Genomic DNA, 126,180 nt, shown 5'->3' with positions numbered 1-126,180 from the left:
CCGTTTCATTTGTAAAAGAAAAATGAAAAACATACTGTACTAAGATATATCCATATGAAGGCGTATGTCTGAGGTTTAACCTTGGTATGGAGCAGTCAAGTCTCCTCTGTCTAGTCCAGGGCTCTCTGGCTTGATGATTTACATCTTTTTTTGTCTTAAATAATTCCCCAATCAGCCTTTGAATGGACAGAAAGGGGTCTGAGGACACAGAAAGCCTGGGTGCTTACTGTGCTATTTCATGGCGTCGGACTCTTTCGTCGTCTGTCTTTGGTTTATTCTTTCATCCATCTGCAGCGTGCAGTCCTTTTCTATGCAGTGATACTTAACCATGAGGTCAGAGGTGTGAATGAAAGATTAAGTGTCCATTGCTTGCGGCCAAAAATATGATTTTTAAGTAGGTGGGAGCAGCCATGAGTCTTTTTTAACCTATGAGATGTTTGTCTAGAAGCAATTGAGCATGTACATCCTAAGACACACAGAAAGACATCACCGATTATTACAGTGGTACTTTGCTCACATCACAGGCCCTGAGGTCCTTCCACAATATTATTTTCATTAAATGGCATAAAAAGAGCTTGGGCTTCCTTCCCACAGCTTAACAGTATGAGATAACTTGCTTGGTGAATGGTGGGCCTAAATATCGTCTATCCTTCTTCCTGATCAAACGTTTGCTGGTATTTCAGACCACATGTTTTCTTATGATTAAATCATCCATCTCATTGCAACTGGAACAACTTAACTACTGTCTGCAAGAAAGGTGAGCAGGGTGTCCTTCGATCAGAGGATTGGCGGCGATTCCCGGCTAACCCACATTGATGTGTTCTTGGGCAAGACATGACCATTAGTGCATATATAAATCAATCATTATATGTATAAAACATGCATACATAATTGCCATTTAAATAATTTCTTTATAATATACTAATAGTTAAAAAAAATATATTCATCATCTATAAGTATTTAATAAATGATTTGTAAATATGTATATATATATATATATATATATATATATATATATATATATATATATGTATATATATATATATATATATATATATATATATATATATATATATATATATATATATATATATTCACATATTACTTAATTTACAAATGGGGAAACCATCATTTATAAATTATGAAAACCCACTCATGAGACACATAATAGTCAAGCTTATTGATCAAGAACAAAAAATGTCTATGAATTGCATGCTAATGAGTGTTAGGACCATAAGATGTCAGGACCAAGGTTCCAAGGTAATCAGCATTATTGACTGCACTCACCTCCAGTTTACTGGCATTAAAGTGAGGAAACATGATTTTTTTAGAGGTAGTTGGACTTTGAAATTGAAAATAAGAAGTTTTTATCTGCTCGTTAACGCTATTAAAGCATTAAAAAGGCTACGAACAAGTGCCAGAAACCTAATTAAAGCAAATTTGGCTCATGGGACAGCACTCTGAGAAGGAAAGATTAGGTAGGATCCTGTGTTCTCCCGGAAGGCTTTTTAGAACATTTTGAAAAAGTGGTCGAAATAGATATTTAAAAAAATATAGCATGTGCCATTTTTGATAAAAGGTACAACCTGAGTGCTTTTCTTAAATTAATTGATTTTAGTTGATTTGGTGGAAGAAAAAAAACATGCATACATTTATAGATTAAGGTAAACACTGATGGCAACACATTTGATTGATATGCACTCAGATTGATGAGATGAGGAACATTCCCCCTAAAGTCTGTACTGTAGGAAACAAACATTTTGAAGAATGACCATGTATAATTTAAGCTTGATTTCTCAGTGGCTCAGAAGTCTGTCCTGGAGGTTAATAGTCATCTTTTGAATACCTATGAAAAGAGAGAAACCCTTGGCGTCATACAGGATAAGTGGCATCAGAGGCGCCACATCCACGATCTGGAAGGATGGAGGGGAGGAGAAAATAGTCTCGTAAACTGAGACACTGAAATGTTATATTGTTTTGGACTTCCATCATGTCATATCATTGTCAGCGTTACAGTCAGCCTTTATTTGTTTTATGTGGGAAAGGTTTTCATTTATATAACTTAAGTGTGTTTTTTTTGTGATAAGAGTTTTATTACTGAGATTTATGATAAGCTGTTGAGACAATTGTAATACAGAAAGGCTTAGTCGGTTACTTTGACTCTGCAAGTCACAGTGGTTTAATAGAAGTTAAAACATTGCTGTCTCTCATCATCATGCTGACATGTTTCTGATCTAAATTCACCTGCAGTTTTGAATTTATTTTCCTCAAATGCATTAGACATCAGCTTAAGAAAGAGTCTAAATACTAAATTGTCATGCTGAGTGTTTTTTGTAGCCAAGCTGCCAGATATGACCAGGTATTAGGATGTAGATGTAAACGGTTACACAGGGCAGAGTAATACTTGATTTTGAATTTAATTAACTGTTGAATACAAGTTCATGAAATAAGCTAAAATGACATATGGCTTCAAATGATAAGAATTCCTACCTCATACGCGATAGTATCTGGCAAAAGTAGCGCTCTAAAAGCGATACAATAAGAGTGAGGTGCAGTGTAACGGTAAACCAGCATTAGGCGGTCTAAATAGATATTTTAAAAATAGATACGATTTATAAATTGATTGATTTTAGGCAGAAAAAGATCAATACAATGTCTTTTTAGGAATATCAGTTTGATTAAAAAGTTTGACGGAAGAGTCATGCGCACATTAATATTAGTATTGTAGTTAATAAAAAGCTGAAGCCTTGGATTAGAATTTGGGAAACATGCTTCCAAAAGATGTTAGACAGATATGTCTTTTACAGGGGCTGAATAAATGCTTTTGTTTACAATGCATGCAAATATATTCTCTGATTATTTGTTTAAGTCACATAGTACTGGACCGGGCTGATTAAAACACACTGATTCTATATTTCATTTTCAATACTATCAAGCAAAGGATTAAAAATGAGGTTTCAGTCATAGTCCAGCTGCAAAATATTTAGAGATCTTCTGTGAATTCCATGTGTAATAGCATTGCATCAGCTTCTCTTGAGAGCACCTCAGTTACCATCTGTGGTCGTGAATGACATAACAGGTAGCTCACAGAGGGATTAGGAGGAAAAGGAGAAACTGTGACTGAAGCCTCGGTACAAACAGTGAAAACTGAGGTTTGTGTGGCCGAACATGCAGTTATGCTTCACTATCATTTTTGAAAATGGCATGAAGATATCACCAATTATTTCATGCAGTGAGAACTACCTCTTTATATTCGGTATCGTATCGGAGTAGGTAACATGAGGAAATGTGTTGTACTAGCCGGATCTGATAGATGAATAACTGTTAGAGCTATAGCTGTAATAAACTTCAGACATCTGGTATGTGTGTGTGTCAGTTAAACTACATGCAATGCATATATTTTTCTTTGTCTTTTTTCTTTTCTTTTTTTATCATTTATTTTAGATTACGGTAGAGAATTAGGAAACATGCCTAATATCGAATTCTTAGTTCCTTATTGTAAGTACCATTGACATTTATCAGCATTTTATAAGACATGTTACTTTTCACTCAGCCAAATGTTTCCAGTATTAGGTCACATGCAGTCGACTTTTCAAAAGCATGAGCCAGACTGCACATCTGAATATTATTATCATGAAACACAGTTTCCATGAGTGTAATTAAGATATATGACTGGTACGTTAAGGTAGATATGCATCCTGGCTGCTTTAAAAGTATAGAGCAAAATGTGATTCACATAGTACTAACAACAGAGATATCACTTTATTTTGTTATCTCAACTTAAGTTCATACAGACACTCGACCCAATATTGTTTTTATAAGATGTCAAAGATTAGTCTGGATTTGGCGAAGATGCTAACCATGTCACAAATGCATTAGATTTGAGGATGTTGGGTCCATTCATTGCCGTGGAGAACAACAGATGGTTTTACTTGAAGGGGAAATCCTGTCGGGTTTATTTTCCTGTGGCTTTTTCTTGTTTGACAATATTCTCATGGTGGTTCGTGCTTATTATGCAGATACACGCATCTCAAAACCAGCAGGGTGTTCCAGTAAAATGATGAGAAGTTCCTCCAAAATGTTGATTTTGTCAATATCATGGAAAGATATTCTGACAGAATGTGGCAGACGTTGCCTCCATATGAGAGCGCTAAACCTGCTTGTGTTTAAAGTCAATAACGTCAGAAAGGAAAAATGCCCTGAAAATCAATGAAGCATGTTTAGGTGGGCCCTCCATTAAAAGAAATGTGTCAAATGATGTCCTCTGATTTAAAGCAGGTAAGAAAAAGCTTGTGAAAAATACGTTAACCTTTCTCATGAAAATGAACTGATTTGGTTGGAATCAAGCTTGTGAGAAACAGAAAGCATTCAGATGACTACATTGTTTGGAACTGCTCTTGTCTGTGCTTACAATTCACCTCATTGTTACCGCAGATAAATTGATAAAACGTGATGTGTATGACACGTCCAAGATGTTCTGAACAAAAGTTTATGACTGCCAAGCCAAAGATTATGGTTGCTTGCATTAACAGCAGCGCTACACTATTTCTGTTCCTATCTTTGTTTTAGGTGAATTTAATTTCTATTAATACACGATCATTTTGTATTTTATAGCAATTTCAAACAATAATTCCATGTTGGTTCATCATGGGAAGGTTAAAACATTGATGATGATACGCAGCATGTGTGAAATTGCTTAGGCCTGCACGATAAATCAACAACGCTCGAACTTGGAAAAAGTCAGTGAAGTGGGATTTAAGTTCTTTATGGCTGAAGTTAAGGAAACGATCACTCCAGATCTTACTCCTGGAAACTGCATTTGTAATATTTGCTTCCAAAATTGAAATTGATTGGGAAAATGAAAAGTTATATCCAAAGGTTAGAAGCACAGTTTAGTCTTCATAGATTGTCTATATTCCAGAGGCATAATTAATTACCCACCAAGCCATGTTTTCATTTACAGTAATGTACTAAAGTCACTGTTTCACTCATCTGACTGACGCTTTGACCTGTGGCTCCAAAAAGACTTTCTTTTATCTTCAGATAATGTAAATATGTTCTTCTAGATAAAAAATGCCCTTTGATGTATGCGCCCTGAAACCAAATAAGATTGTAAACTGCCAGAAATTCACACCAGTCAGAGAATGAATGTTCTGTACGTTGAACCGTTCAGTTGTCACTTTAGCGGTCATGAAAACAGCTAAAAGGCTCCATGGAGTGTGGCAGTGTACTCATGCTGGGCTGTAATACTATCTATCTGTAATCCTACCAAGTCTCTCTCTCAACTGCAATCACGAACACAATTTGCAGTCTTGTTTTTCAACACATAACATTCTTCCACAATACTGTTGCTGGATGTCATTTGACCGTGTATTGGGCATTAGAGTCTGCCAACCCGGCTTTGATCTCTCCAATGCAATTGCAACATTTGAAAAGGCCAAACATGCTCACACAGATGTAATCATTTGGTGCACTTTTTGCCAACATGACCTTGAAATTAAGGAGGATTGATTCAGTCTTTTGAATTTGTATGCTTCCCAGATGTGAATGATTTTTTGTGTCAACACCACGTTAGTATTCACTAGAAAACCCAGTTTGACATGAGCGTGTTTGTCTGTTTTATAATAAACATGATTAATGTTTTGTTTTTTTGGGGGGGATGTGTGGTGTCATATGTAAAAGGTTAAATTAGGTCGAGTGTTTATAAGTTGAACATACACTCAGTCAGGTGGCATCTTGTACTGCAGATTGATAAATGTGTCATATTGTCGAGCGTAAAATGTTTTATTCAACTAAAAAAGCATTATTTGACATGCACTACACATAACACCTTGTTTTAATTGTGTCCTTTATGTTTGGGTTATGTTTGTTTTGGGTTAGTCTGTCAGATACTTAAAGAGCAAGTCTCCAGTACGTTGACATAGTTTAGACTTGTCCGGAAAGGTTAATTGTGTTTCTCTTGAATCAACAACCATGAGACACTAGTTCAAATATATTTTGGCGTGCATTTGGGAGCTTTGAATTGATGGTAAGCTGCTGATGATCTGTGTAATTGAAATGTACACTTGGCTTTTACCATTGAGAAACATCTCTTTTCATTGCTTCCACTACACGAGCACAGCTGGGTCAATAAGGAGAGTCCCCGACAAACTGTCGAGAGGACCATCAGTTAATTCACCTTCCTCATCAAATCTGATCAAAGGAGACTAGTAGCGGATGGATATGTATGACCCGTTACCCTTTATGGGAATCACATTTTTCTTAGGTCCATTATTCAGGGGAAAATAAAAACAATTAAATTAATGCCTGAAACAAAATTGCGTTTAAACCCCTCATTATTCATTGCAAAAAAAGTGAAACAAGCACATATTTTGTAATGTCCCAATGTGCATTTGTGACAGTGACATATAACAAGGGAAGTTTATCGGAATGTGATCTAATATTTTTGGCTTTCCAGTTCATCAGCTGTATTAATATTTACCTAGAAAATACATTAGGTTGCCTGGTAGACAAAAATGAGTTATAATAAGCACCTGCTATTAATATTATGTACATGCACTGTTGAAACAATCCCTTCTGTAATTTGAGAATACTAGAATTTCAAACTGTTAGTGTCGTTGTAGTTGAAAAATGCCATTAAGCCCTTCACACATACTCCAGTGACAATCTGCTCTATGATATGACAAAAAAAAGGTTATTAATGGAGGTGTTCAGAAGTGTTTCACCTTGACTGAACTTAGCACTTTGACCAGGAACCTGCTGTAACTGCGTGGGGTAAAAGTAACAGTATGAAGGGTTTTTATCATGAAGTATGTGATAGTACTTAGCCAATGGTGAAATTCAAACCATCTAAACTGAGGGATCGGATAAATCAGGGATCAGCATCTTAACAGCACTTAGACAGCAGGTCTCAGCTGTATCCCAATGCGGGCTCTCTACTCTCTTCCCTTTGGTCTTGCTCGGGAGAGGCCCTCTCAGGAGGGAGGAAAGTGATGAGACCAATGATTGATACATTTCCAGATTTTGACCACATGCTGTCCACACCTTACTGGGGCCTGTTGTGTGGCTGATCAGATCTCAGTGTGAGCTGAGTAAAGTTTCTTTCTGGCAGCGTACAAACTTGACAGGTAATACGTTAGATGAGTGTATGGCCATTGAGGCAATGTAAATTATGAACTGTTCCTCCTGAAAGCACATTCATTCCATCATTTAATTTATGTTGAGTAATATTCCTGACTTCCTCTGAAACATTTCATACAGTAGGCTACGTGTGCGCCTCCCTTCTTGCCCGTGCCTGGTGTCTGATGTTTTAATGGTTACTTAAGAGCTGAGGCATGAACAGAACCTGAAGGTTTCCATCTGATGATGTAAAGACAGAAAACAGGTGGCAAAAATTAGACCGCAAGCTTTCCACATGTACTGTTGTTTCCCACTCCGTTTGCTGTGTTGACAGAGATTTGACAGAGTCCAACCTTCAGTGTCCGGCATCAACACAGCACCATTTACTCTTCAGTGGTAAGTCTGTGATCAGGTCAAATGGTTTTACAGACTGTTAATAATGTAAACCCATTAATAAGACCCTAATGCACAAATGTGATGCATCAGATTTGAAATTCCAACACCACAACAGCAGTATTTTAGAAAAAGGTTGCTATTTAGGCTAACTTATATCTCACAGATAACCAGTATTTTGTAAAATGATCTAAATAATGAAGTTCTATCAAAACTATAAAGTGGATAAGATTAAATGATGGAAACACAAATTTGATATAATACTCTAATTTAAGTGTGTGCATCCCTGTTAGATCATCACTAACAGAACTGTAAGAAACGCTTCTTGTTTATTTCTGTCGGGTCTTAAGGAAGTTAGATTCCAATTGGTTTGTTTGTCTCAGTGGTGGTGAAGTGGATTCATATGAAGAAGTTGATGTTGATGCGTACTGTGGAGATATTTTATATCACCTGTAAAAACGTGTTAAGATTGATAACATTGTTTGTAATATTATAACAGTTTGAGAGGTATCAACACAATGTATTAACCTATATTTCCAGCTTTATTGTAAAATTACACACACTGATATTCAGAGATGAACTCTGTGTGACTGGACACAGTCTCGTTCTATATTCGTTGTATTCCCTTTTTTTGTTTTAACTATCTTGGAAAATAGATACTGTACCGCATCAACCCATTACAAATGAGTAGTTGATAGATACAGAAATGTGCATGGAGATAACTAATCTCAAATCCCAAAAATGCTGTTCGATCTTCTTTTCTATATAGAGATAGTTGTCTTGCATGCATATGTTCTGACCATCTCCATATATGGACTTATGTTTTCCATACCTGTGCTCAGCATCTCTCCCTGAATTGTAAATAACCGACCTCAAGGTTAAAACCTAAGTTTAAGCTGCACATCCATGAAAGGACATGGACACAGATGACACCTGTGTATGTTTCACCCCCACTTCTATGTGGCGGGGTAGGATATAAAGGTTTTGTGCTTTCTTAAGAGAGTTGATGAAATTCTGCAGTCGCGCAAACTGTCTTTTTCCTCCCAGGATTCATGTTCAATAAAGAATTCTAACAAATATTCATCTTTGACTTCAACCTTATCTGTGACCAGTCTATTCATAGACAATCTACCACAATACCCTCTAAGGATGTGAACATCTTTTAAGCATCCTTAAAACTATGCAGTCTTCCATGCAATTCTTAAAAATAATGTTCTCAATATATTTTCCAAATGAGGAAAATTCCCACCCCTTCTTCATATGTTGTTTCAGATGTTTGCCAATTTCGGCTTTTATATGGAAGACATCCTTTTAGGCGCGCAGTTACAATGTGTTTGCATTAGTGCAACTTTTCAGATTCCTAGGGTAAGCCTCTCTGCCAGCGTGGTGACAGACGGGATACTGCAGCACTGCTAAAAGCTTATCGCTTTATTTTTTTTTGATTATGTTTAGCTTTCCCAGGATTGCTCACATCTATTGTGAGTGATTAATTGACTTCTTACGAGGTCATGTGAAATGACCCGCTGCCTGCCAACTGGTGCTTCATTACCCATTAATCTACTGTGCAGAGGTTTCATATCATACTCACATAAAATTAACATAGAATAACGTAGAACTTAGAATCAACAATTACTGTTTTTATATATATATATATATATATATATATATATATATATATATATATATATATATATATATATATATATATATATACATTCTCTAAAACAACTCCTGGAGTTAACATATCAGGAATATCTTTCAACAGTCTTGGCTGTGGTCTCTTACTGCTAATACTGTGGATATTCCAGACATTGAATTTCTGTGGTTGCTTGTTTAAGATTTTAATTTAACCATTAATGTGTTGTATAAGCTAGAATCAGTGATAATGATTTGCTAAATCTAATACCCATACAAAAAAACCCCTGAATAAATGCTGCATACAACTATAGTGGTCATTTCAATCAGTTAATGGGAGGCTGTTTTTTTATAATCATGGACTTTCGGTATTACAATCAGTTTTACACAAGTGAAAATGCCTCAACTTTTTCTTTCGGCTCATGTAATCTCACATTTTGACACATGAAATCAGAAACAATGACAGTTCTATATTCGTTGTATTCCCTTTTTTTTGTTTGAACTATCTTGGAAAATAGATACTGTACCGCATTATCCCATTACAAATGAGTTGTTGAGAGATACAGAAATGTGCATGGAGATAATTAATCTTAATTCTCAAAAATGCTATTCGATTCGCCAAGACTAGGTTCCCTTTGAAATCAAAAGTCTAGACGTTAGTAAGAAAGCATGACATCCAAAACAGAAAACATCACCTCTTTGGCTGTCTCATGGTCCAAGTTAGCAGTATGACAGCACTCCCTTACATTCTTGGTCTGCATGTGTTTGTCCCTGATAAAAAAAAAAGCATCCACTGCTTGTCTTCGTGCCTTCTGGCTGTGTCTCATGTTGAGGTATTTTATTACATCAGTCTCTCTGCTGTATTGGGCCCAACTTATTATTTGTGTAAAATAAGCTGTTTCACATGTTTTGTTTTGAGTTCTTACTATTACTATTAAATATTTAGATAGAACATATAAACAAGCTAAGTTATGACTCGTGATATGATGGTTAGGATTGTGTGCTGAGCCAGTGATGCTATACTTAACTGCACTTTTACAGTTACTGTTCCATGTTACTGAAAACAAGGACCAACAAGTCTGAAGTTATATGGTGTTCTTCATTTAAACTAAGATTGTATTGTAAAAGTCTATTATTGTACTCTAGAAACATTATGGACACAACCACACAGACTTGTGTACACCTCATAAAGGTTGATATTTTTGTTGTGTATTGACTTTGTAGGGCTCAGTCCAAAGTTCTTTAAAGTCATTTTAGTGTGCCAGGGCTCTTGGGGGTCATGGTGTTTATGAGGAGGGAAGTTCAATTCAGTTTATTTTGTATAGCCCAGGATCACAAAATGCAAATTTGCCTCAGAGGGCTTTACAATCTGAACACATCCCTGTCCCGGGACCTCATGTCGGATCAGGAACAACTCACGAAAAAGAAAGAAGAAAAAACCCTTTCACAGGGGAAAAAGCGAAGACACCTTTAGAAGAGCAACAGAGGAGGATCCTTCTCCCCGGATGGACAGAAGCAATAGATGTAACAAAGTTACAGCACATTCAATGAATACAACAGAAATTATTTTAAAAAAAGAGTAGTCATGGACCACAATCCAGATAAGCACGATCCATGTCAGATGACATGGTTGGACACCTCTATAGTAGTCCCTGATAGGTGAAAAGAAGCAGCCATGTCTCTTTCCTGATACAGTTACAGTCCTCAACCTCATGTTTGGTTTTCAAAATATGGCTGTGAGGTGTACATATTTGTGCTTTTAAGATATATAATTAGCAGTGACACAATAAAGTAAACCGTAAACTAACTCTACTGTCTGTACTTCACTTTCCACTCTCCATGTTAGACTGATTCTCCGAGGTCATAAATTAAGATTGAGTAACTCATGGTGTTTACACCTTCTCTGTCACTATTGCAATTTCATCACTGATTATTTTTTTAACTTTTTAAACTGAACCAAATGTTGGGATGCTAGCCTTGTGACAGTCATCCAAAGTGCATTGAGTTTGTTGCATCTGCCACTAAAAACGCCACACGAGTAACACCGTGGCTTTTTTTTTACAGATGTGACCAAACATTTCACGGCGATTGAACCAGGAGCTCTCATAGCTGTCAAATCAAAGCATTCATCTCTATGTGTGATCTAAGAGTGTGATCTAAGAAAGGGTCCAGTAGGTGTGACCAAAGCCATAGTTACACCAAACACATTTGTGTGTTATTTTCCTGGCAAAGCCTGGAATAATAAAAATCAGCTAAGGGCTTTAACTGCTTTCCTTCAGTAACATAGTTTGTATTGTCTGTCAAAACACATAACAAGAATCATTTTACTCTGAGGATTTATGACGCAACAACACAACATCTTTTAGTTCTCATTTTATTTTTGATTCCATTTTGACACAATGTGCTATTGAGCTTTAATTTGGTATCACATCTCTGAGGTTATAATGAGCAGCAATACTGTGCCTTACTTTGTGATTAATGCAGCATGCATGATGTCGTGACTTGGAGTTTCCATTTATGTTTTTTCATGCATAGTTCAGTATCCGACCACATGAGTAATTAGCAGTTATTTCTTTTTACAACATATGCACACATATTATATCATGAAACTCGATGACATGTTAATTGATTTCTTATGATCTTTTGTAGCAAAAGAAACGAAGCAGTTTATGGCTCGACAGCTTATATTTTCCTTTTGCTATAAACACTGGCAGGTGAGCACACGGGCTGTTAAGGGTTTGCACTGATCATGCCCCATGTGCATTCATTGTCAGCCAACAATCCTTCGCGCCAACAAGCTTTCACTGCCTCCTACTTCTGAGCAGTCTTGACAGAGCGAACCACAGAGGCTGAAGGCACTGATTAAATGAGACGAAAAGCACCCAAACTGGACCAGTGATAACGTCGTAAGCATGAGAGAAAAGGCAGTATATTGAGACCAGTTCAATATTTTATACATATGTCCATTGCAATAATCAGGCCAATTTCAATACCTTAAGGTGCTATGCACTTGGGTAACTTTTCAGATACAGTCAAATGGGTGGGTAAAAAAAAATGTTAAAAAGTTCTTAAATATATATATTTCATTACTTTGTAGCCATTTTGTGCTTGGTTTCTTAGCCAAGCTGTTCTTGAAGAAGAGAAGTAAAGTCTTGACCTGGTGACTATGGTTTTAAAAAAAAATCCACAAAAAACCCAGCTATAAAACGTCTTTTTTTTCTCGTTAAAGTGGTTAAAATAGCCCCGCAGGTCGGTCCACACACCCCGTGTGACCTCCCTCAATGCCCGTAATAGTGCAAAACAATCGGCCGTATAGAAGTGTGAGCATCTGGGTCCACACATGACAGTCTGTGTGAACGCGCCGTGTAGTGGGCAGCGTGCCGTGTTCAATACATGCGGGGGGGGGGGCGGTCACCCGCACCTAATGTGGACTACACGGCACTGAAGGCCTAGGTCGAAAACACACTGCTACATGTGTATGCTTGGTAGTAAAGTAGTAAATGCACCAATTTATATTTTATACCTATAGTCTGCAGATAAATATTTTTGGGGTGTACTGCATACACAATCTGAGATTAGGTTGTATCATGGTAAGATTGGACAGGCATCAGTGATCTATTGGCACATTGAGCTTCCCTGCAGGATTTTTTTTTTTACGATCCTCTGTAGATTGTGATCATTTGACAGAACTTCAGTTAGTCTCCCATGCTCACAGTCTTCTTCTCAGTAATTGCTGGTGTCTATAAAGTTGCTGCTGTCCTCCACAAGAAGCTGCCACTCTGCCTTGACCTGACTAGTCGTTCTAATGTAAGAGCAGGCCTGAAAGCCCATGTCCTTTACATGCCCCTCTCCATCTGTTTTAAATAATACAATCAAAGTCATTCCTAATTATTCTTAATAATTCGGTACTTAACTTAGTGCCAATAATTCCCTGACTGACCAGTTTGCAGCGCTCACAACCAATAAGAATAACCAGGCACCAGCTCAGGCCCAGGTCAGGCCCAGCTGTGCTCCAGGCCTTATACCCAGCACTTGTTTGATAAGATGAAAGGAGGAGCAGTAACCACTGTGTAGGTGTTTTTTTCTGGCCTGGCATTATTACAAGTACAGATAATGTTGTTCAAGTTGCGTACCCATTGGGGATGGATGATTCAAAAGCTGGTGTCTATTATGTTTGCATTCTTTGCTGCTTTCTCAGTTTGGTCCTCATTGGCTTTGGGTGATGTCAAACAGGGCTTTTGCCAGTTCTCAAAAATCACAGACAGGAATAGCGTCCAGCTGGAAAGAGACAGTGATGACAAGAATAAGCACATCTTCACTAAAAATGCTGCATCTGCTTATCTGGATATGATTTTGTAAATGACTTAAGTTAGCGTGATGCTACTACCGCATATCTGCAGTGGTCCTGTTTAATGACACATATTGTGGCTCATCTATCTCACTGCCAGAGTTTAAGAGCTCTTTTTTTTTTGGAGTTATTGTTCTTTGTGCTGCTTGACAGTGATGTGTTCTGGGATAAGCAATCTGTTCGCATTCATTTAAAATTTAACTGGTCAGAATTCGTAGAGCAAGAGAATGATTTTTACTTTTGAAAAAATAAAAAGGTGTGTTGGAATCCATATCTATTGTGCCGGTCCCATCTTGAATCACGTCTTTTTGAAAATAAATGAGTTCCTGATGTAGCCTCGAACTAAATATATTGTGCATTGTCTAGCTATAAACTCCCATTGTGTGCTATGAAGACCATTTTTTAAAACATTACTTAATTGGTAAAACACATTCCTCATAAAATATAATTATTTGCAAGGGGCCACAAGATTTATGCCTCTGTGATGCATTTTAAAAAGGTTGGGTGAAAATGTTCAGTCTCAAGTTCAAGTTTGCCTCCAGAATTCTGAACTAAACATAAAAAATATATCTTATGGACCTATAAAACAGTTACGGTTGTTTAACAATGTAATGTATGCCACCTGTTACATCAGCCTACGGCGGTCAACACATGACATTGCATTACACTTTTACGAATATGGAGAAGTGTGTGACAACCAACATCAGTTACTTCAGAAAACAAAAAGGGAAAAAGCTGGCACATCCTGGGCACCTCTTAGTTCACATTTTCCTCTTGTCATTCCCTCCAAGGCGATTACAGCGACTGGAAAACAAGAGAACAAGAGGCTCTTCAGGAGAATTGAAGGAACAGAAAATGGAGGCTGTCTACGTTCTGAGCAACCTGGCAGTGCTTACCTAATTAGCTCACATACAGAACAATAATGCCAAACCCTTCCTGAGCATGTTTTGTGAACCGCGTATCGCAGACATTACGCAGTAGTTTTGCCCATTAAGCATTTATATTTTCATGCCAAGAACCACATCCCGAAATTAACAGTCCAGTTTATAGTGAGATTAATGTGAGACAACTGCGACAATGGGCCAACGGGATTGTCAGAAAAAAGGCCTCCACTGTTGTATAGTATATCTGTTTCATGAGGAAATGTTCACTCTTAAGCCTTTTTTGTCACTGCCACCCCGAGTGGGCAGAACTAATGCCTGTAGAAACAGCAGTGCCAGTAAATATTGGCTAAATTGCGTGCTTGGAAAATAAATTTAATAGAAACATTTGCAAACCTGGCCTCACACGGTTGTACTGCATGTTACACTGCCATTTTGATTATGAGATAGCATAAGTCAGTTTTCATTCAACATGCTTGCTTCTTCTTAAAACAATAAATACAAGCAATAGAAACTGTGACTTGAGCACAAAAGGTGTGAAAAACTGGATTTGCCACAATAAAAAAGCACTAAATCATCGAATGAACTATGTAAAAAGTAATGTTTGATTGATTGGTTTGACATAGCGGTTATGTCATATCCAGAGCTTAGTTCCCACGCGTCAAGAAAATTACTCTTACTACTATTGCGTGCTCATGCTTGCCAACCTAATTAGGCAATGCCGACACAAGGCACTAGTTTACAGAGGCTCCAGACCGGATCCCCAAGGTTTTGCATTTCCCCCCTCGAGAGGTGCAATAGGTGTACATGACCCTTCCCTGCAAATTCAGTACAGTGTGGTGGTAAGCCTGGCCTTGTCTTCAGCTCAGGCAAGCAGCATACGTCATTTTAGACATTACCAGATGAAAAAGTAGATGCAAGTGTGGATAATGTGCCATCACTGTTGCAGCTGTTTAATGTACCAATACATGTTTTACTCAAACATAACTCTTCCTGTTAGATGCTCGTAGATATAAGTAAATATTGTAAAAAAAAGAAATAAAACTAAATGGATATAAGAAGTGATGTTGCCGGATCTACAAAGTACGATAAAAAAGCGAGCTCAGCTATGAAAGAAACAGGGTCATTAAATCTTAACAGAACAGAGTTCAAGGATTTTATGTGTAGGGTACATTTACTCTGAAGAGCAGCTACTTTATAATTGTTAGTTCATCTCTCTTATAAAAACCGAGTGAAAGGAACGTGAAATGAATGCCACAGCTAGTCAGATTTTTTTGTATAAATGAAAAGCACTGGATAATTCATCTAATAAATGTTCTATCGGAGACTTAATCACGCACATCTCCTGGGACATTTGGGAACAGGGGTCATAATTAATAACAGGGCTGCAAAATCAGGCTGGATATTTCGCAATGTGGAGCTGTGAAAAATTTTAATTATTACAAGACTGAGAGGCTGGAACGACATTTGTGGCGCCGTTGAGGATCATGGTGGATGATCAAACAAACATTTTCCTGACTTGACCATTCTCTATGAATTTCCAAGACCAAGACCTCACGCCACAGGAACAGTTTCTTCTTGTTGGCACTCGGGCTCATTAATGGAGCACGGGTCCCCCACTGACTGACACTGCAATCCTCGCAATTCTCTACCGGTCACTCCCTTGCACATCCCTTCATACCTCATATTTAAATACACTTGTTACTTTCACATTACACTTACATTTCAAATTTCAGTTGTTTAAAGTTCTGTTATCTGTTTGTCTGGGCACTTTATTTTAATTTCATATTCATATTTTAACGTGTCACTGTTTTATATTTGTCAGCTTTTGGAGAACTATTGCAAGAGTTTGTAACTTTAGAAGACAAAGAAAAACAGCCCTTTCAAGAAACTTGAAGGGAAATCATTTTAGGGCTTGAAGAATTGTCATTGAAGCTTGATGTCTGCTAAATCTGCATTTAGATACACATGCACATTAAATGTCTCTGTTATTGTGCTTATACTCTACTCTATAACATTGGAAGTGCTGGGGTTTTGTCTGACGTGATCTCACTCTAGGTAAACATCCGACCTGGCATGCATTTTTTAGCAGCTGCACAGGGAATGTAATGGCTTTTCAACAGAACATACACTGCTCAAAGAGCAGGCTTATGTGCTTCATGACCAGTCTCAGATGGACAGTTGGATACTGTAATAACTGCTTAATGGGGATATAGTATTTGTGAAGGGGACCATTTGTAGACTGGACAACCTATAATTAATTTGTCACCGCAGCCATGCCGTGTGCAAATCATTGGCAATGTTGTATTAGTATATTATCCTCCCTCACAACCGGATCGCAGCATATGCACGACATAATGTTGGAAAACAAATGCCGAGAACTGAGATCACACAAACTGGATGAAGTCTAAAATAGTTAAAGGCATTTATTTGCATTTTCTTTTTGCTCTACCTTAGAAACCCTGAAGAACGTGTTTTGTTTGTGACCAACTAAGCAGTTTGTCTACCTGCAGTCAGAATATGTTAAACAAAACAGATGCTACTCTGCTGCTTTTATTTCAAGCAATCTGCCCCAAACCTATTGGGTGCTCTTTGGTCTAATTGGGTTTCATTTTCAATTGAATTGACCCACTTTTTAATGAATAAAACAACAGTGGCTTTTTGTTTTAACATTTTCCAGAGCTGTGTACCGAGGGCATTAGGGTTTAACCATATGCAAATTAAATGTGAAAAAATGGGATCACTGTGGGATGTCTCTGTTGCTCTGTTTCTTCTGGATGTGCTTGTAGTAAGTTGTTTGCTCACACATCAATAAGACGATGTGTTAATGTCACACACTGTGTCACAACCCGGCTCCAAGGCTGCGACAAAAGAGGGAGACAAATAAGCAGCTGTTAAACAAAAGCAATTTATTTTAGCAATCACATAAGTAGAACTAAGTCAAATAAAGTTAAAGGAACAAAGAGACAAATCAAAAGATACATGGTGGCAGCATCCGTGACACACTGGAAGTCCTTCGACCCTGAGCGACAGGCACCCGGCTGCCAATTACAGACTCTTACAACTATTAAGGTCAGGCCACTCCAACTCAGGTGTTGCTCATCAAGCCTGACGACACTCCGAAACTGCACCTGTAATAGAATCTAACAGCGACCCCTAGGGCATGGGAGGAGGAGGGTCGTCACACTTTGTTTTGGATTATTTCCTCCCCCTAGCGGTCAAATAGTTAGTTGTAGTCTTTTTGTCAGATCTGTCCCCAGAACATAGATTTTACAGCTTTTGTCATACCTGTAACTGAAACTAACTGGCATGTAGGTCCAGTGACACAGGCAATTATTTCACACACACACACACACACACACACACACACACACACACACACACACACACACACACACACATGCACGCACACACACATGCAGACAGACTGCTGAGAATGAGAGAAACAGACAGAGATCTGTATTTGGTTACAGAGTCGTTTCTTGAAGGAGTCGGGGGGGTTAGTGAGTTCCCAAGTTGAATGTCATGGTTCATTTTGATTGTTTTGAACAAGCACATTTCTTGTCTTGTTTAAGGGTGTGACCCACTTTGACTTGGTGTGAGAACTTGCTGGCTTATCTTTAGGTTGGGTCGGTTTGTTACAGGCTTTCTGTGGTCTGCCATTGATTCATGGTCACCCATTAAGAACACACACTGAGTAAACTAATGTACTTAGTACTTATCACATTCGGTGAACTCCCTATTGTTGGCCACAGAGCTGGCTGCAACAGTTCCGTTATGGGGGACATAAGGAAGTTATAACAATGTCAAGGAAGTGTGTTAGTGTGCGTGTCGGAAATTAGTGTCACTGCATTTAACTGAGCCCTGGGAAATGGGTCAAACAAACTGCAATCAAATTTGACTTGTCTTCTTAAATTTGTAGAAGCAGGATATGTCAGTTTGATTGTTACTTTAAGTTCTTTATGAGCTTTTGATATAGGAAACATTGATTTAGGTTTATTGGAATGTCTTAGGTCACCACATCAACATGTTGTTACTGTTAACATCTCAGTTAGCGGTCGGTGTATCCTCAGCATGTCTTTTTCTAGATGCAATCTGACATGATAAAAGTTAGTTCAGCACGATTGTATATTGCCCATGAATTTGGCTGCTCTCTCTCTCTCTCTCTCTCTCTCTCTCTCTCTCTCTCTCTCTCTCTCTCTCCTCTCTCTCTCTCTCTCTCTCTCTCTCTCTCTCTCTCTCTCTCTCTCTCTCTCTCTCTCTCTCTATTGTGTGGCACATTGCTGGACTTGCCTGCCAAAGAAAGCCTGAGAAACACTCTGATAAGCTGCAAATTAAACATTCTACAAATATTTAAGCCTCACTTATGCCAATTCATCACTGCTTTTTCTTTTTTTTTAGAAAGGAAGAAGTGAAAATTTCCTTGTGGTGCATTCCTTTGGTAATTGACTGATGTGATGGAAACCATTGTGCAGATTCAGAAATCAAATTCAATACAATGGCTATAATTTTTTTTCACACCTTTTGTTTTTTTCACCAAAACCTGTAAATCACTTGCTTGTAGCAAGGGAAATGTTTCCAAACTTATTTTATTTATGGGTTTTATTCACTCTTGTAAAAGTATTGTCTTGAAGTGTTCACATGGTTGCTTATCATCTTAAAATGTTCACCTTTCGATACCAACTTTTAACACTGTTGTAATTGTTGACCAAATATTTGCATTGAATTTTCCACTATAGAATTGACTGAGCCACTTCCTGTTATGATTGACCAAAGTTTTAAAGCCTCAATGCAATCTAAAATGTCCACAACAATCCTAAGCGCTGTGCAGGGATGTGAAATAAATCAAATTTGAGCTTCCTAAGCTTATGAAAACAAGATAAACACATCACTTTGTCTTGTGTTACAAGACAGCAGTGCACTTTGGTCTTGCTTGGCGAGTCAGGAACGACCGCTTGGTGGGAGAATACCGTTGTGGGGACTCTCCCTGGAGCTGGCTGACTGTCCCCAGGTGTAATTCCTCCTTAGTGGCCTGTCATGACCTTAAAAAGGTGAAGGTGTATGTTTTACAGCACACCTCGCCTGGAAAATCTTTTCAAATGAACGTCAAGCAATTGGAGAGAGGAAGACAGCTGTGTTTGTGAGTCACATTCATCAGCAAGGCCTACATTAAGCATGATTGGCTGGTCTCTTGGTGTTACGTGCTAGTGTTTTGTGTTTTCCCCACAGGTGGCAAACATCTGAGTGGGCCCCGTCTTTTAAGGTGTAAGCCGGAAGAGTTCGGGGGTGGGCGGTTTTTCTTTTATGCTACGCACTCACTGACACTGCTAGATGTGAAGCTTTGTAGTGAGAGGTTGAGGACAGTAGGTAAGTTTGGGGTACCCTGTACATTTATGAAAGCACGTAGACAATTTGTGTCTGGAACATTAGGTTAATGGTCTGCACTCTCTCTATATTTGTTTTGGTCGATCGAGACGTTACTTCTGACTTTCTTTCACATATTTCTTGGCTGTCATGTGTTCGTCCACCCCTCATCCCCCATACTGAAAAGGGGCCATAACACTTGGGAAGAGATGTGTAAACACAGACGTAGGATCCATAGTGACTGAAGCCAACTACTTTGTTGAATTGTCAAACATTATAGCACTTTTGGCATTATTGATCATATATTGTACAGAGGGGAAAAAGGATTGTAAAAATATGATAATTATTGGACATCTGGCAACACTGAATCGTGGACTCGGTCACACTCGCGATTTTTGGGTGTAACCTTTTTTTTGGTGTCATCAGATTAATATTGATACAACCTTTGGATTTGTGATCAAAGTGTTTACTCGAGCTCAAAGTTCTTTATAAAGCTAGCACGGCACTTTTCCCTCAAAGTGCACCAGATTTTGACCAAAACAGGTGAGATTATGATTTTTGCTAATAATGTAAATGACTATTGAAATACACTAGTGTGCTAAATTATTTTTAATTTTTGTATCCAAATATTGCATTTTTAAACTGACACTCCCATTTGTCTTGTAAGCCCAACAACGAAACAGAAAAGTTAAATAGATAAACTGACTAATAATGTCCATTACAGCAAAGGCTATATTCCTAATCAATGCTTTATTTTACACAATATGAAACCAAACTCTTCACTGTTTATGCAATTGTAACCCATGTAGTGAATTCAAGGGTCACTGCAAACATTGAAGGAGAATGGATAGCATGCAAAGCTTTCTAGTTGGAGTCTTGAAGATGTTATTGCCAAACATGAGTCATCACGCTGCCTGTTCTGGCGCTTACCAGAGCTCATCAGTTTTCCCTGGGTTCCTAAGGCTGGGTCTGATGTTCACTTGCTTTGTATACGGAGCAATGTTAACTGCAGATAAACCACATCTGGAGTGTGGTCTGGATGTGTGTATTGCACTTTGGAGGGAGGCCAGCCTACACACTGTCTGTGTGTGCTGGTGACACCACACACCATTAAAAGAATGACGTTTGTACTGCAGCAGGGCACTCTACCAGTTTGCAATAGTTTACACTCGGCAGTGTCTCACTGCGCTGTAGACATAGGCAGATGGAAGGCAAGTTGGACCCCAAATCAGTCTGTTCAGTGTCAGCTTCACCTCAAAAGAAGATCCAAGAATCCTTGCATGCCACTAATACTAGAACCACCCAACACGGCTGGCCAATTTCACTGTTTATTGCATGATATTGCCGATCTCAGAGCTGATCCAATACAGCAAGATGTGAACACTTACCCAGTGAACAAAGGTTCATTGTACCAATAGAAGAACATGTGTAGAGTTTTAAACAATAATTTTCCCTCCTGCAAAAGAAATACACAACAAATAACACCATCTGTATCATTATATTAGTTGTTTGAGCCTGAGACAATCACAGGCAGCACAATCTGTTCATTATGATAATGAGTAATATGTTTCTATTCAGAGAACAGATGTTAAATTTATACCATGTGATGTCGTGTACAAATGGTACGAGTAGGTTGGAAAGAGAGATTGGTAACCATAGTCTATACAATTTACATACAATTAAATTAAGTAGCATAAACATGTTGGAAATTGAACTCACCTTTATGCAAAATTGCCACTATCTCAAAGTAATAATTTGCCCTTATTCCAGCATCTGAACAATGTAAATACACATCTGTATGTTGAAATCATTGTCTGTTTTTCAATCCTTTCAATAGTTAGTAAATCATATCCCCTTTTCTGAGTAATAGTACGAGTATAGGATTGATTTTCACATGTTATTGTGCATTGCATTTAATAGAAGAGAAGAAGAAGAAGAAGAAGAAGAAGAAGAAGAAGAAGAAGAAGAAGAAGAACAAGAACAAGAACAAGAACAAGAAGAACAAGAACAAGAAGATATCCTGTGCTCCATGCTGAAGCACACTCTGCTGTATTTTATTTTATGTTGTCACCATGGCTGATGTGTGATGTGAAAACACACAGACAGAGACCATTACTTCATGTCAGAAAACAAAGTAAAGTAATTAATCATATTTTAATTACTTCCTAATTTAAAACCAAACCAGTAATTACGACTAAAAGGGTTTCACTGAATTGACATTTTAGCAGATACGCCCAAATCTGTCTGTTTCAAGAGCAATACCGCTGTTGACCAGGTTGTTTTAATTAGCATTGCATGGCTGGTCTCGAATTGGTTGCTGAATTGCAGAGACTAGATTATTGTGTTTTAGAGCTTTGAAGTAATTAATTTGTGTGTCTGTTAGTAAATAAAACCTTAAGTGCCTCAGAAATTAATATATTTCTACCTCAGTGTGTTAATGGTTTCTAGCATTTACCTCAAAAGGTGTCTTTAAGACTTAATTTCCCTCCATCAAAACCAAAATACATATATCATAATAATAATATATACTGGGAAGGTTGACGTGGATTATGTTGTGATGCTCTGCCAACTCTGTGCCTGCAGATGGAGAGCCATTAAAGCAATGGTCATTGTAATCCTTAGTGGCCTCTAAGAGAGAATCGATGATGGCTGCATGTTGGGCAAAAGGAAAAGGTGTCACCATTTATGTGGATGTCCAATCAGCACTGAATCCAAATGTAAAGTTCACTGAAAAAATAAATTCCATAGTGCAAGCAAAATTGACCGAAAAAAAACCCTGACCTCTCCTGCTGCAGAGCCATGCCAACTGTATCTGTATGAACCAGCATGCATTGCATGAGAGCGCTGAGAGTGATAAATAAAAAGTTAAATAATCCCTAAATGTCAGTGAAGGAAATATTCATAAACCTAAATAGAAAAATACAACTGTACATATTCTAAATTCAAAAGTATCACTTACATGAAATGAAGACGGGCTTAATTGCTTTGTTGAGTCATCGTAAAACACATTTTATTCAAACTGGATAGAAATTGAAAAAACTCAAGTAAAATGCAAAAATATGCCTTCTCTCAACACTGTTTTCCCTCCGTTCATTTGCTCCTCGTTGGCATCTCTCACAATTACACAAATATCCCCTAAAGGCCCCACTGGTCTTGTTTTTTTTTGTTTCCAGTTTACCTTTGGGCATCCGAAGAAGATCTCCAGCATCGTAACACACTCACTCGCTCGCTTGTCATCAGACAAATATGTGACAACATCCAGCAGAATGATTTCATTTCTGTTGGCATCGCAGGGAAATTTTAAGCAACGGTTCCACCAGTCTGCGTTTGCTCTCGCCAGCTCTGATTCTGGAGGGTCCTCGCTGGCCATATCCTCCCCGCTGCAGCCTACAGCGGCCTCCCTCTGGCTGAATACGGCTGCATATCGGTCAGCCAAAACGTTGTAAAATGTACCCAGTAAAAACAAATCCTTGTCTGTAACATTCACTGCACTTTAGCTGTTGAAAACGTAACACAAACAAAGAGATTGAGGACATTTTTGAGTGGTATTGCGATCCACTTATAGCTACTGAAGCTGAATTAGCACTCTGTAGTTCTTCCTTATCACAAGTACGTCACTGTCATGGCACGGGAAGAAGGAAGAACAGAGTTTGCAGCTGTGCTGTAGATATGATTTGCCAGTGACATAGGTCTGCTAGCTTCTAACCACATATTAGACCAGCAAGATACGTGTACTGCTTTGTGTAAAGTTCATCAGTAAAGTTGCCACTACCATGAAACACCGTACTGTCACCATGAATTAAGACCTATTAGTCTTAATTAAAAAAAACAGTACATTTAAAAGGTACAATTCAGATCAAGTATATACATAGTTAAACTAATGACATCAAATTAAGGTGAAAGAAATTACTTACGACATTTTGTTGATAGTAACAAGTAAGTTGAATTTATTGCACGTATGCTAGCTTTGATTCTCCCTCAAACTACAGTATATATTCAATATCAGTTTGTCATCTTAAAAAAGGGGGGAAATGACACTTTGTCGAGTTGTTACAGCAACCTCGTGTTAAAAATAACTCACAGTTTATGTTGCAATTAATAACAGTAGGTTTTGTGTGACCCCCTCATCGTCCCTAACCAAATTCTACGTTAAATTTCTTTTATTTGGCAAAAACACCATTCAACACAGCTCAAAGAAGGAGACATGAGCTAAAATAGAAATTTAGACTTGCAAATAAATGAAGAAAAACACTAGCCTCATCCAGAATACACTTTTGCTTCCCAAACAGAATAGTCACCTGGGGCTTTTGGTCTTAAACAAAATGTGGAAAGTAAAGCACCCTGCAGGATACAGCATTAGGTCAGTGTCCTCCTGATGATTGGCCGTAACTGTATTCATAAGAGTTGAGAGCAGTTCAAATGTTCTTTGGTATTGGAGAGTAATTTCTTTTCAAATATATTAAGTGTGTTTTTTGTCATGTATCTGATGAGTTCCCTAAAAAAAAATAATGTTTCACTGTTTTAAATCTTTAATCCGGTGTGTATGACTAAAGGAATATTCAAGCAGTTTTAAATTATCATTGGCTATGAATAAAATGGTTGCAACAATAGTGCATTGGGATCTCAGCCAGGTCTGCCCTAAATTGTTAAATAAATCTAAAAATTGAATTATCTTATATACAAACCTGTTGTGGGTCTGTCAGCTCAAGTCAAGTCAGTTTTGATTATCTAGCCCAATGTCACACATTTTCCTCAGAGAGTGTTACAATATGCACAGCATATGACACCCTTTGTTCTTTTTGATGGGGAAAATATGGAAAGGTCCGCAGGAAGACCAACTGAGGAGAAAACCAGGGCGGACAGAAGTGCAATAGATGTTGTGTGTACAGAATAGACCATCCATTCATTATCTTATCCTGCTCCGAGTTGCGGGGGCGCTGGAGCTGATCCCAGCTGACATGGGTCGAAGGCAGGTTACACACACTGGAAAGATCGCCAGACTATCGCAAGGCTGACATTCAGAGACGGACAAACATTCACACTTACATCCACACTTGCGGGCAATTTTGAGATTTCAATTAACCAAAGCGGAATGTCTTCGGACTGTGGGAGGAAGACAGGAAGACCCTTGTATTTTCCGTTGTTTAGGTTCTCTAACAATAATGGGTTGCTTTGTTTTACCTTGTGAGGGTAGAAACACATTTAGATTTTTTAAATAACTGGGAAAAAATGTAGATCTATGCTGTACACAGGTCTCTAAATGTGCACATTAGTAGGATGACAAGTGTAGGGAGATATTGTAACAATGCCTAACCTAACTTTAAGGAAATCAGCATGAGGGAATAAGAAGTCTAATGAAGAACGTCACTACTATGAAGGATACTGTGTGTCTTGGAAGGCAGAAGCCATTAGCATGCATGCAACAGCCCGGTCTGTCAGGTTTGTGAGGGAGTAACGACTTTGGCTGCAGCTCTTGCCAGTAAAAACTACCTCTGCTCAACCTCTTCTACTTGAAATCCCAAAAATGTGTCCCAAAGCAGAACGAAAATATGGACAATGACAGCTTGTCTGCGGTGAGGCGTTTCCAAAGTCGTGGCTAGACATTTTAAGGCAAGATGAAATTGCACAAAGGTGATTGAACTCCGATTGAAATTTGCTATCAACACAAGATTTGTGGATAAGTTAATGAATTGGGAGTTTAAAAAAGTCGTTTGGAAGTGATTTGTTGATTTTGTATGGCCTTTAACCATTCTCAATAAGGAAATCCAGTGAGGCTTTTTGTTGCGGCTGTTTTTTTAGCAATTATTTTTGTTCACCAGGTCTTAAACAGTCATTTGCCAAAATACTCTGCTGAAAGTGTTTTGCCGTTTATAAATGGAGGTCCAAAAGCCTGTGATGGTGTAATGATACAGGTAACAGCGCATCCACAGGCAATAATTGGAAAGAGGAGAAGCCTGTCATGATATATTATTCGGCTCAACATGTTGAGCACTGATCACTAATATCCAAGCCATATTCACAATTTGGTGACCTCGTTTAAAGTTATTGTTGGACGCACACAGTTGGGAAGAAACTGTCTCGTATGATGATTGATGTCCAGGGGTCAAGTCCTCGAGCAATCACTAAAGTTCAGAATGCACTGAGGTTGGTCCTCGCTCTACTTTTGATCTCTGTTACAGGACTGACGAGGACAATTATCCTGATGAATTCGCTGAGAGACTGCACAGACAAGCGGACTGATGTTTCTTGGGTTCTTCGCTCTCAATCATTTATGTGTGATGCCGTCAGTTTTCCTATTTTGTTACGAGAAGCACTGGGACTGGCTTCCACACATGGACAGCCAGGCACAGTGTACTGCTAGTTCCAGCATATTCCTACAGTCACAGAGTTTGTAGTGTATTTTTTTTTGATATTGTGTAGCCACACAAAGTTCAAAGTGGATCACTTGATTATAAGTAACCCCCAAAACTAAGGTTATTGCCTGTGTTGAAAACCAACCAGCAAGAAATGAGCCCGTGGAGAACAGGTAATTATCTAGGTATGTTGTTTGCTCGTCCTCAGTCTCTCTCTTGACCCTTAGAGATAAGTATGCTCAGTATCCATACAAATGCTTGGCAGACAGTTCAATTCCTCCTGGATGATTTTTTGTATGAGGAGGGGGGAGCTGTCTATCCCTCTCGCTCACTCTCTCTCTCTGTGTGTGTGTGTGTGTGTGTGTGTGTGTATGTCTCTTTCCCTCTCTCTCTCTTTCCTCGCTGGCAGCAGCGTCTGCACTGTTGGCAGGAGTGACCAGAATAAAAACAGCAACACCAGACATAGAGGGGGGAAAAGGCAAAGTGATCTATTGAACTGTAGTCTTTGCCCTCTCTTAATTACGTAGTCTCATATCTTTTCCCCTTTTTTTCCTCCCTTTTTCCTCACTCTTTAAAAACTTCTGGCTTGTGGTAATTAGATAGGAGAGAATAAAACCAGCTGATCGGGAGAGGGGTGGTGTATTTTCGAGCGAGATGGCTAAGAGAAACATTCTGTTGCTCCTCGGTGGACTCTTCCTCTTAGCTCTGATTCAGCCCTCTCTTCAAGGAGGTAAGTGTGTGCTAGGTGAACTGACTCATTATTTTTGCTGCATCAATCACAGAATCACAGATCAGGTGAAATGCTTTTTTTTTTATCTTCACCTGTTGTCTCTCAGAGATATAAAACCAACTGAAGTACTTAAAAAGTTTTGCTGATGCTTATCAGCTATATGTATCAGAGTGCTTTCACTTATTTTGACAGAAACATTTTACATGTTATATAAACCATTGATTACGTATATGTTGCAGTATAAGTAAATGTATGTGAAAAGAATGGTGTTTAGTTCTTGTTTTAGTGTTTATTTTGGCTTTATCTGAGTTATAATTTATGACAGACAGTTCTGCATTTGCATTGCTGTGTAGTTGTGGTGATAAAAAGCCACACGCTGCAGTCGTGAAAATTAAAGATCTGGCTGATGTTCTGCCCCCTTAGTGAAGCCCTGAATGGTAGTACTACATCTCACTGCTGTTAAAGACTAGTGAAGACTAACGACTAGTGGAGAGAAAGTTTTTCTTTCTATCTTTTTTACATGTCTGTTGGTGCTAAATTAGAGGTGAGGCACTGCATTGTCCACAGCTTGACCAGATGTTTTTGTCCCATGGCTTTAAATTGTTATTGAGTTTAACATTATGAAATAACTCTGCATCATACATTTATAATAATACTAATTCAATAAAACATGCATGGTTCTCGATACTATTTTGTCATGGATATGCATTTTTCATGTTATATCAGACAGTTAAATCCTACACATTTACATATGCAAAGTGTATGTTTACATGACTGCAACCATATTCTATAACATTTCAGGAAGAGAAGGTTCTCCAGCTGGTCTCCTTCCACTTAACAAAACCACTTGATTTAAATGCCCCCTCCCATGAAAGCTTTTGACCTTCTTCTCTTGAAGTAATGGCACTGTTTTGCCTATTAAAGTGCAGATTAAAGTTATGGCTTATATGTTACAGACAGTGTGAGAGAGTAGTGAGTATGCCTTTCCTCCCACTCTCATTCAACCTGGGAGTTTGCTTTTTCTCCTCTTTCTGCTTTGCTTTTTTGCTTTTTTAGGTTCCTGGTCTGTGTCTTGGCTAAGATTCTTTGAGTTATTCAGCCCCAAACTGAAAAACATGCTGAGCATCTGGGGTTGGGTATGATGGAATCAAGTCCATGTTCTGCTGTATTTGTTTTCTTAAAAGTCACAGCTGTTGGTGTTCCTTATCCTGTGTCAGTTAAGATGCATTTTGTTTAGATTTATAGATTCCTAAAAGAAACATTTTGTCCATATAAAGTCTCATTCTTTCTTATTTATGTTATCGGCCATCTCTAATTTGATTATGTTAACAAAATGTACCCAGTCTGTTTTTGTCAGGTTATAGATTGTATCAACGTGCCCTTCATCCCTCTGCTTTGTGAGCTCTCTTTTTTATGCCAGACACATTTTAAGACGCATTCGAGCTAATTGGCTCAGGTAAATGAGACAGCAAATATAAATATTGACTTTGCATCAAAACTTTGACTTCAAGTGAGTGTTGAGATTGTCTTCCATAACATATGGCGCTCAAACTAGTTCCATCTGTGTTTGTCCACTTTTGCACAATTGAAAAAAACAACTCTCTTTGCTGGTCCAAGGGCCAGTTATCTGTGCGCAACATGATCTTCATTAACACCCAATACACTCGTTTAATGCCTCTGCATAAAAAAAACACCTCTTACGCCCTTGAAATTCAACCCCTGAAATATGGTGTAGTGCGGGGCTTGTCTAAATGTCTTCCATCGGCAAGCGTAACTGAGGTATGGTCCTAGAGAAAATATCTTTAAAGGAGTATGTTTAGAAATATACCCCCTGTCATGTTACTCTATAACCTTGCAGGTACTGTCGTATGTTTGCTGGTGCTCTGTGGTGCGATGGAAGAGGTTGTGTTGACGCAGGACTCAATGTGCCCTATTATTTATCACCTCATTCGAGAACCAAAACAAACCCAGACTTTTGACCGCTGATAGAATTATTTGAAAAGATTCCTCAATTTAGGAGTGCAATCAAGATTTTTACTGACAATAAAAGAGAAGAGTGAACAGCTCATTAGGTATTTGCAGATTATTTTTCAAAATGAAGTATCATGTTTCTGTTTCTTAACATGATATGTATGGTATTCCTCCAGAAAACCTGAACATACAGCTGGTGGACTTGTGCCAAAGTCATTAGTTTCGCTTTAATGACAGTTAAAAAGAGGAATATATAGCTGCCCTGTTACTTTTTGTGGGATGTTTTCTTTAGTGCCGCTAAAGCCAGTTTGCCTCATTTATCATTGGCCAGATTCAGCCCTGAGACTTCAGAGGAATTTAATTCATTAATCAGTGACACTCGCCTGGCTTTATGTGAAGTTAAAAACAAACAGCGCAAATTGGATGACATGCCTTAGTTATCAGATGTTAGAAACCCAAACGGATTGTTTTGATTGCCCAAGCAAGTGATGCTTCAGGCTTTTTTCTTGGTGTGTGTTGTGGACACCTCTCTGGCTCTAATTCCTCTTCTGGCAACGTTGATTGCCAACCACAACATACTGGATTAATGTGACACACACAGTTGGCATCCCAGTGCTCAATAACTCTAAAGAAACAGACCAATTGAAGTACCTCCTGAGCAATACATGGACGTTTTCCTCCGTGAGCTTTTGTTAAATTTCTTGAACTTCTTTCATGTCGCCCCCACAAAGTAATTTTCATTTGTTGATGTTTAGTGGTTTGGTCTAATTCGAGGTGAGGTAACCTCCATTCAGTAATCATTTTGGAAGGAGCCTTTTGGTTACAGACTGACCAAAGTTTGCTATTGTGAAAGAATTGTTATTCCATGTATTCATGTCTTCGGCACTCTGGCACACGTCCTGGGAAAGTGTTAGGACATTGGACAATTTCATCCACGGTTTGCAGTTTACATTAAAGCATGTTGGCTGGCTGGGAAGTCACTTTCTGAATCAAAGTATTGAGCCAGAAGCGATTACTAACATTTTTCCTATTACCCTTTTTACTGTAACTACTGTTAAGGGTGTTGCAGTGAGAATACCAGAGGTTTGGGATGGATGGGTTGTTTTAATAGAGAAGTAATTCAAATGGTCTGCATTGGAAGTGTCTCGGGTACAACTCCTTTGCACTAAACTCTTAACTTTTGACGAAAGATAGTTTTATTTTTGTAAACCTGATTTACTGTGTGATACAATCCAAGTCATTCAGAAACGGATGGCTGAGTTGTAAGAATGTTGGATCACGAATCAATGACTACAGGTTTCTCACAAAGACATAATTTTTACAGATGTAAACACGGCAATTGCAGAGTTACTGTTCAGGTATTTATATAATAGGACGTCTGCACCATTGCTGAAAACGAATATTGATTAATAATTAGTTGAACTCTTACTCTTTGGTTGTGGATGAATGTCCGTCCTAGCAAACGAGTCAGATGTTTGGTCTGCAATCAACTACTGCCAAGTGTTCAACAAAGAAGCACATTAAGTTAAATGATTCATTTCAGCCCTCACGCAGCTGTTAGCTGCAACAAGCAGCCTCACTGGGCCAGCAATCTAAAATTGCTCCCGACAGGAATGTTTCGATCTTGAACCGCCAATGCCCACTGATGTCCACCTCCTTTTTGGTTCATGAACAACATGACAACATAAGCACAACATTGATATAGAAATTATAGGTTTAATAAAAAGCCATAACTGTTGATTAACTGATGAGAAAAGATGGTAATAAAATGAAATTTGGATTAAACACATTACGTCAATCTAATCAAAATCCTCTGGCATGAAAACATTGTGGGAGAGGGCAGAGGTAAACATTGCACATTACGCCTTTGGCATCAGTAATTTGGTCTCAACCAAACAAAACCATTTTGTGGGTGTTTTGATTGGTTTAAGCAACACACGTACTGGAGAATATGTCCAGTTCCCACGAAAAATGTTAGCAGACTGGACTGGAGGATCATAAATTTGGTACTCCTCTTTCGCATGATTCATAGATTTTATGCTTTCCTTGTTCCACTTTGTAAACTGCTTTTTTCCTTGCCAGGGTATTGTGGAACTGTCAATATCATGTTCATAAATCTGATTGATTATTTCTTACTCAGTTATGTTCTTTCTCACAGTGCAGATGTTACTCCACAATATTACGTCCCAATGCCAAAATAAAAAACTTGCTTTATGTCCTTTACTCATTATTTCTGTAGTGAATATAACTCATATCTCTGCTATTTTCAACTGTCACGGCATATTGTATTTCACATCTTTCACAATAGTGAATATAGCTCTTTATGGTCAATTTTACTTTGCACCTATGATTTCATAAATCAGTTTATGGAATGGAGTCATAATGTACATTTTTATTCCACTAGCTTTTTGGGATATCACCCTGCTGCTATCTTCAACCATGGGATATTATTTTATCCTGTTCAACTCTAAAATACTTATCCAGGAGAGTCCACTGCTGTTGAAAACCCTGTTTTAATTTAAAATACATGTCTTTTCTAATTCTGTAATGATACCCTGTCAGCTTCCTGTGAGAAGACTTCACCTAAGACACCCACAGGACAGCAACTAAACAATGAGCAGATTAGAATCAGGTTTTCTTAGTCTTTAAAATATTGCCATCTGTGCGCTCTGAGTTTGTTTGCCAGTGCATACCTCAAACCGATGTTCTGTTTTAGAGAGTTACTGAGACAAGGTTGGGCAAGTGTAGAAAACAACAGTTGAGTCAAGTTGAGGTTAGTTTATCTGGGCACCAGGACAGGATGTTGCCATTGTTCTTGTTTTCGTTTGTTGTGTGATTATTAGTCTGTAATCACGTTGGATTAGGCTTTGGTTTTGAAGGTAAATGTGTGGCAAACACAAGGGAAAAAACACATTGGCCAACATACAATCTTGGAAGCCACCGGCTATCTACATGACAATGATTTTGATTTTAAAATGGACTTATAAACTTGAGGTCTGTTCACGTCATCTCTCAACTCAAACTCCAGTCTTGCGTCTCAAGTTCTCAGGCTGCCATAAAACAAATCTGGCCAGGGACAGCAGATGAAAATTGCCTCTCTGGCTAACTCTGGCTCACTTACAGTTTTACTGTTGATTAGTGTACAATGTTACTGCAAAATAAACAAATACATTTAAAAATTGCTAATCAGACTGTAAACAATGAGCAGTGCACGTCAAAGACTGGCGACACTGGAACCCAAAAAATGTAGCTTCTTGCCGCATCATCTGACCGATAGCTGATGGGATTGGGTTGAGGTGTGTGCAAGAAGAAGATTTACGTTCCCATTTTTATTTTTACTTTATTTAATGCTCATCACACTCTCATTTTCCACCCTCCACATGCTGTGGAAAATAGACAGTGGACCAGGTTGCTGACAGTGTGCCAGCTGTCACATGTCTGATAACGTGATGTAAAGGAGTTAGCAGCCGCAGTGTTTGCTTTACTGCACTGTTGCTCTTGGTTGCAGTATTGAAGCTTTCTACAAAGAGAGAATCCAAACCTACTCTTTGGGGACAGTGGTTTTGGATAAGTCTGAACACAGCAAACAGTTAGCATTTTTCCAAAATATTTTTTCCTTTTATCAAGAGTGATGGAAATAGTGGTGCAGAGTTGTGTAAATGTCAAGTTGTCAAAGTGATGTGAGCACAATATAGAGTAGTTTTCCTCAGGACTTCCCAAACATTTTGAGGCGCAGCACTGATCAGGAATGATAATTGTACTCTAAGTCATTTGTAAAGCATGGGGAAGAATGTAATAATATGTGTTGCATGCAGTGTAGTTTATGTAAGTTTTTTGCATGCCTGAGTACCATGCAAATTGTTTCCATCAACTCTCATTTAATTAATTTGTGACGACAGTTCAGGGTCGTAATATAACATTACTCACCAGCTTGGAGTCGATATGTTATAAAACTAAACTTCTTCAACTCTCAAAGAATAATTGCAAAAACGGTCATTAACATGGGAGGAAGTTTGAAAATAAAACGTCATTGGCTTCGACTTTATTTAATTACAAATCAAGTTCTAACATCCAATAACTTAACTTCTGTTCTATTCTGTCTTCCTTTATGGACCCCATTACCCAGATACCCCCTAACACGTGTTTTCATTTCCACAAAGACTGTGGAATTCATGAATCCCATTGAATAGTTGATCAATATGTTGCGTTATGCGTTCTAGGCTGACATTCATAACATGACATGATACAATACCAAACTCAAAATGCACCGGTCCTTTTTTTTACCGTTTACCATGTGTCCGGTGAAATACGTCATTCAAAACAATGGAATTGGAGAGACCAAAACATTCGCACACACAGATGTTGTTTATAAAAATGATTTTTATCTAAGCTTATCATCTTTTCACACATTGTCCTTTTTGTGTTGTATAAATACAAATTTGATTCCTCTTGAAATTAAGGAAAAAAATCAATCTAAAAAACCTATGTGTTGTTATAAAAAACATATCGCTGTGATTCATAGTACTGCTAATAGATTCGAGAAAATCACAAAGACTTTTACAAGACGAAACAGGCTGAGGGAAAATGGGCCTTTCTTAAAGTAAATTATAACTATTTTAGACAAAACAAATCAATAACACATAGTTGCAAACACAGTCTATACTGTTAATCCAGTCACCATGTCCCTGTGGGTCCACATGGGCTGAACTTTGTACAACCGCAGTTAGAACCATAACATTTGTCCATCAGCTTTTTAGACCGTTTCAATATGGCCAAAAGTGATAACTTAAATGTATAACAGTTGATTTTTCTCTTTTTTCATCTTTACTTACATTCTTTACACATTGATTTAACTCTTTGTTCAGAACATGAATTATTTTAACTTTGTGTGCATTCCTAATACCTCTAACATGTGAGCTAAAAGAGGGGCCCTCGAAAGTCATGAAGTACATTTATGGTGAGATGGGGAAACCAATACAATATTTTAAAGATAATTTGTCTAATAATGTTCATCCCACATGGTAACATACAAATATCACACATGCAACTGAGGATGACAACGCATTGTCAATTTCCTTTGACCCCGTACGGGTGACTGGTCGCACAGTTGGACACATTCAAGTACAAAGTGTAGTGATGATAATTCCAAATAACTGTCAGGATCCCTTTGAGTCCATATATATCATCACACTCTTTTTACAGATCTGGGCTCACACTTTCAGTTCACACATCATTGTATTTAACTGGCAAGAGGCTTATTGCTTGCTGGTGGATGCTTCCTTGACTTTCCTTAATCACATCATCTATTTCGACAAGTTATACAATTGTGTTATTGACCAGTCCTAAGCTGAATAGCATAGTTTTGAGAAATCTATTTTAACTTGTCATTTTCTAGTTTGCTAGGCTTGTATTGTACACATAAGGCTGGACACGAAACACCAATTTTGTTGCAAGCTCAGACCACTAATACAAGCCACAACATGGTAATAAATGTATTCATCAACATTAATCATATCACAAAAACCTATGGCAGACTCTTGGAGATGACTGGCTTGTCCAGTCAATCTTGTCCCTCACATACATTCCAGTGCATTAACGTGACTTGGCCAGGCTCACAAGGAACATAAGCGCATGATGATGATGACGATAATTTAGATAATCATGAATCTAAATGTATTGACATAGGTCAGGTCACTTGGCAGATGTCAGAATATGCCTTATTTGGATGCAAGGTCACAATGAACCTAATGCACCCTTTAACAGTGCTACAGTAGCACCGTGGAATTAAGGAAGAGGAAAACTGGAGCAGACACACACTCCCTCTTACTTCGCTTGCAGTGCAGAGACAGGAAATCCTCCTTTTGATTGTGAAGTGAAGGAGCAGAATTGAGAACAATCTCCCCAACCCCCATCGTGTGGAGCATGCACCTGAGATCTCTGCCATGAAGCTAATGGCATGGGCAAACTGACAGAGCCACAAACACACACACACACACACACACACACACACACACACACACACACACACACACACACACACACACACACACACATTCAAACATTTCACTGTATTGACTTAATGATAAATTACATAACATTGGACTTTATTATTTATTCCTCATTTATATTTGAGCCTGCAGGATTCCAAGTTCTCTTCAGTAAGTCCTCAATATTACAAGGCCAAAGCCCAAGAAAACTGATAAGTTATATGATTTTCCAGAGATCTGAATGAGTCAAGACGAGTTAAAAGTCAACTTCTCTCTCATCTGTCAACATGTTCATTCAAGGGGGAATTGTGTGTTCAAAGTTATGTTGCAATTTGCACTACTATTTATAAAAAAAAAAACATTATTTAAACCCAAAAGGAAGAAATACTTCCTTTTTAATTTCCTTTACAAGTCAGTTAACCCACCTGTATCTGTTCTCAGTATCCTTTATATGCTGGTATATCTTCCGAACCCATCCAACAGTTGGAGTATACTTCTAGATTATAAACTTTTCTTCCATTGATTCGCACTCACTGCTCATTTTCTTAACTACACCCACAACCCAAATCTTCTTCATTTTCATTTTCTTAACATCACCAGAACTGATGTTATCATGGCACAAACCCAATAAATATGTCACAGCGTGTTAGTGAAAAGGTCAAAACCTTCCTCATTGCAATGGAGCAATATTGCAGGCATTTTTAATAAACTGCACAGATTTGTGCCTGTTGGCATTGTTCAGTTGCATGTGTCATCAATTTTCATGCAACTAAATCAGACAGTAATACCTTGTAATGTTCTTTCCTAATGGATGCACTCAGTGGACCGAACTTACAGTGTTCACACAGTATTTGCTAACAAACTCATGATCGCCTTTGACATGTGGTTTAAATTGGCCCCCCAACACATGCAAGGGCCATTAACCATAATTATTGTGGCCCTGTAGTCCCATTCTCTCCATTGTGCTTCAATTTCTGTGATGTTAACCATGTTTTTGCCTCAAAAATATAACATTGTATTTTAGCGCACTGTTCTTGTTGGATCTAGCTGTTAGTGGTCCCAGAACAACTGGAGACAATTTTTTCCTTTTTTTAAGTTTCTGTCGCTGCTCTTGCATCCCATGTCTGGGATCCAGAATGACCATCTCAGGAATTACTCTGGGTTGCAGCCAAAAAGAGTAGAGATGGGATGTAGGTGTCCACAGTGCTGCTGTTAGAGAATGACCCTTTTTTTCTCTGTTGTGTGTTCAAGGCGTGTATGTACCACCTGGAGCTGGAATCGGGCCAGGAGGCACTGGACCAGGAACTGGATTCTTTCCAGGTAATAAATGCTTTAAAGAAAAATAACACAGGCACAACAAACTAAGTCACATCAGTTGCTTCTGACCGCACCATAAATGATATATGTATTTACTTGGGCAGCTGTGTATTTTCGTCTGGCGCAGTTTGCATTGACCTCTCGTGTATTGTTAAAGTTGGAACTACCAACAACTTACATTGTATTACTTCCATTGCAGTATGGTCAAATTTATATGTTGAAGCACATACACGTCTGTATGGACATCTGCTGCGTCATAATATAAAAACTAACATGCATACTGGTATAAAATGACACAAGACGCCACACACACACTCTCCTGGTGTCCTAAAAGAAAGTAGGATGAAAGTCAGCTGGTGTAATGATAAATTGCTGGGCCAAAAAAGTGTCCATTACGTCATGAGATGCAGGCCAGCCATAACTCTACTCTGCTTGATTGTTGTTTTACAAGGGTCTGCTGGAGGAGTCCCTTTGGGCTATAAACCAGCTAAAGCGGCAGGTGAGTAGAAGAGACATTAGAGTTATGACTGTTCGCATCTGGTTTAATGAACTGGTGTACTACTGTTCAATGATTTGGAAATTACAAACAAAATTGGTGTGTTTCTATGAAGAAAATAATATTGTAAAATATTAAGAAATCGGTCATGAATACATTTTTCACCTGGTACCGAATGGATTTTTATTGAGAATCAAATGTTTAGTTCACTGCTTTTTGGTTATTCAATGGTTCTTTCAACTAAATCTAACTTTATATTTTCAATCAATTATTGAACTTTATTCCAGGTGGATCTTGAATGAGCTTCAGAGGTTCACATGTGAAATGTTTGCTTTAGCTCATTATACATGAAATCTCTTCCATATGGTAATCTCATTCATATAAACAGTGTTGCTTTCCCAGGGTCCTGATTGTGTTGTCCAAATGGATTCCAACATTTGTACTGAATGCTCATCCACAGATTTTCTATCTGTTGTTCGTCATTTCATATCATCAATAGCAGATAAACTCAGCTCTTCATTGCACAGTCCAATGTATTACCAGCAGTGTCCTGGCATGGCTCCAGCTCACATTCGCTGAACAATTTTGTCATTGTACAACCTTTTTTTATTGATGCAAGTACTTAAGCCACGACTGCAGGAAAAAATTATGTGTTGTTTGTAAGTATGATATTCTTTTACTTTTAGTTGAAATTTGCTCGTGGGTGTTTCTAATTTGTTTCTGTTAAAGAACCTAATGGTGTAATATTTATAGAATGTTAAATAAAACAAGAAGAAATAGTTTTCCAGACAAATTCCCCATCAACACTCAGGGAACACTCTTTTTTACAGTCAGATCTGAGGGAAACACATGGCAAGACGTCCTCGTCAAACTAAGAATAAAGAGAACCAAGGGATATTGCTGTGGCAATAAACAATGTGTGTGGAGCCAACCGCAGTTGTTTCGTTAGTTTATTGGAAAATATTATGAGGTTTGCGATTTGCAAATGTGAGGCCAGTTAGACATTTCTCAGTGGTAAGTAATGCTGATCAGGATCTTAACAATAAGAACCCAAAAGGATAATGACATGACAACAATACACACACGTAAGCAAATTATCATTTTTGACAACAAGAATGTCAATACCGATATTGATCATGATCACACTTTTCACTATTTGACCCTGTCAGTAGGAGGTTATAGAGGCGGAGGCCACGGTGTGGGCCCAGGTGGTCTGGTGCCAGGAGGGGCTGGGCATGGTGGCTTGGGTGTTGGAGGACTGGGTGCAGGTTTGTAGATTAAAAAAAAACACCTTCCAGACATTTTTTTTGTTTTAGCAGAGTCAATCAGCATATAATGTGTATGAACAGATATCTGCATAATAATGCAATGCAGGACAATATTGAACTTTTGATTAAATATATATATATATATATATATATATATATATATATATATATATATATATATATATATATATATATATATATATATATATATATACAATTGTTCAATATTACAGGGCAAAAGCATAGCTCACATGCGTTCTGTTTGTATTCACCTCATAGGACAAGGTGGCAAGCCCCCAAAACCAGGTAAGTTAGTAAATTTATCGTCATAGTACTGACTTTTGTCCGTACTACACACACACACACACACACACACACACACACACACACACACGCGCGCGCGCGTTACGCAGAACTTTCCAGTTTCCTTCGCGTGTCTCATCAGCAGGGTGAGATGCTGCCAGTAGGTGTAACAGAGTCCACAGGAAATAGTCTCCAGCTACAGACTCTTTCTTCTTCTCTTTCTACAAATTAAAGTGTTCTTCTTCTACAACTTAAAGTAACGCAACCAACTTGACTAGCTCAAGTTAGATCAAACTAGATCACACAGATCAGGGATCACACAGCAGCCAGGCCGCTAGCCTTCACTGTTTAACTGGCAGAGAGAGAGAAGAGAGAAAGAAGAGAGAGACATACAAAGAGACAGAGGTGAGATCTGATTGGATAAAGAGCGTTAAAGCAGCGTTCTAGGCCAGAGACAGCTGGCTGGCCTGAACAGCCAGCAGCCAGCAAGCCATGAGGAACAGACAGGAGACAGATGCTGCTCAATGACAACATAAACTAATAGGGGAAAATAATTATAATACATGTAGTGTATTTGTGAAAAACAATTACATATATATATATAACTTTTAATAAGCATTATGATCTTAATATATATTATTTTAATATTTTTTTTAAAAATTAAATAGCTATAACTTTGTGATTCTGTTTGGGCCAGCAGAGAAAGCCTCGCTGGCCCTGACAGCCCAACACTGTTGTCTTGACATTTGAAGATGTCATCACAATCCTATGTTCTTACAGTATAGTGCCATACAAGAATAGCTGTTAAGCAGTAATGTAATAGAGGTGAACATATTTGTTTTGTTAACAACATGAAAAATTCCTCAGCACTACATATACTGTTGAACTGGCTTGGTCGGAAGGAAATATAATATATTCTTATGTGGTAGATAAAGTAGGTAAATGTAAAGACTACACTATTTTTCACACACCAACATAATAGGAAGACCTACACAGATGTAGGGCACCAGCTGAACAGAACCAGTCATTTGATTGGTTGTCACCAGGTTTTTCTTATCCCCCTGTGTTTCCATCAAGGTGGGTTTACACTGACTGTAGCTGTTTGACCCTGCAGAGATTCCCCGACTCCTACACCTCTGCTGTATTAGGGAGTGATGATTGGCAAAGTGCAAATGGCCATCAACGCCTGCCAAACAACGGTGCCAGAACACTGATTAATGTTATTGTATTGTCACTCATACAATATCTGGAAACCTCCGTATTGAAATTCACCAAGGCCCTCCTCTCTGATACCATACAGTAAATATTTTCCTTTGCTGTATTACAGTCTGCGCTACATTGGTGCTTGAGCAATGTTTAGCCATCGTTTAATTTCTGTAAGCATTACTGATATAATCTCCGCCTACCTCTCTGTGTTTAGAAAGATAAGGAACCAAGCAATAGTCTTATAGTCCTGATAACACATGGAGCGGATTACAGAAAGGTCCCACTGGAGTGCCACGCCCCGCCCACTCATAAGAGTTTCAGGAAAGCCTTTTTGTGAAAATTACCTAACATCCAGGATTTGGTGGAGGTTTATTTTGGCTGGGATCAGCAAGGAGTATTGCCTTGGCTTTTGTATGCATTAGAGTTCTCCCTATAGTGCATACAATGTTAAAAGCAGCTCCTTGCGTTTTTTTTTTTTATGGGTGCTCCCTCACATACTCTCTGTTGTACAAAAGAAAGAAAATCTTTTACTTACAATCCGGGGTCAGTAAAGGTTTCATACATTTTTCAATGAAAGTAGCGACTCAAATGTTCTGATTCAAGGTAATTGGCATTATGATGGTGTTCAATAATCTGTGAATGTTGATTTCCATCAGTGTTGCCTTTTTATATTGACAATGGCCACTCCATCTTTATATGGACATGACAACTTTCTACATCCTGCATAGAAGTGTTACATTACTGTACAAATGTATGTCTGCAGTCCACTAGCAGGTTAGCCTTTCACGATGGCCTGTTGAATCCATCTGTGTCAGTTTCTCAGAGTTTGGCATGTGTCCAGAAGCTGTGTAAAATTTAGTGGCATGTAGCTGTGAGGTTGCAGATTGCAACAAACAAAACATCCCTCCGCTCACCCCTATTTGGTTTGTTCGTTGTGCATTCGTTGTGCTACTGTAGAAACATGGTGGTGCAACGTGGAAGATAACAAAAACATAATACGGGTGCGGCTTAGGTATGTATGAGGCAACACAGAGAGGTGACAACAATGGTGGCTCCTAAAGAGGTTAGCGTAGATGCTGCAATAGCATCAGTTACTTTAGAACTGCAGAGTATTTGGAATACATGTTCACATTATTCTCCTGACTCGCTCCTGAAAGAGTTTAGTTGACAGACAGGTCATCCAAATCCTTGCCATGAACTTTTGTGACCTTTTTCAAACTGACAGCTTCTTAGATGGTAGTGTAACAAACTATTGGGTGAGTCAGGTTAACACACTGGTCTTTTGACTGTTAATGTATAAAGCGGGATTTTGTTACTAAAGAAACGCAAATCCAAACACTGGTAAAATGCACAGTCTTAAACATCAGCAAGAGAGCTGCCATTAGTTCCTGTGTGGAAGCCAAGCAGTGACATTATATTCCACAGATACACACCTTGCCTGGCCAATAACGGAGAACTGCAGCTGGCTATGTGAGTAGCGTGACTGCAGTGAATTGCAGCGTAGCTCATGCAAGACCTTGTAAATGTTAGACTAATTGGGAATCCTGTCAGCATCCACCTTTGACAAAACACTGAAAGCTGGAAAGAGGAACTTTCTCTCCATGAACAGCTGTTGGATACGCGTCCTTTCCTGTATTCCCCGAAGCAAAGGTGGATTCAATCCTCATAGAATTATTGCCAAAATGTGAAACGTGTCTTTTTTTAGGCTAGCATCTTGTCACTTTCAGGAAGACTTTGAGGCAGTTAACAAGAACCACAGAGGTTACTTTTTTAGTTTTATTTTATTTTACTATTACAATAGTCTGTTTTAGATTGAGAGAGGAGGTTTCTGGGTGGGATGTCTCTTGTATGTGTCCATTCTTAGCTGGCCAATTGACTCCCTGAGAACAATACAAATTACGGTAAATATGAAAGAAAGAAAACATGCTGTCTGTCAATCAATCTTTGATCAATATAATATCTGATGATCCGTCAGAATCTGTAAAATTAAAATTAGCATTCATTTGCCTAGATTATAGATATCGCACAGCACATGGAATAAATACTATCGACACCACCCATTCCTATGATCAATGAAGGTCTACAACTTATAGAAAGGATGTCTTATCATTGCTATATGTGGGAGGTGTATTTGAATTGAAAATACTAATGACTAAAGGAAATAAATTAAAGGCTGGCAGTAGGTTATTTGGGGCTTCCCTTGAGTTGGCATCAGCAGAGCAGAGCCTCCACGATCGAACAGCCAAAATTATGTTCGACGTCGACGTTCTTTTCCTAGTTTTGTTGCTTTTCAGTTGGTCCGACCGGGAAATTGACAATGTGAGTTTGACAATAAGAGCCTACTACATATAACCTTGTATTGTAATGAAATACAACTCAGCAGCACCTCAAACTATAGCCTCCTGCATCAAAGTAGGATTTGTTACAGGGCTGATGTACTGGACTGCAGGAGCTCTAGATAAATATAACAAATTTACTGGAGCTTGAGTTTATATAGTCCCGACTTCTTATCTCGTCTTTATTTTGGCTCCTCACTGCCTCTTCACATAAAAATGTGGAGTAATGAAAAAAGGAAAGGATGTATATGATGAATTAATGCTGCAAAATGTCTGAATTTCGGAAATATTGAATCCATTGAATCAAATCTTGGATACTCCTATGACGGCAGACCGACCTGCAGTTGACAGAGAGTTATAGCTTCTGACTGCAGAAAACACAGAGGGGGTTTTAAGTTTGCACAACCTGTGGCCAACAGAAGCTTGTACTCAATTCAAGGCTTTTGCTAGAAATATCGCTTGTGCAAATCACCACCCACCCCACTCATTTTAAAGTACACATTTTGGATGATTCTTTTTTTTTGGTATGAAGGACCTGCAACTCTTGCAAGCATACCATATACTGTAACACACACACACACACACACACACACACACACACACACACACACACACACACACACACACACACTCATTGTATGCATTCATGCACATACATCATTCACACACACACAGAGCTTGCTGAAGGAAAAGAGACTGGTAGATTGCCGATGAAAGTGTTTAGGCAAAACAAGATGAGCATGGCGGAGGTTCAGTCTCCTGGAACCCATATGTGTTTCATTTCTGGACCTCAGTCCTGTCCTTTGCGCTGTCAGAGACTGGACGCATCTGCATGTGTATAACCGTGAGTGTATGTGCATAGGTTTAATTACAAATGTGAGCAAATGAGTACACACACAGATGTACAAATACTGAATAAGTATCCAGCCATGCAGTATCTCAGCACAGACACACAACATTAGTCAAGTGTTGCTTAATAAATCAAAAGAACAACTGCGTGAAAGATGGCATTTTCTTCTATTCCTACTCCTTATCTTTCCTCCCCATTTTCAGTCTCAGTATCAAGCTTTTCATATCTTGGAACTTGAACTGTCTGCAGAAGAGATTGTTTTTGGATTCTCGGAGCCACGCCAACCCCTCACTCGACTCACCCAATATATACACAGCCATCACAGTTTGTTCTCATTAGAAATGTATGTTGCTTCCCTGAAAATTCTTCTTGAATGATGTCACCAGATGTTGTTGTTAGGATCTTCAATAATCTCAATAATCCATCTCTAGAATTAAAGTGATATTGGAGTAAAGCAAGATAAAGATAAGGCTTTATTAGTTTGTATTAGTGTCAGACATAGACACATTACAGTTGACTGTGTTATTTCCCCCCACACTGCACCAATACTTCCACTATGACTCAATAACAGCTCTCCTGCCTTTCACCAGCCTGTTCTTTGTCATGTTTGCGTGGCAGTTCTCTTGTGAGCATGTTACCACCAGTATAATGCCCGTTGGGTTAGTTAATGAGCCATTCCTTTGCATGCGCTCACAACCTCCATGCTTCGTTTGCCGTAAGTGATGCTTAGCCATGGAGAAAGACTCCATGAAGACGGATCACCAGTTAAATGACCGTGTTATATAGAACTAATAAAACTGAGGGCCTGTTTTGTGGATTTGAAGCGGGGTATGTCATTTTAATTATGTTTTCTGGGTTTTTGGAGCACACTCACCCACGCTGGGTGGGTATAGCTGTAGTTGATCAAAATGTCAACACAATGTTGCATCATACGTTGCTTCACAACTTAAAGCAATACTTTTGAAATGCAGTATGATTTTAAATAGTCACTGCATTTAGTCATTTCGTCACATATTCTTGAATTTGTTTTTGCCATATCTTATGTTCCCAGTGCAGTCATTTTTGAAAATCTTGTATTTTGAAATGATATGACTCACTGACATTATCTCACCTCAGTACGCTGTATTGGATTGCTGGATTTCGCAACACTTATCCCGATCCAGTGCTAGACTAAATTACTTGTGAAGAAGAAGGTTGTTTTTTAAAGACTTTAGCTTTGACCGTATACAGTAGGTGTCTTGATGTGTTCGCTCATGGAGCAATACCTCTACAGATGTGTAATGTACAATTTGGTCAACAGCTTTTCCACTGTCAATGGCAATTACATTTTTACTTGTTTTCCTTTGTAGAACATCCAATATGTTTGTCATATGTAAATGCCTCAGATGGCTGCACGATGATCATGGCCTGTACATGAAATGCTTTGAGGCTGACTCAATGAAACTAACATCAGTGTTTCAATGTGCTTGCTTTGAGTTGAGCGGACCTGTTGAACACTAGTCTCAACCAGTTAGATGCATATGTGGAACATCTGGAAGAGGAAACACACTCGGCCAACTTTACATACCGTGCCTGTGTATGTTGACTGTTTTTCCCAACCTATGTATCATTTGTACAAATTAACTTCTCTAGGCAGGAAACATTCTTATTAGAAATGAGCAGTTTCTCACTCTATACTCTAATGCTTGCAGTGTGTTTGTCTTGTCTGCATGGCTTTACAGTACATGCTGTTAGTGTGTGTGCCAAGCTAAAATGGGCGATGGTCTGAGCACTGGGTTAGGCATACGGGATACTCCTCAGACAGACTCAGGGGCTCAATCTGGGCAAAGCAATTGTGACATTCTTTTAGAAGTGAATAAAATGTACACAGCAGAAGCTCTCAACTCTGAAACTGAGAAAAAAAAAGTGTTTAGTTGACTTTAAAGCTTATCGCATAGCTTGTTTTGCTCAATATGACTTTTAGCATAAACAATGACGTCACAAATTTAGTGGATATGGGGTATGCAAATTAACACAGTTTAAATTAAGGGGCAGTGGTACTGGTCTTGGCACAGATGTGTTTGAAGGTAAGCATGTGTTTGTGAAGGTGAGAGACTCACAAGGATTCAGACTGATGAGGTCAGACACCCACAGACATCCCTGGGCAAAGTAACCTACAGTAGTTTGGCACAGTGGCAGTGCTTGTAATCCACATAGCGTGTAATGATTACAGTGAACGTTAATTTGGAGCCATTAGTGAGACCTTTCAGAGATGATGTATCTGTTCTCATGCCAAAATGTGTGGGGTGATGAGACTCCAAAGTTGCTTCATCGCTGGAAGTGCTTGCAACATAACAAAACAGATCGTATTTTCCTCTTCTCTGTGTTGCAATTTTCCCTTATAGACATTTTAAAAAGCGATGACCCCGACCAACAATGGATACACTGATTTGGATCTGGACGCTGCCCCAAAAGCAACAATGTAAGAATATGAGGAGAACTTAGACCCTTTTCCTGTTTGTCTGTTGGAGTTCTGACAGTTTTACACTTGGGGTCATCTGGCAAAGAGGGAGGCTGAGGCTTTGGGACCTCTCATCGATAGTGTCAATGACTGCATGGAAAAGGAAAGTGAACACAATAAAAGGCTTGCCGCCAAAGTCGGCTGGCTCTCGCCAGCGAGAGCGGGAGACATGTTGAGTGTAGCGGTGTGACTGTGTGAATGCTTAATAAGTCCAACATGCAACCAGTTGAACTTCACACAGCTCTGTGCCAGTGACTGAGCACGGAGAACCTGGAAGTGACAAGGAGCACAGGAGGTCACAGGAGAGGAAGGGGGAGAGGAAATAAAGGGAGATTGAACGTGGCCACTTGTCTCATGCAATCTGGAAGCACGACAGCACCTCGCATCATTCTGCTTGATCCAGCTTGGACTGCGTCACCTCGTGAGAATGCAATCCATCCACCAACTTGGATGTAGAACAGTGTGATATTTTGATACTGATAAAAAAAATATGGTGTCATGGCAGTAAAGGACATAATGATAGGCTTTTCTTTCAAAGTGAAATTGCTATGGAACCACAAACAAAGAAGAGACTATTCCTGTCAATCACATTAAAATGCTGATCCTCTGGAGAGTTCCAGAGGGCCTTTGAAGATTAGTTTTTTATGATGATTTTCCATCACTGTATGCAGTATTGCAGCATTTGCACTGCCATTGCATGCCTCTTTGCTTCTTGAAAACATCCTTAACTCTTTGTATGTTTATGGTATTTAGCTAAAGACTCACTTCTTCTGTGATTCATTATGTTTCACACTGTCCGTTGACTTTTCAGAATGCAAACATTTGTTCTTTGATGGTTTGCCTGATGTTCTCAAACTCAATACATGAGCTAAAATAAATACAAATTAAAAAATGACCTGGACATTCCAAAGTCTGCTTTCCGCAGGTCTGCCGTCAGTTACAGTGGATCTCTGCCATGAAATTCTTTGCTCTCTTAAATTAAACCCTTCACCTGGTCCAGTGGGTTCACAAAAGTAGAACAATGGGTGGGTGGGTGGGTGGGGACGGGGTGAATGGGAGGAGATGAAAAAGAGCGGGCAAATCCATCATTCACTTCTCGTTTGGCCGCCTGTGGTTGCTGCTATTAGCACTTCACGTCTGGTTGGCACAACCCCTTCACAACTTTTGCAGAGGAAAGTGAGAGAGAAAAGAGAAAATAAAGGAGAAACAGGGAGAACATGACAAAGAGATTGAGAGCCGAAGACAATGTTTTGATTATTGCCTCTTGTACTGTGGTTCTGAAAGAGAGGAGTACCTTACCTAACCCCAAAGGAGCATGAGCAAGACAATTCAGTACTGAGATTGAAACCAGATATGTCTGTTCACACTGGCCCACATCCATCACTTGTACTGGACCAAAATTTGAGAACATGACAGGTCACTGAAAGATTTCATGCTGTCTAGCCAGTTTTACTCCAGTGTCAGACATCAATTTAAATACCGATGCACATGACGTGTTACGGAAGGAGGGAATGAATATGGCAGTCTCTCCCTCATCACATTTTCATTCCTCGAAAAACAGGACTCCTTATTTGTCAGGGAAGGTCTAGACTTGTGTACCCTCACTGAGGTCATTCTTAAGCAAGCCGCCACAAATTAATCACCAATGTTGGACGGAGCTCAATTATTCACTGCCACACTATCCCAAATTTCACCTCAGCAATTGCAGGTGCACTCGTCACTGCACAGCTGTGAAAGCCAGTGGTCTTTTCTGAATGGATCTGGCAGGCCATGTGTCTGCCACGGTTTTAAAAAAAAAACTCTAAATTGAGGAAACTATGATGCATTGCAGTTCTGCATCACTTACCTTACAATCTCCTTGGCCCTGAGTCCCCCCTCCTGTGTAGTATTGGGTTTCTGTCCTCCCCATTTTGTATTCAGAGGATTAAACTTTTTTAGGGTTTACTGATCCAAGGTCTGAAGGCAGCTGGGGTTTCAAGTGGTCTCTCTGGCTTCCTATTACGTCTTGAGAGTCAGAAAATAAACCACTACTTTAGTCTACAGAAATCCTTCAGCTTGTCAGCAACCAACCAAATACTGGGAGCAGCACCAAAGAAAAGGGATGCTTTGATATCAGAGTCATGGTGCAGACTGTTCTATGTGTGTGGCTTTTGACAACAAACAACATTGGTTTGGACTTTCCATAATGTGTTAGCGAAGGTCTATTTGTGTGAGCTGACGTGCTGTCACGATAGTCGGCCAAGAAAAACACGCTTGTTTGAGTTGACAGTATGGCGTAAATATGGTTAAACAGAGAGCTTTTGTGTGAAAAAATATTTCCTCCTCCCGATATACAATCAGTGGATGGTTGCCAAACTTACAATGTTCCAGTTTTGTTAGCGTGTCCTCTTACTTTGACCTTGAAAATACACAACCTGCAGAGTAGTAGTTGTTACTTGAGAGTGTTTTTTCCCTCTGGTGTCTAGTGATGTCAGAACTACATACTGTAAAGTTTCTCTTCCTTTCTTCTTATCTAAATCCTGCCCAGGGCCTGCACTCATTGTCACACACACACAGGCACACATCCTCTCAGGCTGACTTCTGTGTGTCTGTATCTTTGCTCGTAATCTCAAATTAGCGAGTTGAGCTCAACGTAGCATGTGCTGGGTCGGGTGGGCCAGAGGATGGATACGTTAAAAGTCTCCACAGTCCTGCCCGTCTGCACTCTTCACGTTTCTCTTCTATTGACATGCATAATCTCGCAGACTTTGATATGTATTTCCAACACTCAGAATGACTAAACACATACTTGTGTCAATGCAAGAGACACTGGAAAAGGGAAAGTCCAAGATAACTTGTGATTTATATAAGAATTGATTACTGTTGTTATTACTTCGTGGTGCATCTGGGGATAGTTGAGCAATCGAAGAGAATCGGGCTGAAAGCTTTGAAGGAGCTGGATCATTGCAAAGGGTGCTTAGCTTAGCATCTGGGCTTACATTGCATGCTCAGTCTTTTTGCCAAGCCCTTGGCAAGGCTAATGCCCACATTTGTTTTGACTATCCTAGGTCATGAAACTCCACACTTCCAACTTTCTCTCTGTCTCTCCCAGCACATTCCTCCTACCTGCACCCCGCAGATTGCTGGACTCAAAGCTCTCGCTCTCCAGTCTGATCCCCCACTGCAGCTCCACTCCCTTGTTCAGCTTTATTCCCATGCTTACTTGTTCTCACCCCAGATTCTTTGGCTTACAAGTATTGATGAAAACAAGTTCCTTGGTGGACTAGCCTGCTGGCAGCATCGAATTTCCTCTTGTTTCAGAAACATTCATTACTCCAACATGTTTATCTCTGATTGGGGAACTTGCTCAGCCTCTTTTCTCTGAGAAATAAAATTCTGAGAATAATTTTCCTGACATGTTCTACAACATGGAGTCTCTTGTCAATATATCACTCTGACAGTTATCTGGAGAAAGTTAAGTTCCACTTAACCACATCTAGATTCGAATCATATCCCACCATCACTCACTATGTCCTGGTAGGTTTTAGTTTCAGACTTTTTCAACATACTGCTCCCCCCAGTGTTTCGAATACAGCATAACCAGATTATTTAACAATGTTTTGTCTCATGCTTTTATCAGTGGAGGTCAACAGCAATCCTTGGCTCTAGACTTAATTAAATACACATAAAAGTGTATTTTGTGTTTATTTTTATTGGGAAATGGATTATCGTTATCTAAGGATTACTGCTGAATAAATCACTTCGGCCACAGTGACGAAAGCTATGCTTCTTTTCTTTGATTCTCCTTCCCTTCATCCACAGTTTGTGATACAGTTAATCTTACTACTCTAACTGTCTGTCTTTCTCATCCAGGTTATGGCAATCTAGGAGCCGGTGGTCAAGGAGGTGGTGGCCTGGGAGCTGGAGGCTATGGAGGAGGTGAGAGTGTAATAAACATTTAGTTGACAGACGTGTCAACATTGTATTCTCTCTGTAACAACATCATTTAAATCCTCACTCATCTTTACCAATTTCTTTAATTTAGGTGGTTATGGTGGATATGGTGCATACGGTGGTTATGGTGGCAACGCAGGGGGCTTTTTCCCAGGAGTTGGACAGAAGGCTGCTAAAAGAGGTACAGCAGATGGCAAAACATATCTTGATAGAAATTTCACAGTGTTCTGTAAAGGTAGTGATGGCCCCTTAATTGGTGCCACCAGTTGAATCATTGGTATAGTGATCGGTTGATATTCTACATCAAACCCATAATCGCATCCTTTTCCTTCCAAAGATATGTCTGTCCCATGGGCAAATTTATGGACACTCGTAAGCTCCAATTTCAGACCCAGTGTGACATTGATGAAGAAGTACTGCATTAAGCATCACCCACTCAATGGCAGTCCCCTAGTGTGCTCGTACGTGGTGGAATGGACTTCTTTTTAGTTCTTTGATGCTTTGAGTGTTTTTATGAATTGACAGATGGAACAATGTTAGTTCAGTCATATGTCAAAAACTATTATTTTGAAGATATCCATTACACTAGAACATTACAGAAATCAGACATGTTATGTTTCCTTTTTATTTTGAACCATGTAAAATTGATTGGTGCATCCATATTTACTTTAAATTTGAATCTTTACATGATTTATTTATGGACGCAACCATTGGACACAGCAACAGCAAACACACACACACTTTTTTCTGGACTTTAAAACCTGTATTTAGTGCAGGAGGCTCAACAAAGTTGATGGAAACTGTGGTCATCAAACATCATGATGTAATATTGGTTGTTTGAACAAGACACTGATCCTGTGCCAATTGTATTGAGTTGTTTGTTTAGATGGCTGTATAGTGATAGTATGTGGCTTTCCACTTAGTTTCAACCTTTCAGTAAAAAATGCCTCAGATTCCAGGAACTTAAGTTTGATCGTGATATTTCTTGTGTAAAGGTGGAATGGAAAGGTAAGCTATGTAGAATTAAGAAAAAGATGATCACTTCCAAAGTTCAAATTGTATGTTTTGTGTGGTTTATTCAGCGTGTTAAGGTTTAAATAGGGGATGAGATATCAGTATAGGTAACATCCACATTAACTGGCTATGGTGGTGATCTATCCAGCTTCCTGGTTAAGGAGGAACTCAACTGGAGAAATATTCAGTCAGTTTGGTTCATACTTGCTTGAATGCTTCAATCATTGTCCTACATTAAAAGCTTTTGCTCAGACATGAACATAAAAAGCACAATAATTAGTTTCCTTGAGGGCTACTCCCTAAATCTTTTGTATTGACGAACACCGCTGAAATTCTGGTTGTCCTAATCACAGGTGCAGGAGGCCATCTGGTACCACATGGAGGTTAGCTGATTCTTGGCCTGATGACAGACTACTGTACGACTTAACCTGAGTTCACTTATCATGCTTTCATGTTATGAGAAAGCCCAAATGAATGTTTTGTATTAATGGTAACTCAGTATGAAAAACACTGTTTGGCAAACACGTGCACATTTTTGTGGTGCATCTGAAAACCTTGTACTGTTTGAACTTCAGCAGAGACCAGACTTTTTAAAGTGAGTGGCGGACAAGCTGATGATGGTGGAGTGAGATTTATTTATTTATTTGCAATGATGATTTCTCTCTTACCATACTACTGAAAATCAATGCGGTTAGTGTCGTGTGTGGGCACATCATTTGCTTGAAATTAGGCAAGCTTATTAGGCATGGCTTCTGGTGGGCCCGACAATGGCCGTATTCTATGGCAAAGAGTCGACTCTAAAGTATTAGTTGGCAATGACAAAACTGCAGTTTCTCGTCATCCGTGTGTGCTCATTTCATGATACTCAAAAATAACAATTTCTCTGCAAAAGAGCAAAGATAAAACAAAACATTCTCTCACCAAATCTCCCAGGCCACATACTTAAAGGCACTTAAAACATGGAGTTTCAGATAAAACCTTTTTTTAAGTGTATTAACCAAACAAAATGTATTTTATCCTGCTGCCAAACTCCCTAACAAGTGAAGCTGACAGGTCATTTCCTCCATGACAGGATAACCAAAGAAATGAGGCATTTGATGAGGCAATGCAAATGCCATGCTTGCTGGCTGCCTCTCCTGATTAGATTAAAACTCAGCCATGTTGCTTTTTCATGCGGTGGTGACAGAGCCAGATTAGCTGCTCTCAATGCCAATGGTAGGTCTAAGAATCGGAATACCTGCAGAAGAGGCTGACCACTTCAGCAGGTAGTCTGGCACAAGCCACACATCTGCACAATTTTGCTTTTCAGTATCACAGGGCCCTCTGGCGGCCGTGAGATGTTGAACTAATACTTGTGTTGTAAGGTTTTCATCACTCTGATGTTCAATGACTATGACCTTAAACCTGGAATTGTATTTTTATATTCTGTATTCTTGTCTGGGCACTTAATTCTCAAACAGGGACTGGTGGCACAGTGCTTGGGACAGGAGGAGGTCATGGAGGCGCAGGAACTGGAGCTGCAGTGCCCGCTGGAGGCAAGACACACAACACATCATTCTTGTCATTTTGCACTATTCATGTTTGTTATACTATGTTTTCTGCCTTAAGGATTGAAACACTGCTCCCATTTTAGCAGTACTACACCAACTCATACCACAAATTGGCTCTTCGTCAGTGTGTGACTTGAATGATCTCTCAGACGAAGAGCCACCTTGGGCTCCAAACATAGTACTTTTTCTAATGTAATTAAGTAAAAAAATATATGAGAGTTCTTGGGAGGCAGGAATCATAGTTACAGTTGTTTGGACGTAGAAATATGTATATTTGTATTCACACTGCACAGTATATGTTCGATGTTCTAAGGAACATTTCTTTTTTTTTAGTGCCTGTTATACCTCAGACAGGCCTTCCAGGAGGAGGTGGAGGAGGAGGTGCTGGAAAGAAAGCTGCCAAAGTGCCAGGTTTTGTAGACTCAATAATAAACTCAAAAGGCTGAAGACAGACAGGATGCAGTTCACTAGGCAGCGGAGCCACATCAAATTCATTTTTCCCATTGCATGTCAGATGGGTCGCGTGCATGGCAATGTTCTTTTGCATTTCAAATACAACAGAGTTTATTTGACGTGTTTTACAAAACGAGGACACATAAAACATATGATTTGTGGGTGTATGGATGTACAGCATATATATTTATATATATGATATATATATATATATATATATGATATATATATATATATATATATATATATATATATATATATATATATATATATATATATTATACAGCCATACATTAACTAACATGTGAAAAGCTTTGTCTATATTCTCGTTATTTCTTGTTATAGGTTTTGCTTAACTTTTCTGTGCTAGTAAGAGACTATGAAAAAATCTGTTCATTACAAAAATCTAACTCCCAATATTATGATTTCTCTTTCAAAGGATTTAATCATAAAAAAAGAAGATATAAACAGCTAAAACATCATAAAAATGTGCATGAAGTACTATCCTCTCATTGGCTTTGTCAGGTGTGGGCGTGCCTGGACTTTACCAAGGTGGACTGGTGCCAGGACAAGGTTTGTCTTTTTCATAGATAATCTCAGGAATTATTTCTCACCATTTGTCAGGTGTTTCAACATTGGACTTCTTTGTGCTTTTGCAATCAAGGACTGCACAGGGACTAAATTTGGCTTTCACTGTGGGGTGTGGGGTTTACCTTTGGCTCCTTCAGGGTTTGGTGGACGTGGAGTTCTGCCTGGGGTTGCCACAGGAACTGATCTCAATTCCAAGTCAAGTAGGATAAAACATTAAATTACCATTAAATGCCTCATATTTTAACTTTGAAGCACAATTGTTGTTTTTATTGACAAAATCATGAGTGTGTGGGTTCTGGTTCTTTCAGTATATGATTGGATTATGTGATTTATCTTATACAGTCGGAGGTCAAGGAGGTCAAGGACCAGGTAACTTTATTCATGGTTATTGCTGTATTACAAACATACACAGTATATATTTTTTATTTTTGTCAGTATTATTGGTTTTAGGATTTAAATTGATTTATTCCATCACAGGAAGCCGCGGGTACGGTGGGCCAATGCAGCCTGGTGTGTTCCACGGATACCCCCTCAATTTACCCAAAGCGCAAGGTGTGATCTGGCTTTATGATGTTTTAAGATACTCAAAACCTGTTCAATATGTTGATACTAACCATGTAAAGCAACTTTGACTATTTTGAAAAGCGCTATATAAATAAAATGTATTATTATTATTATTATGAATAACAATAATAAATATCTCTCGTATTGACTTTAATCCATTGTTGCCTATGATCAGAATGATTCTGGCTCTTCATTCTTTCAAATGCCGTTTCTTTCTCTTCAGGTGGCTACGGAACAAAACCGGGAGGTGGCAAATTGCCTTTCGGTGAAAATAAGTTTTTTAATTGTGATGCAAATGTTTGGTAAAACTATTGCATCAGCTCAATGATTAATGATGCGTCACATAACAATGTTTCAGGTTACGGCTTTGGAAATGTTGGCGCTGGACTTCCAGGAGGAATAGGCGGTCCTGAGTCAAGGCCTGGATATCCTGTTGGAACTGGTGTGTGTTTATACGACCATATTGTTCATTGATATGGTGTAAAAAGGCAGAGAAGACCAAAGAATATGTGATGTATTTATGCTTACTGCAGGTGTGGGACCCGGGAGCATCTCACCCGCTCAGGCTAAAGCTGCTAAATATGGTATCTTACCACATTCAATACAATGTTTTTATCAAAAAAAAAACACAACACAAGTTGTGTCACAGAATATATGTGTATCTAAAGTCCATGCTCTCTGCTCCAGGTGTTGGTGGTCTTGGAGGTGTCGGAGGAGCTGGTGGACTGTATCCAGGGCAGGTGCCAGGAGGTATGATGTCCAACAAAAGACATAGAAAGCAAAGCTAATAGTCTATTGCCATGTTATTCACCCCCAAAGCACTTTAACACAACATGTCATCGTTTACCTATTCACACACCTTCATACATTGATGGGAATGGCTACCGTTCATATGCCTGCAAAGGGAAAATAAAAAATAGCCTGCAAAGGGAAATCACCACACCAGACATAGAATTTTTGGTTGGTTGAGACTGTGTGATAGAGGCAAACACTGTAGTCGGGAGGTTGGTGAATGATCCTGTTTCACTGTCATTTATAGACTTTATGTTGCAGGACAACCATGTTAACATCTTAACAAACATCTTAACATCTTAACAAATTAATAAATAACACAATGATACCTGATAAACATTTGGGATCCACAAATAAAGTAGTTTACTAGCTAAACTTACGAACATCTGCAATGGTTAGATATAACTTTTTCTTTGTGCAGGATTGTGGCCTGGGGCCATCTCACCTGCTCAAGCTAAAGCTGCCAAATATGGTAGACTACCACAATCATCACCGAGACAAGTTGCGTAACATCAATATCGAACATACAAGTGTCTTACTAAAGTCTGTGCTCTCTGCTGCAGGTGTCGGAGGTGTTGGAGGTGCTGCTGGAGCTGGTGGACTGTATCCAGGCCAGGTGCCAGGAGGTATGATGTCTAGCAAATGACATTAAAAACAAAACAAAAAGTCTATTGCCATGTTAGCCCATCTCACCTGCTCAGTGTAAAGCTGCCAAGTTTGACTACCACATTCATTACTAAGACAATGTTTTTTAAATAAAAGAAAAACACAATACAAGTTGTGTCACAGAATATATGTGTATCCAGAGTCTGTGCTCTCTGCTTAAGGTGTTGGAGGCGCTGGTGGACTGTATCCAGGGCAGGTGCCAGGAGGTATGATGTCCAACAAAAGACATAAAAAACTAAGCTGAAAGTCTATTGCCATGTTAGCACAAGTCTAGCTAATAATCCACACCCATTTATACATCGCCGGAAGAGCCTGCGGGGGCAAATCCGGGTTACATCATGTCTTGCCCAACACATTGACATGGACTTGCGGAGCCGGGGATCGAAATGCTGATCCTCTGATTAAAAGACGACTACTGAGCCTCAGTCTCCCACACCAGCCATAAAATTATTGGTTGGTTAAAAATAAAAAGACATAGTTGCCAATATTTTTTCTGATGAAGACAACAGTAAAATGTGCAATTATTTTCCTATTTAGAATACCTCAACTTGGCTTGCCGTTATTTTTTGGGGCTGCGTGATCAAGACAAAAAAAAAGCCGCACAAGTAAATCAGAACTATAGACAGGAAGTTGATCAATGAACTTGTATTACTGTCATCTATAGACTTTATGCTGCAGGACATCCATGATGAAGTTAACACATTAATGAAAAACACAATTATTACCTGATAAACCTTTGGGTTCCAAACAATGAATAAAAAATGCAAACAACTAAGCTGTTACCAAACTATCTATAAAAAAAAAAAGCAGAAATATCATCTGTCAATTAACTTAATCCTTAAATCATATTTTTTACTAGGACGTACTTACATCTGCAATGGTTAAGTATAACTTTTTCTTTGTGAAGGATTGGGATCTGGGGCCATCTCACCTGCTCAAGCTAAAGCTGCAAAATATGGTAGACTACCACAATCATTACTAAGACGATGTTTTTATATCAAGAAAAACACAATACATATGACACTAGTCTGTGCTCATTGCTCCAGGTGTTGGAGGTGTTGGAGGTGCTGCTGGAGCTGGTGGACTGTATCCAGGCCAGATGCCAGGAGGTATGATATCAAACAAAAGACATAAAAAACTAAACTAAAAGTCTATTGCCACGTTAGCACAAGTCTATCTAATAATCCATACCCATTCATACACTGCTGCAATAGCCTGCGGGGGAAAATTTGGGCTACTTGCCTTGCTCAAGGACACATTGACATGGACTAGCGGAGCCGGGGATCGAAATGCCGATCCTCTGATGGAAGCTTGACCCTGTTCGACCATTGAACCTTAGTCTCCCACACCAAACATAAAATTGTTGGTTGGTTGAAAATAAAAAAAAAACAGATATTTGCCAATTTTTTTTAGAAGAAGACCACAGTCATCAAATGTGTTCTCTATTATGTTTGTATTCAGGCTCTCTCGATATGGCTTGCCGTTATTTTTTGGGACTGTATGATAGAGGCTAAACAAGCTGCACAAGTTAAACAGCACTGTAGACACAAGGTAGATGAATTGTCCTGTTTCACTGTCATCTATAGACTTCATGCTGCAGTACAACCATGATAAAGTCAACAAACGAATGTATAACACAATTAATACCTGATAAACATTCAAGATCCACAAGGAATTAATACAAAATGCTTGGAACCAAGCTGTTACCAAACTAACTAAAAAAGCATAATTATTCTATGTCAATGAACTATATAGCTTGAATCATAACTTTTACAGGGACTTACTAACCGCTGCAATGATTAAGTATAACTTTTTCATTTGTGCAGGATTGAGGCCTGGGGCCATCTCACCTGCTCAAGCTAAACCTGCCAAATATTGTAGAATACCACATTCATTACTAAGACGATGTTTTTATATCAATAAAAACACAATACACATTGTGTCACAGAATCTATGTGTGTCTAAAGTCTGTGCTCTCTGCTCCAGGTGTTGCTGGAGCCGGTGGACTGTATCCAGGGCAGATGCCAGGTATAATGTCCAACATGGCTTGAAAGTTATTTTTCATTGTTCGCAGCACGGTACGCAAGTAACAATGTTTTAGTGGATGCGGGCAGCCACCTGTAACAAGTGAAGGGCGTGGAGGAGCAGAGTAGTGTGGGTAAATTTCTGAAGGTTAAAGACCATCGAGCTGCTGTATTCTGGATTAGCTGCACAGGTTGGATGGCACCGGCAGGTAGAACTGCCAGGAGAGAGTTACTGTAGTTTAGGCGTGATATGACCAGAGCCTGGACCTGTACCGCCTTCTGAGTGAGAAGGGTACGTTGTGCAGCACGTACCTACATGAACGTGTTGTTGCAGTAATGTCGGCAGTCAGCAGAGTTGGCTGTCGAGTGGCATATCGTCCCTGACAGTCGGGTCGGGGCTAACAAGGAGTGGTTGAAGGTAATAGCAACGTTGTGGGTGGGAGAGCCTTTTCCTGGAAGGAAAAGTAGTTCAGTCTTGTCAGGGTTAATTTTCAGGTGGTGTGCAGACATCCACTGAGAGATGTCAGTCACACAGGCAGAGGTTCGTGCTGCTACCTGTGTTTCCGATTGAGGAAACAAGAGGATCAGTCGGGTGTCATCCACAGCTATGGTAGGAAAAGATATGTGAGTGAATGACAGAGCTGAGAAAGTTGGTGTACAGAGAGAAGACTGTGGCAAAACAAACTGCACGAGTTAAGCAGCACTGTAGACAGGAGGTTGATGAATGATCCTGTTTCACTTTCATCTATAGACTTTATGTTGCAGGACAACCATGATAAACTTAATAAATTAATAAATAACATATTAATACCTGATAATCATTTGCGATCTCCAAGAAGTAAATACAATAATTTACTAACTAAACTTACTAACATCTGCAATGGTTAGATATAAGTTTTTAATTGTGCAGGATTGAGGCCTGGGGCCATTTCACCTGCTCAGGCTAAAGCTGCCAAATATGGTTGACAATCACAATCATCACCGAGACAAGTTGCGTAACATCAGTACAGAACATATGAGTGAATTACTAAAGTCTACGCTCTTTGCTCCAGGTGTTGGAGGTGTTCCTGGAGCTGGTGGACTGTATCCAGGCCAGTTACCAGGAGGTGTGACATCCAACAAAAGACAAAATACTAAACTAAAAGTCTATTGCCATGTTATCCCCCTGTCTCCCTCAAACCACTTTAACCCTATATGTCATCGTTCCACCATTTACAAATGTTCATACATTGATGGGAGGGGCTACCATGCAAAATGCCACATGCCCATCAGATCTTTTTATTCATCAATACCAATTCATACACTGCCAAAACAGCCTACCAGGGCAAATTTGGGTTACTTGTCTTTACAAAGGACACATTGACATGGACTAGCAGAGCCGGGGATCGAAACACAGATCCTCCAATTGAAGGAGTACCCTGTTTGACCACTGACCCTCCGTCACCCACACCAGTATTGTGGTCGTTGGTTGGTTGAAAATAAAAAAGACATAATTGCCAATCTTTTTGGAAGAAGTCATATGTGCACTCCATTATTTTCTTATTTAGACTCTCTCAACATGACTTACTGTTATTTTTTGGGACTGTATGATAGAGGCAAAACAAGCAGCACTTTTAACAGGAAGTTAATGAACTATCTGAAAAAGCATGAACTCCATGGCTTAAATCATAACTTTTACTCGAACATAATGATATCTGCAATGGTTAAGTATAACTTTTTCTTCATGCAGGATTGGGCTCTGGGGCTATCTCACCTGCCCAGGCTAAAGCTGCCAAATATGGTAGACTACCAGATTAATTATTAAGACAATGGTTTTATATCAATAAAAACACAATAAACATTGTGTCACAGAATATATGTGTATCTAAAGTCTGTGCTCTCTCTGCTTCAGGTGTTGGAGGTGTTGGTGGTGTTGGAGGTGCTGCTGGAGCCGGTGGACTGTATCCAGGGCAGGTGCCAGGAGGTATGATGTCTAACATGGCTTGCTGTTATTTTTTGATTACATTACATTTCATTTTGCTGACGCTTTTATCCAAATAAGTGCATTCAACCACAAGTAAAAACTGAGAACAACAATAATCAAGAAAGTACAATTTCTTACCAAGTCAATTTACCAAGTGCTATAAGTAAGAGCCATTTAAGTGCAAATTACTTTTTTTAATTTATTTATTTGTAGTCGGAAAACTTGTGTTTTTAGTTTGCAGCGGAAAATGTAGAGACTTTCTGCAGTCCTGATGTCATTGGGGTGCTCATTCCACCATTGATGAACCAAGACAGCAAACAGTCTTGACTTTGTTGGGTGTTTAGCTCGCAGTGATGGAGCTACAAGCCGATTGGCCGATGCACAGTGGAGTGAACGGGCTGTGGTGTAAGACTTAATCATGTCTTAGGTGTATGCTGGACCCGATCTGTTCGCAGCACGGTATGCAAGTACCAATGTTTTGAAGCAGATGCGGGCAGCCACCAATTCATACACTGCCGAAACAGCCTGCAGGGGCAAGTTCAGGTTATTTGTTTTGCCCAAGGATACATTGACATGGACGAGCAGAGCTGGGGATCAGAACCCCAATCCGCTGATTGAAGGACGACCCTGTTCAACCACAACATCTAAATTGTTAGTTTGTTAAAAATAAAAAGACATAGTTGCCAATCTTTTTAGAAGACCACAGTCAAATGTGCCTTCCATTATTTCTTAATTAGACTACTTAAACATGGCTCGCTATTCATTTTTTGGGATTGTATAATAGAGGCTAAACAAGCTACACAAGTTTAGCAGCATCATAGACAGGAAGTTGATAAATGATCCTGTTTCACTGTCATCTATAGACTTTATTCTGTAGGACAACCATAATTAACTTAACAAATTAAGGAATAACACAATTAATACCCGATAAACATTCAAGATCCACAAGAAATGAATACAGCATGCTTAGAACCAAGTTGTTACCAAACTAAAATAGCAGAATTCTTCTATATCAATTAACTACATGGCTTAACTCATGAATTTTACTCAGACGTACTAACCTCAGCAATGGTTCAGTATAACTTTTTATTTGTGCAGGATTGAGGCCTGGGGCCATCTCACCTGCTCAAGCTAAAGCTGCCAAATATGGTAGAATACCATATTCATTACTAAGACGATGTTTTTATATCAATAAAAACACAATACACATTGTGTCACAGAATTCATGTGTATTTAAAGTCTGTGCTCTCTGCTCCAGGTGTCGGAGGTGTTGGAGGTGCTGCTGGAGCCGGTGGACTGTATCCAGGGCAGGTGCCAGGAGGTATGATGTCCAACAAAAGAGACATAGAAACATTGATGGGAAGGGCTACCATGCAAGGTACCGCCTGGACATCGGGTCTTTCTAATCATCCATACACATTCATACACCGTCGGATTCGGGTTTCTTGTCTTGCCCAAGATCACATTGACTTGAACTAGCGGAGCCAAAAAAAAATCATAACTTTTACTGGGCCTTACTAAAATCTGCAATAGCTAGATATTACTGTGTCTTTGTGCAGGATTGCTCATTCCAAGACAAGTTGTGTAACATCAGAACATATAAGAGTCTTGCTAACATCTGTGCTCTCTGCTGCAGGTGTTGGTGGTGTTGGAGGTGCTGCTGGAGCTGGTGGACTGTATCCAGGCCAGGTGCCAGGAGGTATGATGTCCAACAAAAGACATAAAATAAAGTCTATTGCCATGTTAGCCCCCTTTCAAAGCACTTGAACACGACATGTTATCGTTCACCCATTCACACACGGTCCTACATTAATGGGAGGGGCTACCATGCAAGGTGCCACCTGTCCATCAGGTCTTTTCAATAATCCATACCAATTCATACACCAACAGAACTGCAAGGCAAAACAAGCTGCACAAGTCAAGCCGCACAGGAAGTTGATGAATGATCTTGTTTCACTGTCATCTATAGACTTTATGTTGCAGTACAACCATAGTAAAGTTAACAAATTAATGAATAACACAATCAATACCTGGAAAACCTTTGTAATCCACAAGAAAAAACGAAAAAATGACAACTAAGCTGTTACCAACTAAAATTGGTAAAACTAAAACTAAAACATAAAACTAAAACATAATTATTCTATATCAATGAACCACATGGCTTACATCTTAAGTTTTACTGGGACAAAATAATAAATAACACAATGATACCTGATAAACATTTGGGATCCACAAGAAATAAATCAAATAATTTACTAATTAAACTTAATAACATCTGCAATGGTTAGATATAACTTTTTCTTTGTGCAGGATTGTGGCCTGGGGCCATCTCACCTGCTCAGGCTAAAGCTGCCAAATATGGTAGACTACCACAATCATCACCGAGACAAGTTGCGTAACATCAATATCAAACATATGAGTGAATTACTAAAGTCTGTGCTCTCTGCTCCAGGTGTTGGAGGTGCTGCTGGAGCTGGTGGACTGTATCCAGGCCAGGTGCCAGGAGGTGTGATATCAAACAAAAGACATAACAACAAGTCTATTGCCATGTTAGCCCCCTCTCAAAGCACTTTGACACGACATGTCGTCATTCACCTATTCACACATGTTCATAGATTGATGGGAGAAGCTACCATGCAAAGTGCCCTCTGCCCATCAAGTCTATCTAATCATCCATACCCATTCATACACCGCAGGAACAGCCTTTCGGGTTAACTGAAAGTCTATTGCCATGTTACCAAACTAACTAAAAAAGCATAATTATTCTGTATTAATGAACTATGTGACTAAACTTTAAATAGGACTTGCTTACCTCTGCATTGAGTATAACCTTTTCTTTGTGCAGGATTGAGGCCTGGGGCCATCTCACCTGCTCAGGCTAAAGCTGCCAAATATGGTAGACTACCAGATCCATCACCAAGTCACGTTGCGTAACATCAGTACAGAACATATGAGCGTGTTACTAAAGTCTGCGCTCTCTGCTCCAGGTTTGGGAGGTGTTGGAGGTGCTGCTGGAGCTGGTGGACTGTATCCAGGCCAGTTACCAGGAGGTATGATGTCCAACAAAAAACATTTTTAAAAAAAGTACTTAGTATAGAAAAAAAGAGTATACATTCTCATGATTGAAAAAGGAATTGCCTTTAGTTGTAAAAATGTTATCATATGCTTCCCTATAATTAAATATTTTACAGCTGGATTTGGAGCTGGGTCAAAGGCTGCTAAATATGGTGAGAACAATCAGGTTTTTTTGTAGAAAAGAAGCTTATTTAAAATCATCTCTTTCCATAATTAATTTACTCATCCTGTACCTGAAAGGTACTTAATATTTAGTTAGATGTTGTAGCTATATATTTAGCTACAACATCTCCCGCTCCACCTTACAAGGTAGAAAAGATACAAGGTACGAGATACAAGGTAAGGTGGAGCGGGAGACTGACAGGCGGATCGGTGCGGCTGCAGCAGTAAAACAGGCGCTGTACCGGTCCGTCTTGGTGAAGAGGGAGCTGAGTCGGAAGGCGAAGCTCTCTATTTACTGGTCGGTCTACGTTCCAACCCTCACCTATGGTCACAAATTCTGGGTCGTGACCGAAAGAACGAGGTCGCGGATACAAGCGGCCGAAATGAGCTTCCTCCGTAGGGTGGCCGGGCTCAGCCTTCGTGATAGGGTAAGGAGCTCTGACATCAGGAGGGAGCTTGGAGTCGAGCCGCTACTCCTTCGTATCGAAAGGAGTCAGCTGAGGTGGTTCGGGCATCTAATCCGGATGCCTCCTGGACGCCTCCCATTAGAGGTTTTCCATGTATGTCCAACTGGGAAGAGGCCCCGGGGAAGACCCAGGACACGCTGGAGGGATTATATCTCCCGGCTGGCCTGGGAACGCCTCGGGGTCCCCCAGAACGAGCTGGAAAATGTTGCGGGTGAGAGGGAAGCCTGGGTCGGTCTGCTGGGTGTGCTGCTACCGCGACCCGACCCCGGGTAAGCGGCGGAAAATGGATGGATGGATGGATGGATAGGTTTAATGAAAGGCTATCTCTCTGATCTGGAGGAGTACCAGGTGGAGTACCAGGTGGAGTACCAGGAGGAGTACCCGGAGGAATACCAGGAGTACCAGGAGGAGTACCGGGAGGTGCACCAATGGCTGGTGGATATTCACCATCAGCAAAAGCTGCTAAATATGGTATGGTGTATAATTGGCATGATCATATGCACTTTTTTTTACATAGCTTCATGTTGTTATGTGAGCTTTAAAACGTATACTTATGTCTTGACAAGTATACAAATCTGTACCCTACGTGGAGTAAATATGAACTGGAATTGTGTTTTTCTTGGCCTCCCCTCGCCATACACATTGAAGTACAGGAGGACAGTGAGGGAGCAAAGGACTTAGAGGGGGGGTGGAGGATATTCTGCTGCTGCCAAAGCTGTTTGCAACTTTTTTTTGTGTGTGTCATCAGAAACATCATTATTTTGTTTTGCTTTACTCAAGTCTCTCTTTGAAAAGAAATTCCTAATCTCAATGACATTACCTGATTCATTAAAGGTTATACCTGTACTATGCATACTGCGTAGATGGAATATAAATGTTTGGATGGGATAAAAGGGGTTTGGATTTGCATAAAACAGTAATATTGACATAATTTTTTATTGCAAAAAAAGAAGATGAAATGTGATTTTAGTTGCACTCAAAGACTATAACGGTCTGCCGACTTTGTGGACGTTTATGTTGAAATGTGAATCTAAAATGTTTTAAACCCATACTGCTTGTATGGAATCTGAAAAGTATTTGTAGTGGTGGTAATTGTGCTGGAAGTATATAGCCTACAGTAACACAACCACACAAGGTGTGTCACTGTACTCACGAAAGCATCTTCGTATTTGTTCTATTTCAAGTTTTTGACAGCAAACTCATTTCAATTTAGTCTATTTAACCATGCAGCTTGTTTTACACAACATTGCTTATTAGATAAACATGTCTTCCACAGGAGTAAGCACGGGAGGCGCAGGAGGCACACGTGGATTTGGAGGCACAGGAGGATTTGGAGGCACAGGAGGCACAGGTGGATTTGGAGGCACAGGTGGATTTGGAGGCACAGGTGGATTTGGAGGCACAGGAGGATTTGGAGGCACAGGAGGCACAAGAGGATTTGGAGGAACAGGCGGATACTCAGCTGCTGCAAAAGCTGCTAAGTATGGTAATTAAAATGTTACTATTACTATCAAATCTCAGAATTTGTCATGTGTTTCCTTTGGGTGTGTCTTATTTGGGCATGGGACACAAGCTAAGGCCTGATCACCCTTTAGCTGGCCACCTTTGATGAGGGTGTTTAGTGAGTAAAGGCCGAAACACCCACTGATTTGAAGGCACACTACTGAGGATGTGTCCCAAAATTGACATCATAACCCAGTTTAAGCAAATAAACCTCCCATGCCACTCTCTCAACATCACGACGAAGCTCATGTGAGTGCATACCATCTACTGGCACAATGGACAGTTTTTTAACATCTCGTCCCGTGTTTTATGATTCTGATTCTGATTCCTGGTATCCAGAGATGTCTGACTCGGATAATACCAAGTCCAGCTGGTAAACCAAGACTCTGAGATGGAATACAGAGGAGTTGAGTTTACAAACAATGGTCTGGCCATTTGTGTTGTTTTATAGCTTTGATATTTCTAGCTTTAAAATGACCATCATCTCCATTGTCCTGGCAATGCTCAAACCTGGCAGTGTACCTACCAGTACAACTTAAAGGCAGCCTGCTGGATAACAATTTTGCATACATCTGCTTGTGCACAGGAAAAAGGGGAAGGCTCATTTTCACTGCAGTGATATGCTTTTGATTCCTAATGTATCTTTATTTATTCTAAATACAACATGGTAAACTGCCAACAAACTCCATCCAAATGTTGTATATGTAGAATATATATGTATATAGACATGCCACAATTTTGAATGGAAATATATCTTACAAAGGACTAGGAGGCACAGGGGGACAACGCGGAACAGGAGGACTGGGAGGAGCCGGAGGACTGGGAGGAGCCGGAGGACTGGGAGGAGCCGGAGGACTGGGAGGAGCCGGAGGACTGGGAGGAGCAGGTGGACTGGGAGGAGCCGGAGGACTGGGAGGTGGAGGATACTCTGCTGCTGCTAAAGCTGCTAAATATGGTAACTGGAATTCAATTTATGTAAAAAGATGTATTATTATTTATTTATTATTACATAGTGAATACATTACATAAATTCAAGATACATTACGTAATACAATTACGAGTTTTGGAATATTGAGCTTTAAATGCATAACACTGTAGATTTAATCTTGGTTTGCTTAAATGGTAATGACAGTAGCTTTTCAATCGTAACAGTGTACAAGAGATTAGTTTCTCTATTCAAACCCAAACAGGAGTCCCAGGAGCAGGCCTAGGAGGAGGCGGCGTTCCAGGGGGAGCAGGGCAGGTGCTTCCTGGCGGCGGCTACGGTGGTAAATTGTCCAATTGATATATCGGAGTAGACAAATAGGTTTTGTACGAGGAGAGTGTCTCTACCGCTTTGACTTTGAACATATTGATCAAATACATTCGCAGTCACAAACAGAATGTTGCCTCTTCACAGGTTATGGAGCTGGTGCTGGAGTAGGATTAGGGACAGGAGGACATGGGGGAGCAGGACGAGTACTTGGTGCAGCAGCAGGACAAGGAGGTGGACAATACTCTGCTGCCGCAAAAGCTGCTAAATATGGTAGGTTAAAGAGTACGAAAAATACAGCCTGGGACATGTCCTCTGAAATTAACTAATTGGTTAGAATTTTCAAACTGAATCAGGAGTTTTAGGAGGAGCTGGAACAGGATTTGGAACAGGACTGGGAGGGACAGGAGGAGCAGGAGTAGGTCCTGGATTTGTACCAGGACAAGGAGGTGGACAATACTCTGCTGCTGCAAAAGCTGCAAAATACGGTAAAAATAAGTACACATTCAGAGACATGCAATAGTAACTAATTCTCATAGGAAACAATTTTAGGGGGGGTTCAAAATCTATTATCTCATTTACTTTATCTCATCCTACCTGCTTTTAGATTTCTATCATTAAACCATGTAACCTTCTCCATCTCACTTAATTAGGAATTTTAGGAGGAGCTGGAGCAGGGTTAGGATCTGGAGGCGCAGGAGGAGGTGCTGGTTTTGTACCAGGACAAGGAGGTGGACAATACTCTGCAGCTGCAAAAGCTGCTAAATACGGTATAATATATTATGAAACACAAGTATCAAACATTCAGAAATGCATAACTTGATTCAGATTCTCTGACTTTACCATATCCTACTAAGATTGTAATCATTGGTGCATACACTACACATTCATACTCACTTCATTGTGTATATATTGTACAATTGATCTAACTAGTTTTACTTTCCTTAATGAGGTGTTACAGGAGGAGCTGGAGCAGGGTTAGGAACAGGAGGACAGGGAGGTACTGGAGGAGTTGCACTGGGAGGAGTTGCACCGGGGGGAGTTGGCACTGAAGGTACAGAATGTGCAGTGTGTATGGAAAGACAGTGGAAGTATAATTGGTCATCATACAAAGTGACAAAGTGTGTTTCAAGATAAAGATGTTGACGAAGGTATTTTTTCATGCAGGATATCCCAGCGGTGTGAAACCACCAAAATATGGTGAGAACCCGGTCTTACACCAATGAAAAAGTTATATTTAATAAATGACATGCTGACAATTTCCATCCAACGTAAGTAAGGTAGCCCATACCTGATCTCCCTACATGCCCAGATGATCACAAAAGCTGTTAGTGATGTAAAGTAGCAGATAATAGTGGCATCGTTGTGCCGACTTCATGTGTGCCTCTTACAGGAGGCGTCACTGGAGTGGGACTTGCAGTTCCTGGAGCTACTCCAGGTACAGCGCTCAGTGGCGGCCCAGATGGGTCGGCTGTCTTGGTGCCAGGTAAAGATGAGAACGCAGTTTCATTTTTCCTTAGATGAGCATGTTTATATATGTTCTACATATATAGGACTGACTTTTCTTCTGGTTTTACAGTAAGGGACGCGGGACCTGCTGGAACTCCTAGACCAGGTACAGTGATACGTCAAAACTCTGCATAGGACATTTACTGTTCACACATTCACACATTTTAACTGTAGCTTATGTAAAGCATATGGGAGGGAAAGCACCAATTTACACTGGTATTTGGCAGTTGCGCTCTACTACTGGACCATCATGTATCCAATCATTTTTTTTCCCCCATTTCCTGCCCACAAAACTCACATGTTGTTTTTACTGCTCATGCTACCAGCTTTTGACCACCTCGAGCGAAAGCCTCCCAGCTGTGGCTGTGTCATAGTCCACCTCACAGCTTCTGCCTTTCCCTCACTCACTGCCTGTCGAAAGTACAATAGATCAAACTGGAACCTGTTGTCTTTTGGCAGAGACCACGCCTATTGTCGCAACTGGCGAGACCCCAGAGGTCCCACGGCCCAGTAAGACTTGCTGTTTGCATGAAACCTTTGACCATGAAGTGAAATCTGTGGTATCTAAAATATATTTAATTTGAATTGAGTTGTGATGTAGTTGCCATTCTGATGTAGTGCGCAGTATTTGATAATGTGCTCAGTATTTGATAATGTTCTCTTTTCTCCGAAAAGAGAAATAATCTTGTGTTTATCCAAATAAGTCTTTTCCAGGGAATCGTTTGAAGCATTATCCAAATTTTAAAAAAAATTGAAATCTTAATGGTTACAGATTTGAATCCTAAAAGCGGAATATGTTATCTAATTTGCTCTATGTGTGTTTACCTATATTAAATTATACAATATGAAAACACACTTGTAATTTATATGGTCAGAATTGACTTTTTCTCATTTTCTTTTATGATTTGTCTAATTAAATATTGTTTGGATTGTAGAAATAGTATTTTACTAAATTATATGCTGCTTAATTTTGGGAGTGTAAAGACAGCCACTATGATATCACTTCACCAACCATAGGCTACTTGTCCTGTGCTCTCCCTTCTTTGTATTAACACTGAGCTTGATAGATTCACGTCATGCATATGATAGGGATGGTAATGGGTTTACATTTCATAAAACCATTGCCATGCTTTTTTTGTCATGTTGAATGCTTGCTTTATATTATTTTGAAAGGAGTATGTATTGCTCCTGTTTTTTTGCCCATACCTTCCTTTTGTAAAAAAAAATAATTAAGAGTTTCATTATTAACACTGTATATTTAATTATTGGTAATGTTACTAAACCAAGCAAACTTTATTTATTTAAAAATGATTTCAATTCAATATCAATATTTTGAAAGACAACATGACTAATCTTGCATTTTATCCTCTTTTTTTGTACTTCCTGGGGCACACGTGTGAAAAAAAACAGGCGGCAGGGCATATTTTACTTAATTCCGTTGTATTTATTAACCTGTTTTAATCATTTTTACTCCTTGCTATTTCGACAGGAGCTGGTGAAATTATTCATCCAAGTGGTAGGTTTTTCTCACATTTTTCTTGTATTGATCACTATACTGAATACTTATCACACATTGCTAATTTTATGATACTTTTTGTCATTTCACAGCTGACACAAGTGTTGGTAAATATGTAAAAAAAAATTTTAAAAAATGATGTTCTCATGTTACAATTTACAATAAAAAAAACGCAAAAAATATTATTTTGCACATCTTGTTATCAGTCAATGGTAAATGACCAACATCTTGTGTATTTGTCACAGGTGGAACAGGAGGTGTAGCTCCCTCTGGTGGTAAGAGCAGTTTTCCTTTTCTGTTGTCTCTGAATTCAAGATAATTAATTATAATCTATTTACAATATTCTGTAGTATTTGTAGCAAATGTATTTTTTATGTCCAGGCTTTATTTGTTCTCAGTGAGATTGCTCTCTCTTACTATATTGTATGCAGGATGTTAACTGATGTAACTCTTTCCTGTGTTTTAGTTGGTCCCTCAGGCCATGGTCAGCCTGGTAAGTGTAAACAATCTGTTTGTACCTGAGATCTACTGACGTAACAGATATGCGTCACACTAATCTCACCGTTTACCTCGTTATGTGACTTTTAATAGTTCAAATAAAAAACCTGAATAAAGCCATCTAAATAAATGATCACAAGTAAATTGTTATATTTAAGGGAATTCAGATTGAATCTTCAGAAAAATCTGTTTCATACATAATAATCAAAGTAATTTACTTGTAGTTGCATCTTAAATATCATACAGTTGAAAGGTAATCCATTCTTTAGTAATAAAATATTATATTTGTATTCAGTTGTATTTTATTTCACCGTAAACCACAAGATGTCCCTTCATTTCACGCTTTAATCCCAACATTGTATTTGCTGTATTTCTATGTTGTGTATTTTTTGTCCTTTTTGTATACATTTGTATGTTTTAGTAAAATGTTGTCCATAGTTCATGTATTAGTATCTTCTCTCCTTTAGTTGCAACCGGAGTCCAACAACCTGGAGGTAGGCCAATATTTTGTATCATATATATATATATATATTTTTATATATATATATATATATATATATATATATATATATATATATATATATATACATATATATATATATATATATATATATATATATATATATATATATATATATATATATATATATATATGTATTCATATTGTATATTTTTAATGATTGAAGAACTCCATGTTGTTTGTAGTCCTCAAGCCTTTTGACTTTGAAACCTGCAATTCTTTTCAATTATTTACATGTTAATACTGGTACTTGAGTCATTATGATCACAAACTGTTACCTTACATACCAAACCGCTGAACCCATTGTGATTACATCCAGGCAAATATCCTGCTTTACGCTCAACTTGCAGTTCTAAACCACACTTTTTTCAAAACACACATCAGAGCTTTAGTAATAAAGCTCAACAAATAACATATGTACATATTGTTTTGCATGCTGAGTTTTGTGGAGTTTTGCCTTTTGTGTGTAGAATTCTGAAAATATGCGGTTTACTTTTAAAATCAGTCGTGTGATGCAGTGCATACATCTGGCCACACGGTGGAGACAAAGACAGTGAACAGCAATGGTCAATAGTCCTGCTGCAGTCAGTGGCTAAAACTGAACGATACTGTTTTCAGGTGTTGGTGTTGGCACAGGTGGCAAAGCTCCGAAAATATTCTTACCAGGTAATGATGGCAAACAAATCATTAATCAAAACTGATCTGTACGATAATGTACTTGTTCTAACTTTAACTACTTTTGTACTTCTTCCCACAATGCATGTAGTTGATTTTCCTCATTCCATGTTTACAGTATCTTTGAATCATTGAATCGATTGTTCATTTAGGGCCTGAATATTCAGTATTACTGTGCAAACAAACATCCCTTATCTACTCTATTTGACTCTGCAGCAGAAGAGAGCACCTTTGTGTGAATAAAGATTCACACAAAGGTTAAAAGATTCATAATGCCTTGACAGAAGTGAAACTTCTAGATGCGATCCAGTATTTGCAAATATCTATCCAGTTTCATACATCTAGATTTGTATGATTTGTAAATGCATTTTCATCTGTCTTCATTTCTAAATCAAAAAATCCTAATGATGTTATCAATACACTTTGTATTGTCCTATTTGTTGTTTGATCACACACTGTATTTATCTTACTGTGCACATTCAGTCTGGACAGTTAATGACTCAACTTGAATCTATAAAAACGGCAGTAATATATGAAGAAAAGCTGCATCAGGCCTTTCTCTACCCAATTACACCCCAATAGACTGAACGGTCATCAGTTTAAGGCATCAGCAGGTTTGCAGTTGTCCAGTATTTTAGCCATTCTGCACTATTTTACCTGAGATTGACTCAAGACCTAACGTGATGTGTTTTTTCTGCATTTCATTTAGTCTATCTAAATCAGTCAAATATCAAGATACATTTTATCGTTTGAATTTGATTGGCCGCAGGAGCATCCATATAACACAATAAAGCAAACCAAAAAACATTGAATAATACTGTTATTAACATAGAGTATGACATGTTTAAACATTGGACACTATGGAGATAAAGTAACAATATATAGTACATATACTTTTGAGTGTATACAGTGTAACACAGTGTAACAGAGGAGGGACGAATTGTGGAATCACAACATTATGAATGAAAACAACAAACTAATAATCTCAAAATGTGACAATTGTAGCTGAAGTCTACATTACAGTCTTCTTTTATTTTTTTAAACATAATAACTCAATAACTAGTGCAATAGAAAGATGTTGCTGCAGAGGATGAAGCCAGCATAAACGATTGTAATGGCGGATATTTAGTTAAATCTGTTTCAGAATCAGAATTGTTTATTTGCTCCTGATTCTGATTTAACTGAATATTCCTCATTACAATCTTCACACTTCCAGTCTTCTAACACTTCTACTCCATATGTGCAGGAGGGGGTGTCGGCCCAGCCGGAGGTGGATATCCTTATGGTGGAACCTATGGAGGCAAGTTCCCTTTTTCTACACACATTTATAGTTGTGGATGACATTGTAGTGGCCGAGATTTCAATCCTGTCTGTGCTTCAGTTCCTTATGGTTCCGATAGCATATCATGTGTCGTTTCCATGAAAAGGCTCATGCGCTGTTGTGTTGTGCTTTATAGCTGTGGGTGGCGCAGGAGCAGGAATCCCCCTGGCAGCAGGTGGTTATCAAGGTAAACACGAGACACAGGTGTCAGTTAATGGAGAAACATGAAGCTTAAACAATTATTTCCCCTTTCATGGTAAAATTGTCTTTTCTTTCGTTTAATCATTGCTATTTCTTGGATGAGGAAGCCCCCGACACAAACTGTAGCAGACAATAATGTTACTTTTCTCTGTCATCATGATTAAGGGGGATACAGGCCATATCATCATTGTTATGGCCAGGATATGTATGAGAGGGCTCCTTCTCTCTCATACATATCCTGACAGCACTGTGAGACAATGTTCCCCCTACTTAAAAAAAAAAAAAGAAGAATCTACAAAGTTCTGCCCAGTGCTCAAAGTGACGGTTGGTCAGGAGATGCCATCGCATCGCACTTCCTGTGCAGGAAACTGCACGCTGATAAGTTTCTGAATGGGGCTTAGTTTCAGGAAGGAGAAACCAGCTGGATACTGTGATGAAGAAAATAAACTGATGTTTTCATTTTCCAGTTTTTCTGTGCAGAACAGCTACGGGTGAATCATGTAAGAGTCTTAACCACCACATGTAAGCCTAAGCTTTTCCTCTTGTGACAGGTGGGTTGACTTATCCATCTGCAGTCGGACTGGGAGGTGCTGGTGCTGGAGCGAAACAACCCAGACCAGGTAGTGTAACAGGCCTGTTAGTGTAACAGCACATATAGAAAGTCCTGTTACATTTGGAAAAGCTCTTGAGCTGTTGGAAAACAATTTATATGAAGATCCATACTGATCCCTGCTTGCCACTTTGATACTACTCGAATATTTTTTTTGTCAAATGTTAGTCAAGTGTTTCCTTTTAACGTGAAATAAGGATGAACGTTAAGATATTTATTGTACTAAAGAAGTTTTTGCAGTATGAACATAATCTAGCAAGTATTTTATGTGCCAAAGGAAAAACGCATGTATTAGTGAAGAATGCAGCACCACCAAAGGCAGTAATCCCTGAAGTATTACTGTACCGTTAGGAGTTTATACACCAAGCGAATCAACAACACAACATTTCGCGATGAAGACAGATTTCTGTTATAGTTCTACTGTATGCAACATCAAAGTGTGACTGTTTGAAGATAACACACATCCCCAGAGAGTCCCGCCCTGAAAACAGAGGACATTTGGATGAGGTCGTTAAAGTGACCTCAGCTGAGCCACTGCACACAAAGTCATTAGAATAAACACAATATCTTGATTCATGTATTTGTTTACAGGCTACGGTAATCTTGGAGGTGTTGGTGTCTATCAGCCAGGTGAGGACCGCGGCATGCGTGCTGGATATTTTTTTGCTCTATAGTGATCTTTTCTTTTTCAAACAAACAGACTACATAATACATAACAGAGGGTTAATATGGCCCACATTTAATTTCAGATGTCCACAACACACTTTACACTTTTGGGATTTTGGGAAGTGTAGCTTCTGGTTCTTCCTCTTCCTCACCGATCAGTGAGGATGAGTGTAATCACACTGCAGCAGCTGACAGTTCATCCTCCTCTCGCTGCCCCACAGATACTATACAGGCATTAAGACTCATGGCCCTAATCCTCCTCCCAATGGCCACAGAGATACGTGTCTGTGTGAAATGCTTCCACAAATGGTTTAATAACTTTCCTCATTTGCCAGTAGAGAAGAAAGCTTTGCCAAATTGCGAATAATTATTGGCTTCTCGAAAAAAATAGGTCAAGTTTTCATATTCCCCGTATGTACTGCATGTCACAAGGTTACGTATTCACAATTTATCTGATGATGTTTAATGCTGCTAGATTTCCTGACAACCCTAATTATTATATTGAACGGTCAAACTCATATTGTCTGTTTACATACTGATAACATTTTTACTGCCAGTGAGTCTCCAACTGCTTTTTAATTTCGCAGGTGTGGCTCCTGTGGCTCCTGGTTATGGAGGAGGTTACCCCCAACAGTACTACCAAGGTACTAGTGCTGCTCATGGGCAAATGTTCTCTGCTGATGAGTCAGTATAGAGACAAACATTATGTGTTGGTGGTAAACAGCATTTTTAGTCGTGACCTGTGAGGACCTTCGGGTGTGTCATAAATCAGTGGAAAGGACCTGACAGACATAAGAATACGCTCATTTATCTTAAAGAAGTGGAGGTAAAGGAAGAAGACAGTCGTAGGATGCTATGTGTGTGTGTGTGTGTGTGTGTGTGTGTGTGTGTGTGTGTGTGTGTGTGTGTGTGTGTGTGTGAGTGAGTGTGTGTGTGTGTGTGCGTGCGTGCGTGCGTGCGTTTGTGTGTACTTGTATGCTTGTTTAGAAGAGCAGTTCAGGATGGTTACTAAATGTTTTTTTTTATCCTTTTCATTCATAGTTTGTCATCTTTTTTTACTGCTACTGGAAGTCAAACATTTAACCAAATATGTTGGCCAAACTGTCTCCACATTGACAAGAATTCAGAACGCAGACACTTACTTAACTTTTCATCCTTGTTTCTGGATCAGAAGGCGTTTTCAAACCCAACAGCCAACTGCAGACAATACAGCTGGATGGATGAAAAGACAGAAAAACTGGCCTATTGCTCCCGCTTTAGAGCTGGGATTAAGAAAAGGAGAGGAGAACTATCAAATGTCCCCTTCCCCAATTTATTTAGATTATTCTCATCAAACTATGGAATCCACATGTTGAACATATTAGCGTATTAGAATATGTTATTTATCTTCTTCTTTTTTTTTTACCATTTGACTGGTTGACATGAGAGTTTGCAACCTCAAGATATTTCCAATACAATTTTTAAAAAATCCTGAGTTTTTGTGATGAGATGATTGAATTGAATCATGAAAACACAAAGAAATCTGATACTTAAGTACTATAGAAATGATTCACATGTATGTATTTAGCTCTTGCAAGCAGTAAGGGCTCTATATCCTATTTATTTTTAATATCTCAAACTATAAACATGGGAGGCTGACTTTGCATAAGATAATTAAAGTGTGTTTGAATAATGATTGCCTTTATCCTCTGAGCATCTAATTACAGAGAGATGAATTTGATTACCATAGACAAGGAAGCAAATAGAAATTATATTGATGCTTAATCTAATCTTTCTCCCATTTTCAAAATACATAAGAAGATTTCTCGTCTGTTTTATAGGTCAAGTTATTCAAATTTCAGCATCTGAAATGGGCAAAATCAAAAGCGCCATCAAACTTGAACTGAGATTACTTTTAAACGCAAAAGCATCCATGTTTATGCAACTCTGTTACTTGGATTCACTGACAGGCTTTGGATCAGACAGCTCAGTAGATCTAAGGGACTCCCATATCTCCTACTAATGTCGACAGATTTTCCTCACCACATCCTGGCCAGGATAAATACTGTATATCAAGCACTGTGACAGATCCAAGGTTTCATCCTGGCATTACTCTAACAGTGCTATCTCATCTCTCATTTGTATAGGTGGATATGTACCAGCCCCTCTGACACCTCAACAAGGTACTAAACACCCACCACCTCACATCTCTCCATGCACCCCAAAACGCCAAATTATAAAGTGATAATAACTTGTATCAGTCCTCAAAGTGTCCCTTGCACCTCCACCCATTTTCCAAATCCTCTCTCTGCTCATTGGCAACAATGTCATATTATTTGGATGAGATTGGAAAAGGGTGGCTTGCCCCTGTGTGTGCTTGTACGTGCAGATGGCACAGCACAACTGGTACATTGAACTCATGATAATCTGCATTTTTCTGAACATCTGAGATTACGGATGGTGGGATTATTCATAGAAACACGTCTGGTTTCTTAGATAACTAAGGTCACCGCTTTGATCTCTCACAGTATCTGATGTATCGACATATTTCGATGACACCTGTGTGGGTGTACTATATGTATATGTATTTAATTATTTTTTTGTTTGTGAACCAGTTTCCTCTATTTGTCCAACGAAAAGCATTTTAGGTTGAGCCTGCACAGTAGTGAATTTGAGGATGAATGGCCGTGTCTGTGTCCGCCCTGTGATTTACTGGATGCATGAAGCCCACGTCGGATTACACTACACACAATAATACACCATATAGCCTCATGTGATTGAGATTTAAGTGAAGGAAAACAATCATTGTAGATGTAAGGAAAGACATTAGTTGACTCTTACACAAAGGAATTTACAAATTCTCTTTTGTCAAATGAATGAAGGCATTATTTATATTCATATAGAATATGGTCTACCAAATCCGTGTTATTATCAATGTATCAGGAATATGAAACCTGCGTTGCTACGTTAACAGTGAGACAGCCCTGATGGTATTTCATGGGAAGATGTTTGTGTGAGCCTGTGACATCATACAGTCTGATTATTATAAACCACAGGGGGGAAACTAGTATGGCAGCTCTTTACTTAACATCCCATGCATTTCAGAAATGAAGAAATTAAATTCCCAAACAGTTGACAAAATAATCATAACTCAAGGTTGACTTACTAGCATTGCTGATTGTGAGAGGTGGTTAAAGAGATCTGGCAAAATGTAGAAAGTGGACCTTAGAGGAGTGACATCAGCATATTTCTATCTGGATTTCCTCCATAGTTTTATTCACTAAATCCATCAGTAATTGAATCCACAGCACCTTCTGTTTTACACATTTATGCAGCATCAGGGCATGTTTAAATAAAGTATAGCTGATTAATTTGTTCTTTGTGATGTTCTGCAGCCAAAGCAGCCAAATACGGTCCATTGCAGGGCTTCCTTGGTGGTGCAGGAGGAGGAGGAGTCTACAGAGGTAAAGTAACGTTTACTATCTCCAGTCTGTTTGACCAAACAACACAGGCATGAGCCGCCTACATAAAAGAACAGAGGAGCGTAAACTTTCATTATCTCCTGTGAATTCTTTCAAAAGACTGAACCATACTCCTGATGTTCTTTGCCGCAGGCGGACTTGCAGCATGCCAGGGCAAATTCTGTGGCAGGAGGAAGTAGAGGCTCTTTTGAGATCCAGTGTGACCTCAAGACACCATGGTGCTACTGCATGATCTAGAATGTACATTTTATATGCAAACAAACCCCATTACAAAACATAATACAAATGTTTTTTTTGTTTTTTTTTACTTACTTGACTTCTACGTCTGTGTTTATACAAACCCACCAACCCAGAATTTTGTAAACACTTTGGTGTGACCCATGTTATATGGATGGTGGCTTTAATCAATAATGTGGTCAAGTTAATCAGCTTTAACTCCCAGTACTTCACCAGCCTATAGAGTATAGAGAGTGTGTGTACGTCACCATGTGTTGTTCTTGTGCATGAATGTGTATGTGTTTTGTGTATGATTGTACTGTACTGACTGAACCATCGACTGTCAATGTGACCTATGAATGATTTCTCTTTTGGTTTAAATCATAAAGCAAGGTGAACTGTCATCGCGAGGTGCTGGAGCCCACACTGTCACACCTCACTGTGCAGAGCTTGTCATCTCTCCGACATATCAGAGGGGTTGGGTTGGTCGAGGCTCGTCCAAAACCTGATGAAATCTGTCCAATCTCAGTGTCGTCTCTGACTCCCCGTCTTCTCTGCTGCTATTTTTAGGCCTGCTGGGTATAAAGCAGCGGGAATTGGGGTTCTGGCCAACCCATCTGCTCTCAGTAACTTTGCTGATTCTAGTTGCTATGCAGTTCAGTTTTCTCTGCATATTTAATGTTGCCAAACTTGAGATGTATGAAGAGCAGTTTCTGCTCTGAGGAACGACATGCTAAGACATTTAAAAACCACGGGAAAGCCTTCCAAGTAGATTCAAATGTAACACAGATACTACTCTGGCATATACATTATGTGTGTGTGAATGTTTCATTATGTGTCCTAAATAGAGAGCTTTAGTTTGCTTTCAATGTTTTGTGTCATTGCAGCAGTTATTTACATTTATGTAACTTGTCATTACTTCATCCAAGATTTGCGCCATTCTTTGACTCATAGCTTTATTGTTATCAGGAATGTGTGAACATAAAACAGAACAATCATTTGCTTTTGCATTTATTCAGTGTTTGGAATTACATAATACGATTTTGTTTAATGGGAGAGAAAAAGTGTTAATTTGAGGCATGAGCTCCCATTGTTCTTCATTTACTTGAGCTGCTTTTAAAAAGGCTTACTGACCAAAGGTTCATGAGCACTGTTACCAAGTGCCCCTGTTTCTTTCTGTAAGTGTGTACTGTATGTTGTACTAATTTGATAAACGCTGGCCCCGGTTCCTTATTCGGTGCTGTGTAAGAAATGTCTTCGAGCCTCGCTGGGTCAGACCTTGTCTTATGTGTCAAGTGATACTCTTCATCTTTATTTAAAACTGTTTTTATAAGGAGGGACAGTGTAGTTTTGCACTTTTTATATTTCCTCGACACACATGTGACTTGTTCCTGGAATCCGGCATTTATTTACTTTATTAAATAAAAAAAATAATTGTGTTAAAAGATCTTGCATTGTCCCATATGTTTTTTTTCTTGTTTTTCTTCTTCTTCTTCATGAGTGCATTCCACAGCAGCAGCAGTTTGTCCTGTGAGTTGATGAAAGCCACCTGGCTCAGAGAGTGCTGCTACTTCAGCTATAAGCCGCATACACACAGTATTAATATCTCAGGTTCAGTTCTGTTGCATCTCACTTCTGCCACATCTCATTTGTCTCACTGGGCAAAATTCATCAGGAACCATCAGATATAATGTATTTTAAGATTAGATATGTGAAAAAGTTGGGAGAGCTCCTCATCGTAATGACAACAAACAGATTAGGGGCAGACATTTTGCCTCAGCGGTAACTTATCTGACTGTTCTTGTTGTGCCAGCTGGAAATAATGAACTCATGTTGCTGTTCTCTGAAGATCTCCTGGGAGAACCACTGACCCATGATCTGCATCCTGTAGAAATAGCTTACACTGTTGTTCCATCAGCAGATATAATAATGTCCCACTTTAGAAATAGTGTCACTGTGGAACTGCAATGCTGTAGTACACGTCCTATATACTCCTACAAGAGAGTAATTTAGTGGCACCAATAATTGGGGAAATTATTTTTGGACTGTTCTGTTACAGTGTGTTGTGTTCAGATGTCAGATGCTGGATTTAAATTCGAAAAATTCTTTATTCATGCTAAACTTTTAATTATTATTCCATATTTGTTCAATTGTGTTTTTATAATCCCACATTTTGTTCAGCTCCACACTGAAAAGATTCAACTAATTTCTGATTTTACACCTCTGACATCTAGGTTGCTTTCAGTGCACATTGTTTTGCACCAACGTTGCCCCTTGCAGAACACATACACTGCTTTTGTCTCCTACTCTTCAATTTCACCAGCAAATGGCAACAAACAAAAAAACCATACATGTCATGTTTCAAAAAGCTATTCATGTATACATGCATGCTTTTCTTGTTTTCAAATGAAACCATCAATAAACCAAACAGAGCATCAATATGTAGCCACTTAGTTTTTGCTAAGCCCAACACAGTAGCGCGCACTGCATTGCACCGGGTCCCCCTCCCCGCCCTGCAGCCGTGCATTCATTAACGCAGGGAGGGCTCCTGGTTGGCCGGCCCTAGTCTTCCTCTCCCCGGCTCCGCCGCTCCATTGGTCAGCAGCTCTCTTGAATGAAGCGCCGCAGAAGCGCGCATACAGCCAGGAGGAGGACGCCGTGTGGGCCGCCGCGGGGACTCAACTCAGGGAGGAACCGAAGCACAGCAACACGAGCGCCGGGCGGGCTGCGGTGGTGGTCGGACACCGGTTCTCTGTCGACCTGAGGCGGCTGGCTCTGTACTGGAGCTCGGTGTCGGAGAGTGAATGAGGTTAATGCTGCTCTGCTGCACCTGGAAGGACGAACGCATGGGAGAGGAGGAAGGTGAGGAGCTGCTGTGGGCGTTGGGGAGTCCGCCGGCTGCACGGGGCGGCGGGAGATGGAGAGACAGCGGAGCGGATGCTGTTAACGTCATGCTTTCCCCTGTTTATCCGACTTTGGGTGTCGCTTATTGTCAGTCACACACAGGCAGCAGTGTTGCACTGGTTGTATTTGCATCGTCAGGCTGTGTGTTCATATTTTGCTGCAACTGAAGCCATGTTTTCGCTCGAGTTGAGGCTCTCCTCCTGTTTGGATGCAGCGGTCACCCTCAGGCCATGTACAGTAGGCATTTGAGCTAGGATGGACAGATATATTTTGCTTGTGAACAGCAAGTTGCATTAATAAACTGAAACGATGACTATGGTGTGCTTAATGCAAAAGGACACCATAGTCCTCGTGGTGCAGCTTGCAGTTATTGTCTTGCCAAACATTATCTAAAGGTCCGACAGAGTTGCAGTGATGAGGAGCTGCAGGTTCTCTTGGCAAAGGCACATCTATTAGCATCACAGATTATAATCCCCCCCAACGATCCTCAGCTATCTCCTTCCGTGTGACTGGTATTGATTTTATAATGGCTCTCAATAGATTATAACAAAGTTTTAGCTCAATCTAATTTGTTGAGAGGAACATTAACAGAAGGAATCATTCGACAATAGTTTTCACCATGATTGCTGGTTGTGAGCTGTAACTTATATATTCATGCCATACAAAGCTTGAATATATATGTTTTTATTTCCTTCTAATTTTTGCTATTTGTTTTATTTGTAAATTACTTTATTTTACTTCTTTTGGACTTTAAATCGAGGACAAAAACTGTTTTTGATTGAACTAGTCAAAACTAACACACGTTAATATTGTTTTGTTTGAATAAATGTTGGGAACAATTGTTCGAGAACAAGCTTCGAAATCATCATGTATCACTGTAAATATTTGAGTTAAGTTACAGTACATTCAGAGATACTATTGTACTGTAGCTGTCAGTCAGGATCAATCTTGACCTTAAACGTGATGAGTCACGGTGCGAGAGGAAGTGCTGCAAGAGATTATATGAGTAAAGAGTGGGGAAGGGGTGGCACACCTGCACAGGTTACACAGTGCAGTGTGTGTGTGTGTGTGTGCGTGTGCGCACGCGTACGCGCACGCATGCGCATGTGTGTAAGAATGCAGGTGTGTTTGTGTGCCTTTACTCAGGTAGTATTTTTATCCTCTCTGAGACCTTTGCATACAGCAGAGTTCCAGTTATCAGATAGAGAAATGTCACGGGAAAGAGATGAGGTGCAACATATTCATTAGTAAAGAGGTGACGTGAAGGGAGAGGAGAGAAAAGCACAAACAGCCTTCAAGCCAACATGATCGATTCAACTTCAGCAGAGCGGCTCACTCAGTCATTACAGCAACGAGCCGATGGCACAAATCCTCTGCCAACACCGTTTTAAAATCGAAGGATGGTAGAATAATCAAAGTTCCAACGCAACTTTCTCCTGTGATACAACATTGGTCCAACAATATACAGATGTTGTGTTGCAGATTGAACTCTGGTCCGTGTTCAGCTCTGTTTTTCTTCTTTATAGTTGTTTTGCATTTAAGAGATGGCAGCTACATGTTGCTCTCAACTTGCACAAGAACTTCGTCACACATTTTGCGTACAATACTGGAGTGTCCCCTGCATTGTGTCATGAACACCGTTTTGGATGAAGCGTTTAAAGTTTTAATTAAAAAAACTATTTACAAGTTGAAATACTATCTTTTACGCTGAGAAGCTAACAACATGCACTAACTGTACTTTGATGTGACCATGTGGCTTTTGAATAGCGTCATTTTGAGGTTTATGATCTCAGGCAGTGTGTGAACTTCAAGTAGTTTCAAGATGTAAAAGTGAAAATACAATAACTCAGCAATGTTAATAGATAATAATGCAGAAGTTACTCTGGGAAGTTTTTCATCTTGAGCTTTATCTTCCTCTCATATATTAAAGCCTGCCAATGAAAGGATAAATGCCGTTTAACTGGCAGCCATGTTATATTGATTACTTTGGATCTCAGTGTTGCACCTCATCAGAAAACACACCCACACATAGTTATTATCAACGTGTTTTACTTCAGTCAGTTTAACATTTTGTACCTCGAGAAAAGGCCATTCACGTTAACCCCCGTAGTTCTTGTACACGCTTGGCACACGGAAGAAGCTTAAGTTAGTTACAAATAAGTGACTTCACCCATGTAGATATCTCATGGCATCACACATACTACATGCACTCCACAGCACCCAACTGTTTAAAAATGACTTTTTAACAAAAAATGATATTGTTCAAGTAGAACTACAAATAAATGATTTTTAGAAAATAGTAGTAAATTATTTTGACATTGATTTTCTTGGCTTAATTATTAGCAATTTGAATTGCTGGCTTAACTGGACTTAGATCATAATGAAAAGGATAAATCTTCCTCAATTTTACAAACAATTTAATTTTCTATACATTAAATAATGTGCAATAGTGCTAAAAAAAAACATGAAATATTATTCTGTAATTAGAAATAAAACATTTCTTTTATTGAACTAAATGTTATTATGTGATATAACTTGTTGCACAGCTGCTGAGTGATTCTCACTCAAACTGCTGCTTTGTGTTGACTGTGTCTGTAATAATGAAGCATTTTCTGTGTTTGTTTGATATCTGGAGCCTCAGTGAGGATTTGCATTGAAGGCGATATAAGAAAAGAGATAACAGTCACATGCAAACACACATCAGCAAATATTACACCCTATAAAAGAACTGCTATTGATTCTATGCATATGAAACTATAAAACCATGGGTACCGCACATCCTGTAACCTCCGTCTCTCGTGTTACAGCCGGAGGAAGTTTGCCCGTCTGTGCGGGATGCAAACAGAGGATCTACGATGAGCAGTACCTTCAGGCCCTCAGCGCTGACTGGCACACCGTCTGCTTCAGGTCTGTTCAACACTAACTCTCCGCCCTGCAGCCGCAACTTGTTCACATGAGTCCACACGTCTTTAAAGGGCAGCGATGGAACGTCTCCTGGCCTCAGTGCATGAATGTTTGGATGAGTGTGGAGCTGAAACAATTAGTCCATGTGACGATTGGTCACTGGACAGAAAATGAATCCAACCTTTGTTGCAATTCATCTCTCTCTCTCTCTCTCTCTCTCTCTCTCTCTCTCTCTCGTTCTCTCTCTCTCTCTCTCTCTCGTTCTCTCTCTCTCTCGTTCTCTCTCTCTCTCTCTCTCGTTCTCTACCGTCTTTCTACTGTCCAATTAAGGCAAAAATTACTTTAAAACAACAAAGTATTGTAAATAATTACAAGTAAGTAGCTTTGATAAACGAACAACAGTTATAGTTTAAATGAAGTTTGGCTTCAATAATTAATCCTATTATTTTTCTTACTAGCACAAACTGCTGGTTTCAGCCTGTCAAATGTAAGGATTGTATTTCTTTTATTTGCAAAACCAACATTTTCAAAATTTCAACTTATTTTGTGGGTATTAGCTTTTACCATTTCAGCAAATTAGTTTGTTATTCAATCATAGTGTTTAAACTTAGACAGTCCACCTTTTCACTGTGCCGGTAATATGAATAATGCTCTGCCACCTCCTTGTCTTTTAGGTGAGAAAATCTCCTTAAATTCTGTCTTTTCTTCTTTCTCACAAGTCTTTGCTATTGTTTGTCAGAAGATTATGTGACTTTTCTCTTTGAGGTTTTCTTTTTTTTTGAGTTAAACTGAGGTTCAAAGCATTGTTTGGATATTGTTGTGGTATCAGGGTAAGAGACAGACTCAGGTGATTTGTTAAACACCACGTGTTATTATTCCTGTGGTTCACCTCACGACTGAAACAGAAGCTCAGTAACAATGTTTATCACACATGAACAGCCTATAAACCAGTTTGAATAATGTTTACAATTATATATATATATATATAAAAAGGCTTCATCAAGCATTAACTTTGATTTCAACATTTGTTGAGACTGCAGCTGCAACCAGAATAAACATTTCCACAGGTTTAGCTTCCTAAAGGTTTGGTTGTGGGGAGAGGAATAGGCCGGTTTGTGTTTCTATCTCTCAGCAATAAGATTGAATATCTTATTTGAAGAGTGAGTGTGTGAATCTTGAGACTATTTCCAAGATGCCTTCCGTTTCTCCTCAGTTGGATTTTCGATGAATTGTTCTGCAACACGTTGTGTGTGTGGGCAGTGAGACTTCATGTGTCTCTGTCTGAAAGAAATCTATTCATCTCATTGTTTGGATTTCAGCCCGTATGTTGATTTTAACTTTGAGCAGAAATCTTGTCTGTTGAAAAAATAAATAAAAATAAGCAGCAAAGCAAACCATAGATTTAATGTGATTATATTTCATTAATTAACATTGCTCTTCTACCCCTGCCCCTTAATAATTCATTTTGGTTGACAAGACAATCTCCCCTCAAGATCGGTTAGTAGCTGACCCAGTTGTCTCGTTTTAAGACACTTTAAGAACTTCTTATGGTGGAATTTAATTTTATTCTCCAAAGACTAAACCACAACGATTAAATCTGTATTCTCCAGGTGCTTCACATTCTCTCTGTTAGCATCTTTTACTACGTATGCTACTTGTTAGTCGTCCAAACTGGACTTTAGAAAAACTCTCACAGGCACTTAATCTTTAGATCAATACATTCGCCTCAGGTCATATAACACAAAGATGAAAATAAAGAAATTCACAGATGGTGGAGACTCACTAATGCCATTTGATCCTTTCAACACTCTAAACTGCAATTGGAGACTTCCTCTTTTTTATGAGATGTGATATTTGGAAGCATACGGTATTAAGCATAAAGTATTAAACAAAGGTTTTTTAACAAAGGAATTTCCCTTTATTAAATCAAAACAAATATCTATCGTATATAGCCCTCCGTACTACAGACATTTAAATACTAAAATAAATAAGCAGTAACTGAGACATGTTTAGTTTGTTTGTTGTTTGATGCATTTAGCATCATGCCTGTGCCTTTCGGCGTTTGTGTCTTGTTGTTTTTATACACCATGACAGTGACACTGCTTAACACTATTACCAAGCTCAACGACTAATAATTTAGCGCTGATAATCTCATTCATTTACTTTGAAAGTGCGCCAGGTTTATGAGGCTCCTATATATATTACTACAAGGACAGAATTGTTGTTGATGTTTCTGCAGCTTTTGTTCCTAATGATCTTATGTAATAATGATCTTACGTAATATCTCCACCTCTTTCTCTCTGTCTCTCACATCTCTTGTAGAGAAAACTTTCCTGACAAACAGGAGATCAAACAACTTCTTGTTGAGAAGTTCTGATAGAAATATTTATTTATTTACCTCACAACATTCAGAAATAGCCTGTTCCTGAAACTAGATGGCTATAATTTAAAGTCACAATCAGTGATATTTTACTGGCTCTTTGCACAAATAGCGTGCAGACTGGAGAACCACAGATATTGTTGTTTTTATTGCACACATTATTTGCCTCGTAAAAACCTGGTGCCTACATTAAAAAGCAGCTTGCCCGGTGTGTGTTATGCTAATGTAATGTTGTGCTGCTAGCTTTAAGCAAAGATAAGGGGTTGAGCCCTGCACGGGCCCCAAAAAAGTCTGACACCACCAATCACCTTCAGCTCTCTCTGAAGCACACTGTTTTGAAACAAGCCCGACCCGAATGAACTCTGCATTTTGGGTCCGGAGGGGCTGGCAGACCTTCAATGAAAAGCAGGCTACAGAGGTCTGGTAAGCTTATGTCTGTCTGACTCCACACCAAGTATCACGTGACATCACTTTCAATGTATCAGTACATTGACTCTAACTTTAGCCACGTGAGCTAATATCTGTTGGTGAAGCATTATGGCCGATGTTAGCTCGCCACAACACATTCAGTAATAGTTTATGAACATCCTGTCTAGCTATACCAGACAATCGGAGATCTCTGAATGATTTCTAAATGTAGGTTTGAATGACAGCAAGAAGTGCTGCTACAAACCTCCACCCTTCACATGTCCTGGACTCGGATAAGCCCAAACACAGCCGCTTATATACATTTGTAGGGGATGTACGGTGGTGCCGCATGAGGATAACATGCTGAGCCACCTCTTAGACGACACCGACCATTAGCAGCATGTTATCCATATGCCTGGTCTTGTGTGTGTGTGTGTGTGTGTGTGTGTGTGTGTGTGTGTGTGTGTGTGTGTGTGTGTGTGTGTGTGTGTGTGATGAGAGAGTACAGAAAGGGAGTTACAGCTGGCTTTCTCAGTGTGGATGAAGAATTGCAGTTTGTCTCAGTGGAGTGTCTTTTTAGAAGTGTTTGCATTTTTGCATTTCCCTCTTACTTGAGTGCATTTATGTGTGTGAACATATTTCGCACCTTTTTCTTTGTTGGCATTTGTATGCACTTTGTACTTTGACATAAAATAAAAGCGCTACATTGCATTTCTTTGTAACTCTACCATCATTAGGTGCCAACTTGATCATGGTGCCAGCTCCCTCAAACTCCTTTTGAGGTGTCGTATGTCATCCGACAGCTTCTTCTGTGACACAACACACACCAGACCCGTTTGATTAAAATGAGTGAAGCCAACAAAATCTGTAAACAAAAACTGAGTCTTATAGAAAGTCTTGCATCGTTTTAGAAATCATCCAGATGTGTCCCTACCTCCCACACCGTCTCTAGAAATTATAGGGAATCTTTCTTTGACCCAGATCCAAATCCTCGGGGAGAAGCAGGATTGTCATAGAAAGGGAGGATTTAAGACGACTTTGCTAGTCAGACAAGACTTCCGTGGAAAATTGACTCATGGGAGTGAGCAACTGAGCCTAAATCTAAACAAAAAATATCCAACTGCAGGGCCCACTGCTGCAATATAACATTACTCCAGTGAAAAGGAAGTGGAGACAATATTAGCCGAGGGGAATGCAAAATGAAAGTGCTCGGAGTGTTGTTTGAAGACTGTAGGGTCCCATGGGTGGAGAAAAAATATAAATTTCTCAGAAAACAGCAGCGGCTCACTGTACTTACAGCAGCCTTCATGGGAAAATGTTCTAACTGGGATCTGTTTTCAAATGCAAACACCACAGCATCCTCTTCATTACCAACCAGGCCATTACATTTATTTATTGCACGCACTTGAGTACTTTCTCAGGAAATGTAACATGTTGATGTGTTGAAGAAATGTGTTTGTCTTTGAGCTTTGATATGGTATTTCCAATAATTTCTCTCTATTTTACTTTTGAAGTACTAGTGTTCTGTGATGTTCTTGCATCTTAGTATAACTAATGTCTTGCCAATTTAAATAGAAGTTGAAATTAGTTTTGCAAGATTTTACATTTGTTGATCTCTGACACAATAAAAACTGTAACGCTCCAGCAGTGGTTTGTTTATAATAAACAGAAGAAGAACGGAGCAGTAATCATGACCTGAAAAAAATCCGCAGAGGTTTTGAACGTCTCTGTGAAGAGTCAGGAAAAAAAAAACTTTCACAGATTGGAGCAACACCACAGATGGTAGCATATCATGTAAATATCAACAAGAAAAAGTCCCAGACTCTTTGCTCAGAGGAATTTTATCACACAAAAAAGACGGCACACAGATGGGACCAGAAACACAAACAGCCAGACAGTCAAACTCCCAGGTTCGACAAAAGTATTTGGAAGATTGTAAAGGTAAACTTGAAACCTGTTGTAAACATCCGTCGCAGCATTCACTTTTGGTTGAACATCCACATACTGTGTTTTAGATCATCTGGTCTAACTGTTAACATAACATTGTACATAGTGGGAAAAGCACAGGTTACTAAAACCATTACCAATGGCTCTGTTATGTTCAAGTGTCCCAGTAAACAGTGTGACAGTGGGGCAACATGCACAACACTAGGACCCTTAAACTGCTTTTCATTTTATATTTTAAACCTGTGCTTTTCCTTTTCTGACATGTCAGAAGACCAACAGTATATTCATAAAAGTTGCAGGTAATTACCTCAAGTCGATTTCTTCTCAAGTCTAATTTTACATTTGCAGTGTGACTAAAACAGCTCCTTGTCTGTTAAATAATACATATTTATTCATTCATTCATTTGAGGGAATTCATTTAAAACAGCTCTTAATATTTGAGGAAAGACACAAGCTGCAGTAAGAAGGTGTGTAGCATTGATATGATAGGACTCTGGAGACAGTCCCAACCTCTTGTTGCCTCAAGGGAATGAGGAATAAGAGGATTTCTGGTCCTTTGCTTATTAGCATGATGATCCTTTTGGTTTCATTATTTTCAATCACTGTGTAGAATTTGCATTTTGCATTCCTGTCCTGTTATCTTCGGTCATTATAGAATCACAGGATTATTGCAAATTAATTCATTTGCGTTCCTTTCTATTTGTCTGTGGTTGGATTAATAAGAATAGCTTTAGAAAAGCGCATTAAACAAGGTAAAGCAGATGAGAATCATCATCTTATCAATATGAGCTTGTTTTGGGCTGTGAAAAGTCGAGCCGTGCTGCAGTCTCTCCGCAGAACAGTGCTGCACCGTCCCGCTCCCAATGAAACTATTTCTGCTTTAGCTCATAACCTCTTTCACATCCAGTGTGCATTTACTTATTAATATGCATTGTTTTCTAATGTTGGTGATTGATTCATACTCATGTGCTCCTATTATCAACACAGTGGTTATGAAAAGATAGTTCAAGTTTATTTCGGAGGAGCTGACACAAAGCTAGCAAACAAATCCTCCACTGTCGGACACGTTCTGCCTCCATCTGTCCTTCTCCACAATGACTCACTTTTGAACGAGCAACATTGCTACTACTGTTTGAATAAAAGATAAAGATCACTGAATAATTACAATCAGAATCATGTGTAGATGTTGTCTCACGTCTCATCGACACCATCTTTCCTTGCAGCTCTCTGAAACAGGGAGTATTGGCTCAGAAACACAAAGGGCTGCAGTGACTCAGCTGTTTCCAGATTCAGATGAAGTCTGCCCGGTGACAGAAGCTGCAGGACCTGATGGACGATTCATGGCTCCTGATCCGTTGAATCAGTAGAAATATATGTTATTGCAGGACCTCGACACTCAACTCGGACAGTGTCGATGGTTCAGTGAGGTTAATGAGGCGAGACTGAAGATTTTATGCTTTTCTTTAGAATACATCATATATAATATTGAATAGAACTATCTCTTTGTATCTGAAAGCATCACCTGAAATTATAACTGCCCCTCTAAGTTTAGTTGTAGGCATCATACAAAGGCCTTACCATCTATTTACAGGTGTTGCTCAAGAGAACTGTGTGTTATAACCCCACTATTATGACAGTTTTGGAGCAGATATCGTTATTGTTATTTTAGAGTTTTAAGAAAACAACACATCAGTACATCAGCTGATATCTTTTCTTTTTTCATTTATTATAAAAACAAACATTTTGAAATAAACATCTCATCAATTTGGTTCTTAAATAAGCTTCTCAGAGCTCTCTCGCAGACAAACCATGTGACATCTATTTATTTGACATTGGTGAACTGTAATTTCTTGAATATTGATTTGCAAACATAAATTATAATACCAATATTTACTGTATTCATTAACGCTGAGCTGATTTCGGCTGATATACCGCATTTGCCATATTATCAGCAACCCTCTTTGAGATGTCTGAGGATGTTTGGACAAATCTGAGCAGTTGGTCAGTCACGCTAGTAGAAGACAATATCGGACTTTGCGAACAGACGGATTGCATCCTGAATGAGACTTTTTGTTTGTGTATCTGTGAGTTAAGTTATGCTCCTCAAGCAGGTAATTCTTCACAGATCTCAAATTATGGGGGCTGAGACGGTGATGCTCAGAAAAAAACATCAGATGAAATGAGTTGAGAGGAGGTGGAAGGGTTTATTAGATGATGCATAATAGCAAAATATGATTTCACGGAGTGTACTGAAGAATAGCAAATTAAATAAGGACTTCCCATTACCAGAATGGCTCAAATGGTAAAAAAAAAGAAGAAAGAAACGGCCATGAAGTGGGAGGGGCAGAGGACAGGAAATAGTTGATGGAGAAGCATGACCCCTCTGTGCAGCTGCACTGAGAGGAAGTGGAGGAAGGGAGAGCGACAGAGAGTGTCACTGATGGTTGTGACAGCGAGGCTGGTCGAGCATCAGAGCTGCTGACATGAGTCTGTCTTCTGACTGTCAAAACAAGACCGTCGCTCCCACGGGTGACATGTCAGCAAAGAACCAGCGCAGCGAGAAGCAACTCACAAAGTAAGTTGACCAGAGAAAGTACGTGGCTGGATGTGGAGTTTTTAGTTTGAGGAGGATGTTATTCAGGCCTAATTGATTTTAACTTTTTAGGGGTCATTTTTACTAATTGACAGATGACAGTGTAGAAGTCGGAGAGAAGGGAGAGAGGGGTATGAGGTGCCAGGGCCTGAACCCAACCCGGGACGTTACGGTTATGTTCTGGCACAGTGTCACTGGCGAAGTGAAACCTTTAACAAAACTGGCTTAACTTAAGGTCAACCTACCTGCTTGTTGCCGGGCTTTTGACCGTATCACACGATCTTCTTCGGTAGATGGAGTTTGTTTTTTGGCTATAGAAGTATAGATGTTCACACTTTCCCTTATTCCGACCACTTAGATGACTTTAAGGTTTTGTTTTGGGCTCTTTTTTGCAGTCTGTTTAAATAAGACATCAACAATTATTGTCATTTTGGATTATTCTGACTTTTTTTTATTCATAGAGAAAGGGTGGGGTCTATAAAACAATGTTACGTCTTCAAATGTCTTGTTTGTCCAACAAACAGTCCAGAAACTGAGAATATAAAATGTACTATAATGTACACGACCTTTGCACGTGTTGCTGTGTGACCTGCTATAATAAGTTGGACCAAGAAAAGAAGCAAACTGTCACATGAGTATTTACACTGTTGCTTAAAAAATAGAAATAGTTGTCAATCATTTATTCTTTTGATCAACGAATTAATGAATTGCCTGATAGCCGAAGCTCTAGTAAATTTAACAGGGAATACAAATTGAGATTATAGCTAATGTTTCCAAGTTCGACAATGATGTGCAGTGTTTTTATATAACAAACAAAGTAAAGCAAACAACTCTATTTCCAACACTTTTGAGGTTCAAAGTATTTTCTTATTTTCTTGTATAGAAGTTGCAGCCATTGATCGTTATTGATTAATCAAATATTTTGATGAGTTGGGTCTATAAAACATTAAATATGTTATCACACAAAACAATGTAGAACATCAGTCCTCACAGTTGAGAAAGTAGACATGGTTATGGGAAAAATTACATTTAACAAAGTGTTTTTTTAAGATCAGTCAGGAGCATCAGCTTCATTAATGTAATGCACAAAATGTCACCAGCTTCAGTGTTTGATTTACACACAGTGTCAAATCTACAGTATCTTGTAATGAAGTCTGTTCGAGGGATGTAGAGACTGAAAGGTGTCAATGTGGGTTCTGATAATTTACCCGTTTCTCTTTAAGTTGTCCCTCTCTTCCCTCGTGACGTCAGTCACACTTCTGTCTGGAAGCGAAACCCATATTTCTTAATGACTTCCCTCTTTTGTCAAAGCAAGACTATGAATCAAACCCTGCTGTCCTGCATGTGACGGACAATGTGTGTGTTGTGGACTTTATTATTATCATTGGATATTTCCGTCCTGTTGATATTATACATCATCAGCTTTGGTCAGACTTATGTGTGTGTTCCTGTGAGTCGAAATACGGAAGGGTGAATCTGTAAGTTTGGGTTTCAAGGTTTTTTTGTATCTCAGATGTGAAGCTGCGTGTGTGTGTGTGCGTGTGTGTGTGTGCGTGTGTGTGTGTTTGCGTGTGCGTGCGTGTCAAGTGGATGTTATCCAGCACAACCAGGCTGTCAAAAGGAAAAACTAATGTGTTCATCTCTAGTTTTACACAAATACATTCATCAATCTATCTGATTCTGACTTAATTCATTTGTTAGTATCCTTATAATGTTATTTGTCCATTTAGTACATTATTAAAATATATTTTTGTACTTTTTGACTCTTATGACATTGCATGTAACATTGCTTCTCAAATTCCTTTGTGTAGCACTTTGAGCTTAATTACATGAACGCAATGTGGTATTTATTTAAGTAATTTGAACATGCATACTTAGACTTTATGCATATTTATTGAGAATGCACCATGCATGTCAGATTTGAGTGATTATTTTACGGTTGATTAGTCAATTATTAATCCAGCTGCAGAGATGATGCACACTGTTTTAAACAGTTTGTGTATATGAAATATTGAAATGGCACTTTCTCACAACCTTCCATGAAAGAAAAATCTATAAATTGCTTAATTTAGATTTATGAATATTTTCATCCCAATAGTCTGACCCGTTAGAGAAAAAAATGTCTTTGAGATATGAGGGATTAATATATTTCACCAGCATATAAAAATTAATTTGACGCGCAATTCGACATGAATACAATTTTATCCTGTTTTTTTTTTCCACACAAAAAAAGGTTAATTGAGTCAGTAGCAAGAGAAAGAGTTCTGCTGTGTCACCTCCAGTCCATCACATACATTCAATTTAATATCTAATCATTTTTGTACTGAAAACTGTGAGCTTTTTGATTCATATTCTCCTTTTCCACTCATCCAGTGACGCTTTGCTCAGTGTCTGCTCAGAACTCCTCGTCCTCCTCCCCGCACCGCCACCAGGGTTCACACCTGCTGATAACATTTTGAGAGAGAAGAAAGGAGTCGTCCTGTGTGTTGGAACTTTTTCATTAATCTCCTGCTCCTGAGTTTCAACCTCTGACTCTCACTACAATACTTTAATCGCACTTTCAAAATGAAATTTTGTCCGGTTTGCACCAGATAAACTTTAGGCTTAAACCCTACATGTGAAGAAAGGAAGATTAACGCTGTAATTTTCTCTCTATTTTTTTGAGTCCTTTGACCTTGATCGTTTCATAGAAAATATTTGTCTTTGTCAGAATTCACACTTTAAGATCAATACTTTATCAGACAATAACAGCCTGCACTGTATGATTTCATGGAATGGAGTTTGCTCAAGTATCATAAAGACAGCTTTCTTGACGTGACCTGTTGACCTGTCACACAAAGTGACGTCATCCAGCAAGGGGCTGCTTTGGCCAATCCAAATGGACTTCCTGGATTATATCTCAATAGACACAATGCATTCTGGTTAGGTTTCTGTCCAACTTCATCCCTAATGTCTCTGACATCATGCAAAGTAGGCGACGTTAATCTAAGTCGAAATCCCTGACGAATAAATAATCACAATTATTGTTTTGTATGTCTTTGTTCTCAGGATTTAATAAGCAAAATCAGAAAGCCTGTCTAATGTTGAATTCAAAGCTTTTATTATATTTATTTATCTCAGGCTGTACTGACTCCCTCGACTGTTTTCGCCCACTTCTTGTTTCAGTTTCTTCTGTTTGTGTTTAAGTGGTTGGAGACACTCTAAAGAGACCTGATAGTGAACACTCAGCTCGGTTCCCAGAGTTTACTGAATTATCATTTCCTCTCAGTGGAACAAGTGAGACGGCCCCAGATCGCCTGTGCTGACAGTCGGTCAGTCAGGGGGGCTTAACGGTCACAAAGGAAACTGCTGCCGTGCTCATCATTCACTCACAGTCTGCCAGGGCTCCTGTGTACCAGCTGAATGGACCACAGGGCCACAAATAAAGAGATTGTCTCCCACAGTTGACGCAGAGCCAAAGCTACTGAGGTCGCAATTGCCGCCGTTAAAAGAACACAACCTGCTCTCCTCTATATTGTGTTTTACTTATTTAATTGTATCAAAAACAAAGTCCTCGAGGGGTTAACGCAGGTTTCAAAGCTGCTGAGCTTGTGTTTGACAAAGTCAAGGGAACAGACGCCTGATTGGCTGAGGGATTTCCTGGTAGAGAAACCACCCAACAGAGAGCAATGTAGGGGGGTTAGCATGTGGTGATGAGGTAATGATTCTTTTTTTATGTGAGAGGGTGACATCATCGCTATGGCATTCTGTGTTGCCACGGAGAAGGAGGAGGGTAAGAGAAGGGGGAGGATGAAATCAGAAGAACAAAAAAGCGGTGCGTGAGAAGGAAATAAATGTGACCTTGAATGTGTGCGTGTACGTGTGTGTGTGTGTGTGTGCATGTTTGTGTGTGTGTATGTGTGTGTGTGTGCGTGTGTGTGTGTCTGAATCAATACAAAAAAATAAAAAAACAGCTGCTGGTCAAACATTATAATAAGTAGGTTTTTTTTGTTAGTGTGAAAACACACAAACACGTACACACACGTTGATACATTCATCCCCGTCGCCACGTAGGAATATTCTTTGGTTTTCATGAGCAGTGAAAATCTTGGCACTGGACCAGGAATCTCCATCTATTTATGTCTCGTCTGAGGGAAAAGAGAGGGGTCTCCCCCAAACAGTCTTTCATCCGTGTTTGTGTGTGTGTGTGTGTGTTTGCGTGTGTGTGTGTGTGTCAATCCCTCTTACCCACAACCCTCTCATCTTTTTCCCAGAGGTTGAAATTTATCTTTGTCTTTGAGGATTTAAGCTTCGCCTGCATGTAAAGTCACAACAACTGAGTACTTATTTGTGCAGTTGACACATTTATTTGTCTCGGTTCGCTGAACATTTATTGTCTGACTGTCCTCAATACGTTTCTGCTGTCTTTGCAGATAGGAAGGAGATGAATGTCTTTACGAGCTTGGCTAAAATTATCAAACATTTCATTATTAATGAAGACGTGCACATGTGTGCATGTGTGTGTTTGAGAGGTGTGGCTCCTCGTAAATCTTTTAGCTCTGCATCTGTCAGTTGGTCATGAACCTGCTCACAGTCTCCACCAGAACACACACACACACGGTTTCCTTGTGACTCCTCCTGCTTCCTGTGGGACTGTTAGCCCACAGGTCATTTAATGACACACACACACACACACACACACACACACAAACACACGCACACACACACACACACACACACACACACACACACACACACACGCATAATTGCTGACCAGGGCCTGATGGGGAGGCATTTGAGGGTTTATCTGAAAAGGAAACACACTGAGATCTGAGAATATAAAATAAAACAGCTGTATGATTGTTGGAGCTTCACTGCTTTGTTCTGGTTAGAACTGCAATCATTCGTCGACTAATAGTGAAATAAATTCCAAATATTCCTAATTTCCAGCTTCCCAAATGTAAGGAATCTCTTTGGCTTTGGACTGTTATTGAAGCAAATTAGACATGTCAATTTGGGCTTTTTTTCTCCAGTCTTTTTTTTTTTTTTTTTTTTTACATTTTACATAATTCTTAACAATTTGTTATTTAAAAAATGATCGCAAGACTATTTGTTAGTACATTAATAAAACAAATAATGGTTCATGACATAAATATACTGCATGGTTCAAGATGCACGTGGCAGTTCTAGTGTATCTTTGTACCATTTAGCTGATCAGCTGCAGACTCCAACATGTTACACCACAAAGCTCTGCATGCTTCACGAACGAACGAATGAAATAATGGAAACATTTAACCTTAATTAATAATTTATCTGTCTTACATTTCCATGCACATGTGTGCGTGTCTCTTGTGACATCTGCTTTGGATGTTGATAGTCGACTGTAGGCCCGCAACAAACTATTATTTGTATTGTTGATTAATCTGCTAATTATTTTCCATTGAAAACCGAAACTATGAACCACCTGTCAAAATAGTCACAGAATAATTTTCTGTTTATTGTTTTAGTTGAAGTATAAACCCGCATAAACAAATTAAATAACTATACATGATATATTTATATGTATATGCTGAATAGTGACAAAGAGTTTGTCAATGTAAGTAATGTAAGTCATCTTATCTCCTTCAGTGTAGTTATTCATCCTCTTCGGCAGTTCAATTCCTCCGGGAATTTGATTTAATTCATTCATTCAGACCTGATGTGGTTTTCATTCAACTATCAAGCTCATTCACATCGACTGGGACAAATGAATCATGTTAGGTATTGACCTGGGTCAGGCCGCCAGCATGATAAATAGGATGCACAGTCATTCAAAAACATATTAGATCATGAAAAGGTCCAATGAGACCATGTCTCTGGGAATAATATGAATTATAATAGACTAAAACAATCCTGTGTATGGATAATTCATCTGGCAAAACATAAATGGAAAAATATTATTTCAGTCCTCTAAACACACACAAAAACACTTATACGTACTTTATTGTGTTTATTCAAAACTAGTAAGCCACATATTGAGAATACTTTGATCGGTGTTTGCTAACATGTCAAGTAGTGTTTGGCAAACGTGAGCATAATAAACTAAGATGCTGAACATTATACACGCTAATCATCAGCACATTAAAATGGGCCTTTGTCAGCAGTCAGCTCAAAGCACCACAGTTCTTCCTCTTATTTCTAGTCAAGTATTTTACTTAAATAAATACGTATTATTTACAGCATCTTGTGAAGTAATTATGCCAGAACTCAACTTCCTGAGTGCTCAAATGTGAGCACGCAGGAAGGTTAGAGGCGGCCTCCTTTTGACCTGGAAAAAGGAATTTATTTCTCTCAGACACTTTTAGCTAATTCCATCAGGGATTTGAGCAGGAGAGGGGAGTTGCAGATTTACACGTCCCATCCTCTCTGTCATTGGTTGTTTGCAGACCCTCAGGGGGATCCAGCTGGTTTTCATGGTGTCTGAAATCTGCTGTGCTGCCTCTCACTTGTTCATGGGAGTTATTTATGTCGCAGCATCCTGCCCTTTGTCTTTTATTGCTCTTGGTCACTGCGTCTTAAATCGATCAAACGCTCATGTTATTTAGTCCGTCTTGCCCTTCTGTCGTATATTCATCTTTTCTCATTCTCTACAACAGATTTTCTCGAACCCATTTGTTTTTCTGTCCTTTAATATCGTCATTAATTTCTTTGCTAAAGGGCCTGTAATATTTATTAGATGTTTTCACAGTAAGGTGTCAGGTTGTGAACGTGTGAGAGAGAGAGACCGCTAAGCTGTGTATATCCAGCTCGATTTTTGGAGCTTCATAACTGAGTGGGCAAAAACTCTCTCGGTCTTTCACACTGATAATCCTCTTACACGACCGTGCCGATGCTCACACAAACAGTCACATAAAAAAAATGCTGAAATGTGAGCACAAACACACATTGACACAATAACTGGAAAAAAAAACGGTTCATTATGGTGGTGGGATTTTATATATTCATAGAAGTTTTGAGCATTGCTGCCTGACTCCTCCACCCCTGAGATAAGATTCAGGCCCTGGAGGCTCTAGTCACTAGATGAAGAATAGCTTCATCATCTAGTAACTAATGTATTCACTCATATTGTTATACTCTGCTCCCAGGCTTTTACTATGAACTGAACCTTAGAGCTCAAAGATATCTCCTCCCTAGCTCTGTGTGTGTGTGTGTGTGTGTGTGTGTGTGTGTGTGTGTGTGTGTGTGTGTGTGTGTGTGTGTGTGTGTGTGTGTGTGTGTGTGTGCGTGTGTGTGTGTGTGCGTGTGAGCGTGCAAACACTTCCATGTGCACTTGTGTGTCCTCCCCAGGTATGACTTTGCCCCAGCAGGGTTTGCAAGATGCGTGTGTGCAGGGAAAGGCAGTTATTGAGTGGCAGAGAGCCGAGACAGCTGAGTAGCTCCTGGCTCGGCGCTGTGGACGTCTTCTAAAAGCCTTGACCCACTTCCAAGTCTCCTCCTCCCCCAATGCTCACCCAAACACGCTGCATACTGAAGCAGCTCAGCCACAATCTGCTGAGCTGCAGAGAAGCTCCGCATGCAGATGCTGGGAGGAGTGGGTGTGTCTGTCTGTTTGATAAATAAATTGTATGCGTGGGTCTGCATGTGCTGCAAGGTTATTATGTGTACCTACAGACATACACAGAATGTGCAACATCTCTGGCAAAGTGAAAGTGAGTCGCTGCATCTGCTGAATACATGAACGAGTTCTTAGTTACCAACCAGGCTCAAACATGTTCAACAGCAAAGTGTCTTCTTGTCTCTGAGAAAGAGGAAAAGAAGAGGAGACAAATACCTGCACTGCTTCGGGTCCCTTTTAAGCCCTTGCAGAACACATCTACAACAGGGTGGCGTGTGTAGGGCTGCAACTAACGACTCTTACATTATTGATTAATCAGTAGATTATTTTCTCTATTAATGGAATAATTGTTTGGTCCATTAAATGTCAGAAAACTATCAATCACTATTTTCCAAAAAACAAGAGTGGCATCTATAGTCAAATAAGACTAAAGAACAAACAACCAATTGAATACCACATGGCTACTGATTAATTGTATTGTTGTGTGTGCAAGGACAAGTCTGCATTGTAATCAATATAATATTACTTTTAATGTTGAATGTAATATCACATTTTAAACGTTTAATGAAGTTTGAACCTGGCCTGAATGAAGTGTGACATCAGCAAACCTAACCTAGAAAATGAGCCAACCAGTGTATTTATAATTGTCACATCAGAGCCAGACACTAAGAACTCAGTAATGTAAAAAAAATAAATAAAGTTAATCATATGTAAATGTAAATGATGGGATGAAATGATGGATAAGGTGAATTATTCTGCTCCAGTCTTTGAAGCCACAAACTCTTTAATATTTTCAGAGCAAACAGTCCTGGTTTTAAGCTGCCATGAGCTGGGAGGCCAGACAGCTGGCTGATGGGAGGGACGCTCCACTGGGAAGGAGTGAGACACTCGCTTTGTCACGGCCGTTATACACACACAGATTTATACAGATTGCAAGCAAGCGCTTACAAGCCAGATTCAAGTGCACTAACACACACAGAGAGACACACACACACACACACACACACACACACACACACACATATATGCATTTCCCATCAGCAAAGGGATTAGCACACATTTTGATTCATAGCCACATGCAGAGCAAATTTCCCAACCTAGCCAAAAAATACATGAAGATATGTTTAGAAGGCATAATAAAAATGAACACATTTTCTAGTCAAGGAAAGATCAGTAAAGTGCTACCTGAATTAGCCAGGTGTGTCTTTCCACCAAAAGATGTGTTACATGAGATTGTGTTTGATATATCCTTAGTCTTGTCACCGTATTATCTCCCTGTGTCTGTCTCCGACTCTTTGTCATCTGACCTTCACTCTGTCAGCATCTGATGCTCATCAGTCTGACATGGCTCTGGTTTTTTACAAACAGACAGAGCTCTGCTGATGTATATGTCTCATGCTCAGACTCTCTGTTTAAAAAGTATATTTAAAACAGGTTCAATTTCAGAGTAGCAAAACATGTCGTGCTGCTGTCGGGGCTTTTTTTAAATTGAATTTCTTCTTTCCTTTTTTATTAAGTTGTACTGTAATTTAAAGTGTTCAGTTTGACGTAGCTACACCCTCTTGTGTCACTTTTGGTTGCAAAAATGCAAGAAGGCAACAGCCAAAATGGAAAACTTTCAAAATGGCAGTCCACAAACTAATGAGTGATTTAATGGTGACTACGTCCACTTCTTATCTTCCCTTTATGGTAAAATCAGAATCAGCTTTAATGGCCATGTAAGCACTAAAAAGCATGTTGTTGTCTTTTACTAGTTTCATTATTTAGTGTTTCTCCGTTGTGCATCTACTCTGTTTTCCTCGGTCCAGTCATAGTTGTGTGCTTTGATGTGATCTCTCATTTGTCTGTTCCACCTCTCGGTGGTGTGTGGTAGATCCACAAAGGGATTATTATCAACGTGAAAACTATAATTTGAGGGCCTGAATGGTGTCATTAGAAGAGTCAAGTACAGTTTAGAGAGTGCAGTACAACATCAGGTTGTGTCAACACAATGACATTGTATAGTACCTGCAGGTCTGAACTGCTGATTCAGTGACAGACTGATGATGTTGAACAATGTGTTTTCTGCTTTCAAATGTAGAAATACATGGTACACCTAGTGCTGGAAAATAAGAGTTGATTATTCAATCACTTATTTCACAGACAATTTATGAACAATTTTCATTATAGATTAAATATTTTTGACATTTATTGAGCAGATTTGCAAAATATATTCCAGCTCTATCTTTTTAAAGGTGATTTTGTATTTTTTTATTATTATTGTTGTAAATTAAATAACGTTTGCTTTTGGACTGTTAATACATTAGTGCAATTTCAATACATCACTCTGAGACCTTATGTTGTTGTTTTCATGCTAAAAAAAGTGTTCATTAATTGCTCAACTGCTTGTGTACCTCTTCCCGTCTCTTCTTCTTTCAGGTGCTGTGAGTGCAGCGCTTCGCTGTCGCACTGGTATTATGAAAAAGACAGACGGCTCTTCTGCAAGAAGGACTACTGGGCCAAATTCGGGGAGCTGTGCCACGGCTGCAATGACCCGATCACCACTGGCCTCATCATGGTAATCATCTCCTCTCTCGTCACCTGCCTGGTGCTTTGTTTGCTGATGAACCTCGAGTTACAGCTCGCAGCTGTGACACTCACACCACGCACATACATGCAAGAGGACAAAAACACAGACACACACACACACACACCTGAGTCCATGCATTCACAGCCTCACTGGTTGGTGTGTGACAACATACAAACACAGAGGATCTGTGCCAGACCCGTAACTGACCCTGAGGCCTTTGCTTGCTTTATCAGATCGTGTTACAGACCACCGGCGAAAGTCGGAGCTGTTGTTGTGACACAGGAGAGCAGGGAGGTTCGTGTGCAGAATAGATGTGGTCAAATCACCGGAAAGCAGATAAACAATATACTGAGCCTCCGCTGATAAGTGCTGCTGCATTATAGAAAAGACAAGAAACAAGCATCAAAGGAGAGTCGTGTCTATTTGTTGATTAGTGATGGAATCACACACTTTCAAAGCATGAATAAACTGATTAATAGTGTATGTTGTGGAAATAGAATATGTTGTCAAAGGGTTTTTTTTTTTCCTTTCAGCGAACAGCCAGCAGCAGCACAAGTGCAGGTGCAATGTAATTTTCCTCTTGCAGTGATGCATTTCTCTTTGTGCCTGTTCGGTCGTCTCATCATGAACTCACCCCCACAGAGCTGGTTGAAGAGGTGCAGCTGCAATTTAGATGCTTTTTTTCAGCCCCAAACATAGACCACCTCCGAGTACAAATGCAAGGCCATTCAGGACGTCGGTTTGCAAAAGCACAGACACACACATGCCACTGCAAAATCACACACAAAACACCAAAAATGTATGTTCAGTTTAGCCTCTTTCAATTAGCTTAACAGGTTGTCATCAACTGTATTAAGACTAAAATGTCAATGCCAAAAATTCTCAAATTCCAGCTTCTTAGGATTTGTGTCTTTATGATAATAAACTGAGTTTAAAAGAGACAAAAGAAAACTTCTGAAGACGTCTCCTTGGGTTTTGGTGGTGTGTGATGGGTATTCATCACTGCTAAACTTTACAGAGTTGGTTTCTGTAATCCATGTTGTGTTCAAACGAGCCAGTGAGGTAAACATTTTAATTTAATTATCAGCCATGGCAGCAGACGATATGAAAACTTTGTCAGCTGTGGGAGGCTTTGGAAAACTACCGCCTGTCTACTTTACATTAAGCTCGACAGGAAATTATCCAGAGGAAACATAAACTAATAATTTGCATTCATTAAAGACACATCAAAATGGTAACTTTTTTAAATGTGTACTAGTAAATTGTACACAAATATGGTTTGACTTACATATTTTAAATTTATTTTTAAAATACCAGTACTTGTAAGTATTTGTCATTTAAATGTCCATCTAGTTCATTTTAAGAAAGATAAAGGGCCCTTTTACGATATGTGTCCTAGCCAGTTTAGGCAATAAGATGCCTCAAAGCCTCCCAAAACCCAGACTGTTGACTGAATCAATAATTCACTGACTGTTGGTGGTCCTTGAGAAGGGGAAGCTGGCTCAAATGGAAAGCTGAGTTCATTCGTTGCACATGAAGCATCTCCTTTGACACATGTGCCTCCCGGTCAGATACAGCAGCCAGCAGCTTCTGGCAGGTCATGTGTCACGGTCACGATGAACAGAAATCATTCATGGCTCGACCTTTCTCTGCATCTCTGAGAGAGAGAGTGTGTGTGTGTGTGTGTCTGTGTGTGTGTGTGCGTGTGTGTGTGTGTGCGTGTGTGTATGTGTTATCATTTACTGTGCCTCCAGACCGCCTGCCCTTTGCAGTGCAATCTCAGTAATGAAACATGTAGGAGACTTTTAAAGTGAATTAGGTTGATTGATTGCAACACTCTTTCCTTCTCTGGTTTATTGCTCATCTTACAGTGCAAAGACACTGATTTACTGTCTCCGCAGTTACACTTTAGTAAATTTGACATCGGTCAGCCAATCCGCCCTGAGTTGCCAAAATGACCGGACCAATTGTATTACCATGCAGAGATGAAGGTCAGCTTCCGTCGTCTGTGCCTCACCCAGGAAGAAGGAGTTCACTCCAGTCCTGCACGGTCACTCTGACATATGTGCAGATGAGCAGGGAAACACAGTCCTATTTTTAAAAGTCACTCATGAAAAGGTTTCTGTCACAGTCCGTGAGAGTTATTGAGGAGGCTGTGAATCCCAAAAAAAAGGTGAGAGATGAGTGAAAGTCTGAAGACAGAGACGTAGAACCAATAAAGGTGATGTCCAGTATACATGCTGAGCCTTGCTCTTTAAAAAAACAATGTTCAGGAATAGTTTTCCAATTGTAACATTATTTTTATTTATTCATACTTTAATTTTTGTTTAGTAAACGGTAATATTTGTTGACGATGAGAAGTTATTGAGGAGGCTGTGGATCCAAAAAAAAAAGTGATTTGTTTTTGATTTGGAGGTTCTTTGACATTTTTAAAATTTGCTCATTGACTAGTGTACTCTCTTGATCCGGCCTATTTCCTCACTTCGTGTATTTAAATACAGCATTTTGCTCCAGTGGATTAGGATGGATGTCATGGAGCTTTAGGGCCTCAGTATGCCTCAAAAGGGCTTTTTGGATTATCTGCTGTTTATAACCGCCCCTCCCTCCTCGTCCACGCTGGTTCAAGTGTCGAATGCCCCAGATCAAGCGAGTAAGTGAACCTTAAGTGCAGACCGGACTAGACTGAAACATTATATAGAGGAAATTGTGTTTGTGCACACGCTGGTGTGTGCATGTTTAGGTGCAAACAGTTGTGTGTGCAGCTTCATCAGCTGCTGCTTCTGCTCCTGTGAGTAAACTGCTCGTAATTCAGCCAGAGGAAGTTACTCAGTTATGCACTGGCCTCACTGAGACTAATTTATGTGCTGAATACTAGTTAACTAATGTAATTGATTTTCCCCTTCACTCTAAACGTCCACCACACCTGTGACTGACAGATGATCTCCACTCTCAGTCGAGAGTCGGTCATCAGCGGATGGGAGCGGGGCCAGACATCGACCGGGACTGTTTGATAAAAACTTTGGTTTCACGGTTTCGCCCCCTGACTGCATTATCTTTGCCGCACCGCTCCGAATCAGTATGCTCTTCACACCTATGTGTCCATTTCACCTGCAAAACATGAAGCTTTGGGTCAACCCTTCTTTGATTTGATAGTGATGATGACGGTGAGTTTATGTTAGTGAGATAATACACTCAGTTTAAAATGGACTTGAGGAAAAGCTGAAAAAAAGAGTAAGTAAATATTACAGTAACCTTGACTAGATCAACTTGAATGAGCGGATAAAAGGCTACTTGTTTGATTTGTGTGATTGCCCAGTAATGCTAGAAAAGAACTGGTTTCTATAACTTTGTCTGTCGCATGTGTGTTAATAGTTGCTCTTAACAGCCACACTAAGATAATCCTCATCACAGAGAGGGAAAAGATCCATTATTGATTTAATAGGGAGATAGCAGTGCTTCAGATAGTCTCTCTTCATAAGTAAACCTCTGGCTGTTAGTCCATTCGGTCCCATTATTGTCATGACAAATAATGAATTGGCTGTTTTGTGTATTTCCATCATGTGAGTGCTTCCAGAAAAGCTGTTGGTGATTTGAGCTTCTTAAATTCTGGGAACTTTGTTCATTTCTTTATTCTCTTTCTTAGTGTCTGAGATTATAAGAAGTTCCAAAATAGCACAAGGTGAAATCTAACACAGTTCCCTGAAATCCTCAATGCTTGGGATTTTTGGGGGACTTTTGGGTCCACATCTGAAAGTTAGATGCTGTAACGCTCCCCTCATCACATCATTTTCTGTTTTGATTTAATGGATAGATTTGGATATTTCCCTCATACATGGTTACAAATAATACAAGGAAAGCAATGAAAAGCAATAATGGATAAGAAAAAATAAAACATGATAGACTAATAGTGAATATTTTTAGTGAAGTTTGTTTCATTTGAAATGTGCTGGAATTTGCTCATGACTAGTATTTTCAATCATAGCTACACATTTAACACGTTTTATCTCATGTATTGGTTCTGTTTAAACCACCTAAAAGATGCCACTAGAGCATTTAGAGTGATGTCCTACACATGTTTGTGGTTAATATTAAGTAATATTGATGTTTTGGGGTTTCGTCACCAATGGAAAGCCCCAAATATTTAGTGTACTTTCTCAACTCCCACTGTTGTGAGGGAGTTGTGGTTGAGTAGAAACAACGCCTCATGATTGTTTTGTGTGGGAAGTGTTGGGAAATGGTATTTGTTAAGATGTTGTTGCTGTTCAGGTCGTGACACTGTTTTCCTTGCAGCAGGATCAGTTGTTGATCAGCTGTACGGCGCTCTGCCACAGTGTAGAAACCTGTTCGACATTATTTAGAATACAGCAGAGTTTTCTTTTCATTAAAACTCCTGAGGGAGGTCAGGGGTCAGGCCCACGTAGAGGGGAGTCGAACACAGCTGCCGGGGCTCAGTGTCTGGCTCAAGAGCACTAAAGCTGGATGACTCAACTCAAGTCTTTATGTTTGTTTTAAACATTACAGTGAATATCAACACTGAGATTAAGAGAGATCATAACCTGATCAGTGACCTTCAGTAAAGGGTTTCATGGAAAGGTGTGTGGTATTTTCTTTTCCAGAGAGGAACTGTGACGTGCGCAGCCACCTCTGTGTGGGTTGAAATCCCCCCATGTGGGCTGCCGAGTTGACTTTTGACTAAACCCTTACTCCACCTCACCGTATTGAACATGAAGTCAAGTTTTCAGTGATGCTACCAATGGTGATATTGTCAGTGTTCACACAGCTTGTTTCCTTGTTTTCGCTGCCTCCAAGTAGCCTAGTGACAGACACAAGGTGCAACATGTACTACCAGTTTATCACAGATATGTTGGTTCTGAGCAAAACAATATTATTTTTGTGATGCAAGAAAACTTGCCTGACTCTAAAGTTTACATGAAGTGAACAATGATGTCAAAAAGTTTATATATATATACACACACACAGATACACACACACACACACACACACACACACACACACACACACACACACACACACACACACACACACACACACACACACACATATCTATGTGATGGTGGGACATGCTGTTATTCAGGATAACAATGAATAACAGGAATGAATAACAAAAGACAACAAAATGTATTTACTTTAGACTACGCTGATGTCCAATTTATTTTTCCCGTTGTATATGAATGCACTTACAACTGATGTATAACGGCTGAGTACTGTTACCACACAGGAAGTCCTGTAAACAGTCCAGTCATTCAAATCGAACATTACCACCACTGTTGTTGTATTTTCTGTTTATTGACCTTCTGTCTGGACTTTTCTGGTGCAGTTACTGATGCAGCTTCCACAAAGTAATGTCCACTCTAACTTGTTCATTCCTGTAGCAGCCTGTTTGCATTCTGCAGCTTTAACACGAGGACCAACAGGCAGTGCAGCGATTATTAATATCTCCCCACTCACACGGTCCTCTTGAGAGGTCGACACATGGCATGCAGAACATGTTATGGACAGGAACAAAGTCAGACAGCAAGGACGAGTGAGACACTGAGCCAGAGAGGGGAGGCGGGACAGAGAGTGACGCAGCAACGAAGATAAACCTGCAGAGAGATATACGAGGCAAGAGAGGGGAGGAAAGTAGAGAGGAAGGTCAGAGCTAATAAGACATATAAATTAAGATCAAGCAAGTATACCTCACGTCTTAAATTATACTCAATACAGAGCTGTTCTCTACATTTACGAATGACAATAACATCACACTTATTCTACATGTGATCTACTCACTGTGTTACGGCTCTGTGTCTGTTGAAAGTGGAAATTCTTGTCATTTTCTGAGTTTAATTGTCATGTGGTCATCATCTGATAAATATGTAACGAGAGAATTATCTAATCTATTCACTGTTTCTCTGATTATTTAATCCAGCAGTTGCGAAAATGTCAATCAATGTTTACATTGGTCAGCTAGACAGTTGTAAGAAAAAACAAGTGACTTAAACACACACATTGTGTTCGAAAAGTAAATAAGAAAGAGCTTCTGTTTAGGATTTTCGGAACAATTGTGCTTGTAGTTTATATAATTAATTTCACTTATAACTACAATTAGGACTTGTGTTGAAACAACTAATCAATTAGGCGATTTACAGAAGATGAATGCGCAAAGGTTGATTTTGATAATCAGTTGAATCATTTAAGTCACTTAAAGTCACACTTTTTTTGTATTTTCTGACCTTTTTATTGACTTAACGTTTTATCAGTTAATTGCATAAATAATGGAACTACCTATCCATAATGAAGATCATATTTTCTCATATTTGTTGCAGTGATCAGAGGAACAGAATGACACTGGCAGTGAACTGTAATTTACACTATTTTCCAGAATGTGCAGCACTGTTTGTGTTCATGCTTGAAGCAATGTTATTATGCCTTTGTTCCACTTTCGCTTTAAAAAAAAAAAAATCCACACAAAACACAAACAAATTAACTAATGTAGAACATTATTCTTCCACGTCAGACCCAATGAGTCAAGGCTGTAACTGTCACCCTGCTAGTTTTCACTGGTCTGTAAATGTGATCGCAGGAGCGTGGGCGGAAGAGAAGGGGTGAGGAATTAACGGAAGACACCGGGAGATGAAGAAGGGTGGAGGGGGTGTGAGTGTGCTTGAAGCAGCCGGGTGGCGCGTGTGCAAGAGTGGGCGGGGCCAAACAGGAAACGATGAGGTCATAGCAAAAGCGAGAGAGACGAGGGAGGGAGGGGGCAGAGCCAGGAGGAGTGACATTGATTCAGAGATGAGCTCAGCTGCAAAGGCGTGGGCTGCTCCCTCTCTCTCCTCCTGCAACTCGGTCTCTCCGGCCGGTTCGGCTGCTGCCTGGGTTTTGTTGTGACAGCGCCTGCCTCACCAGAATGAACTAGAGCAGCGAGGAGAAGTGCCAGCTTTCGCTGATATGGTGGGAGACCTGTTTTTCTGGAGCTTCTGCTGTCTCAGGCTTTGGAAAAGAGATAAGAAGGTGAGGCTGTTCGCTGCTGCTGCTGCTGCCATGAGTTACCGGGTGTCTCCTGGGTGATGTACAAGAGCCGGCCGGCGAGGAGGCAGGGAGGCGGACTGCCTCAAGCGGCTGGTTGAGATGGTTTTCTATCTGTATCTCTTTGATTTAAAATCTGAAGCTAAAGCATGATGTTCTACGCTGCTGCTGTGTTTTGTGTGTCATCTTAAAGTGGGTCAGTATATATGCCTGTGCCTCATCATTTCAGATTTTCTCGTCTGTTACTGTAGAGCAGAGCGCCCTCGCTTTTTCTTTTTTCATCTCATGAAAAACTGATGAGCCATGGCACGCATGCAATTTATTGAGAGCGTTCTTCCTCAGATAAAAGTAGGATTCAAAGTGTGTGAGTGTACACATGTAGAGACGTCTGATAACTGTCACTGCACCGATTTATTTTTATTTAATACCTACATGCTGGCCACACCGTAAATCACAGTGGATGTAAGACCAACAGAAAGAAGGAAACAAGCTGAAACATTAGCATTTCTAAAGCCGAGGCCAGTGGGTGCTGTGATAGTTTGTAGCTGGCGGGGGTTTCCCCTCAGACAGCATCAATGTGGCCCACTGTTTTCTCTCTCAGGCTTTCAGTCTAATTGTATTTGCCTAAATGATGTAAACTTTTGAAAGTCTAAAAAAAAAACAGGATCATGTCATCCTTTGACTTTATTTCCACTCCAAAAGCCTTAATCACAGCAGCATGAAACATCTTGATCATACATCTTATTTCAATCCATCTTGAGGAATTCCCTTTGGCACATTTTGAGGATCTTACGTTGTTGATTTTAAGTCACATATGGATTGTGTGTTTTCGTTGAGCCAAAGAGGGTTGGCTTTTTAAGTAAAGTTCATTACATCAAACATGAGGGTTAAGCAAAGTCAGATCTCCTATAATTTGCGATGCCTTTCAGAAGCACCTCCAGCTGTGTTCTTATGAGCTCATCGTTCCACATTTAGCCGTAGCGGATTGAAGTCAGAGGGTCCAACTGGTGTTTATGTGGGACTTGTTGAGGTAAAGAGATCAGCAGGCATTGAGAGGTTCCTGATGAGGTCCTGCTGTGTACGAACACATGCACTTATACAGTCATAAGTCATGTCTTTTATTCATAATGCTCCTTGGCACTTCCAACCTCTGTGTGCTCAACAACAGCTTGACCCAGTGGAACTAGTTCAGAGGCCGGAAGCAGTTTAAAACAACTTATCAATTATTAAGAAGTTGATTCATTGACTTATTGATTAATCACTGTGCCTTTTATTTACAAGTAACTTCCTTTATATGTGAACAGTTGGTCTCTATTGATGCACTTCATCTGTGTTTTTCTATTACTGACGCTTGGCAGGCACACACACTCAGGCCCCTGTCATCACCAGATATAATCAACAAGGGAAATGTGAAGTGAAACTTTCACGGGGAAAACCGAAAATGTGTTGAAAAGTGAAAGATTGGGCAATGTTTTATCAACTCCTGAAGGAATTTTTCTCTGTATTATTATTAAAATCTTCAGATTTACTTTTGGGTCATCTGGTAGCCTATGAGTCACCATATAGTTTCACACTCAATAAAAATGTTTTACCATTAGGTCTAAACTAATTACAATGTCAAGAGAAGTGCTAACGTAGACCATACCTCAGGAAAAGTCAACATGGTCTGGAAGAGTTGAAGCATCCCTGACTGACGACCAAGATATTTCTTCACTGTTTAGTGTTGCTGAGAGCATTAGAGCTCCATAAATTACTCCAAATGGCTTGAAAGGCTCCGTTCACATTCCACAGCTAACTTAAGGTCACACAGATAAATCATTAAAAACAAACAAAGCTTTAGGGAACTGACAATCCAGGCCTCTAGAAGATCAAATTAAACATCTGAGGGTTAAACTGAAGCAACTCGTAGACAATACAAGCATAATGGAATAAGACACTTTGTTTTGAGGGATCAGAAGAACACACATAGGTATGTTTGGGAATAAAAAGTTCAGTGTAATAACCTTTTCTGAAGTTAAGGTTACTATGTGACTGAGAACATTGTGCTGCAACTCAACAGTTACTCCCGCTCACCTCTCCCCCGGGAGACATGTGTACGCAGTTTGATCTGCTGTTACTCGAAAATGCCCCGAGGCTACATGACCGACTGAAAGGCAGTCACACACTCGCTAGCATCATGAGCTAATTCACAAATGACAAAATACTGTTTTAGTCTTGAAGGTTTGATATTACACAGATTGATGAATTATCTGAAATTACTCCTTCCCCCTTTTTGTCTTTCTTTTTCTACACTTTGGTCTTTGGAGAGGATGCATGTCCTTAATGTGAGCAGCAGCTGTCGCCTGTCAAGTGTGGTTTAGGAGATAGAGAGAGAGAGAGAGTGAGAGAGACAGAGAGAGACAGAGAGAGAGAGAGAGAGAGAGTGTGTGTGTGTTTGTGTGTGCCATGCCTGGCCTGCCCGTCTGCCTGGCAAGCAAATGGCAGCCACAGTGTAGCCACACACCCTTTTTATCTCCGTCCAGCTGTCTTCTCTTCCTGTCTCTCCAGTTGTTGGGCTGCACCTAAGTGACACACATACACACACACACAGACACGCAAATAAAGAACAATTCACAGGCATCCACATATATTTCTGATGCTAAAAATCATGTTAAAACAGTTGCATTTAACTTTGAAATCATCTTTCCATAACACAGTAGTCTTATTTTGGTAATGTTCTTGGATTTTCTGATGTGTTGTGTTTACTCTCACTGGCAATATCAGACAGTAATTGTTTATGGCTCCTTTTTATGAGGCTGCTTGGAGGACACATAAAGAAATTAAGTCGGTCAATAAGCCCTACAGCTGCTTTCTTCCTTTGTCCATTACAAAGTTATTACATCTGTGCTCTTTCCTCTCTCTCTCTCTCTCTCTCTCTCTCTCTCTCTCTCTCTCTCTGTCTCTCTCTCTCTCTCTCTCTCTCTCTCTCTCTCTCTCTCTCTTTCTCTGTCTCTCTCTCTCTCTCCTTCTCTGTCTCTCTTCTCTCTTCTTCATCTGCAAGTTGCCTGTTCTGCGTCTCCTATTTGTTGCCAGGTCACTTTTTATTGTTTTCACTCGAAAAGCAGAAACATTGGGGATAGAAAACCATGACATCACAAAGTACAGCAAAGTGGGGATGTTATCTTACTCCTTTTATAAAAACCAAGCGGGGGCATGTTTTCCTGGTATTTTGCTGCAAGGTTGTGCTCAGATTAATTACTTGAAAAGCAGTTAATTAATGTGCTTGTCAGTGTCTTCCCCCAGCAGCCTGCGGGCTGTCAGCATGTGTTTATCTGTTGGTGTGTGTTCTCGGTTTCACTGCTGCTCTCCAAGGAGGGTGGGGCAGCAGACATATGGCTGTAGTGATTTAATTGATTCTTTGATCTTCACATGTTCCTTTTTGTCTCAGTAACCCTGTTTATTTACATCTTTATGGACCATTTAAGTAGCGTTTCTGTTTTCGGCTGCTACGTAGTTCTGCTGGAATTGTCCAGTAACTTATAAGGCATCTCAGACGTCTCATGAGCTCATGTTTTGGTTTGTTTTGGTGGTTTCTTATTTACAAATATTAGTTAACCTTTTGATCTAGATGTTTTCTCTGAATTATGCATTTTAATATAATGTAAATGTAGCTTTTTAAAGAAATAATATGCCAAAAAATAATATGCTTTTGCATTTAATGGGTGCTTCTTTGTTCTTTTCCCCGCCTCACTCTTGGTATACTGAATTTGCAATGCAGATCATTGCAGTTGAGAAGTGCTGTCAGAGGGCTTACTCCCTCTTCAATTTTCTGCCACTTAAAGCACAAAATGAAACCACAAGCACAGCCTTCGGGGAGCAAACGGCTCTGGTGGACTCGACCCATCGTAGCTCATGTTTAATCATAGAAGTCATCAGGTTAGTGGGTGGGTCATTAACATACATGGGCGTAAAATTACCTGAAACAGTTAAAAGTGGTCGATACTGATATATGTGGAGGTGTGTGCCACTTAATCTTTTCCTCAGTCGATCAGAGTCACAAGCAAGGGCAGAGGATTTAATGAGCAGCAGTAGAAGTGAGAAGGAGGTTACTCGTAAAGTTTAAATGACATTACATTAAAGTTGATCCATTCATTTTTGCGTGATTTTAATGATTATAGTGTTGTTTTCTCTTGTTGGTCTGAAGAACAACTAGAGCTGAAGCGTCAGCATCGTCCTCAGTGTGATTAATCAGCTCATTGCCTGCCTGCTTTACCATTACTCAATTCCCTCTCTTGTTTGTAAAACTGCCCTAAGCTCTCGGAACGGGATCTGGCAGTAGCAAATTCAATCTCCCAGCTCTCGGTATTACCCTCAGTGACCAGACCTCGCCCTACTTCCTCATCCAGTTATCAAAGCCTCATGTTGCTTGTTGCTCCGGTCACATCGGAAACACTGTTGTGAATTCCCAGCCCGCAGTGTTTTCATTAGAGATCAGAAAACAATCCTGTTGACATCTTTGACATCACATTTTCACAGCCCAGAGAAGCCTGAATGCTCTTTTGACTGTGTCTTCGTCTTTTCTCTTACCAGGTCGCAGGGGAACAGAAATATCACCCAGAATGCTTCACATGTTTGAACTGCAGGACATTTATCGGTGATGGCGACACATACGCTCTGGTGGAGAGATCCAAGCTCTACTGGTGAGCCTCAAGCACAATATTATAAGACCTGAATATCAAAGTCTGTCAAAATCAAATCGAATATGAAATGTAAATTGTTTCATTCCTCTTTAACTGCCCAATGTTTTAACACTGGCACACTGCCCCCCCCTCCCCCCTCACTAATTTAGTTTTAGTTAGTTTTTCCTATTCTCTTTTCTGCAACAAACTAATCCACTTGAAATCCCTTTGAAGTGTAATGCATCCACAAAAAACGCATAAGAAGACAAAGCTGCAGTTGAGTGACAAATTTTAAATTTATGCAGCTTATTGTGTGCTTCAAAGACTTTTTGTGTCCTGACAGCTGAGTCAATGCACGGTGGAAATTCACTTTCACATTGTTTCGAGATGTGATGCTTTTTTTTCTTCTATTTTGCACCAAATATTGAGCCAAAAAAACTGCTCAAAGTACAGTGTCTCTAAGTTAGTGACAGAGGTCCCTGTGTATTCAGAGAAGATCATTTATATTCACTGCTACAGTCCCTTTTTATGTCTCTAATTGTAAACCTGAAAAATAACAGAAATGTGTTCATTCTGAAAATGATTTTAAGGGTTGTGTTGGTGTTACTGTCGGCATTCAATGTGCAACAAGCTGCACGACGCAGAGATACAAACAAACAGAACAGCTTTGTCCTCTTGTCTTCTCTGAGGTGGATCCACTCTGAAGTGGATGATGACAGTGTGATGGTCCCAGATCATTACGTTTATTGAAGTGTTTACCAGATTGGGGTCAAAGCGACCTGTTTGTTTTGTAAAAAGGTCATTCAGATTAAATGTAATCTCCGATGTGTTAGTTTTTAATCATTTCAAGGCTGTTGTATGAGTCCTCCTTACATTCTTAGAATTGTTTATCTTTCAGGGAATAGTGTTTTCCCAAACTCAGCAGAGCAACCTCTCGTCAACATCATGTGATGCTGTAAAACTGCAGTAATGAGAACTTGATGTTCCCCTTATGATTGCATGGACGGCTTTAAATCCCTCACCAGGATTCCCATTTTCTTTTTTTATAACTTTCTTCCTTCTTTCCCATCTATCCTTCCCTTCACTTCCTCTCCGGCTCCAGCGGTCACTGTTACTACCAGACCATCGTCACGCCGGTGTCGCCGCCGTGCTCACGGATCCCTCACACGGTCACACTCGTGTCCATCCCAGCGTCCGCAGAGGGGAACAACGGACGCAGAGGACGAGGTTTCTCTGTGGCCATCGACCAGCCGCTCAGCCCGACCAACGGCTACAGCCCTGAACATGGACACACTGTCAGAGTCTCCCAGTGAGTTCTTCTGTCCATGTTTGTGTGGGTGTTTTGTGGATTGTCCTTGGGTGAAGAGAGGAGACACTAATTCTAGAAGAAGAGGTCAGCGTGGTGGAGGACAAAGGATGTGGAAGGGCAGACAGTGTGATAGATGAGATTCATTTAGCATGTACAATAGAGTGGAAGGAAAAGGAAATGAGCAGAAATCTATGCCACTGTAATTCAAATGAGCTGAGACTTTATCAGATTACAGGTCTGTGCCCAAACTAAAATGTTTCAATGTGTGCAGAAAGGCGTATGAAAATATATTTTATTCTGCTTTTATTTTTTATTCAGGGTGGAACCAGACTGCATCAGTCCGGATGTGAAAAACTCGATTCATGTTGGAGATAGGATCCTTGAAATCAACGGGACGCCCATTCAAAATGTCCCTCTGGATGAGGTATTGACCACACTGAAAGATTTGACTTTATTGTATCACGAGCATGGAAATCTTCATCTCATTCTTTCCTCATTGCAGCACTGTTCAGCATTTCACCAGATTTGATCCATTGGAGAATTTCTCCAGCTATAATAATGACCTCTGCCGTTGTGGACTGACCCCCCCTCATCTGACCTCTTCCTCTCCAGATCGACCTGCTCATCCAGGAGACGAGCCGGCTGCTGCAGCTCACGATCGAACACGACCCTCACAGTCAGGAGGGAAGCTCATCAGAGGCTGAAGAGCAAGTGGACGGCCCCCTGTCCACCCCGGTGTCCGGGGGCCCTAGCCCCATCCTGCCCATCACACAGCCGCCCAACCCCGACATCAACAGCCTGAGATCACGTATAATCACGTAAGAAACAGATCTAGAGCTGCTTATTGCAGACTGAGATTGTCTTGCTACTTGCTCTACCTCCATCTAAATGTGTAGATTAAATATTGAATTGCAAAAGATTAATTACTTTTGATTCATCTCTAATTCGGTTTAGCACGTGATGGAAAGGTTGTAGTTGTACCTGTCCTTGATATGGATAAACTTAGATGAAAAATAATTTTTTTTCCAATGAGATCAGCAGCAAACAGTAATCAAATACTCTGCTCCCCTCTTCCCTACCCCTATTATTCCCCTCCTTCGCGTCTCTCTCTTCCTGTCGGTCTTCCCGTCGCTCCTCTCACCCTGCAGGAGGAGCTACAGCATTGACAAGTCGCCTGGCTCGAGCAACGCGGCGTCCCCCATCTCCCAGAGGAAGGACATCAATCGATCGGAGTCGCTCCGCGTCGTGTCGAATCAGACGCATCGCATCTTCCGCCCCTCTGACCTCATCCATGGAGAGGTGCTGGGGAAGGGCTGCTTTGGACAGGCCATCAAGGTAGATTCGGGCACAGAGACACATCTCGCTGTCTGTAAAGTTCTTCTGCAGCGGTTCAGAGAGCAAATGTAGTCAAACTCACAATGTCCAGGAGGTGGCAGCATTGAGACGAGAAAGAAGTGTAGAGAGGCAGGAGGCGAAAATGTTTGGGGTTATAACAAATCCTGAACTTTTTTTTAATTTACCATGCTTACATGCAGAAGGCGGAATGAAACTCACACACTTAACGGTTAATATTGCCTCAGTCTTCCAGCTTGTTACTCAGCTTGATTTTTTTTTTTTGCATCATTGCATCTTGTAGGTGACCCACAAGGAAACTGGGGAGGTGATGGTGATGAAGGAGTTGATTCGCTTTGATGACGAGACACAGAGAACATTCCTGAAAGAGGTGAGTGAGGATGGACGATCTGAGAACAGAACGAACAGAACTATGAAATCATGAAGTCAGATCATCAGATCATTTCATAACCAGTCTGTTCATTAATCATCTCTCTTGAATAAAAACATAATTTTAATCAGGAAAAGGAGGGCAGGGCGTTAAGATTAAGTTTCTTGCCGGTTTGAATTTCTGGACCACCTGGAAATATCTGTGCTGAGGAGGTAAAAGAAAAGAAAACTTTTTTAGCTGAAAATTTGAGTTAAAAATAGCATCTCCTGTGTGAATGTAGGACATGACTGTATAAAAAAGGGAGGGTTCTTTTACCTAAAGTAAAATACAGGAAATTACCTCTGAAATAGAACAAAAGGCAGCATTAATACAGTCCTTTCTCCCAGAAATGGTGGAAGAGCAGAACTTATTTCCCTGCCACCCAAAGCTCCATTTATCTCCCGTCCTTCCATTAATTTGCAAAAATAACAGAACTTTTCTCATACGCTGAAGTTTAGGCTGCTGTCGGACTTCTCCAGTTATTTCTTTACGTTTGAAGTGATCTGAATTACCTCTGATGTTCCTGTTTTATGTTCAGTATTGTAGACTCACCCACTAATCCAGTTAACAACCTTCTAATCGGGATGTTTGAAGTTCAGGAAAATTGTTCCCATATGTGTGGAGATTTATTTTAGGTCACGATAACACAGAGTCTTTGCTTTGTAATTGGTGTAGAGGACGACAGAGTAGAAAGAGTGGCTATAAAACAAACCCCCGACCACAATGAAGCATGATTATTACTCTCGCTGGCTGTTTGTTTGTAGGTGGCCTAAATCTCAGTCAACTCAGTGTCTTGTGATCTGGTTTGAGAAAAGGAATTCACCAAACATATATGACAAAGGCATCATGAGACTTAAGGATAATATTTCAGGTTTATGTGTGTGCAATAGAGACTTGGCTTCGTTCACACCCCTACCCTCAGGGGGGGAAATGTTTTACGAGGTGTCATACTGTCGTAGTGCTGGGAACACTGCTCGTAATCTCTTACACCACACTTGTTGGGCAGCTTTTTCTTTGCTTGGCGCTCTGTGTTTCTATAGCAGTTCTCAACTATGCAGGAAGTTTCTCCGTTGCCTTGCTTATCAAAATAAATAGAGCATAAACCTGTAAGCATGTGTTGTAAGGGGTTCTTGGACAATGTGAATAAAAATAAATAAACTAAAGGTGCGATATCCATGTTTGTGAAGGAGATGACGCTGTACACCTGATTAAATTCAGTCTGCACATTTCATAGAGTGCACCCTTTTGACAAACAATCTTACTAGAACTAATCTCTAAACTCGATTCCCTGAAATGAATTGGAGCATTAGAGGTGCTGGTAATTTATCTTTCGGAGAGGACCAGATAGTCTGTTTTCCTATTTTTTTTAGTCTTTATGCTACAAGCTAACAGGCTGCTGCAGCTACACATGTATGTGTCTGAGTTGTAGCAATCTTCTTCAAGATAGTGAGGATTGGTGGTTTCCAAAATGGCAAACTATTACTTTTAATTTTACTCAAGCTTCATGTTTTTTGCAGTTTCCACTTGTCCAAAGTCAAACTACAGCAGAGCAGAATTCAGTGTATGTGAACAGGTCTGCGTTGTTTCATCAGGTGAAGGTCATGCGTTGCCTGGATCATCCCAACGTGCTCAAGTTCATTGGCGTCCTCTACAAGGACAAGAGGCTCAACTTCATCGCAGAGTACATAAAGGGAGGCACCTTGAGAGAAATCATCAAGAAAATGGTGAGAGGGCAGTCCGCCTGCAAACATTTGAGGTTGTCTCATTCCTGCTCAGTATTCGAAAAGCATAGAGCTATTAGTCTGGTTTTGCACCGCCTCAGATGGAGTCTTTGTGTTTTGCAGGTGTCAAATTTTAGTTAGATGTCATGATTCATTAGGAGCAACTGCCACTTAAGGCAATAACATTTGATTATGATTTTTACTCATAGGACAGTAACTATCCCTGGAACCAGCGAGTCAGTTTTGCCAAGGACATAGCTGCTGGGATGGTGAGTTCAATGACTGAAAATTGCATGGAATTGTAATAGTTGCTGGAAATTGTGAAGCCTCCACTGACAGTGATTCCTTAAGAATGAAGCAGTAAAGGAAAGTGCATCGCTTCCTTTTATCTTCACGGCTGTCTCCCTCTAATGGCCATGTTAGACAGTTGCACACTCCATACTTTTGGTCTGAAGAACAGGATAATGCAAAATCTTTCCCATCCCTCACTATTACGTTTATTTAAAGGATACAGTCCTGCAGGATTAGAGCACCAGTTTTTAATGTTTGGCCTCGATATGACTAGAATGAGTAATGTTGTGCATGACTGGGTTGTTGTATTTTACAAAGCAGCTGCTTGAGATGAAACAAGGCAGGATTGTTCCTCTTGGCATGGGCTTTACATTACAGCACAACTGGAATCTTCTATTTTTATTTTCATTGTATTTATTCTTCCTTCCTTTCTGTCTTCTCATGTCTGTCTGTCTATCTATATGTCATTTAGACATATCTGCATTCCATGAACATAATCCACCGGGACCTGAACTCACACAACTGTCTAGTCCGAGAGGTAAGTACGCGTGTGTATGCGTGTGTGCGTGTGTGGACATGCCTCATATGTATGTATACTATGTTTTCTTTGCGGATTTAACGCCTGTGCAGTTGTCATTTGCTGTGACACCTCAAAAAGAGCTTTGTTAGCGGTACCTTTCAGTGGAAACTTCGAGCTTTCCCTACATTATTCAAACAAAGTCAGCACATCTAAAGTGTTTGGAAATCCCTCCCGAAGAGAAATTATAATCTTTAAATTCAATTTTAGGCTTTCTAAAGTTGTATCGCTCTCTCTTGCAGTATGTATGCTTGCAGCATAACGATACGTTTATTTTCCTGGTGTAGAACAACACAGTGGTGGTGGCTGACTTCGGGCTGGCTCGGCTCATGGTGGACGACAAGTACGAGGAGAAGTTGTCGCAGGGTAAACTATCCGGCCTCAAGAAGCACGACCGCAGAAAGAGGTACACCGTGGTAGGAAACCCCTACTGGATGGCTCCTGAGATGATCCACGGTATGATCAACAGGGACACTTTTGTCTTTTTAAGTACAATGAAATACTCATTTATTTATTTAAACCCATTCACACATTCCTAACATGAAGGAAACTCCAATTGATAACTATGTGGCTTTTCTCCTGAAAGTTAACAACTGCTTATTTCTGTCATTTTCTTTTTTCAGGGAAGAGCTACGATGAGAGAGTAGACATCTTTTCTTTCGGTATCATGCTTTGCGAGGTGAGTGACCTTCAACTGTCAGTACAAATAAAAAAGCTAGGTTTTTCAGAGTGGTTTGATTTTTTTCTTTTTCCCAAAAGCTCAAGCTTCTTACTTTAAAATAAAATCTTGCTTCAGCGTTCTGAACTTTGTATTTTGACAGGTTTTGTGCAAAATATGGAAAATGCAGCCTTCTGTGAAAAATGTCAAGTCCTCCCAATATTTATGAAAAATCAATTTAAATTTACGAGGGAAAAGTTGTGCTTCTCCAAAATTCAAGATATTTGCTTTCCATCCACATAATTTGGGCTCAAGCGTTTAGTTCAGTCTCTCTGAGGCCCGATAATATGACTTCCCCAGATGGACACCATTAGTAGCCAGAGAATATTTTAGGGATTAGAGGGAGCAGAAAAGCAAAGTTGTCTTCATGTGGCTTCTTACGGGCAGACAAACGCTAGTTGTGGTTTGCTGGGAACGATCAGCTTCAGTTTGGAGGGTTTACTGTTTTCAGCAGATCGGCAAATAAGAATCCATGTTTAACTCTTCTTTCTCTTCCTCGCTGTTTTTCAATTTTGTTTTTTTGGCCCTTCTCCAGATAATTGGCAGGGTGAACGCGGACCCAGACTACCTCCCCAGAGCGATGGACTTCGGACTGAACGTGTCTGGTTTCCTGGAGCACTTCTGTCCTCCTAATTGTCCCCCTGCCTTCTTCCCCATGGCTGCTGTGTGCTGTGACCTGGATGCAGACAAACGGTCAGATATCGTCAATAGAGCCACATTTAATCTGTTCCTCAAGGCACAGTTCACCCAACATAAATGTTTTCTTTACGTTCACTCAAAGTTTCAGGGTGTTATGTTTCTTTACCAAACATAAGATGTTCATGTGCAAACTTTCACTGAGAACTGCATTACCGATATTTTGAATAAGGAACAAGAACCAGCTCGTTCTAGCTAGAATTCTGCACAAAAGGAGTTTTATTGTGTTGTGAATGTAAATACATAAAATAATATTCTAAACTGAGATCCCTATTTGCTATTTTAATCTTCAGGCCAGCTTTCTCCAGACTCGAGGAGTGGCTGGACAACCTGCAGATGCACTTGGACATTAGTCTACCGCTGGTGTCTGAAGTGGACCAGCTGCACAAGGCCTTCTGGAAAAACCACAGCATCCAGAAGGCCTCTGAAAACGGCCTGCACACCCACCCCGAACAGCCGGAGTAAGGCTTAACGTGACTGGAGGAGTGGGAAGTTGGAGTAACCCCCACATGGGCGGCGCTCATCTGCCTCACGGCAGAGCAAAGGCTGGAGGAGTCGTGTCTACACTCCTCCATGTTTGAAGCTGCGGGCGTAGGCTTGCCCAGGCCTAACGAGACTCAGGGGGAAAACGTGGCTCTAAAAAGCCACTGGTCCGAGACGCACTCACACATTCAAAGTTAAATCAAGAGACATTTACTACAAAAGCTTGATTCTGCTGCACCCGAAGCTAACGTGGAATGTCATATGCAATCAGACCCAACTTTCACATCATGACTCAACTCTTGAATCATGTAGATTTCACATTAGCGGTGATACCATTCAGAAATGCTTAGTGTTGTGTGTAAATTCATATGGACAACGTAGTCATAATTATACAAGCCTTCAGCCTCCCCACTTTGGGCCGCTGCATTGTGCAGTACTGTACATGTTTGCAGGTGTTTCTGTGTGAGTTTGGTTTGATTTTGCTTTTTACTTAGGTATTAAAACTGAACTTAGGAAAAAGGCCAAGGAGAGGGGCCCACCTTTCGTACAAGACTCTAAAGCCCGAGATCGACTTGCTGACCACTTGAACAAGTCAAAGAAAACATTTTGAACTTTAAAAAAATAATTCACTGAAGAATGCATGAGTGTCGATAATGCTATCAGGTCATATCCTGGTTCAATGTGTCCTTTTGACCTAATTTGGTCAGAAACGGGGACACCTAAATGCGTCTGTGGCCCCTCTCCCTTATTTATTGTGTCGCACTGACTTTACATTGCGATCTTTTGCTTAAATTCAGTGCGTTGTCTCTCAATCTAAAGAGCTGTCAGTGCATCTCATTCATATCGACGTGGCATCTTATACATTCAAACACTTACCAGTGTACATTGTAAATGTTTTAAATATTGTAAATGTACAGACATATTTTATATACGTATGCTACATTGCCATATTTTTATTGGCTGACCAGTTAAAATTATGAAGAGTAAAAGTTTGACTGCATTCAACAGGGCACAGCTGAAAGCTTTATTGTTTTGTTTTTTTTCTACATTGTTACAACTGTGGCAGGTTCGGGGCTTTTAGCATTTACATTAAGAGGAATCGTATCACCACAAAATATCCCTGACCGTCAGTTCATGTGCTGGAGTAAATTTATTTGCAATGCTGGATTATCAAATCAAATCAAACTTGCTTATGTAAATCTGCATATTATCATTAACTCTAATAAGATGTGATTTTAGTATTTTATGGGCAATCAAATGCTCCTCACTTACTGACTTGTCTCATGTACTGTAAAGTAGTTCAGGTGTGGTGAGGTACTGCCTCATCATGTCAGCTGTCTGTCTACATATTTGTCTTTCCTCCTGTGGATGACCCACTGTGTGTTTACATGTATATGTCAGCTGTAAATATCACTGTATATATGTGTGTGTCCGTGCATCTGTCTGCGTGCATTGCATAAATATACGCACTCCTCAGAAATCATTTCTCCCACTGTCAGATATCTCTCTTGCACCTTCTAACAATAATGATCTTTTTTGTTCTCAAACTGCATGATGTTCTCGGTTTGTCCAACTTCTAAACCAAGCTACTTTTTGCCTCTCAATAATGTGATTTTAAATAAGAAAACAAAGTGACAGACAAAACAAGCTAACAAAGAAAGTCAACCTAAAAAGAATAGAGAAAAAACACATCATCTGTTTTTTTTATATACACATATATAACCACTGAAATCTTTTTGTATAGATTTGAGTACTTTAATTTGCACTATATTAGCAAATGGCAGGTTGAAGCCATGTTTGTTAATTTCCTCTCTTGGGCTACTTGTGATAAGGAAATAAATGATGTCGGTTCAGGTAGATATATGAATGCAAGACACTGATAGAGCCTTTTAACTGTAAAAATGGGATCTGGGATATGCATCCTCTTGATAGCGAACAGTTTCTTCTTATTTACGTGCATTTTTTGTGCATTGTTCAACATTAAAGTCATATATGACTGGAAAGCATGACTATATTTTAAACTGTTCAAGCTTTGGCACCAAAATGTCTTTGCTACCAAGAGGATGTGTTGTCCCAGCTCTGCCTGCTGCCTACAGAATGGTCCTTTGCGAATGATGTTCTGTGTTTTTTCTGATTGCTTGGTTTTGCGTGTGACGCCCACAGAGGCTGCAACCACTGCTGGTCATTCTGATATTATAGCACTTAAACTGGCCTGTCTCACCTCTCACCTCCTCGTCACACTCCTTTGGCTCAGGGCCGTAGTTTTCTGGATTTATTCTTCGTAATTCAGTGAACGCAGCAGCCTAAAGGGAGAGCAGGATTCAACACTTAACAGTGAGACTCACAGAGCATGTAACCTTCTGTCAATGTAAAGGCTGTAACACAAAATATGCTTCTGTAAAACAAGCCCCTGCTGGTTGATGCGTTCGTCCGTGGGCATGCACTGTACACAAGATGCTTTGCTATGTTTCTTTTCTGTCAGGCATGTGAGGTGTGTCTGTGGGGACGTGTTGAGGATCAATGAGAATGTTGCCGCAGCACTTCTTTGCAAAGGATCGTTACCTCTGAACAATGCTGTGCCTTCGATGTAAGCTAGCCTTGCCAACGACTCGAAAACGTGAACTGATTTCCTTTTCTATGTATCATAAGTGCAAGCCTGATTTAAGTGGATTGAATATCATTAATACAATGTTGTATGAGATCTCATTTTGTTCTGTATCCTATTTATGTTTTCCAGATCTACATTGTTAGTTTTGATATTTTAACATTTCTTTTCTTTTTTTGTTCTTATTTAATTTTTTTACACAAGCTGTGAAAACAATTCTGCACTTTAATCCTGAACGTGAAAATTTAGACTCTGAGGAGGCGACTATTTTTTCCCTTTTTGTCACAGCTACAAATAAAACTGTTGCTTCTAAAACAAGCCAAAGACTCAAGGTATTTGTACAATAATGATGATGTCTGCTATTCATACTTACTCCTTCAACTGGGTCTGCATTTGTAATACTGAACCACACATAGAGAACAAAGTGTTGGAGCGACAATAATATGTGTGGAATCTGCTGAGGTCACACTAGAAGAGAACTGCATTTTTGGCAACTATTTAATGTGTGGGCTAATTAAAGTGGTTCAAAATACTGCTGGCATGTACTTGGAAAAGAAAAGGTGAATTCATTAGAAATGTGTTAACAAATTGACCACCAGATGTCACTATTTATTTTAGCTGTTCATTTCTATGGTGAAATTTTATAGTGTAAAATAAAAGAATAAAATGCAGTTCTCATCCCCCAACATAATGGACAGTATGTATATGTTTTAGTGTTACTCATTTTTCAACTACAACTACTGAAGTACAGATGTATTATCAGGTAATCTAATATAATGTATCAAAATAAAATGTTGTAATCTTGGAAAAATGTCCTGTCCATATAATTATGTTATTGGATTACAGTTATTGAAGTATTGTTGTGTAAATTGTAGTAGCAATTGTATTTTTTGAGTGCATCATAATTGTTTAATTTTAGTACGTATATAAATTATTGATTTCATAATACTTTTTACACTACAAGCTGCCAAAAACAAATGTCGTGGAATGAAAAATGGAAATCGATAAATTTTGAAGAAGGTACCCAAGTAAAGCACAGGTACCCCAAGACTGAAGTACAATCCTGTACTTTACCGCATTCCACCACTGACTGACTTTATTCTACTAGAGTTACTACTAATACATATATTAATGTCTGGGGATAAAATCAGCTGCTCGACCACATGCATACATATAATTGTTTTAGCCGTAGCCCTTAATGATACATCATAATAATATTCCAACATTGTGTAATAGCGTTAACATTTATAGTTTTTTTCATGCACTGTGCCTTTAATGCGGACAATTATTTGACGTTGTTCATTTTCATGAGAAACGGCGCATCTTTTTTACATGCAGGTGCAAGTAAACTTTTCGCGTCGCATCCACGTGCGATTGTTTTCATTCCGATGCTGCTGCGGCAGCACGTGACGTCACGGCCTGCCTGGCTCGTCAGTCTCAAACGGCTGGCTGCGCGCGCGCGTGTCTGAGTGTGTGTGAGTGCACGCGCGCGCACACACAAGGGGGATGGCCATACACAACACACGGGCTGTCATTTCACCGCAGTTGTGTTCGGATTGAGAGAGGAAATTAAGGAAATACCAAAGAAGAAGAACAACAAGAACAAGAACAAGAAAGGGGGGAAAAAACGAAGAAGAAGAAGAAGAAGAAGGTCGAACCGTTCACAAACTTTCAAAGATGGAACATTCGTCCGGCAACAACCGGTTTCGGTCCACAATCTTCAACCACGGTGAGTAACGTTGTCCTCGCATCTCACGCTGCAGCTGGGATGTTGTGTTACTCGGGTGATGCTGTTCTAGCGTCGACCCAAAATGAAGTATACACCTTCCCTTTAAATCGTGTTTTTTTTGTATTATTTGTTAAGGTCGCACGGAGCTGTAATGTTAGCATGCGCCGTTAAAACTCGTCAGGACTGTGACGAGTCAAACTGCATCCAGGTCCGTAAGCCGACGATAAGAGTACATATTGTTTAAGTGTGCAGATAAATGACACTCTCCCTGGACCAGAGGGTACACTTCGTTCTGCTCAACGAAAATCCCTGAAAAGCCTTGAAAAGCCTGGCAGTCTAAGCTCCACACTGTAATTCTACAGTTATGCAAGAGTGGTACCAGGACTCGCCACAATACACTATTTCTGGACCATGAAGATATGAGTTAGTGTCCGCTGGGTAACTCAGAGCTGCATGAAAGACTCGCCCCATCACCACACTGTTTGCTTTATTTACCATTCAGCATAACAAGCAGCTCTGTGTGAGGATCTTTACACTTGAACCTAGATGAGACATGTGCACTGCCTCACTGCCATACTAATATAGCCTGACTTCCACTGCATTTTAAATAAGTCAATATCGACACTTTAAACTTTAAACTGCCTTTGTTCTGACGATATGTTGTCTCAGAAATAATTGCAACAAACATTATTATCATTTTCGGACCAAGTAAACCCTCTCAAAGAAAATTAAATTCAAGGAATAATCAGAATATATATCAGAATATATATATATATATATATATATATATATATATATATATATATATATATATATATATATGTATGTATATGAGTGTGTGTGTATGTATGTATGATGCAGCTTCCACAGGCCAATATTAGCTAATATATTGGCCTATTAATCGGCCTAGCTATGTTCCATACTTCCATTTGTTGGGTTGTATAGAAATTAATATCAAACTGTATCAAACACAGATATCTTATCACATCTAAATACAATGTAAGCTCCTAGTCTGTTCGTCTAAAGTGCTCCGGTCTGTTCAAAGTGAGTTTGTGTGATCAGTTTCATGATACAGAGCAGTTGAGGCTGCAGAACATCTGGCTCATTGAGAGGGTTGCCCTGTAGTATATGATACTTCTGTGTTGGAGACCAAGAAGGACAGGAGAGAGTGGGAGGTGATAACAGCGCTCACTCTGCAGATAGTGAACAAGCATAGTACTTAACCTCCATGTGGTTTTGTTGATCATGTCCTCTGTTGCACCTCAGATGTGATGATTATATTACATTACAAAACGTAACCCATCGGCTCGCTTTCTTAAGTGGTTGTATGTCCTGACCTTTACCGTCTCTGTCAATTCATGTTTTAGTGGAGCCACTTCAGATTTTATATCTTGGTGATAAGTTAAAATGTTAGTTTTTTCATGTCTGACTTTCATGTGCTACTAATGCCTGTTCCAGCTCACTGGAAAACCTTATTAACATGTCTTTAGTCATATTTATTTGCAGAATTGTCCACACACATCAGTCAGAAAATTGAATCTTGCACGCAAGACACGATAACATTACTTATTTAAACTAAATTGTTAGCGCTTTAGGTGGAACTAGAATGTTTTGCTTTATTGAGAACCAATAACCCATTTAACAAATAAAGCAGCATGTTCCTTTTTTTTTACTCAAAACAACAACAACAACAACAACAACAACAACAACAACCCCTGACATCAGTTAAGACTTACTTAAAAACAAAGTCTGTGAAAGGCAGCCATTATACAAGTGGATGGGAGGCACAGTCAACAGTAGCTAACATTCCTCAGGGAAATCCTCAGTGGAGGACCTCTGGTCAAGAGATGAACCACAAGAAAAATTAACAAGTCAAGCGAGTAGCCATTATAGCACAACACCGGAATTTAACTTTGATCTGCATCTCTGTAATAAGATGCATTCAGCTCTAAAGTTTTTGGAGAGCCGCAGTTGTGGATGATTCATTTAGCTGTTCATGTGTTTACTCTGTCAACAGTGTGCAGGAGTCTTATTTGCATATTGTCCTTCCACAGATATTTTATTCAAAGAGTCCGTAGAGTGACACAAACTGATGCCAATTCTGTTTTTAAGAGCAGCAACAATATGCAGCTCATACATTATACATTGTCTATATGCAGCAACTACTGAAGCATCACCTGTCAGCTGTGTTGTTTCTGCTGTTCCTAAAGTGGTCGTAAATGGTGGCCGAGGTTATGATGATTTTTCTGTCCCCTGACTTGTCTCTTAGCATAGGTGATGGTCCTGAGTTTAAAGTAGTTAATAGTTATTTTTAATAGTGCCAATATGTTTTCCTGAACAGACAGCTCTGGAGTAAATGCATAAGTGCCTCTTTAGAACTAACTAAAATAATCAGTAAATGGCAAACATAATAGATATTTTGGACTAAATATAAAGTTGTTGTTTTCAGATTAAATATTTTCAACATATTTACAATATTGTGTGTCTGCTCTTTCCTATGTTTGGCCTCCATTGGATGTGGGTTTTGAAATGATTTCTCCTCTGGATCAATCATCCTCCTCTAACCAGACGATGAGGTAAGAAACCAGAGTTTTCTTCAAATCTGCTGCTGAAGACGAAGTAGGTCACTGGTGAAAGGAGATTTGGCCTCGATTATCTCACCCAAATGAGGACATTGTGGTTTGTTGATGTCAGCCTATTTTAACCCTGATAGACACTGCTATTCAGGCGGGTTTCTTGGCAGTTTGTGTCCATTCAAAAGGGGTTTATGTTGTAAAGTTTTAAATACGAGATTTTAGAAATTTAAACTTTGCTGAAGTCACAAATCTTCCTTGTGTTCAACTGAGCATGTGATGTTTGCTGTGAATTCTCTGAACGTATGTGACTTTTCCTTGCGTATGTGCTTCAGGGTTTTACTTGACACCAACCAAGGAATAGCTGAATGGAAATAGGTGTGTTCTCAAAGCCCAGATTTTCTTGTTCCCTGTCTCACCAAGTGATGACTGAGAATCGTCTCTGTGTCGTCTTTGTTAGTGTACCTGCAGAGTTTCACTCTTTCCATTTTTTTG

At 39.6% G+C, this 126,180-nt stretch overlaps 2 protein-coding genes across 3 annotated transcripts; both read left to right on the top strand.

The window, feature by feature from the left end:
* Positions 1-26,568: 26,568 nt before the first annotated feature.
* Positions 26,569-77,692, top strand: elna (elastin a). The gene is made up of 55 exons (XM_068585930.1): positions 26,569-26,823; positions 36,033-36,101; positions 36,550-36,597; positions 37,764-37,862; positions 38,142-38,168; positions 48,910-48,975; positions 49,082-49,171; positions 51,465-51,539; positions 51,888-51,965; positions 52,533-52,580; positions 52,736-52,798; positions 52,941-52,967; positions 53,076-53,150; positions 53,386-53,427; positions 53,521-53,604; positions 53,696-53,746; positions 53,850-53,912; positions 54,376-54,426; positions 54,518-54,580; positions 56,607-56,648; positions 57,697-57,750; positions 58,374-58,424; positions 58,536-58,607; positions 59,706-59,756; positions 59,866-59,928; positions 60,244-60,306; positions 60,918-60,968; positions 61,060-61,113; positions 61,453-61,503; positions 61,595-61,657; positions 62,651-62,782; positions 63,588-63,797; positions 64,578-64,769; positions 65,005-65,082; positions 65,214-65,339; positions 65,423-65,554; positions 65,720-65,836; positions 66,019-66,120; positions 66,234-66,266; positions 66,460-66,552; positions 66,646-66,681; positions 67,035-67,085; positions 68,065-68,091; positions 68,337-68,366; positions 68,558-68,584; positions 69,057-69,083; positions 69,728-69,775; positions 71,031-71,084; positions 71,242-71,292; positions 71,858-71,926; positions 72,508-72,546; positions 73,170-73,226; positions 74,709-74,744; positions 75,957-76,025; positions 76,176-77,692. The coding sequence occupies exons 1-55, from the start codon at positions 26,748-26,750 to the stop codon at positions 76,220-76,222; spliced, it is 3,693 nt and encodes a 1,230-aa protein (XP_068442031.1). The 5' UTR covers positions 26,569-26,747; the 3' UTR covers positions 76,223-77,692.
* A 1,166-nt stretch (positions 77,693-78,858) lies between these two features.
* Positions 78,859-122,124, top strand: limk1a (LIM domain kinase 1a). Of its 2 annotated transcripts, XM_068585425.1 has the most exons (16): positions 78,859-79,121; positions 81,971-82,070; positions 99,387-99,525; positions 111,133-111,242; positions 112,324-112,530; positions 112,849-112,954; positions 113,143-113,348; positions 113,679-113,865; positions 114,167-114,253; positions 115,885-116,016; positions 116,223-116,282; positions 116,777-116,842; positions 117,169-117,337; positions 117,505-117,560; positions 118,135-118,292; positions 118,589-122,124. In XM_068585425.1, the coding sequence occupies exons 1-16, from the start codon at positions 79,064-79,066 to the stop codon at positions 118,758-118,760; spliced, it is 2,013 nt and encodes a 670-aa protein (XP_068441526.1). In that variant the 5' UTR covers positions 78,859-79,063; the 3' UTR covers positions 118,761-122,124. The 2 variants fall into 2 exon arrangements, with proteins under 2 accessions (XP_068441526.1, XP_068441527.1); XM_068585426.1 differs by lacking the exons at positions 78,859-79,121; positions 81,971-82,070; positions 99,387-99,525 and adding an exon at positions 106,386-106,548.
* Positions 122,125-126,180: the final 4,056 nt, after the last annotated feature.

The sequence above is a fragment of the Clinocottus analis genome, unplaced genomic scaffold (assembly GCF_023055335.1).
Source record: "Clinocottus analis isolate CAN_PGR_092001 unplaced genomic scaffold, fCliAna1.0.p SCAF_2, whole genome shotgun sequence".
In the NCBI taxonomy this organism is placed as follows: Eukaryota; Metazoa; Chordata; class Actinopteri; order Perciformes; family Cottidae; genus Clinocottus; species Clinocottus analis.
This window is presented reverse-complemented; position numbering and strand designations above follow the sequence as displayed.

What these genes read in the sequence shown, in the direction of transcription:
- elna (XM_068585930.1), top strand. Translation starts at nt 26,748, where the DNA reads ATGGCTAAGAGAAACATTCTGTTGCTCCTCGGTGGACTCTTCCTCTTA. An exon ending in GGCTAAAGCTGCTAAATATG is followed by an intron (nt 53,747 to 53,849) that starts GTATCTTACCAC and finishes TCTCTGCTCCAG; the next exon opens with GTGTTGGTGGTCTTGGAGGT. An exon ending in TGAAATTATTCATCCAAGTG is followed by an intron (nt 68,092 to 68,336) that starts GTAGGTTTTTCT and finishes TATTTGTCACAG; the next exon opens with GTGGAACAGGAGGTGTAGCT.
- limk1a (XM_068585425.1), top strand. Translation starts at nt 79,064, where the DNA reads ATGAGGTTAATGCTGCTCTGCTGCACCTGGAAGGACGAACGCATGGGA. An exon ending in TGGCACACCGTCTGCTTCAG is followed by an intron (nt 82,071 to 99,386) that starts GTCTGTTCAACA and finishes TTCTTCTTTCAG; the next exon opens with GTGCTGTGAGTGCAGCGCTT. An exon ending in TCGGTATCATGCTTTGCGAG is followed by an intron (nt 117,561 to 118,134) that starts GTGAGTGACCTT and finishes GCCCTTCTCCAG; the next exon opens with ATAATTGGCAGGGTGAACGC.